This window comes from Stegostoma tigrinum, chromosome 18 (assembly GCF_030684315.1).
Source record: "Stegostoma tigrinum isolate sSteTig4 chromosome 18, sSteTig4.hap1, whole genome shotgun sequence".
NCBI classification, from domain to species: domain Eukaryota; kingdom Metazoa; phylum Chordata; class Chondrichthyes; order Orectolobiformes; family Stegostomatidae; genus Stegostoma; species Stegostoma tigrinum.
Window position 1 is genome coordinate 17,307,474 of NC_081371.1, and position 144,179 is coordinate 17,451,652.

The window sequence follows — 144,179 nt, forward strand, 5'->3', positions numbered from 1 at the left end:
CCCTTTCAGAACCATACCCTTACAAAACAGAATATATAATTGCATTTTTCCTGGAGTACACACAAAATTTGTTTCAATTTTACTTCACTGCAGCCGAATACCCATTGGAATTCCTTTCTATCACATCAGACAATAAAGTACATTCAAAAGATCATTATTTGTAATAAGTTGAACAACTGGAGAAAATAATGTCACATTTGAAAGCTCAGGACAATTGAAAGAAATTACCTGGCATTAGTCATGTTAACTTATTGATGTAATCAATAGCATTGGCAAGGACATGATTATTAACAGTTATAAGTCTGTGGCTAGTTGGGTGCTATCAATACTTGCACACAGCTGATTTAGTTTCTCCTGGTCCATATTTTGATGCATTGGAATGGTAAGTGTTTGTGTCCATAGTTTATCATCTGTGGTTGTGGTTTGCAGGAGCATGGCAAGGTCCAAATCCCAGTCAGCTGTTGTAGCTAAGAATGCAGAGTGAATCTTTGACTGTGAAGGAGATATGTTCAGGTGCAGGTGGGTTTTAGGCAGATTCCGAGTGGAGACTTGACGCCTCCACGATAAAGGCAAAGGGTTAAGGAAGGAAAAGGTGGGAAATTTTGATCAGATGGCAATCAAATCATGTGTGAAATCTGATGGAAAATATTAGAAGAATTCTTAAAACAGAGGATCTTCCTTGCCATTCGTGTCATCAGATAATGAATTGTTGCTGAGGTTGAGACCACAGATTGTGAACAACATACCCAAAGATGCCTCATCATGCTCCTTTCCACACACTAATCAACTCAATTCTGAACAGTCGTGTTTTAAGCTCATATCTTATTTATGAGTGGAGATTCCTCAGAATTCTGCCAAGACAGACTCCTCTTGTATAACTCCATGTGGCATTTACAAGTGGCAATTGCTACAGCTGAGACCTGGTTACAAGACTTCTTATCGTTGACCATGTGTTGCCAGGGAAACCTAAAAGAAAAGAATGCAAGACGACAAAAGCTTTGCTTTATTCCATCATCTTCGATGTGAGAATGCTGCAAGTTAATATTGTCAATTGTCTTCCAAAAAGCGTTCTTTAAAAAAAAAGCACGACACTTTTTTAGAAATACAAAGGAAGGCTGAAATAAACATATATGCATCCTTTTCACGAGATTTAATGTAGAAGAGCAAAGAGGATAAGGAACAATCACCAGTCAACAGTTTAACTGGGAATGAACATTCTATCTTAGGTTGGATTTCAGTGCAGTTGGATCTGAGCTGATTTCAAGGACCAGACCCAGGTCATGGGAAATCTGGAGGCCAGTAGCAGTGGCCTAAATACAAACTAGGCTCAACTCCAAGTTTTCCTCAGACATGTGTTTATCCTGACAAATATTAAAAATTTGTCTTTTTTTTAACAGGGACATTGAAGAAAGCTATCAGATCTGCTGAGTTGCTCCAGTGTTTTCTGTTTTCTAACCTTCACACGTTTCTGCTATTCCAGATGTAACCCAAAGAGGTTGGCATGTGCGTTAAGTTGTGGAAAGTCCCTTGCAATTGCTTATGCACTCTGTGGCTACCAGAGTCAATTTTTATACACATTTCTCTTCTTTTTCAACAGCCACCAGTTGCATTCCATTGCAAAGCTGTTACTAGTCTGTCTAGAATTAAAGTATGGTATATGACAGCACTTCTTTTAAATATATTAGTTCCTGTAACACAGCGTCTCATGACTTCTTAATCATATTTTGTTTTATAATCATAATTTATTGACAACAATGTAACCTCTGACTCTTGGCAACACTACATGAGATCTGCTTGTGATGTGAGGAAAATTTTCCATGTTCCTATTAATAACACTTATTACCTATGCAACAGTTGTTTGCCACGCTCTTTCTATCATACCCGAGCATTTGTTTTAAGTTCTTTGGTTAGTGTATTAAAGGGATATATTTATAGAGTCATAGAGATGTATAGCATGGAAATAGACCCTTAGTCCAACTCATTCATGTTGACCAGATATCCTAAACTGATTTAGACTCATTTGCCAGCATTTAGCCCATATCCCTCTAAATCCTTCCTATTCATTACTCATCCAGATGCCTTTTACATGTTGTACTTGTGTCAGCTTTCACCTCTTCCTCTGGTGGATCATTCTACACATGCATCACCATCTGTGTAAAAATATTTCCCCTTGGGTCCCTTTTAAATCTTGCCCCTTTCATGGTCCCTGCAGGTGATCAGGAGTGTCAGATGGTGTGAGTAAACTGTCAACTGCTGAATAACAAGTGAAGGGGGGACCTATAATCCAATTAAATGAGGCAGAAAGATAATTACAAAAAATTAAAAATAAACTGGTGCTGGAGACAAGCTAAGTGACTGGAATAACATATAGGCATAAGAGTTGCAGGCTGAAGGTCTAACCAAAGTCATAAGTAATCCAAAACTGTACAACCTAATTAAGGCAGAGAGATCATAACAATTTATCAAGATAATATTGTCAAAACAGGACAGTAAGGAAGATTTTAAAGATACAGGATGCCCCAAGGCACGGTATATTAGCGCGACCATGCAGACACTATGATAATGGATGAATGGACAGTGCACAACAATTGCCAGTCAGGAATGTTCCCTTCCAGTCAGGGAACACTTCAACGGTCCATGACATTCAGCCTCCGATCTTTGGGTAAGCGTCCTCCATGGTGGCCTTTGAGATACACAACAATGCAGAATCGCTGAGCAGAAACTGATTACCAAGTTCCACACCCATGAAGACAGCTTCAACTGTGATCTTAGATTCATGCTGCACTACATGCAACCCCACTACACTGTTCTGTACCAATGAAATCTCACTTCTCCTGTTTTGACACCATCACCTTGATAACTTGTTGTGATCTCTGTCCCTTAATTAGTTTGTACAATTTTAGATTGCTTGTTACTTTGGTTAGACCCTCGGCATGCAACTCTTAAACCTAACATATTATTCCGGCCGTTCGGTTTGTCTCCAGTGCCACCTCATTTTTAATTTTTTGTAATTATCTCTCTGCCTCATTTAATCAGGGTTTAGGTCATCTGTTTGTTTGTTATTCGGCCGTTGACACTTTACTCACACCACCTCACACTCTTTCCCACCTGCAGAGCCCTATTATTCAGATTGCTGACTCTCCACTCACACCATTTGTACCATCTTTTGATCTCTCTGCCCATTGATCTTTGTGCCTACAAATTCTGTGCCTGTGTGCTACTCTCTCACTTCACCTGATGAAGGGACAATGTTCTGAAAGCTTGTGATTTCAAATAAATCTTTTGGACTATATCAGAGATAATGGGAACTGCAGACGCTGGAGAATCCGAGATAACAAACTGTGGAGCTGGATGAACACAGCAGGCCAAGCAGCACCTTAGGAGCACAAAAGATTTCAGACTATAACCTGGTGCTGTCTGATTTGAGACCATGATTTTATAAACCCTATGAGGTCCCACCACCACCTCCACCGCAGCCCCCCCCCCCGCCTCAGCCTTCGATGTACCATAGAAAATAGCCCAAGCCTATTCAGCCTCTTCCTATAGATCAATGCCTCCAGCCCTGGTAATATCCATGTCAATCTTTTCTGAGCCCTTTCAAGATTAACAACTTCCTTCCTATAGCTGGGAGACGAGAACTGAGTGCAGTATTGTAAAAGTGGCCTCACTAATTTTGGACATAGGGTCCTCTAAAAGATGGTTCCACCTACTTCACTCTCCCTCTTCCTTGACTATCTTTTTTACAGATGGCTTAACACTTTTCATTAGATGAGAATCCTGGCTAGATGCTTCCTCGCACCTGAAATAGCCACACACATTGAAAAGCAGACATAGAATCACGGATACAAAGGTGACCAAACAAGTCTCTAGCTCACTAAGCAATATCACGAGATCCACTAGTATTAATGGTGAACGGCAGACAATTCATTATCAACATAATACTTATTGTAACAAATTCCTATCATGCTTAAATTTCCTATTTCTAAGAATACTAATTGGATGCTCTTATCTGGTGATTTGTCATCTGAGGATCTCTGAGTTCTCTTTAAGGCAGGTGAAAGTTAAGCTTCTTGCCAGCACCAAACACTGCCGTCTTTGTCTATTCCAATGGCTGTCAGGTTTACCTTGCTTTTCTCTGCTCACTGCTGCAGGTTCCACTGTGCCAATAGGTCTTCTTTATCATGAATCACCAGCCACAGCTGACACACACAGAAATGACGATTATTAGTTAACCAAATCTGACAATTTAAACAGAATGAAGCTGAAAGGACACATGTTTAGTTGCCTAAATCCATTTTATCTCTTTTATTGGCCCGCTTCCGCACTACTGCTCATGTCCTCGACTTCCTCATAATGGTCTGCTTTTCAGAACTTTAGGATGAAATTTAGGACTGTCAGTCACCAGTGATATTTTTGTTTAAACCTAAACTGTCCAGGGTTTCCACCTTTATCAAAATCATTAATTTTACATCGAACAAATTGATTTGGCGATGACTCAATGCTCCCGTTCTGTTTGTCGACTACAGAGGTCATTTTTGTTATTAATTACAATGTGCTTATTCCTTTCTTTTATTATTTCTTATATTTCATTTTTCCCATCACACTAGCTGTCTCCTTACTTCTCAAATATTTAAATAATGTTTTCAATAAGACTTACACCGTGCTGCCATTTCTGAAGAAGCGTCTCGACCCAAAATGTCAGCTTTCCTGCTCCTCTGATGCTACTTGGCCTGCTGTGTTCATCCAGCTCTACACCTTGTTATCTTAAACTGTGCTGCTATGCTTTTTCTACATTGTTTGCCTTCTGATTTAAGATAAGGTTGATATTGTCCTACCAAACCACAAGGCTGTTCTCTCATTAAAGAGAAAAAAAAACTGGCGATGGTTTAACTTGAGGGGAAAGGTTGAGAGGGAGAATCCTTCACGATCACTTCAATCAGTGCAGGAACCGAACGCGCATTGTACGTATCATTCTGCGTCACAAGCCAGCCATACAGTCAACTGAGCTAACCAACCATTTTCCTCAGTAATTTATCTTGCTCCTCACAAAGATTGTCTTTCCCAGTCCCTTGACAGAATACCTAAATGTTATTTTCCTTCATACCAGTTTTAATCTAAATTTCTTTTTGCTGTAAAGTTTTTTGTTTGAAATCACTCTGCAGGATTGGAATACCATGCAAGCCAATTACTTAATTTGACACAGTTCCAGTTGGATGAGCCTGTCCATAAGAGAATGAGGCATAGATTTCAATTCATTGAATCAAATTAACTGAGTTTCTGATGAAAAACAATGTTTTATGAGTTTGAATTTTGCCCCTTCCTCTTTCCAAGCAGGGCACAACATTTACAAAACAGCAATTTTACTGTTTGCGCCTCTTTATATGGCCAGTCTTCTTTTTCCTCTTCTCTCGCTTTGAAACCTTGGGAGTTTGATCTTTTACTTTTCCAGCTCGAACAGGGGATCCGTGGACATTGTCACAAAACAATTGAGCAACTACTCCGAGTGCAGTGCTTACTGATGCCATATTGGCCTGTGATGGTATCATCAATTAAGGGAGTGCCAGCCAAGTGGCTGACCTAGTCAACAGTAGAGACTCCTTCCAGGGATTCAACAGGGCTTTAATTTTCCAAACAGTCTCTCCCCTGAGTCACATCAGCAGTGTGGGTCTTTTGAACATGTGGATGTTTCAACAAAAGTCAGTCATGTTTGAAAGACGGAGTACATTTGTTTATATTTGTACATTGTCACAGACATCAACCACGTTCCCAGTATCATTAGTGAATGTATGTTTGCAATTCCTTCTCACAAATGATAGTGAATGCAGGATCAGTTATTAATTTTAAAGCTGAGATAGATCATTTTTACTGAAACAAAGATATTTCGGGATATGGGCAAGAGGCAGCTATATGGAATCTGAAAGAACCTCAGATGCTGTAAATTAGAAAAAAAAACAGAAATTGCTGGTAGAGCCCAGCAGGTCTGGCAGCACCTATGAAGAGAAATCAGAGTTAACATTTCAGATCCAGTTTACCGGAATTGCTCAGGCAGCTCTGAGCAAGGGTCACTCAACGCGAAACCTTTACACTGATTTCTCTTCATAGATGCTGCCAGACCTGCTGAACTCTTCCAGCAATTTTTGTTATAGTGGCAGGTATGCGGAGTTAGGCCACCAATCAGCCATCAAGAGGCTGAGTGATCTACTCCCGTTCCTATGTTCATATTTCATTCATTTAGCCGTTTTCTAAGAATTGTGATTGAACATAGAGTGGAGCAGCTTTGGATTCAAACCTTTGGTTTAAACAAATTAAAAGTTAATTTATTATAAACCATTGCTGATGGTTCTTTAAGAATAAAGACACAAAGTAATCAATTAAATAATTTCAGATACCAAAATTAAAATGAATACAGATAAGACAAATAAATAATTATAAGACGAAATTCCCAATAAATCTATGTGGTATACAGTTCCAACTAGTTGCTTGGGTTCCTTCTAACTGAAGTGAAGTAGTTAATACACGAGTCAGATTCTGCAGCTGCACTAGTGCCTGTAGTTGAATAGTTGGCATTTTCTTGTGCAGGTAGATTCAGTAGGTCAGCAGATTTTGAGAGGGAGGTATGGCTCCTTCTTTGTCAATTCTGTGGGTTTGACTCTTTCACATTGATTAACTTGCCTCTGCAGAACAATAACTTATTTTAGTATATCTTCCTCTTTGCCCTCCCTCAGCCAAAATCCTGCTTTGAAGATGTTTCCCAAAGTTGTTTTCCTGGAGTTCTGAGTATAAGATGGCTGTAGAGTCAGTTCCAGCTTGCAAAAATGTCCAGACTTTGGATCATCTTTCTGACTGTGACAGCTGACTGTGAGAGCTGACTAGCATAAGTTCTGGTGCTAGTCTCCTCCATTGCCTTATAACTGAGGCAATTGCCTTTCCAAATGCCTTAGCCATTAATTTGAACACTCGCACTTTGATGTCTGTTGAGGTAGAAAGAGCTACTTGTACCTTTGAAAGACTGTGTTGCTCAGGGACAGATGAGTTCTAACTGTCTTTTTCGTGATTTGAGTTTGAGATAACATAGTCCAATAGAATTTGAAATCGCCTCTTGCAAAAAGCACAGTCAGCTACAGTCTCCACTTTGAAAAGACTGTTTAACTTGACTTCCAGCGTGCAGATTGTTACAATGCAGTTATGAGGTCTGAACTGATTCCTTCCTTTGTCCCACTTCTACACTGATGACATTTAAAAAACAAGGTCATATAACCAATTGTCTATCAGACTGTATACAGCTTAGTATCAGAAACAAGAAACTGCTTCCCTAAACTGATGAATAAAGAACTAGTTTATTTATTTTATAAGAACTCAAGCAAAAATGCAAAGATTATTATGAAATTGTTTAAAAAGCACAAATATATCCGCTATCCTTCTTGAAAAATAACACACGGGGAGAAAAGATTTATTCACAAACTTTAACGAGAAGATTTTCAGAGAAAGTAAGAGAAGGTTAAGCCTGTTGCCCTTGTGGGAATTTCTTTTTGACTGTTAAACTAATATTTTATGACCACAAACTGGGTCATGTGACCTCTCTCTGAAAGTATTCGAGACTTAGTGTCTCCAACCAAACAATTTGTTCTTTGTAAATGCAATGTTGGCTGCGGCAGCAGAAATGCCCTTTGCTTTGCAATGTGTTCTTCTCAATAAATTTATGATGTAATATATCCAACCAATTAGATTATAAATTAATATTGGAGAAAACACATCATCGTAACAAGATAACCTTAAGTCTCTTTCTCTCTATACAGACCCTATTCAAAGTCCACTTTAGCAATAATTCATGGGCTTATTATACAAAACTTATAAATACATAAAATGTACAAAATGAACATTACTGCACCTTATGAAATAGGATGTTAAAGTATGAATAAATGGTTAGGCAGAGAAGCAAGCTGACAGTAGGCTGAGGGTCTTGTCCATTAACACTGTGCCTTTAGGTTGGAACCTTGTGTGGTTAGCAAAAATCATGTTCAATGAATATGATGAGCTCAAGCACCTGCAAAGACCACAAAGTTGCAGGTAAGGCAGATGGTTGAGCTAGTCTGAGCAAATGTATTGGCAATTACTCCTTGATACAACAGTGATTTTAAAAATTACTGATGTCCTAATAGTTCTCAACAGAACCAACTTTGTTTGTCTTCTAAATTTCCCTGAGATCTCTGGAAGTACTCTATTCCTGTTATGCCCTCTTTTCTGACTCCTATATAGTCTCAAATAGAGGCTGGTTAGTTCAGTTGGCCAGATGGTGTGAGTGTGGTGCAGAAAGAAGTTAAAGTATGGGCTCAATCCCTGTAGTGATATGGAGACTTACCTCCTTAACTGTCTGAGATAATGGGAACTGCAGATGCTGGAGAATCCGAGATAACAAAGTGTGAAGCTGGATGAACACAGCAGGCCAAGCAGCATCTCAGGAGCACAAAAGCTGACATTTCGGGCCGAGATCCTTCATCCGATGAAGGTTCTAGGCCTGAAACGTTAGCTTTTGTGCTCCTGAGATGCTGCTTGGCCTGCTGCGTTCATCCAGCTTCACATTTTGTTATCCTTAACTTTCTGCATGCTTGTGTGGTCGTTGCCCACAATCTGTGCATAACCAATTGTCTCCTTCTAGTGGAGAGAGCTGTCAATGGTCCTTTGTGGACAATGGCTCCTTACCATACTCCTAAATTTTGTATTCATTTCTATTTAACTTTGTTTCTGATATTCCATCTATATTGTATTTTCCTACTACTAACAGAACCTTTATATCTTGTAGCTTAATCCTCATGCTTCTACCAATTTTGATTATTTACCTTAATCAAAACATACTCAGTCTCTCAGTATCTCCATCTTCCTTAACCTGCAACTCTTGTAAATCTATTCAAATTTCTATCTCTATATTAATGACTAACTCCATTCTCCCCACAGAAAGTTCATTATGGATAATGTTTGCTCCCTTAAGCCTCTGTTCCTGTAAATTTAATTTGTTCTATGCTTTAATCTGTGTTGTAGCCCATCAATTCTATAACTTTTGTCCTTCCTTTGAATGCATTTCCTTTTATTTGTGGAAGAAGCATTTGTGTTTCTGCAGAAGATTGTTAGCCACTTGTGGTTGCTCTCCATTTTTGCACTTTTCTCCTTTCCTATTCATTCCTATTTCACTGTCTCATTTAGAGCTCAGGAACAATCTTGGACATGATTATTTTTAGACTCTTATTTAAGTTCCTTCTCAACGTTTACCCTTTAATATTCTGCCAGCACTGGATATCTTCCTGTATTTTTCATTTTCCTTAAGATCTGCTGAGGTTCCTGCTGGATTTATCACCCATTGTCCTCATGTCATGGATCATAACATAGCTTCCCTGAACATAAACTCCCCCATGACTAACAAGTTGCTTTTAGAGATCGCCCTAAAGTTCTGCCACCAGCAGATGCAAGAGTTCATAGAAGCATAATTATAGTGAATTTCTCAGATTCCATAATTGTGACCAATGATTTGTACAAAGGCAAATTTCTTGCATAGAGCCGTGTGGATTAATTTACTTTTGTGAAATGCCTAAGGGTTTCTTTCTTATAAATGCAGTTCAGACTGATGGGCTGAAAGCTTTGCCTCCCTCACGGATGTTTAAGATTCTAAATTAGATGAGTAGTCACTCACTCTAGATTTCATTGGCACAAACCTGTTTGTAATTTAAAATGTGATTGGCACAAATTATGATATCTCATTCAGAGATGACACAGGGATGGCTGGCATTGAAAAGTATTCTTTTACTGGTGCAGCAGGGTTGCATTAAATGAGATTGGTTATGATGTGATGTTCTCTTCCTATGGAAAGAGAATTCTTTTGTTAAATCTCTCAAAAGTACTCAGCAGCACTTATGAGGATGTTTCTCCCCCAGCACTTTGCTGCTGCCAAAGTAGGTTATGTGCTCAAGTATCTTGTGTAGGGCTTAAACCTACAATCTGCGAACTCAAGTTGGTGTGACTGCTGAGCCAGTGCTATCACCTAGATATGCTGGAAAAGAACCACCAGCCAAATCAACTGTTTACTGAATTATTATGTTTTATCTGGCACCGTTATATAAACTTTGTTCATGTTAAAGTAGCACAGTAATGAAGTTTTACTTCAAACAGGTTAAAGGTTTGTCTATTATAAACTATTACTGAAGTTCCTTGAGAAAGCAGGGATGAAGGCATTAACTAAAAAGATACCAATATTTAAACAACAAAGATAAACATAGTTATGAGAAGAAAGTAGTATATTCTTTTTGCTTGAATGCCTAATTGTGGAAGTAAAGAGATTAATACTTGAGGTCAGACCTTGCTGTTGACTGGCTTTTCTCATTGAATAGTTGGTGTTTACCTGTCTTTACAGGTGAATGCAACAACTCAGATGACTTTGGAACAGAGAGCTAAGACTCCTGGCTCTTCATTGTCCAATTATTCTCAAAGGCAGTGTTTTTTTAACGTCTGCTTTCTTAGCCCCTATTTTTAACTCTAACTTTTCTGCCAATTTAATTAGCCTAAACTTGATCAAATTGTACAAAATAATTGAAAGTAGATTTCCCTTTCAGAAGGCAACTGACAAAAACATTCTGGTCTAATAAGCTTTATTAGCGCATAACAAATCTGGAGCCTTATTGTATTTTCAATTATTATTAACTTACTTCTAATTAAGCATTTCCTGCTACAGGCAAACCCCAGTCCCTCTCCTATTTTATGTTGTGACCAAGGTTGGAGGAGCTTTGGCTCTAGTCCCATCAGTCCACAGTTTACAACATAAATGAAACACAAACAGAAATTGCTAGAAAATCGCAGCAGGTATGGCAGCATCTCTGGAGAGAAATCAGAGTTAAATTTCAAGTCCAGTGGTCTATCTTCCAAACTGATGGTAGCTAGGAAAAATGTGGTTTTTAAACGGGACGTGGGGGGAAGAACAGACAATACGTAGAGATACAGCCCAAAGAGAGAGAAAAACAGCTGGACAGATGAAGGAGTGGTTAAAGGTCAGTATGGGGGGATGAATAACTGCTAAAGGGGGAAGATAATGCTTTGGTCTGTTACAGTTATGGCCCATATATGGAGTATATCTAGTACAAAAAGAACACAAACCAGACTTATCTAATAAGCAACACCATTTTTTGGTTTATTGTATAAAGGGAGTCATTTAGCCTCAGTAAAAGCTGATTAACACACAGTTTGACACATGAATGAAGAAATATTTACCCTCCAAAGAAAACCTCACACATTTACACCCACGCCCAAATTAAAGAAAGAAAAGTAAATGTTTTCTACTGAGACTAATTTTGAAAAAAAAGGCCATTAATTATTTGTTCTCAAAGGTAAAAAGGATATGGTACGAAATGTACAAAATAGCTTTCAGACAGCATCCTGGCACATGTGACCAGGTGTGACTAACCAGGGACAGCTGTCACTGGGACTTTTGCTGATGCTGTTTGCTTGGTAGTCATCAAGAATTCAGAGGCTTCTCAGGGGAACAGCTGAACATGTGTGTGATATCACACCAGACTTTGCAAAAGTGTTTTCATGGAAAGGCAGTTGATGAACTGGATGCCTCGCTCTCTCTCAGTACCAGAGTAAGTAATAGTAATAACATTTCAAGACTTAGGGCCCTTTATCTGAGTTCATGCAGCATTTGTAATAACATAGATAAGTTGATGGCACAAATTGAAATGCATGAGTATGACTTCAGATGGTTATTTCATGACACGGTTAGAGACTGACCGAGACTGGAAAGGTATTCAATGTACCAGAAGAATAGGACAAAAAGGGGCAAAAATGGAGTGGGATAGCTTTGTTATTAAACGAAAGCATTAGTGCAGCATTGGGTAATGATATAGGTGCAGTAGATCCTGGTATGAAATCAGTTTGGGTGAAAATAAGGAATAATGGGGGAAAGGAAATCATCGGGGAGGAGTCATCAATAGGACTTGAGCGTATAGAGACATAGAGTTGTACAGCACGGAAACAGACCCTTCGGTCCAACTCATCCATGCCAACCGGACATCCTAAATAAATCTAGCCCCATTTGCCAGCTTTTGGCCCATGTCCTTCTAAAACCTTCCTAATCATGGACCCATCCAGACACCTTTTAAATATTGTAAATGTACCAGCCTCTGCCATTTCCTTTGGCAGCTAATTCCAGACACGCACCACCCTCTATGTGATAAAGTTGCTCCCTAAATCCCTTTTAAATAACTTCCCTCTCACCTTAAACCTATGACCCATAGCTTTGGACTCCCCAACGCTGTGGAAAATATGGTTAGCCCTCAGCCTCTGACACTCCAGGAAAAATAGCCTCAGTCTATTCAGCCTCTCCGTGTAGCTCAAACCCTCCAACTCTAGCAACATCCTTGTAAATCTTTTCTGAATCCTTTCCAGTTTAACAACATCCTTGCTATAGCAGGGAGACCAGAATTGCACACAATGTTCCAAAAATGGCCTAGCCAATATCCCGTAGAGCTGCAACATGACCTCCCAACTCCTTTACTCAATGCCCTGACCAATAAGGGCTAGCATAACAAACACCTTCTTCACTATCCTATCCACCTACAACTCCACTTTCAAGGAGCTATGAACCTGCACCCTAAGGTCTCTTTGTTCAACAACACATCCCAGGACCTTACTATTAGGTATATAAGTCCTGCCCTGATTTGCCTTTCCAAAATGCAACAGCTCACATTTATCTAAATTTAAACTCCATCTGCCACTCTTTGGCCCATTGGCTCATCTGATCAGGATCCTGTTGTACTCTGAGGTAACCTTATTTGCTGCCTGCTACATCTCCAATTTCGTTGTCATCTGCAAACTTACCGGCATGGTGGCTCAGTGGTTAACACTGCTGCTTCACAGCACCGGGGACCCAGGTTCGATTCTTCAAGCGATTGTCTGTGTGGAGTTTGCACATTCTCCCCGTGTCTGCATGGCTTTCCTCAGGGTGTTCCGGTTTCCCGCCACAGTTCAAAGAAGTTCAGGCTAGGTGGATTGGCTCTGCTAAATTGCCGGTAGTGTTCAGGGGTGTGTTGATTAGGTGGGTAACAGGGGGATGGGTCTGGATGGGATGCTCTGAAGATCAGTGGACTTTGGGTCGAAGGGCCTGTTTTCACACTGTAGGGAATCAATGATACCTCCTATGATCACAACCAAATCATTTATATAAATGAAGAAAAGCAGTGGATCCAGAATCAACCCTTGTGTCACACCACTGGTCACAGGCATCCAGTCTGAAATGCAATCCTCCACCACCTTCTGTCTTCTACCTTCGAGCCAGTTCTGTATTCAAGTAGCTAGTTCTCCCTCTATTCCGTGTGATCTAACCTTGTCATCCAGTCTACCACACAGAACCTTGTCGAAGGCCTTACTGAAGTCCGTACAGATCATGCTCATCACTTTGCCCTCATCAATCCTGTTCATTCCTTCTTGAAAAAACTCAGCGAACTAACTGAGTCACAACTTGGGCTGAAGGGCCTGTTTCCACACTGTAGAGAATCTAATCTAATTTCCCATGCACAAAACCATGTTGACTATCCCTAATCAGTCCTTGCCTTTCCAAAATATGTAAATCCTGTCCCTCAGGATTCCCTCCAACAACTTACCCACCAGTGAAGTCAGGCTCACAGGTCTATAGTTCCCTGACTTTTCCTTACCACCTGTGGCTATCGATGAAAGAAATATCTCAGCAGGGAACCCAGAAATCCCTCCCCTGGCTTCCCACAGAACTCTAGGGTACACCTGACCAGGCCCCGGGGATTTATCCACTGGTATGCATTTTAAGGTGTCCAGCACCTCCTCCTCTATAATGCGGGCATTTTTCAAGAGGTTGCTATTTATTTCCCCACATTCTCTATCTCTACAGCAAACACTGATGCAAAATACTCAGTTAGTATCTCCCCCATCCCCAGTGGTTCCACACACAGTTGGCCTTGCTGACCTTTAAGAGGCCCTGTTGTCTTCCTAGTTACCCTTTAGTCCTTAAAGAGTTTGTAGAATCCCTTTGGATTTCTCCTTAACCCTATTTGCCAAAGCTATGTCATTGACTCCTTTTTTCCCTCCTGATTTCCCTCTTAAGTACACTCTTACTGCCTTTATCCTCTTATAGAGATTCATTTGATCTCTGCTGTCTATACCTGACATATGTTCCCTTCTTATTCTTAACCACTACCTCAATTTCTGTAGTCATCCAGCATTCCTTACAACTGTCAGCCTTGTCCTTCACCCCAACAGGAATGTACTGTCCCTGGACTCTCGTTGTCTCATTTTTGAAGTCTTCCCATTTTCCAGCCATCCCTTTACCTGCGAACATCCGCTTCCCACACCCCACCTCTGCACCATCACTCCAAACCCCATCAACTTTGGAAAGTTCCAGCCTAAAACCATCAAAATTGGCCTTACTCCAATTTGAAACTTTAACTTTTAGATCTCATTTATCCTTTTCCACCTCTATTTTAAAACTAATAAAATTATGGTCACTGAACCCAAAGTACTTCCTCATTGATACCTCAGTTACCTGCCCTGCCTAATTTCCCAACAGTGGGTCAAGTTTTGCGCCTTCTGCAGTAGGTACAGCCACATACTGAATCAGAAAATGTTCTTGTACATACTGAACAATTTTTTCTCCATCCAAGCCCTTAATACTGTGGCAGTCCCAATCTATGTTTGAAAAGTTAAAATCCCTTATCATAACCACGCTATTATTCTTAAAGGTGCCTGAGATCTCCTTCCAAAGTTGTTTCTCAATTTCCCGCTGACCACTAGGAGCTCTATAGGACAATCTCAATAAGGTTATAATTCCTTTCTTATTTCTCAATTCCACCCAAATAACTTCCCTAGACATATTTCCATGAGTATCCTCCCTAAGTATAGGTGGCAGGTTATCCCTAATCAAAAACAGCAACCCCCTCCTGTCTTGCCAACCCCACCAACCACCGCACCCCTCCCCACCGCTTTCTATGCTTCACCCCCTGCATTTTCTAAAACAGCATACCTGTTTGAGATGGGGATAACCACAGGAGACTCCTGCACTATCTTTATTCCTCTCCTACCTTTCCTGGCGATTACCAGTCTAAGTGATGATATTTTCGGCTTATCTCCCTTCCTGCAGATCTTCAGATTTTCTGAAGAAGGGTCCAGACCCGAAACATCAGCTTTCCTGCTCCTCTGATGCTGCTTGTGTTCATCTGGCTCTACACCTTGTTATCTCAGATTCTCCAGTGTCAGCAGTTCCTATATCTCTAAAGATCAGTGTCAGTTGAGGACAGGATGGGTGGGAAGATGCATAACATTCAGACTAAAGTAAATACTGACACAAATGTGACAGCTAATGAGTTGGATGTAGGATAAATGATAGATCATAGATAAAAAGAAAGGAAGAAAGGTGGAGGACATGCCCCTATCTACATCAATAGAGCTGAGATTGAGAAGGTAGAAAGCATCAAGTTCACAGGAGTGACGATATCGAACAATGGACCTCCCTCACAGATGCGATAGTTAACAAGGGTTAACAAAGTCTCTTCTCCCTCGGGAGACTTAGGAAATTCAGCATGTCCATAAGGACCCTTGCCAACTTTTACAGATGCACCTTAGAAAGCGTACAATCCAGGTGCATAACAGCCTGGTACAGCAACTACACTGCCCAGGGCCGTAAGAAACTACAGAAGGTTGTGTGCACAGCCCAGGCCATCATGGAAGCTAACGTTCCATCCATGGACTCCATTTATCATTCTCATAGATGCAGAAAGGCTGCCACATCATCAAATTTCTTCCCTCAGGCAGAAGAGACAGAAGCTTGAACACATGCACCAACAGGTTAGAGAATAGCTTCTTCCCTGCTGAATGGACCTCTCTAACTCCAAATAATGTTGATCTTGTTCTGTGCACATCCTGTATAGCTTTAACCCTGTATGCCTCGCTCTGTCTAAGCACCCTAGGAACTATATATCCCTGTTTGCTATGGTGTGCCTATACTGCTCACAAAACAACCTTTTCACTGAGGCTGTAGACATGCTTGCTGAGCGAGTGGGTTCAGTTGCAAGCTTTTTGTGACCCTGCTGGGTAACATTGACAGTGTGTCTCTGGTGAAGTGTCGCTGTTCTGGCCCACTTGTTATTGATATGACTCCGTTTTTTTTGGGGTGTTTGGTACCTCTTGCAGTTCTGTTTTTCATTGGTTAGTACACAGGGTCCAATTCAATGTGTTTGTTGATGGAATTCCGGTTGGAATGCCAGGTCTCCAGGAATTCCCTAGCATGTCTCTGTTCAGCTTGTGCTATTATGGTCCACTACCCGAGCTACAAATCTTCTCAAAAACTCTAAACTTATTCACTGTACTTAGGTATAGGTGACTACAATAAATCAGATCAAATCATAGTCCAGTTCTAAGGAAATTTAGGATAGCTTGTGCACAAATCAAAATGTAAGCTGTTAATTTGAGCTACTTTTTAAAAGCACGCTGCATGATATTCTGTAGATCAGAGTAGGAAGAACTGTATTGTCCATCAGCTGTGCTGATGTTGACCATCAAATATCTGTACAGTTGTTGTTATAATAGGTTTCAAAGCCTTTCTTTGCTCCACAGGTTAAAAACTTGCCATTCCTCATCACTTTACAGTGAAATCTGATACCGAAGTAAATTGTAGAAATGTCAGTTGAGGATAGAATGGGTGGGAATATGCATAACATTCAGATTAACATAAATACTGACACAAATGTGACAGCTAATGAATTGGGTGTAGGATAAATGATAGGATTTGCAGCATTTAAATTGCCAGCAAAAAGTTTGATATTCAGAGGATTTATACAAACCACAGCGAAGCGAACAAGTAACCAAAACTACAGTAATGCCTCCGAAGAAAAGCAGAGTTTCTTTTGCAGCAAAATGCAGAGAGCACTGAATAGTTACATAATCCAAACAACACATTATTTGCCACACCCCATTGTGGTTGATGGGACAGATACCACTACCTCAATTTCAGCAGGGAATACTAATGTGGTATGCAGCCCATTTGAATAAGTCACTAATTCTCTGTCCAGTCTTTGATGTACAATGTTCAGTCGAATGAGATATTACAGATTGTCTCCTGGAACAACACAGTAGCATCTGTTTCTTTGGAAGAAGTGCACAGAAGAGGGAACCATACAAAAGAAACAGTTTGCCTTTATTCATTAAGAATGAGAAATAAATAGAATCCCTTAACCCTGAACTCTACATTTTCACTTCTCAAAAACTAACAAAACTGTCATGCTTATTTCTGTTGAGTTTTTTGGAGGGTTTTTCACCATGAGGCCTAACATGTTCTCTCACTTAATCTTACCAAACTCACCTCATTAATTACCTATCCCGCCATTGTGGCATCTCTCCCACCCCATTTTTATTCCATTTTGCTGCCTGCTGTTTTCAGAGCAAGTGGCCACTCAGCAGAGGTCTGCCAAAGCCCTGACATCCACGCCATCTTGAAAAGGCACTCAGACAAGCACTGTTAGTTTACAGCTGCCCTTTACAGGTCCTGACATTTTCCCCATGGTAAACGAGGGAAATTCTCACCCCTCTTTGCAGGCATGGTCCTTGAGGTGCTACTGGAAGAGGTGGTGCTGACATGGCACTTCCTCCTTCCCCTGGACCAGCATGGAATCCATGACACCAGAGCATTCCCAGCCTGGTCTCAGTTACCACTCGGGTTAGAGCAGTCTCAGCCTTTTGGAGGATTGGAGGAAGATGGTCATTATCCTTCTGCACTGTACCAGGGCAAGTACCATCAACTTCTATAAATCTTCCCCAATTGCTCTAGCCCACCCAAATCCCTTGACACCACCAACCCTGCATGGCCTCTACACTGTCTAGTCACTCACTTGAGGCACCTCCCTACCCGTTCCTGCGCTACCCAACTTTTATCATCTTTAGTATCTGCCTCTCTCCCATTTCAGGATGAAAATCTCTCACAATATGGCAGAAAGAGCCAATACAGGTGATGGGCTGCCAAACTTTCAGCTCCTCAACCCTTATGACTCTGACTTCGCCAGTCAAGGTGTGGACTAATATCAGAGGCTGTTTTTGACTTTCTAAGCCAGAAACCCATGATCAAAGACTATCCCCCTTGACTTGACTGAGAAGGTGATGGACATATAGTGCGACTGGACAGAGACCCAGGTACTGTTCTAGATGTTCTAGATTCCACATTAAGCAGAGGTTCACCTGCACATCTGCCAATGTGGTATACTGCATCCACTGTACCCGGTGTGGCTTCCTCTACATTGGGGAAACCAAGCGGAGGCTTGGAGACCGCTTTGCAGAACACCTCCGCTCAGTTCGCAACAAACAACTGCACCTCCCAGTCGCAAACCATTTCCACTCCCCGTCCCATTCTCTAGATGACATGTCCGTCGTGGGCCTCTTGCAGTGCCACAATGATGCCACCCAAAGGTTGCAGGAACAGCAACTCATATTCCGCCTGGGAACCCTGCAGCCATATGGTATCAATGTGGACTTCACCAGTTTCAAAATCTCCCCTTCCCCTACTGCATCCCTAAACCAGCCCAGTTCGTCCCCTCCCCCCACTGCACCACACAACCAGCCCAGCTCTTCCCCCCCACCCACTGCATCCCAAAACCAGTCCAACCTGTCTCTGCCTCCCTAACCGATTCTTCCTCTCACCCATCCCTTCCTCCCACCCCAAGCCGCACCCCCATCTACCTACTAACCTCATCCCATCTCCTTGACCTGTCCGTCTTCCCTGGACTGACCTATCCCCTCCCTACCTCCCCACCTATACTCTCTCCACCTATCTTCTTTTCTCTCCATCTTCAGTCCGCTTCCCCCTCTCTCCCTATTTATTCCAGTTCCCTCTCCCCATCCCCCTCTCTGATGAAGGGTCTAGGCCCGAAACGTCAGCTTTTGTGCTCCTGAGATGCTGCTTGGCCTGCTGTGTTCATCCAGCCTCACATTTTATTATCTAATGTTCTAGAGGCCCAGTTGTGAGTCCGGTTGAGGCAGATGGTGGAATTTATATCAATACAAATTTGGAATTAAGAGTCTACTGATGACCATAAATTCATCATCAATTGTTGGAAAAACCCATCTCATTCACTAATGTCCTTAAGGGAAGGAACCTGCCATCTTTACCTGGTCTGGCCTACGTGTGACTTGAGATCCACAGCACTGAGGTTGACCCTTAACTGCCCTCTGGACAAACAGGGATGAACACTAAATTCTGCCTAGCCAGCAAAGCAATCATTCCTGTGAATTAATTAACATAAATGGCCTGCTGCCACTAGCTTTGTATGCACTAAATGGCCCTTGAGATGGCAATAATATGAGCTCAGTAATCCTGGCTGAGGGGAGAAAGTGCAAAAAGCCAAGGCAGATCAATATAAGACAAGAATGCTGTGAGCATTCAGGTAGATTCAGAGTGTCAACGAGCAAAGAGATGCAGTTTGGTCCAGTCCACGAGCTGGATACGTGTCCCTGAGCATGCTCTATCCTTGCCACACCATTACAATGACAGCTGTCAGTGTAGCCAGACAGTTTCTAACCATCTTGTTCAGAGATGTTATTTCATGCCTCAACAGCAGGCTTGGACCAGAGCCTCCCAGCTCAGAGGTAGAGACACTACTACTGTACCTAAAGAAATACACCACCCACCCCTGTCTGAGATTCAGGGTCGATATTTTTAATCAGCCTGTTCATTTCCATATGACACGACACATGTCTGGAGCAGTTGGGGCTTGAACCTAGGGTTTCTGACGTAGAGGAAGGAATGTTACCACTACCACAGTGCTAGAAGAGGCTCCCAGTTCTCTGTTCAACGTGACCGCATCAGGGGTTAAGTAATTAATGGGATTTATTTAATTTACATGCTGTTTTGAATACAAAATTTATCTTATTTTAGCTACATCATTCCATAAGTGTTTACGCAGAAGCATCTTTCAGTTCCTCAGCTTGTGCTCCAGAAGCCCCTCTGTTCCAAATATAAATGCTGTAAAAATAAGGTTTTAAAGCTAAAAATAAATTATATCTATACACTCTGATGGAATTACCCCCGTCCTTTCTTTCACCTGAAGCCTGCACTTGCTTGACTCCTTGTATATGATTTATATATGCACACTTTCAACTTTTTAACTACATTAGCTCATCTGTTATCTTATAATTCTCCTTTAGGCCTTTCCTGTGTGGCATGAGGTCTGTAAAATGCTGGTTGATCATTTTGATATCAGGATCATTTCTTGGCTTTGGAGGATAGTTTTACAGCAAGATATCTCACCCACTGTGAATTGTCACCATTTATCTGGGCGTAGCTGACCAGGAATCTGTGCTGTGTTTACTACAGGTCTGAGACCAGGCTGATAACCCCACTGTTTGTTTACATTCATGAAAGCACTTTCCATAGTCACTAAATCATCAAGTCGAACCTGGACCTACTGGTTCAGATGAAGGAACTCTACCAACTGCACCACAAGTGTTCCTAAAAATTTGTATTGTAGCCACTTAATAGATTCGTCATTTGATTAATCTTCACCGAACAAAGATAAAGGTTCATAGCATCTAAATGACATGTTGGACCAACATAAATTCAATTTCATGGTATAGAGTCATACAGCTTGGAAACTGACCCTTCGGTCCAACTTGCCCATTCTGACCATGTTTCCCAAACTAAATTAGTCCCACTTGCCTGCATTTGGCCCATACCTGGTAAACCTTTTCTATTCATGGGCCTGTCCAAATGTCTTTTAAATGTTATAACTCTGCCTGCATCTATCAGTTCTATGCATATATGAACCATCCTCTGTGTGAGAAAGTTGTCCAACAGGTACCTTATAAGTCTTTCTCCTCTCATCTTAAAATTATGCCCACTAGTTTTGCACTCCCCAACCCCAGCAAAAAGACCTTTGCTATTGACATTATCCACGCCCCTCATGATTGTTGAAGTGGATAATCTGGAAGCTGATAAATTCACAGTTCAAAGACGTAAACCTGTCAGTCAGAAACTGTTTCTCAAATAATTTGGCTGGATTTCCCTTCAGGTTAATGAAAGAGAGATTCATCACATGTCAGAATATCTTTGCACATTGAAATATTTTCCCTTGATCCAGCAAGTTAATAATGGGTAGAAGAATTTATCTTGAAACAGGAGAGCTAAAATAATGATGAAAATCTATTACAAAAATAGAATTGGCAGCTTGATAGTGTGCTGAATTGACAAATTCAACTGTCCCCTAAGGGAACCAGAAACAAAAAGCATTGGAGGTGCTCAGCAGGTCAGGAAGCATTCGTCAAGAAAAAACATAACATTTGACATTTAAAGTATAAAACTCTGTTTTTCTTTCAGAAATGAAAGAGATTACGGATGAACAGTATTTATGAAGGAGCAGAAGGATGGACGGGAGAAATGTGTATACTAAATCTTCTTCCTAGTGTACCTCTTGTTGTACACTGTATGATTTGACATATATATGTATTAAACAAACATGATTAAACAAACTGATTCCCCAAGTCATTCCACCAGCTACAATCATAAGTGAGCAGCGTGATGGAATATTTCCCATTTGCCTGGACAAGTGAGGCTCCAACCAAACTCATGAGACTTGATATCACCTAAACCAAAGAGGTTGAGCGAGGTCTTAAACATTCACTCCCTCCAGTCCCATGACAAGAGTGTTTACTTCCAAAAGCTGCAATCTATCACTTCCTTTGATAGCATTTTCTGAACCCTCTATACTAGAAAAGGGTGGCAAGCCATTGAAAACGCCCCCCTCTTATTCACACACTGTCCTGATTTGGAATTATATCAGCATTCCTTCACTGATTAAAAACACTGGAACTCCCTCCTAGCAGCACTGCAGGTAAAGCTAAACCATATAGACTACAACAACTCAAAAAAGGTGCCTCATCACCATCTTCTGGGTACTAATTAGGAATGGGAAATAAATACTAGCCGGTTCAGTGATGCCCACATCCTGTGAACAAATATTAGAAAATAAACTTTCTTCTTGAAATATAATGTTCCAAAAATTGTTACTAAACTACATTCATCATTAAGTGCCCCACTTTGGAATTCCTAACCCAATATATGTTGGTCACCTCAAAATAACTGTCCTGGCTTAGTAACTACCGTTCCAAAAGTCAGCCCGATACTGATCTGTCAAAGAAACGCTTCCATCCAGTGTCGCTGGATAGTGATCCCAAAGGGATATTCTCATTGATTGATTCTCATCCTTTCTCTGACCGAAGCCATTTGTAATGACTTGATTATCACTTCAGGAGGAGTCACTAAGTATGAACAATTTGACATTTCCCAGTATGCCACTTCCATGAAGGGTTTCGTATTTGAGAATTAGTTAACAGAAGTTAGTAACATAATACCAGCATCGAAAGTTTAGGTACTGAAGATACTGATAACAAGGCAAAGCTCTACTGTTTTTGATCTATAGACTGACAAGGTTTCTGCAAACACAGGGAGTAATTAAATGTAAACACACTTCAAGTCACATAAAAGAATCTTATGAATGTTATGAAGAAGGCATTACTTTGATTACTTAAAATCAAAGGCAGTCACTTCAATGTAATGCACAAAACACAGAAATCTTTCAACATTCAACAATCAGCATATCAACCCCATATATCTCAATGTCAACTAGTCTGCATGGGATGTCCTATTATAACTCCAGTTTAGATTTCCACAGGCAAAAGCCAATAGATAGAAAAAAGCCAATGCAAATACATCAAGAATAGGCTGTTGGCATTCTGAATCTTGTATTAGGTGCTGGATTAAATGTGGTAGAAACCAGAAATACAAACCAGTGCAGTGAAGGATGAAGGCTTGATACGTCCAGACATTAATGGGATGAAGGTTCTATAAAAGAAAAGTACATCCCACAGCACGGAGACAGTACACAAGAAGAACAGTGGAATGTGCACATAAATTAACTCAAGCCTTAGCTTAAACATCTTTTAATAAAACAATATTTACCAGAAAGTTCTAAAGGATCCATTCAGCCTATCTAAAACTGTTTCTAAAAACAATGTCTTGTGCGAAGTAACTTACATGCTCAATTTCCATGTCCACAGTAGCCTCCGGGCAGGAAGAGGTAGAGCAATAGGTGGCAAGGAATGTTCCCCTAAAGCTGTAGAGCTCTACAGTGACTGGCATCACAAAATAACAGAGATAATGGGAACTGCAGATGCTGGAGAATCCAAGATAATAAAATGTGAGGCTGGATGAACACAGCAGGCCCAGCAGCATCTCAGGAGCACAAAAGCTGACATTTCGGGCCTAGTCCCTTTATCAGAGAGGGGGATGGGGTGAGGGTTCTGGAATAAATAGGGAGAGAGGGGGAAGCGGACCGAAGATGGAGAGAAAAGAAGATAGGTGGAGAGGAGAGTATAGGTGGGGAGGTAGGGAGGGGATAGGTCAGTCCAGGGAAGATGGACAGGTCAAGGAGGTGGGATGAGGTTAGTAGGTAGGAAATGGAGGTGCGGCTTGAGGTGGGAGGAAGGGATGAGTGAGAGGAAGAACAGGTTAGGGAGGCAGAGACAGGCTGGGATGGTTTTGGGATGCAGTGGGGGGAGGGGATGAGCTGGGCTGGTTGTGTGATGCAGTGGGGAGTGGGGACGAACTGGGCTGGTTTTGGGATGCGGTGGAGGAAGGGGAGATTTTGAAGCTGATGAAGTCCACACTGATACTATTAGGCTGCAGGGTTCCCAAGTGGAATATGAGATACTGTATCCATTGTACCTGGTCTGGCTTCCTCTACATTGGGGAAACCAAGCGGAGGCTTGGGGACTGCTTTGCTGAACACCTCCGCTCGGTTCACAATAAACAACTGCACCTCACAGTCGGGAACCACTTCAACTCTCCCTCCCATTCTTTAGATGACTTGTCCATCATGGGCCTCCTGCAGTGCCACAATGATGCCACCCGAAGGTTGCAGGAACAGCAACTCATATTCCGCCTGGGAACCCTGCAGACCAATGGAATCAATGTGGACTTCACAAGCTTCAAAATCTCCCCTTCCCCCACCGCATCCCAAAACCAGCCCAGTTCGTCCCCACTCCCCACTGCATCACACAACCAGCCCAGCTTATCCCCTGCTCCCACTGCATCCCAAAACCATCCCAGCCTGTCTCTGCTTCCCTAACCTGTTCTTCCTCTCACCCATCCCCTCCTCCCACCCCAAGCCGCACCTCCATTTCCTACCTACTAACCTCATCCCACCTCCTTGACCTGTCCGTCTTCCCTGGACTGACCTATCCCGTCCCTACCTCCCCACCTATACTCTCCTCTCCACCTATCTTCTTTTCTCTCCATCTTCGGTCCGCCTCCCCCTCTCTCCCTATTTATTCCAGAACCCTCACCCCATCCCCCTCTCTGATGAAGGGTCTAGGCCCAAAACATCAGCTTTTGTGCTCCTGAGATGCTGCTTGGCCTGCTGTGTTCATCCAGCTTCATAATTTATTATCACAAAATAACAGCTGTTTTAGAGAAACCAGCTTACAGCAGGTGTTCTGTTGCTGTATATGAGAATAAACATCATGTGATGCTCTCTCACAAGCAAGCATTGAAATGGGCCTTAAGGAATTCAGCCCATTGTTGATCTGGAGTCACAGGGAGACCTGCTGCAAGGCACAAGCTGAAAAAGTTACAGATCACCAACAATTGAAGACCAGATTTTCCCAAGTCTTGCAAGCTCTGTGAAAGTGTCGTGTTTTGCTGGAATGATAGCTTCAGATTAATGTCAGCACAATGACATCATGGGAATACCAGGGTGCTGTGCAGGACTGAAACACTTCTCATAACATTTTGCAGATTTGTGTACTGGATTCATTTTTCCATCATCTCAGCCTCATGCATGGAAACCATTGTCACTGCTTCGATAAGAGCAATGCACTGTGATCATAGCTCTTTTGAAAGCCAGGTACACGGGAGTCTGGGTTCCAGGTTCTTTAGCTGAAGGTTGTAATTTTTCTGTTGTCTCTCTTATGCTCCCAGAACCTCATTTCCACTAGTGCTCAGTGCATCTCGCAGAGAAAACTCTTATTCTCATTAGGCATTTCCTCTTGATTAGGTATCCACACCATTATTTACACAAGGAAGGTGCAATGATGGAAATGAATTTGAAGAGCAATTACTGAATAGGTAACTTTGGAAATCACAAGCTTCTTCTTCTTCTTTGTTAAATATATTCCAGGAAGTGCGTTACTATTGGTTCATTCACCTTTATAATTAGTGGGCAAAAATTCCAAACACATCGGCCGTTGCAACATTTGAACCTGGGTCCCTGAACCACTTCTGCCACACTTCCGCTCTGACCTCTCTACCATTGGGCTTCTACAACTTTCCATTGAAACGCAACACAAATTTGGGGAACAACAGCTCAATTTTCTACTGGACAACAACCAGCCTAGACACCTCGACAAGCAAACCTTAAGCAGGCCTATTACCATCTTCTTTCTGGTAGGAGATCCCAGGAAAGTGGGAAGAATATGTTTGTGAGGATACGAGAGCTCATGTGTCGATGATTGTGCGGGAATGTCATTAGGAGTTCTGGGAACTTGAGACATACAACTGTCGAACACAAGGCTCATACGAAGTGTTTACATTTGCTGCTTTAGTCTGTTTACATAAACATTGGACAGCAAGGCTTAACTGTGCCTTCTTCCATTGTACCATCGTGACGTAGCTCCTTTTGGACATAGTCAGTGACTATTATTAAAATTTTAACATGGTTAACTCTTTACTCTCGACTGAAAGTGGCAGGTTAGTGCTATTTTGCTGGAATGTTTTGCTGGCAAAGTTGGCTGTGCCGTTCATGCCGAGATTACAGGAAAGCTTTACTTTGATACTTTTCATACTGCCTATTATTTTCCTCTACAGTCCTTGTCAAACCAACAGGATCACATTTGCATTTTTATTTTCCTTGATTTTTCTCATTATGTCGAGCCTTGATTTCCTGAGCATATCATTTCTGCCCTTTAACAATGTCCATGTTATTTTACAGGTAATTCTGTGTCTTTTCCATGGACCAAAATCCAAAATCCTAGATCTCTACCTGTAACAGAATTGTGGGAGACCTGACACCCAGCAGATCAAGAAGGTGACAAGGTAATGTCTTCTCCAAGGCAATTTTGTATGCACAATGAACGCTGCCATAGCCTGTAAATTCCACATCCTATGAACAAATGTTGAAAAAAGAAAAAAAATGGGAGCTAAAGGAACAGTAACATTTTTTTTAAGTTCACTTCCGGATGTAATGGGTCTTTGCATTCTAAAACTCTTCACTTGTTGGGTCAGAATGTGTAATTATCATTCATTAACAATTATTACACTATTTAAATGGTACTTGATCTACTTGTTACCCAACTTATCTTTCTATGTTGAATTCATTGGGAGATCAATGCAAAAACCCATCAAATTTTATAAAATAATGAGAATGTTAAGGGTGAAATGTTGCTCAAACAAAGGAAACAGCTTAAGCTCAAATCCACTGCAAATTCTAGAGATTTTCAATTCATAGATTGTCTGTAAATTCCTGAATTTGCTGCCATGTGCTGTTTTTATTCTTCAACATGATATTAGAACAGATTAAAAAGCTAATAACATTTATATATCAAGATAGGGGAAAAATAGCAAAATGATCTCAGAGAGAATTAAAAACAGATCCAGCTGGCTTACATACACACATGTTAAAAGAGGTTTTAGGAGAAAGCATTATTGCAGGTGTACAAAAATTGATTATAAAATGAAATATCGGCAGAGCCAGAGAGACAAAATGTTACCAAGAACACGAGATTTAAAAGGAACATAGAAACAAGATCAGAGAACTGCACACTTGACAGCTTAATGTCAGCAGCCAGAAAAATAATGGAATCTTTACTCAAAGATATAACAGAAAAACATCCACAAACCATAAAGACAATAGAAAGGTCAGCAGAGATTTCAAAAGCACGCTGTACTACTAACAATATATAAGGATTTTCGAAATGTCTCAACAAGTATTATTGCACTTTGAATGGATACAAAACTGCATATTGAATCAATATAATACTTGATGTTGAATAAATATAATATTCCATATTGACTGGGTATAGTACTGTGTGTTCAATGGCTATAATACTCCATATTGAATTATTATAACACAGTATGTTGAATAGATATAATACTCCATGCCACATGGAGTAATACTGAATAGATATAAAATTACATAAAATGCTGCAAGTTGAATAGACATAATACTGTATGCGCAATGGATATAATTCTGCTCTTGGAATAGATATAGTGCAGCATGCTGTATCGGTTTAATACTGCGTATTTAATGGGCATTATACTGTGTGTTAACTGATATAACACTGTATATTGAATGGATACAATGCTGTGTTGATCTGATTTTGGTCTGATTTATTTATTGTTACGTATATCTAAATACAGTGAAACCCTTTGCTTATGAGCTGTACAGGCAGATCATAGTGAGCAAGGACATCCAGATTGTACAAAGCAAACAAAAACCTTAGGCAAAGGCATACAGAGTACATCGCACAGGGTGTGCGCTATACAAGATCAACATTAGCAAGATCAACCTTATTTGAAGTTAGAGAGTCCGTTCGTCCATCTAATAACGGCCATAAAGATGTTGTTCCTGAACTTGCTGGTGCACACGTTTGAACATCTGTATCTTCTGCTTGACAGAAGAGGTTGTAGGAGATCATTTCTGGGGTGTGATGGGTCTTTGATGATGTTGGCTGCTTTTCAGTGGCAGTGAGCCATGTAAATAGAGTCCATGGATGGAAGGCTAAGCTCTGTGATGGTCTGAGCTGTGCGAATGATCTTCTGCAGTTTCTTACGGTACTTAATATATTACTGTGTGTTAAATGGATATAATACTGCATAATGAGTGGATATAATATATGAATATTGAATGGATACAATAACGTGTTGAAAAGATATAATACCAAATATTGCCTGGATATAATACTGTGCATTGAATGGAAAAATAGAGTGTAATAATAGTGGATATGTCATTCCAAGCCAAAAAGATATAATACTTTATATTGAATTGGTATGAGATTGCATGTTTTTCGATATAATATGCCATGTTGAATGATAAAAACTGCATGTTTAAATAGTATGATACTTCACAGTGAACAGATATAATACTGCATGTTGAAAGGGAATAATGTTTAACGCATAAAATACTCCATGTAGCATGGACATTAGCTTGCACGTTGAACTGATACAATCATGTAAGTTTAATGGTACCACATAGTATGTTGATTCTTTTCATGTCAGGTACATTCGTTTTAATAAAAATAGATACATTTCCCCAGTGCAGTTGTTTGCAACTGAAGCTCCCAATATAACTTAAGATATTTCTGTATGCCGGCTATTTAATTTTCATTTCGCTGTTTATTTCTTTTATCTCAAATCTGCACATCGGTCCTGAAGAGTAAAATACTGTCTACAGAAACAATGTCTAAATATAATTAGGGGCAAACATTTTTTTACAAATCAATTTATCAAAATTAAACTGCTGGCAAATCAAACAAATTTCATGCAACTGAAAAGGATCCTGAGATATTGTCATAGTCAAGACCAACCATCCAGGACCACTGTGTCAGGATGCAAGTATTTCCCCTTACATACACAGAGGCAATTATTTGCACAGGTATTGCTGCTAGTTCCTTCCTGTGCAAGAGCCTAATAGATTAGCCAGATTCAGGAACATTGAAATAGGCAAGAAGGGGAAAGGATTTCAATCTATTTGCTACTTGTAAGTGACTGCTCCCAATACTGTCTTCATGTAACATATGGACAAAAAGCATTAGAGATCAAATCTGCTTCAGATCGCATTTTAAATCTTGAGAGTTGCCACCATTATTTTAGATTCCTCAGTCACGCAATGTTTGTATGTGTTGGAAAGAAAAAACATTTTTCTCCTCTCCTTAACACAATACTTAATAAGAATAAGGGTTTTAATTAAATGACGTCAGAGCTTTCTGAAGGAATTTGTAGGTCACAATGGAAAGAGCGTTGAAGGTGACAATTTTCCAATGTAGCATCCAGCGAAACCAATTTTGATTTACCACTAAGTGAATACCTCAGCACAGATGTTTGTTGAACTGCAGTAATTAATGATCTGGGACTGCAAAGCTGGTTTTGGGAGTGTCTGCCTACCAATCCTAACACATGTCCCCTTTCGTTTAACATTCATGTTATGAATGTGGACAACACTGGCTAGGCCATTATTTATTGCTCACCATTAATCGCCTTAGAGAATGTAATGGTGACTTGCATTCTTGAACTGCTACATTGCTTTGATGTAGGAACACTGACTGTGCTTTCAGAAAAGGAGTGTCAGGATTTTGACCCAGTGACAGTGAAGGAACAACAATATAGCTCCAGCTCGGGATAATGTGTGGCTTGGAGGGAAACTTGAAGGTGGTGGGGTTCCCAGGTAACTGCTGCCCTTCTATATGGTGGTGGTCATGTGTTTGATAAGTAGTACTAGGGACCCTTGGTGAATTTCTGTAGTGCATCTTGTAGATGAAATACACTGCTACTACTGAGCATCAGCAGTGAAGGGACTTAATGTTTGTGGATGTGGTGCTAATCAAGCAGTCTGTTTTGTCCTGGATGGTTTCAAGCTTCTTAAGCATTCATCCAGTCAGTTGGGAGGTATTCTATCAAATTCCTGATGTGTGCCTTGTAGATGGTGAATAGGGTTTGGGGACTCAGGAGATGAGTTATGTGTTGCAAGATACCTAACCTTTAACATGCTATTGTAACCGCAATATTTGTATGACCACCCTAGTTCAGTTTCTCGTCAATGGTGGACCCCATGATTCTGGTAGCAGGGGGTTCAGCGATGGTAAAGCCATTGAATGTCAAGGGCTAATTGTAAGTTTGTCTCTTGTTGAAATTGGTCACTACCTGGCATTTGTGTGATACAGATGTTACTTGTTGATTATCAGCCAAAGCCTGGATATTATCCAGATCTTGTTGCATTTGGGCATGGCCTGCATCATATCTGATGAGTCATAAATGGCAGTAAACATTGTGCTATAATCAGCTGAGCACCCCCACTTCTGTCCTTGTGATGGAGGGAAGGTCATTGATGATGCAACTGAAGATTGTTGGGCCTCGGGCACTATCCTAAGGAGGTCCTGTAGAAATGCCCTGGAACTGATATGCCTAACCCCCTACATCTACAAGCTTCTTTCCATTCCAGGTATGACTCCAGTAAGTGGAGAATTTTCCCCTAATACTCATTGATTCTAGTTTTGTAGAGCTCAATGCCATGGTCCGTCAAAAGCAGCCTTTATATCAAGGATGTTTAGTCTCACATCTCCTCACCTCTGGAATTCAGCTGTTTCATTCATGTTTGAACCAAAGCTGTAATGAGGCCAGGAGCTGAGTGTTCCCGGTGGAACCCAAACTGTGCGTCACTGAGCAGGTTATTGCTGAGCAGGTGCTGCTTGATAGCACTGTTGATCACACCTTTCAACACTTTACTGATGATTGAGTGTAGACTGATGGTGCGGTAATTGGCCGGGTTGGATTTGTCCTGCTTTGTGCATACCAGGATATACTTGGGCAATTCAAACTAATTCTAATGATACCACTGGACAAATTTCAACTCCAAAGTATCCAGTACAGTTTACTTTTCCCAGGGGACTATCGAGCTGTCAAATAAAATTCTAGAAGTGCTGAAAATCATCTATGAAAACAAAAATAAGCCAGACTCCAGTGTAAAGTACTAAATTATTCTGAATGATAAGTTGTTTGGGACACCCAGTAAACTATTTGATCATAATGGATATGTATCTTAATTCTATTTAATCACCTTTCATCCTTATCCTTTGATACATAAAACCAACTGGGAATCCAAGTCTTGAACCTTCAGTTGGCCCATATATATCCACCTTAGGTGGATTGCTTTTGATGTGAAAAGGTAGTTCCTGATTTTACTCTTGAATGGCCTCACTGTCATTTTAAAATTGTGCTCCTCAGTTCCTGAATCTTGCAGCACAGAAAATACTTTATTTGTATCTAATCTAATGAATTTGTTGATCATTTTAAAAATCTCACCTGGATCGATCCTTAAACTCTGTTCCATTTAGAAGATTAAGCCAAGTTTGTGCGAACTGCCTCAGTCCATTGTGCAGGTATGAACATGGCACTCCAGATAACCAAGGCTTTGTACAATGGAAGCCTCACTTCTAATTAATTAATTCAGTCTTTGCCAAAATAAGTTCTCTGAGGTTTCCACAACAAAAGAAAACATTTTTGGTTTAGCACTTTTGCCACAAAAGAACTTTTCAGCTTCACTGTGGCTGTGCTCAACTCATAACCTGTTGCCAGGGTAGTTCATTATAAAGCCTTACTCAAGATTTTCAGTGAGTTTAAACACTGGATGTGTCACAAGAATGTGCCTTAAATTTAACATGCCACCCACTACCTTAATTACTGTACTTAGTCTTCACAAAATCTTAGTCTGCCTTGAGTGTTCAGTGTCTGCCTTTGTAATGGGATTGAATGTAATGTTTAAGGAAAAGATGATGAGAGAGTCAGAGATAATATACAGTGGGTAAACTCATTGAATTAGCAGCATTTTAAATTTTATAAAAAGAAACAGAAATCACTTATGTTTAAAAAAATTGGAAGTACTATGAAACTATAAACAATCTGGATTCTTACCTGGTGAAATTTGCCACTGATTTCATAGTGCTCTGCTTTAAAGAATGGATGAGACAATGGAATGGTATGCTGTCATTCCATTCTATCCATTCCTGAGTCTAAGTTATAAATTTTAGGAATGGGTGGGAGGAAACGAAGGCTCCTAATGATGAAATAAATTAGTGATATCTATTCCAACATTCCCGTGAGGCAGAGAATGAGCCTGGCACAGATTGGCTAATCTTGTTATGACAGAACGAAGCAGGGTAACAAATAACAATACCCTGAAGATGCTGGAATTTATGCACATGGTCCCCCAAGGAGTGAAACAGATTGCTCTTTCTACAGTTCATTTCAGTTGTTCCCAGAACTTTAAGATGAAGGACTTTCATAAATAATCCTTTGTCGTCCTATTTGTGGAGAACATTCCTCATGTAGTCATTTGTAAACTGTTGGGGACTTTTTAAATCTACCCAGCCTGTGGGAAAACCGGTGGGGTGGGTGGGATTTAATCTGGTATCTCGTCTACATCCTTCCCGAATCTTGTCAGTTTATCGCCAAGCAAGTTAGGTTAAAATGACCTCTATTAGAGCTCTTGTTAAGTGACAGAGATGTAAAAATTTATTACCATGTGAAACTGGCCAATTTTCATGTTGTAAAGTGCTGGTCATGATTAATTGTTGCACTCAAGAAACTACCAAAATTGGTGTCAGACTCCATTCGACTTAAATTAGGCCAGTGCTTGCTGTAGTACTAATTTAAGTGTCTAATTCACAAATGAATTATCTTTATTTTCCCCTCATGTATTTTAATATATCAAGAGGAAGGTGCGAAGTTCATTAATCCCAAAATCTTGATCTTTTTCCTTTACTTAACTTCTAATTATATCCATCAGAAACTTTTGTCCCTCTCTGTCAGAAACTTTCTCCAGAAGAATGGGTGACTATACTTTGAATAAATTATTATTTTTCATTTCAGTTGTTTCCCATGCAGACACATTTGCCCTGTCTGTTCCTATATGAACAAATGCTAACTCCTTCCTCTGATTTCTACTTTGAACATTTCACCAAAGGCAGCAATATGCCTGGATCAAAGTTATTTTCCTTAAATGAGTTTTGCAATCTAAAAATGTAAATTAAACCATCTCAAGAGAAACAGGCCAATGGGGGTGAAATTGAGTATCACTTCGAATGGAAAGCACACTGGACACCATATTGGTTATGGGGCCAGCATTTTCTGCTCACTAAGAAAATGCAGAGCAGGCAGATCGTAATTATTTTGTTATACTGGTTCTGTGACTTTCACAAGAACTCAGTTGACTTTGTTCAGACAGTGGATCAAACCTAACACTTCCCTGGTCTATAAGGCTCAGTACTAGATAAGAATTGGGGTTAGCATTCAGGATTAGTATTTAGATACTGTTATATGTGTTTGTGTTTTTCCATTCATTGAAGTTATCTGACATGTTTTGGCTGCTAATTCAACAATTGCATTATGTTTAAAAGCTTGCTGTAATCGAATGCTTTTTATATCAGTTGTTTCTCCGAAGCTGTTAAATTCTGATTATCATGCTATTGGATAGTGTCTGAACTGCCTTGGATGCTGAAAGGTTTTCCTCTGTTGATGTTAAGGTCACAAGACTCTGGTCATGTCTAATGCAGTTGCCATAGTTTCCATGCTTGTTTGATCAATAGAAAATGTCACAGTGTATTGTTTGAAAGAAAACCCATGTAGCCAATTTTCCTATTTTTTGCTGCTTAATTTTTCATGGCTCAAATCATCAAAAACCATGTACCATTTTTAGATTTTCAGATATATGTGAATTATGAGCAGAAATAGACCACTCAACCCTTTGCCATTTGGTAAGATCGAGGTTGATACAATTATGTTTCCAAATTCCCACCTCCCACCACCCTCCTGCATCCCACTTTGAACAACTTCTCCTTTAAATTGTCTCACTTTCTCCAAGGTAGCTATGGACACTGCACTGGTCCCAGCTTTGCGTCTATGTCTCTGTCTCTCTGTGGAATTTATGGAACATTACTCGTCCCATGCCTGTTTGGGTCCTCACCCATAACTCTTAAAAAAATTCATTTTACTTCCAATTTCCATCCTGCTTTCACTGTTACCTGGTCCATTTTTAACCTTTACCTCACCTTCCTTGACTTCACCATTTCCATTTCTGAGGATAGGCTACAATCTGCTCTAAAGCCCCTGGCTCCCACATTTACCTCGATTACATTCATTACATCCAATGTCCTGTCAGGACGCCATTCCATGCTCTGGATTTCTCCAACTCAGTAGCATTCGTTCCCACGATATCACTTTCCACTCAGGCCCCTCGGATACATCCTTCTCTTTAAATTAGCTGAGGATTCTTCCTCCCACCCCCACCCTATTGACAGGGCTTTTATGCCTGACCCATTTTCCATAGTTCTGTCCTTACTCCTTTCCCTCCCTCCCAGGGCTTCCCCTGTCCCCACCAATTTCTGCATTAGAATGATCATCCTCTATCATTTCTACCACCTCCAGCAGGATGCCAACACCAAACACATCCCCTCCACTGTTAACATCCCTCCCCTCTATGACTCCCAGTCCATTCATCTATCAGTGCGAACAGCTCTTCCCTCCCCCATGATCTCTGTCCATCAATTTTCTTACATTCCTCTGGCCATATCTTATTTGAATCTTGTTGACTATTCTCAGCAAAGTCCACCCATTTTCTAAAAATCGAAATAGCAACAGAAATTGCTGGAAAATCTCATTAGGTCCGGCAGCATCTGTGGAGACAAATCAGAGTTTGAGTTCTGCAAAAGGGTCACTGGACCAGAAACATTAACTCTGCTCTCTGAGCACAGATGCTGCTAGGCCTGCTGAGCTTCTCCAGCAATTGTTCCACTCATTTTCTCCTTTACACACCTTGATTCACAATCATTTTATATATCTATCTGTCCTTTTGATCTGATCACCCTCAGATCTGTTCTACTCGCTCTTCCTCCCCCTTAGTAAACAGCATTATCTGGCTCAAGAAAACCCTTTTTTTGTACTTCTCTCTCCACAGACTTGCAGCTAGATCTGCTGAGTTTCTCCAGTGTTTTCTGTTTTTATTTCAGTTCAAAAGCATTTTTATTTTCATCAAGTTACTCCCTGCTCTTCTAAACTTCACGAGAAACAAGTTCAGACTGTCCAGCTTTTTCTTATAAGACAAAACATTCATCCCAGGTAGCAATCTAGTAAACCTTTTCTGAACCCTTCAATTTATTAACTTCCATCCTTCCGTAAGGAGATAAAAATTGCCCATAATATTCAAGATGTAGTCTCACCAATACCTTGCATAACTGAAGCATTATATCCTTACTTTTTTGTTCTATTCCTCTCATAATAAAGGAGAGCATTCCAGTAGCATTCTCAATTACTTGCTGTACCTGCACAGTGAATGTTTTGTGACTCATGAACTAGAACACCTCGATCCCTCTGCAGTCATTCCCCATTTAAGTAACACTCTGCTTCATTTTTCATCCAAAGTGAACAATTTCACACTTCCCACATTATACTCTGTCTGTCAGACTTCTGCCCACTCACCCTAAGTATCCAAATGCATCTGCAATTTCCTTATGCCCTCTTTGCAACATAAATTCCTACCTATTTTGTGACATCTGCAAATTTAGCCACAATATCTTTACTCTCCCGATTCAGATCATTGATAAGTAAATTGTAAAACGCTGAGACCATAGTACAGACCCAAATGGGAGCCCACATCCTGCTAAACAGAAAATAACCTACACGAGCACACTCTCTGGTTTCTGCCAGATAGCCAATCTCCTATTAATACTAATGTTACCCCTTACAACGTGAGCTCTTACTTTATACAATAACCTTTTATGCGGCACCCTATCAAATTCCGAATTATGAAGCATTAGTTAGTAACACATAATGCAATTAGGAATCCAGTATGAAAAACAAATGCAGGCATATAGTCCAAAGTTTCACACTGTTTTAGAGCAGGCTTCATGATGGCCATGAGGGTTAGGATATTTAGGAGAAACCGATAACTAACAGATTTCAGCCACAAGGAAGAGGGATCGGGGAATTCTGAAGGAGGGTTAGCAGATGCTTTTCCAAACCAGTTCCTCACATCCAAATTTCAATTTGTGGCATTGCTATACTCCCTCTTGAATCTGGTAAGTGCAATATCAGGAAGCAGAACAGTACGCGCACAATTGGAAAGCTAGTCTATATGTGATTCAAGACCGCATGATAGCCCCACGATGACCAACACAAACAGCAGTCACTCCCAGCAATCAGTCAGTCAGCTAACCAGGAAACACCAAGACTGCCTCGATGAGAATGATCAGGCAATCCAAGAGCTGATAAACATGGCATTTCTGAATGTAAAGCAGCAAATACGCTCAGAAGAGAAAAGGCAGATCTACAGGTAACTAAGACTGAGGTCCAAACATGAAGCTGTGACAAAGAACATGTTTTTGGTGGAGAAAGCGTTGGATGCCCAACGGATGGCTGATAGCCATAATGTTCAGGGTTTCTTCTGTGCTGTCAAGACCACCCATGGATCAAACAACCAAGGCCCCACCCCACTGCTGGCCAAGGACAGAGTGACTGTTATCAAAGATAAAGAAGCCATAAAGATAAAGATAAACAACACTGGGGAGAGCACTTCAGAGACCTCCTCAACCTGGGCACTGGGCAACACCATGGCTCAGTATTGATCACTGCTGCCTCTCTGTGCCAGGGATCTGGACTCATTTCCAACGGGGGAAACTGTCTGTGTGGAGTTTGGACATTCTTATGTCTGCTTTGGTTTTCTCCGGGTGGTCCGTTTTCTTCCCCCCAGTCCAAAGATGTGCAGTTTAAGTTGATTTGTCCATGTTAAATTGCCCAGAGTGTCCAGGGATGTGTCGGCTAGGTGGGTTAGCTGTGAGGAATGTAGGGGTGGGTCTGGGTGAGATGCTCTTCAGGGGTTCAGTTTGGATTAGTTTGGCCGACCAGCCTGCTTTCACACTGGAGAGATTCTACGATTTTATCCAAGCGTGCTTGACCACATCCCACAGCATGTTACATGCCACAGGCTCAGCAACACCCTAGCAGGGCATAAAGTAGAGAAGGCCATCTGCCAGCTCAAGAACAACAAGGCTGCCGGAGCAAATGGTATCCCTGCTGAGACATTAAAGTGCAGGGGCAAAGACTCCTGCTGCAGCTACATGCCTTTGTCTGCCACGTCTGGAAGAAGGACAGCATCCTGGGAGAGCTCCAAGATACTACATTCGTGAGCTTATCAAAGAAAGGAACCATGTCCGAATGTGGTAACTACAGGGGAATCTCCCCGTTGTCAACGGTTATAAAATTCATCATCAATCTCCTCCCTGTGGGTGAGAAAATCCTCTCAGAATCACGGTGTGGCTTTTAGCCACAGAGGGGCACAATTGTCATGAATTTCACCACACACTAATAGCAGCAGGTGAAATGCAGAGAAAGGAACCTACCCGTGACTTTACAATGGCCTTTGACACTGTCAATCAGGGAGCATCCTAGAGTGCCCTTCTCTGCTTTGGTCACACCACGAAGTTTGTCACTATTCATTGCCAGCTCCACGATGACATGGACGTCCTGGTAATGACAAATGTCTCCATAAATGACCTATTCTCTGTTCAGACCATTGTCAAGCAGGGCTGCATCATTGCCCCAATGCTGTTCTCGATCTACCTCCCTGCAATGCTTCACCTCATCACCAGCAAGCTCCCTGCTGGAATGGAGCTAACTTACAGGACTTGTGTAAAATTATTCACACTCTAACGCCTTCAAGCCAAAACCAAAGTCACTCCAAACAGTGTCATTGAGCTATGGTATGTGGATGATGCTTGTGTTAGTGCAACATCAGAGAATGTACTCGAGACCACTGCCAGAGGTAGATGAGACCTTGGACATCACCCCAAGCATTTGCAAGGCAAAGGTCCTCCACCAATCTGGCCTGGCATTGTGGAAAGAACCCGTGATCATCAAGGTCCACACAGAGGCCTTGGAGCATATTGGCCACTTCCAACACTTTGGGAGTAGGCTGCTGACTAAAACAGGTATTGATGGATGGAAAGTGTGTTTGAGGACAACAGCATCAACACCAAGAACACGGTTTAGAGAGTTGTGGTAGCTCCCACCCTCCTACATGTCTTGGAGACTTAGATGGTCTACAGCAGACACCTCAAGAACTGGAGCAATACGCCAACACTGACTGCACAAGATCCTGTGAATCCACTGAGAAGACAGATGCTCCAACTCCAGCGTCCTTGACCGGGCCAACATTCCCAGCCTTGATTGGCTGCAATGGGCTGGGCACATCGTCTGTGTGATCAACATGAGACTCCCCTAGCAGGTGCTCTATTCCCAGCGTTGCAACGGCAGGTGAGCGCCAGGGAAACAGAGAAAGCGCTTAAGTGATACACTCAAGGCCTCACTGGGGAAGTGTGGTATTCCCACAGACACCTGGGAATCACTGGCCCAAGACTGTGCAAAGTGGAGGAGGAGCATCCGGGAAGGCATTGAACATGTTGAGACTTGTCAGGTAAAAGTGGATTCTCGATGAAAACAGTGTAAAGGATGCACTTCCACGCCAATAACCCACCCAGCCCTTCGCATGACCACCTCCTGCCGCAAGTGTGACAGAGCCTGCGGTAGCTGCATCAGACTGCGGTAGTCACCTATAGTCTCACCCTGAGGGTGGAAGAGAGTCAGCCTCATCTGCGAGGGACCGCCGATGATTATGATGAGTCCCAGCACAATTGAGAGGAAACCAGCTTACCTCTCAAATGCAGGGTGTCACTCTGGGTTTCTGTCTACTCTGCTGGTTGGGTCTCCTGGGACTGACACGAGCATGCATAATACATAATACATTGTCTCTTTGCTTGTTCATCTATAGTGCAATTTAGCAGTTGGAATATTAAATTGTGCTTTCGGCATTTTGCTCTTCTTGAAGATAAAACAAAAATTGTGTGGGCGAGAGTCAATCGCTAACAGTCTTTGCATTCTATTGTATCCTGGGCATCCTTTCAAAACGGCCTCAATGAGGGAAATGTAAATTCTCTTCCAGGCATAGGAAGTGATGCAAGTCTATGAGAAAGATCTTTAAAGGTAAAAATATATGTGGGGAAAAGAGGCACAAAAATATGATGTAAGGTAAATCTGTGCTAATTAAGCTGACCTTGAACAATGCACAAACTGGGTTGTTACAGAGAATCAGAAAACGATTCCTTACTCTGTTCAAGTGCTACATAAATGCAAGTATTGTTATTGTTCCCACCCCTAAGTACCAGAGACACTAGTAACTTAACATCTAAATCTGCTGCAGTATGCTGCCTTTAGTAATACTCACTCTCTGGTCTTACACTTAAACAATGAGATTTTACTTTTCAGAATCTTTGAGTGTCAGTAAGGATTTAAGAATTAGTTAAACTGAAGTGATTACATTTAGATGACAATAAGCCGACAAGTGGTTGAACGTAATTGTACAGTTTTAGCTGAGAGAGGTGAATGGTCATGGACAATTGAAGCAGTAAGTAAGGGTTTTGCGACACTTTGTCTGAATTTAATGCCAGCTGCCTTGGGCTCAGTAGGAAGCTGGGTAGCTGGAGGCACTCCACCTCAGCCCTGGCTCAACTCTTTGGCATCAAGAAAATAACTGCCTGGAGTTGGGGCTTTCATCCCTCAAAGGTCCTACTTCCAATAAGCCCCGGCCAATGGGAGGGTTGTTTGCTCTTTGGAATCAACAAAACCACAAGGATCGATGGCCACCACTGGCAATGCAACTAATTAGGATCAATTGCAAACCTGAAAGGGAGGGGAGTTGCTCCAGAACCTCTATACCTCGTCAGGCTGTGATCTGATGGATAAATCTCATTCCCTTTACGCGTCACTATCTGGTTGGTATCAGTGAATCTTTTAAGAGCTATACAAAAGAATGTTTAAATTCCTGACAGAACATTCCACAATGCCCAAAGTATCTGAGACTTGAATGCTCTTTCTATCATAAGGGAGACTCCAGCAAGAGAATCATTGCATGGTGAGTCATGGAATGCCTCTTAACCCCTACAACATATTAAGACTAATGGTCCTATTACCTAGGCTGACTGTTAATTAGCCTGTTAATCCTTCCTCTACTTCATTCTGCTCTCCAGAGAAAGGAATTGAAGACTTATAAAGGTTTATAAAATCATGAAGGCTACAGATAAGGTGAATTATTTGGACAGGTACATGAATAGAAAAAGATTAGAGGGATCTGGGACATATGCAGGCAAGTGAGACTATTTTAGTTTGGGAAATTTGGTTGGCATGAATGAGCTGAACTAAAGGGGCTATCTCTGTACTGTGCAGCTATGATTTTAGAATGAGGAAACCAGGGAAGGGGGAGGGAGGGGGATGTGGGTGGAGTGTATCCACAGGGGGGCAGTCCTTATTGCCAGGGTACAAGGGTAAGTGGGAGGCTCTGTCTGTGAGCTACAGGGTCCCCATTTGGAGGCCCCATCCCAGAGCCCACAAGGAACTGAACAATTCTTACAGGGTGGTTTCCCACATGCTGGGCCACCACCTGCCTCTACACCACTGACAAAAGGCTGTGGCAGAAAGACGCCCATTAGTGGGTCTTATTTCACTCCTGAATGGCCTCAGTTGGTCTCTGGTGGAGTGTGGGTCAGGTGAATTGCATGGGGTCAGAAAGGCATTGTGCACTCCACCCCTCAGCTTTATCTCAGTTCTGCAGCTTCACCCCCATTTCTCCCATCGACTCACTACCCGCCCTCCCTGTTGCTGAGAAGAGAATTAAATTCTGCCTCTTGCCAGTCAGTCCATTTAAACCCTGCCTAGATAGATACAGCATGGAAACAGACCCTTCGGTCCAATTCCACCCTGCCAGCCGGATATCCTACATATATCTAGTCCCATTTGCCAGCATTTGGCCTGTATCCCTTTAAATTCTTCCTATTCATGTCTTTTAAACGTTGTAATTGTACCAGCTTCCACCACTTCCTCTGACAGCTCATTCCATACCCACACCACTCTCTGCGTGAAAACGTTGCCCCTTAGGTCTTTTTAAAATCTTTCCCCTCTCACCTTAAACCTATGCCCTCCAATTTCGGACTCATCCACCCCAGGCAAAAAACCTTGTCTATTTGCCCTACCTATGCCTCTCATGGTTTTGTTAGCCTCTATAAGGTCACTCCTCAGCCTCCGACACTTCAGGGAAAATAGCCCTAGTTTATTCAGCCTCTCCCTGTAGCTCAAACCCTCCAACCCTGGCAACATCCTTGTAAATCTTTTCTGAACCCTTTCAAGTTTCACAACATCCTTCCTTTAGCAGGGAGACAATAACTGCACACAGCATTCCACAGCCACAACATAACTTCCCAACTCCTATTAGTCAATGCACTGTACAATAAAGGTGGGCATACCAGATGGCTTCGTCACTATCCTATCTACCTGCCACGCTACTTTCAAGGAACTATGAATCTGCACTCCAAGGTCTTTTTGTTCAGCAACACTCCCCAGATCTCACCATTAAGTATGTAAGTCCTGTGCTGATTTGCTTTTCCAAAACGCAGCACTTCACATTTCTGGGCTCCCATCCCTTGGAGGGCATGCCTCCAAGAATTATTATTTACTACAACTCTCCCATGTCATACTGTCATGTGCCTAGAGAATGGGTAGTAAAAACAAACTGCTGATCATGAAGAATGAGGACCGACTGATGGGAACGATGAGTGATGTTAGTCTGAGAGCCAGTGTTTGTGGTTATAGAATCAGACAGTTATACAGCACAGAAACAGCGCATTCAGTTCAACTCAACCGTGCCGGCCAGATATCCTAAACTGATCTGGTCCGCTTTGCCAGCATTTGGCCCGAATCCCTCTAAAACCTTCCTATTCATGTACCTATCTAGATGCCTTTTTAATGTTATAATTGTACCAGCCTCCACCACTTCCTTAGGCTGTACGCTTCATGTAATAGTAACTTGTGTGAGTAAACAGCACTGCTAAGGAGTGTTGCCCCTGTAATTGTCAGCTCATTGAACCGATGAGGAAAGAAGGGCTGATGTAAATGTAAAGGGAACTGAAGTCGTTAATGGACAGTTCTAGTTAATATTTCATTTTTTTGAGAAAGTAAGCTACCCTGCAATTTTACAAATGAAAAACTTTGTTCAGCCAGAATCATGGATACAAAAGAAGTGTTTCAGCAGCCACCTTTCCGCTCAGTTAAAATGAAAAGAGCTGAGGTGTCATTTGGAAAGGTTTTGTTCTGTCATGCTTCTATCTGTTGCTCTCCCACAATAAGGGAGCTTCACACAGATGGCTGCACAATTCAATTCCAAATCACGTGGGAGGCTATCCATAATTGCCATTGAGCAATGTATCAAATAATCCATGTCAGGTTTACAGTACTTGTGTGGTATTGTGCCAGATTAGAAGAAATTTGTTAGTTTTAATACTTGGCAAGAATTTCCAGAGTTTAGAACCTGGCAAGCGAGGAGGTATAGAGGGTGAGTGCACTACCTAATATTATGATCCAGTTGTTTTGTTCCCTGACTGAAGACATTGTACATATTTCTTCTTTTAAAAAAAAAGACTTTTCTTTAAAAAACGGAAGCGTTCTTATCTAAACATAACTGCGCAGTTTTAAGTAACAGCTTAAAAATGAAACATCACAATTGTGATGAAAATGATGTGTAAATGCTAAAATAAATTATTGAACTGTTGATGCCAGAAATTTGAAATTTAGAAATCGCTGGATAAACATAGCAGGTCTGGCAACATCTGTTGAGAGGGAAACAGAGTTTAACATCTCAAGTCCAGTGGACATGAAGCCTCACTGAGTATCTTCGGTGCTTTCTGTCTTCGACATGTAAGTAGTGCCTGATTACGCTCGTAGCTGAACTTGCACAGGAAAATCCTTTAAAATGCAATTCCTAGCTGTGTAAAAGCTCTGATTTAATAGTACTGTTAAATTTAGTATCACCATCAAGACCTCTTCTTATCTTCAGGTATCTCTTTGTCACTTAAAGTTAACAAAACAATGACCTCAGTTTAACACAGTATGGAGCTGGAGAAGTATATCAGGCCAGGCAGCACCAGAGGGGCGGGAAGATTAATGTTTCATGCCAGCACCCTTCTTCAGAGAATTCTGGCCTACATGTGACTCCAGACCCAGACCAATATGGTTGACTCTTAACCGACCTCTGGACAATTAGGAATGGTTAGTAAATGCTGACTCTTGCCAGAGGTGCCAACATCTGATGAGTGAGTGAATAGAAAAATACAGAATTTGGAGATTGGGAAGATATCAAGAATATCCTCAAAATTACTGCAGCTAGCATTTTCTATGATAAACCTTCATGCAAAGTAAATCAAAAGCATTTCTAACTGAAGAGCTGGGCAGGAATTTCACATGGACTGAGACTTGCTTATTTTTAGACAAAAGTATAGCAGGTAGTGGACTTGCTTTTACTACTTTGGATAAAAAATAGAACTCCGGCCTAGAAACTAAGAGCCATTAAATTAGCAAAAGCTGTTAGAACATAATTTTTTAACACAAGAAACAATTCAAATAAAATGACTTACGACCAGTTCTTCCGGTGTCATCTTACTCTGGCCTACTAAATACAACCACATTGTTTCCAGTTTGATAACTCATTTGCATGATGCAAACCATTTTTCATCTTAACAAAATCTGAAAGGACTGTGGATGCTGTAAATCAGGAACAAAACCAGAAGTTGCTGGAAAAGCTCAGCAGGTCTGGCAGCATCTGTGAAGAAAGAAGTCAGAGTTACCATTTCGGTTCCAGTGACCCTTCCTCAGAACTGTTGGTAGCTGGGAGAGCATCGGCTTACATGCAGAACATATCTCAACATGTTGAATGTATGCAACTGGCTCTGCATCAGATCCCCTGGTTTGTCTGATTCCATTATAACACGACATTTGGCAGCCAACTCTCTGAAATGGTCAATGACTAATGAAAGCTGGAAAGTAGAACGTTATCGATTTTGGAATAATTTTTAAATAGGGAAAATTTAGAAAGGTGGCAACAGATTCAAACAATTTTAGGGATCCAAGTACACCCGTCACTGAAATGTGGATGGACCTAAAAGAACATTGAAAAGGCTAAATGAACTTTAGCCTGTGTAAATAAAGGGCTGGAACACAACGGCAGACTTTGCTGCAGCTATTCAAAACACCAGTTGGACCACAGCTGTAGTACTATATAAAGGCCTAGGCTACATACCTCAGTAAGGTCATTGGAAACAATGCAACACTAATTTATTGGAAGACTATGAGAGCTCCAAATAAGGTGGTGAAATTTCATAAATTAGGCTTGTGTTCCCTGGATGCAGAAGGTTATGGATGATTTGATTTAATATTTTAAGTATTTTACTTAATATTAGAACCAGGGCTTTCAGGAGCGAAGTTACTAACTGTAATGATTACAGTGAGGTCAGCCAGGTGGACCTCATAGAATATGACTTCCTTGATTGGAGCTGTTCATCTGGCCCAGTCAGGGAGCCCTGGCTGATAGATAAAAACAGGAGTGTCAGACATTCTGATACTCCAAGAGCTGGGACTAAAGAAGTGGACCAGTGTCAAGGAATTTCCACGTGTAAATAAGGGTGATTTGGTGACAGAATACTGGCCTATCGGGAGGTATTTCAATAAAAAAACTTCTTCAAGCAAAACAGTTAAGGAAGTGTGAAACTCATTCTTGGGAAAAGCAGTAAATGTGAGCTCAATTAATCAGCCTAAATCTTAGCTCAATAGATTTTTGGTAATCGAAAGTATTTGGGATATGGAGTCAAGGTGAACGAACAGAGTTAAATTACAAGTCAGCAGTAGTCATTGATGATAGAATGGGTCTGAGTTGTCTGCTCCTGCTCCCATGTGTGCCTTTATAAATTGTGTTATAATGGCTGCTTCCTGACTGGCATTGCCTCTTGTTTATGGCCAGATTGAGGGGGTGGGGGGGGCGATGGTACAGAAACACTCTGTAGTTGGTTACATGCTGACACTGCCAGTTGGCCCTTATGTCAACATGATAACATGGTTACTGCTTGCTTCTGGCTGGAAGGCTGACTGCCTAAATTGTGATCCTCCTGACAATGAGAATGGGTGCCCTCTAATATCAAGCCAGTTGATAATATTCACCTGATACTTCCATGATCACCCTCCTACCATATCTCACCATATTTCCAAGCAATATTTGGCTTCAATAACACAGTATCATGCAACATCTGAAACTTATGAAAATGTTACATCTGTACAACTCCATGGGCAAAAAGTGCAGTCGTTAGTTTGATGTCCACTTCATTTCTACTCTTTTGCTGCTTGTTCATAAGTATTCAAATATGAGGGAGTTCAATGGAGAGCACAGTCTCAACTTTGATAAGCTTTGAAAGCAACTAAAAGAGGTTTCTTTCACATGTGTGTCACCACAGCTACTAATTGCCTCGCTTGAAATAGAGTTCATAACAGGTGGCCTGTACCATTGCCTTGACTTGGTTGCCATAGTAATCTTTAGTTCGAGTGGCTGGCTTGCAGTTATGGGGGCAGAGGGAAGGGAATCACAAAACAACAGTTTAACCAGTCTTTGTGCTACTGAAGTACCTCACCTGGCGAACACAATAGTAGATAGAGGAATGAAAGAGACTGTCTCAATAGGATTTGTCACCACAGGGTGTCAATTTACAACAGAAGTTCAGCAGTAGTTACATAGTTAGATACTGGTCTCAGCGTGTTTTCCGAGGTTATTTTGAAAATGCACCTTTTTCTCCAAAACCTAGCAGTATTTGCAGGCTAGCATCTCAATATTTACTAAAAATAGATATAGATCTGGAGAGATTTCTTCCGTTCCGAATGCAACAAAATTGTAAGTGCACTCTTTGTAAAATGATTTACTACTTTGTGCCACAGAGAGAGATTAAAGAGACTACACTTCCATCATTTGCAGATTCTACCTCACAGACCAGTAAAGGACTAAATGGTAAAATCTGACAGGAACATAATCTGATTTAACTGCATTTCAACACAAACAAGAAGCCAAAACACACTCTATGGAATTGACAATTGAATACTCCTACTATCAAAAATTAATGTTCCAAAGGACAATGCAGTAGAAAGAGACCCCAGAATATCTAATTCACTTATATATGTGACGTTCAAAACTTTCAAATACTTTCTGTTTTCCAGATCATTAGGTTCGTGCCACAAAATTATTATTTGTGCAGGCTTTATAACATTTCAGGGATGAGAGCTGTTCCTCACCTCAGGGTTATACAATGCCACTGTGACATAGGTGAACTTTACATTACATCGCTTTCCAATTGTTCTGAAGAACAATAAAACATCATGGCAACAAATCAAAACTAATCATCTAGTCAAACAATTGAGAGCCCTGGTAAGGAGGTTAAGGAAAATGTACAATAATGAAAATGAAAATGTACAGTGAAGGTATAAAAATATAATTTTCAAATATGTTTACCAATTTGCAGTAAGAGCAGCCTTTCCCCATCAGTGTGTGGTTCGTCAGAATCATAGAATCCCAAGAGTGTGGAAACAGGCCATTCAGCCCATTGAGTTCACACCAACACTCCAAAAAGAGTCTACCCTTATTACGTTGCATTTCCCATGGCTAACCCACCCAGCCTGCACATCCATGGACACTAAGGGCAATTTATCATGGCCAATCCATCTGATCTGCACATCGTCAGACTATGGGAAGAAAAAGGAGGAAGCCCACATAGACACGGAGAGAATGTACAAACTCCACTCAGACAGTTGCCCTGCCTTTGAGAGTCAGCAGAGCTGACCACTGAGCCATTGTGTCATCCCCTATGATTCTACAGGATTCTATGATTCATTCCCACCAAAACTATCCATTTGGCCTGTGTAAAACTGTCCTTTGAATGACACAATTTTTGAGCTAATTCAGCTTCCATTTAAGATTAGGGGGAAAATGTTTAATCCAAAATTCCGAGTGGCACTCACTAACATCCCCCCCACTCTGCACACCGCACTCACCACTGCTCTCTGGGACTCTGCCAGTGAATAAGCAATCACTACTTCATTTGGTATGTGCCTCCAATAAGGCTTGCTGTTTACAAACTGATTATTGTGAACATTGACATTCTGTCATTGACATCTTGACTTTGATGAAACCTTGACTCATATCTAGTGAAATCTCCTGCTCTGGATGTACTTTGACTTGCAATCTACTGCAGTGGCAGAGTGATCTTTATCACTGAATTAAGCTTTGCTTTTTTCCCCAGTCCTTTGTTGCCTTCTCCACTTTCAGGTATTTCTTTCTATTTCACCACTGTTTCCTCCTTTATAATTTCCATTAACTATTGTTCATTCCCCAGCTACAATCCAGATTTTTCAACAAAGCATTCTCCTCCAGTCTCTACGCTGTTTATACTCAATAATTTCAATATCTACGTTCTTGGTTGATGCTGAATGGTCCATCTGGTTTCATTCCTCATCACATCTTGTTGCGGATTGATACAACTGAGTGATTTACAAGGCCATTTCAGAAGGCAGTTAAGAGTCAAACATATTGCGAAGGGTCTGGAGTCACATGTAGGCCAAACCAGGTGAGGACGGCACATTTCCTTCTTGAAGGGGCATTGGTTAGTTTTATAAGTTTTTATAACAATCAATAATGGTCTCATAATCAACATTCAACAGATTTTGATTCCAGTTGATTTGTTGAGTTCACATTATGCCATCATCTGTACTGGCATTTGAATCTGTGTTCTCAGAGCATTAACCTGAGCCTTTGAATGACAAGCCCATTGACATTTTCACCTCCCCTTGTCCCCAGCAAGTCATTGGCTCTCTCTCATGCTGGCTGTTTCCAGCCTTGATTTCTGCAATTTTGTCTGGTGCCCAACTGGCTTAGCTTTTGAGTTGGACTACACCATAGGGGTCAAAGATATGTGGAGTAAATGGGAGCAAGTACTAAGTTGGATGATCAGCCAGAATCATATTGAATGGTTGAGTTGGCTCAAAAGGTACAGATGGTCTATGCCTACATCTATCTTCTATATTTCTGTGTAACAAATTCATTTGTCACTGTATTATTCCAGTGACCTCCTGGTTGGCCTGTCATCTACCCCGTTCATAAATTTGCATTCTTAAAAACATTGCTTCCTTTAGCCTATTTTGTAAGTCTTACTTGCTGACTTTGATTTGATCTCAGTTTCCCAAACCTCAGATTTATTTCTCATACCTTCCTGGTGCTACCCTGCTCTATTTCTCTCATCCCTACAATTCTAAGTTCCTTTGGCTTTGACCTTTTATATACTTGTTGCCTTCAGACAACCCATTGTCCATGACGTCAGCTTCCAAAGCCACATTCCCTGGAATTTCTAATCTAAAACAATCTTACCAATTGCAGTATTCCAGCTTTCTACTCTTCTTTAAAACCAAACTCTTTGACAAAGCATTTGTACATTCAGCTTTTCTATTACATCTCTGTCAAGAACTAAGAGATATTTTCACCATGAAAGTTATTGCAAAATATCTATTGCTACTAAATTTTTGCAATAAAAATTGGAAGATTTAAACCAGGACCACTACGTTTTTACATTTAGGGAAACCAGGAGCTGAAATCCCAACATTAGATGTGTTTGCCATTGAATGGTGCTGCCTGAGCCCTGATCCACAGCTATGCCTTGGAGCCAGTGTCCATGTGAGCAAACTGAATCCTATGCTTCAGGACAATCACCCTGTTAGCCAGAAACTCTCATTATTGAGCAAGACTGAAAGTGCAACTAATTGGAATGCCACAGATTATGAGATTTTTCCAGACAATCCTGCTCTTGGCACCTCTTGGTATGTGCCACTATTTTTGCCTTTGTCTTGCGACTAGTGGTAGAGGACCTATTATCATAGACTATCTTGAGAAGTGAAACTGGTCTTAGATACCAAGGTTTGTTGCATAATAATAATAAATATAATTACATTTTATCAGGCATTATTATTAGGACCTTAGGGAGCTGATACAGATACACCTGCTCCCTCTGAAAGTGTGTCCTAAAACTGCCTGGTCTCCACCCACAGGCTGTCTGTGGCATCATTGGAATAAGTACAGCCACAGTAAGATGACCATTAACATCTTGTAAACCCAGAATACTGCAGGCTTATACAATATATTTAAGCTAACATGTCATTCCCACATTACGTCAAAATTTCCCACTCTCTCTTTAGACTAAATCCTCAAAAGCAAGAGAAATTAACATGAAATAACAAGGTGTAGAGCTGGATGAACACAGCAGGCCAAGTAGCATCAGAGGAGCAGGAAAATTGACGTTTCGGGTCAGTTCATCCAGCTCTACGCCTTGTTATCTCAGATTCTCCAGCATCGGCAGTTCCTGCTATCTCAGAAATTAACATGAATTGTAATTTGTGACTTTTTAAAATATATTGTACTCCCTCTGTCTATAAGCAGCTGCACACATCCTTCCAGATCTTTGTGTAACTCCAGTGCTAGCCTCTTGCGCATCCTGTTTGAATCATTTCGCCATTGGTGGGGGTGCTTTCAGCTTCTTGCACCTTAAAGTCTGAATTTCATTCTTTCAGCTGCTGTTTAAGAATCTACCTCTTTGACCAATCTCTGGCTGTAGACCACTTGTGCCTGTTGTTTCACCACATGCAGATCCCACTTCTATAATTTTCCCTAAATCCAGCACTGTATTGTTTTCCGACCTGGTGGCTGAGAGTCTGAAATCATGTGATAATCATTGTCTTCCTCTTGGGCATAGGCACATGGGTAATGATGGAGTGTGGGGCTGGTTAGGTGAACGTGGAGGAAGAAGAACACGCTACATCATCTGCCAGAAAGATGATAACATATCAGGATCTGACAATCTCAATAGTTCAACCCCATTAGTGTCCACAATCTCAGCAATAAATATCCCAATAAGTTGAGGACTATCTGTTCCATCAGTGTGAGGACATACAGCAGCTGCTGTCCTCCCTCATCATTTAGCTGTTGCCACCTCTGTTTGTGTGCTATCTTGCCTGCGAGAGGCTATGACAATGTGTGCAATGAGTGTGTGCAATGTATTTGGCTATCATGCTTGAAGAGATGGCAGTGTGTAGCTGCTGTGAGCTATTGGAGACTTGCAGCAGTGCTACGTGATTGAGGCAATTGTGAGGCAGGGTATGGAGCCTGAATGATAGAGGTTATTGGTCATTGAAACATAGGAACATGACGAATTGAGTAGTGTCTGAAGCTCCTGGTGCAGCTAGTGTAATATAGTATTCAAAGATGTATTCACTAACCTCGCCCACTCACATGACATCATCAGACTTCTGGCAGCACCTCGCCCAGATCCCCAGTACTTGATTCCTGAAATTGACCTCCATAGTTATCTGCCACAATTCCCTTCTGAACGTGTGTGTCTGCAGGGTCCTTTGGCCCTTCTTTCCAGCTTCTCTCCAAGGCCTCTCATATAGTGTTTTAAAATCACCAAGCCTACTCTCTCCTACAGTGTGCCACTCTCTATTATTTACCATGTTAGCTAGGTTCTTACATGGTGACCAACAGTAGCTCCAGCCCCAAACCAAGCTAGACTTAAGTGGTGATAGACATTCATGATATTGAGTCTGTGCTATTGGATACATCCAAACAATAATGCAGTTAGAGCTGACTAGAAACCAAAATCATCAAAATCAGCAGGCAGGAAGAGTTGCTGCCAACATTGCAATGGATATGCATAGGTTCATCATAAATTGTAATCCCCATATCTAGTACAGGGACATTAAATTTAGACCCCAAAGGCATCTTTGAGAGTGTTTGTAAAATATCCTCTTACAGTGTGCTTCATCAGCTTCTAATACTGATTATAGTCATTATCAGAGCAGTTTTATCGCTGGTTCTTAGTGTTATGTAATTGGCACTGACGGAAAATTCCAACAAACTTAATTTCATGGGATTGGAAGGTGTGAACCACCAACAATGAAATGTGATAGAAATCGAGGATAACTGTTAAAGAGAAACATTGGCAAGAGGAGCGGGAGCAAATGGTGAATGGAATTGGAGAAAGAAATTGGTAAGGTAGCCAACTGTTAAACTTTCCAAACAGAAATACTCATTGTCTTGGGCATTTTGCTTAAAATGGTTGTCATGGAGTGTTCTACCAGTCTCTCACTTATCTCATGCTGTGCTCTTACTGTGTGCTTCCTTATAAAAATAAGAACAGTTAAACATGTTAAAAATAAACTATACACGATATATTGTAAAGAATAACAAGCAGCTGGCAATTAGCTACCAGGCAGTAATTCAGTCATGGCCTCTAGTGAAATTTATAAACAGCTTGAGCTTTCTGCTCCTAGCCTATGACATCATTGTCATTTCACTGGTTTGAATTACTGCCTTGCATCCCAATGCCAGCTCTTTATTGTCCCGTAAAAGACTTGCCAACCCAAGGAAAGAAGCTACACAGATTCATAGTGGGGGCCAACACTGATTCCGAGTAATCGCAGTGTATCCCGCATCTTATTGACCCAGAAGAAATGCATATAACTCAGCACCATTAACAAACAATTAATAAAAGGTTTGATTCCTGGGGTGGAATCTTCAGTCCCTGCCTGGGTGACGGCACTGGTAGGAGGATGATTCAAATTAAAACTTTAGCATCACCATCTTTCTCCTAAATAGGCTTGCAAAAAAGGCCTTTGGAAAGAATATACAATAAAATAGGAGGGCCCCAGATCTGTTTGCACATGTTCCTGTACAGCGCAAACACAGCCCACTGAGGGAATTGAAATAGAAGTTACAAAATACTGTTGAGTGAGCACTCAGTTAAGAGCTTTGCACTGAAGGGAAGCATTCCCTGCAGAACAAAGGCGAATAGACTCTTGTCAGCAACTAACACCAACAGCCAAGCCATATCCTGTGATTTATTTAACACTGAGAAGAAGTGCATCTAAGACACATCAATGACGGGAGACAAGACTATTCCAAAGGCCCATATGTAGGTCATCAGAACTATAAACCAATTATGGTGCATGGCCATTCCTGCCTTCAAGGGGGCGCTTGACCTATACCCTTTAAATGTTAGGATACCTTGGCTGACAAAAGTTTGTTTCCTTTGATTCAATAGCCTCCTGTTCGGTTTCCTGACCAGAGCACAAGCATGGAGTTACTTTGGGTTACATGGAGGCTGCGAATATATGACTGAAACTTTCGTGTGCAAGGGGCATTCATCTATCACTGAGATGTAGAGGGGCAAATGTCTGCTGACTGGCTCCCAAAGCTCAACCATCCAGCTTGAGCCCCCACTTTCTAGAGGTTGTGTTCCACTCAGCAGAGAATGACGGTCTCAGTGCTGTTTGCACTGCTCCATATGATGGGTGTATGGGTGTATACAGTGCCAGTGCCTCTCAAGGTACACTACAAGGAAAACATAAATAGTCCAAAGCTCTGATGGTTGAAAATGGACCATGGGACTGTTATACAAAGTGCTAAATTTGTATGAAAGTGTCAAGCTGTCAGAGGTGTCAGAAGAGCTGAGTGAAGACCAATTTCCTAGCTGTCCTCTGAGTGTTAGAGACCTCAACTTTTCCCTCTTCTGTAACTGAGACCCTGTGTCAGTGCCGTGCTCACTAGAATGTGCCTGGAATCCACTCTTAATAGACCAGCCAGATATGAGATGAGTGTGGAGGAATAACTAGACAGTAAATCCTCTGATGCTCCTGGCTCTTATCCTCAGATACATGGTTTGAGAAGCTGGTGAAAATTAGCCTGAGGATTAGTACTCTTCATTTTGTCAGAGGTGGCATAGTGGCTGAGTGGTTAGCACTGCTACCTCACATTGCCAGGGACTTGGGTTTGATTCCACCTTCAGGCAACTGTGTGGAGTTTGCGCATACTCCCCATGTCTGCGAAGGTTCTCTCCCACTGTCCAAAGATATGCAGAATTACAGAATGGGGTAGGTCTGCATGGGATGCCCTTCAGAGGGTCGGTGCATAGATGAGCTGAGTGGCTGCTTTCACACTTGTAGGAATTCAATGAAGATTTGTTAGTGTCGCAACAAACACACTTACCAAAGTTTTCATGAAAATTTGGTGCTTAATGTGACTCTGGGAACAACAATTTGAAGGTTTTCTCACCAGATGGCTGTAGATATCCAATCTTCTTCCAGCACACTCTTGCTCCCTTGCCAGCTTGGCCCTCAATGGATTGATTTGCCTTATGTCACATTCTACCCCCGTCTGTGTATGTTCACACTGTTTGTGTATGTTCTTCTCCTCAAGAAGCGTTATGAGACATTAGCATCCAGATATGAGCATTGACAGAAACAAGTGAGAGATGTGAATCCCTACAGTTGTGATTGCCTACCTGCATTATTAATAAGAAGAATCTGATATGGGGTGTTAATTGGTTCTGAGTGAAATGCAGTTCAATGTTATCAAAGATCGACAATAAAGCATTGTATGATATATGTGCCTGAGATGTGTGTGAGATGTGGTTGTGTTCTTGTTCCATGCAGACCTTTGGTGAAAAACTATCAGATGCATATCTTCTCCTAGTTGTGAGGAGGACAGATCAGTGATGCATGAGCACATAACCTGCTGAGTGCTGCAACTGCTTTTGTTTTTGTTGTAAACTGTGTCAGATGTGTTAGAGGCAGTCCCACTGTGTTGTTGGTAGTGTTACATTTGTAGCTAAAAAAAAGTGACAGACGTTGATTGTACATGGGGTATCTGATGGATTTGCCTGCCAACTTCTCTTGTGTGTGACAGTCCTCTTGTACTCAAAGAGACATGAAGAGTTGAGTAAACATGGCACATACCCTACGTATGGACACGCAAGATCATTCATCCTCTTGCTGCACTGGAGCAAGGTTCTCTTGTGCCACCTATGGGCACTGACCCCTGCAGCCACCAGGAGCCTTCATCAATATGAATGAACCTTTATTTCCTTCCCTAGGCAAAAACACTTGCCTTGCTCTCACAGGCAGCCTTCAGGAGAACCAGGGTGAAGGTGTTGCCAAAAACACAGTGCTGCTTTTTGCCTGCTTTCTGTCATTTCCAGGGGTGAGTGTGGCTGATGAGTAGAAATTGAGTTGATGCTTCCGAGTTGTAGAGACTGAAGTGATATCAGGTTCCTTTTAAATATGCTGCCCAGGAGCTGGAGCACAGAAGATTCCAGTAGGAGCATGCGCACTGAATGACCTAACTACCTGTCAGTGTGCTGCTGGTGCTGGATTGGGACCATACCTTGTGTTTAATTCACCCGTATGCTTCAGGCACATTCAGCACAGATGAAACTCAACATTTATATGATGTGGAGGTGCCGGTGTTGGACTGGTGTGGACAAGGTCAGAAGTTACACGTCACCAGGTCATAGTCCAACAGGTTTATTTGAAATCATAAGCTTTCAAAGCACTGCTCCTCCCTCTGGTGAAGGACTTCACCTGGCCAAGGAACAGCACTCCTTCAATATTTATAGGCAGACCAAGTGGGTGTTATACTTGCTTGTGCAAGCTGAACTTTTCACTCACTGAAGAAGGCTTGGTATCATTTTGCTTCGGCATTTGGTTTCCCACTGGAATATACCGAGATCTTTAGAAATCTTGGGAGGTATCTTTTTCTTAAGAATACTCCCCAAGACCCATCCTTACTCTTGTTCGTCGATCCTTGTAATTGATGCAAAAAACTTCATCTGACTTCATACTCTAAAAGTGCTATGATTTTTACTTAACTTTAGTCAGACACTGTATTATGACATCTATATGCAACCATACCAACTGCACTCGAATTTTCTTTCATGTGCCAGAAATTCTCTGGTCTGAGATGTTGTACATGTCCAAATTTATAATCACAGGATGAAATTGTAGCAGGTATCAATAATTACTGAAACAGTTAAACAGTTTTAATTAGAAGTGCCTTTTAGTAAAATACGCTGTACGCCGAAAAGAGCAGGACTTACCAGTTATACTGTAGACAGGATAAGTAATGAGAGTAGGGAAAAGGGGAATGGCCATTAGAAACAAGGAGATAGCCTGGACTTCATATCATTGTGATTTGAGATATGCCAATATCCAGACCATGGGAGACCGAATGTTTTGATATCTATATGAGACTGATTTTGAAATAGTTTGAAGAGTTAACCATTGGATTTGACATGATAAGAGGCACCCACTTCACAATTGCTCAGGGGTGAGGGGAAGGGTAACTCTCTTTAAATTCCACCACAATTTTCAATTTTATAAGTATTGGGTGTAGCTTAAGTTGCAACAAGTTGTTCCTTCAGCATTCTGAGTGTAACCTAACACAATAGACAAGAATTCATGACTGTGAATTGTGGTCTTCTTTAGTGTGATGCCAACTTTGTTTGAACCCTTAGCCAGCTGCAGTTAGTTTTCTGAATTACCAAATTAATCTAAAACATTTTATTTATAAGGAGCTCATGTTGGATCCAGCATTTCACACAGAGTACAATTCATGCATGCACAGAAAAGAAAAAGCTCTTTCATCTGGTTTCATCCATACCCCATATGCCTAACTTGTGAGACTTTGTCTATTAAAGCCAGCCTTCTTGTTCATTTGATCAAGTATTTTATTGTTTTAAATGAGATTCAAATGAACTCCTACCAGGCAAGTCAGACTCAACCATTAATTATTGGCTTCCCAGCTGGGCCTTTTCAGCTTGTTGCTATCCCTTATGTATTCACACTGCATGCTGTTTCCTCTGCCCAATCTACCACTGCTAGAATTGGAGACCAACTGAAGGGATGATGGGTGCGAAGTCAGGGGAGGGAGTGCTGGGAAGTGTTTTATGCTCAACTGCCTTGATAAACTCCTATGATTCACTACTGTGCTATCAATCCTCTGTCTTCCTTTGTGGGTATTGTGCTGTAAGTGCATGGTTGTGCTGCAGGTACTTACAGCATCAAAATACTTCTGGATCTAGGTGCTATGGACATAGAATTTTCACGGGTTACTCTGAGTTCTGGTGGAAGGCAACAGAAACTTGTTCAGGAGCTGCTGTACCCACTACTACTGGTGATTATCTTGCCGGAAGTAAAAAAGAAAAGCTTTGCACTTATGTAGTGCCTTTCATGACATCCAAGGCATGTTGCAGTTGATGAGGTATCTTTAAAATATAATCACTGTTGTCATGCAGGAAATACAGTAGCCACTTATGCACAACAAGCAATTGCTCTGCTCAGGATCACAAGAAACTACAGAGAGTTGTGAACACAGCTCACAAGCCAACCTTACATCCATTGATTCCATCTATAGCTTTCGCTGCTGGGAAAGGCAGTCAACATAATAAAAGGCCCTTCCCGTTCTAGTTATAATCTCTTACAACTTTTTCTGTCAGGTAGAAGATGCAAAGCTTACACTCAAGTACCAGCTGTTATTAGAATTCTGAATAGACCTCGCAAATTTCCAACTTAATGTTGACTTCACCTCACTCTTCATGCACTTTTTCTGTAGGAGTAACCTTGTATTCCTTGCTCTGCTCTAGGTATTTTACCTAATGTAGCAATGCTTATGTTAAGTTCCATAATCTAAGGAGTCAACAGGTATTTATTTCAGCAAACTATTGTACACAAACCTTTGATTACAAAAGAGCAGCACACTGTCAATGGTGTGTCATTCTTTCAAGTTATTCCAGGTTGAGATGGAGTATGAGATCTTTATAATCTTAGGTCACTGTCAATGATGCAATGATGATATCATGAACATGTCCCTTAAATGTATAATGACATACTGACTGTATGAATCAACATAACAGTGACCAGTTACAGCCCTGACGCCATCAATTATGACCACGTGGGGACCTCAGTCTGGCACCAGTTTGATTACCAATCTTGCTCACAGATGAGAAAAATGGCTGCTGTCTCAGCAGATAAAACAGGGTGGCCTGGCTTTCAGATTGGGGTTGGTTGCCATTAGTCACTCTCTGCCCTTGCCTCTCGCTCTCGCTCTCTCGCCTCTACCTCACAATCCTACCCAAAAAGCAGACCTTCTCATCAGTGCAGTCCTTGGCTGTGCAGTCTAGACCTGTATCGACTCTCATAGAAATGGACACTATATATTGCTGTGTGTGTAATGACACTACTTAGAGAACCCTGGTCACTGTCTGTGTCCATAATTTCTCAGGGTAGTAGAGAAGCTGTCTGCAATTTATTGGTTGAAGGTATTGGGCGGTGATGAAAAGGGACCTGGGGAAGTGTAATTAGGAGTGTATTTGTGGTCAGTTTAAAACTTAGCCAGGAGTTAGGCTAGGTTTTAGATATCCAACTCTCCTTGAATGATTTTTATGCAACTGCAGCAGCACCCTCCAAAACTCTGATCGGAATGGATACTTTCAAATTAACCGGGGAATTGCCCATTGGGATCTTCAATTTCCATCTAGTCTGCTCCATTGGGGATTCCACAGGGTCCTGGTGCCCACTCCCTTCTACAAAGCAGAAAATCCAAGCCATCTGATATCTTCACAGGAAAAATATCATTTTTCAAAAATAGTGGAAGACTTCTCCCCAGTGGACAATGCCTTCATCCATTCAGTTAGATTTTTAGATTCACAACGCAACCCATCGCTACACATATTTATTCTTTAAGCTTTGGCTATTTCCTACTTTGTAGTCAGACTGTGTAAAATAAACCTGCCTGTCTAGCCCACTGGATATGCGCAATGAGGCCTGAGTGCTGCTGAAACCAACCCTGTAACTTGGCCTCAGCAAATACCTTTATGCTGCACACATGGCTCTTTTTAAAGGTCAAGTTGAAATAGACAGGCGAAAGTGCAGCTATCTATTTATTTTAAATGCCTTTTTCTCCCCACAGCAATGTGATTGAATCACAAAGTATTCAGACAAGTACTGAAAGGCACCCAGCATGTATCAGGCCTACCCGAACTATCTCAGAGTGAATCTCACTTCTTCTGGCCAAGTGTGAGTTGCGAGATAACAAAGTGTAGAGCTGGATGAACACAGCAGGACAAGCAGCATCAGAGGAGCAGGAAGGCTGACGTTTCGAGCCTAGACCGTTGGGTTGTTTTTGGAGGGTGGTTTTTTACGGGAGCGAGTGAGATTTCTCGTTAAACCTTACCAAACCCACCTCAGTAGTCACCCACCCTGCCCCAATGATGCCCCTCTCATCCAATTTTAGCCCCATCTTACCATGCACCTGAACTGGAGCAAGTTGGCACTCAGGAAATGCCAACCAGAAGGCAAGCATCCCCGCTGCACCTGCCATCTTTGAAAGGCCCACTGTGTACTAGGATAAGCAGTGACATTCTAAAGCCGGCAATGACAGAGTCTGAACATGTTGGAGAAGGAGATGGTAGTGCCTTGATTCTCCAAAAAGGGCCTAGATCTCTTGGAGAAAGGGGCATCCTCTTCCCAGAGGGGCAGCTGAAGAGCTCACAGAACCAGAATCTGGCACCGTGGTTTGAGGTCACCATCTAGGTCAATGACCTTCTCTGCTCTACCAGGATAAATACTGCACCTTCACACTCACTCTATCTCTGTTACTACACCCACCTCCCACCAAGGCTTATTCTCTGCCATTCTCAGGGTTGCCTGCAACAACTTCCCACATTCGCTTTCACTCCCATTGCTAATCTTCCCACAGCACTGACCCACCATGGCCTCTGTGTTGCCTCCTCACTCCCCCAAAACATCTCAGCATCTTTTCCCCTATCTCATCCAGCTGTAACAGTCATAACACCCACTGTCATCATTTTCTCATCCCCACCATTCTCTCATTCCAGGAAGGGCCTGGATGGGTGGAGGAATGCCTAACATCAGGCTCCTCACCCACTGCGAGGAGACAATCCTGTCCCTTATAGAAGGTCACATCCACTCCTGTGATGATCCTGAGACACCCATGTTCTGCCAACCGAGTAAGTCCCATGCTTCATTTCACTGCAGCTTTCACAATCACCCTGTTGTCAATGTCATTCCTTGTACACGATTTCTAACCATGGACGGCTATGCCTTCTCTCACGTGTCTTGCAGGTGCCAGTGGGATGCCCACACATCTTTGGTGGAGAAGCAACCTGGTTTGCCAGAAGCCACTTCCTCCACCTCTGAAAACAAGAGTACCCGGCCTCGGAACAAGACTGTTTCTTTCTAAACCCCACCACCCCCTCCCACCTGACCCAGCCCAGAAACATTAGCTTCAGAAAGTATGGGAGTGCATTCTGGTGAGCACCTCAATGTGATAGTTCCGCAGCTGGCTCAGTGAAAGTCGGTCAGGGCCACTGACACTCAGAGACCAGGCGCCTGCTCAGCCCCAAGCTGGAAAGCACCCTGTGGAGTCAGCAATCAACATGTACTGGGAGGAAAAGGAGAAGCAGATAGTAATGTGGCAGGCAATTGCTTTCATTGCTCAGAGGCTACTGGAATGCCAGTAGACTGGTGGGACCTGTCTGCGCCTAGTGAATTTCTCTGCTCACATGGTCAGGGTGGCAGCTGTCATGGAGAGCCAGGTTCAAAGCCCCAGGGATTGCTAGGTAAACCTACACTCCATCAACCCAGCCACTGGTCCTCAGGACTAAAGGCCTGGGGATAGGGACAAGGGGATCCTGGCACACACTCCAGGTGCTCCTTGCTCACATGGAAACTGCTGTTACGAGGAGTCACCCAGCCGAAGAGGAACCTCATACAGGCCTCTCAGGAGTCTCCTCTGAGGAATCTCATGACGCCCTGTACCTCTAACCCCCCCTGCACCTTCCCCCTACCCTAAGACTCTCAACTTGAGTTGTCAATGCCCATCCCCCACTACAAGCTTAATCTGGGAGGTGCCATGAAGCTGGTCATGGCTCACAAATGTCAGATGTTTCTGACAATGAGAGTGATGGGTGCATATGGCTGGTACCCATGGACTGTGCCCTCTCGAACTGTGTGGAGCTCACCAACATGGATTGCCTTTACACCCCAACAATGATGTGAAGTTACCCTCCAGTTAGCCCCTCTATATTGAGAATCCTCAATGCCTACTTTGTTTGATGTGTTTGATAAGATAGGAAGCTGAGCATTAATGAACTGAGTTACGTCATTACCAAAGCGTTTAATAAGCAATAATCCTCCTTATCTGACATCAGCCACTGTCTAGTGAGAATCTCAGCCTCACTGCTCGGCAGGTTGATAAAAGATACAGCCAAACAGCTTCAGTCAACCTCCCGTACAACTCTGCTACAAATCTCACCTCTTGTGACACTCTGCTATTTGTCTTCAGGACAGATGGAGAGCAGAAACAAAATCGGCAGGCTTTAAATTGGGGTGGCTGTAGTTTCCTTGTCAAATAAAATTGAGCATGTGTTTGTATTGTGTACCAGTGAGAGGTCAGAGGTCAGGTCACCTCCCCTTTTGTTCTACTTAGCATAAAGCTGTGAGCTTCTTCTTGTTTACAAGACAGGAGCCTTTGCTGCAATTAATTAATCTCACCCCTCTCTTACCTCACCATGCAAAATAGTAAGAAAATGTGCTCATTAAATTGATTATATTCATTGCTTAGTGACAGGGCAAGAACTGGCTAGCACTGCATCTCCAAGATCAATGGAGTGTTTTTGACAACACCGAAAACCATGAAAACTAGGATTAAGTTGTGACAGGAAATTAAAGATAGATATTAGAGGTACACTCATTGTGAAGTCTAACCTATATTCTGCAAGGACTGGCTTTGTTTCCTCAGGCTTTATTTCCATATTGTGTTTCTCACAGGATATCACAGCTTATCACAGTAAAGGTAATAGTGTTGTGAAGATAGATAGAGTTTATATTAAAATTTATGGCCTTGTGAGTCAGGAACTTTATTACATCACAGGACTATGTATACTGAAAATATGATAAATAAGCCAGAAACTGCAGCTTGACATATGAATGAGGAAAGGTGAAGTGTCACAGCCAAAGGGCTGGATTTTAACAAGTGGAAGTCAGAAATGCTGCTGTCCTACATGTACGTAACCCTGGCGTGATACCTGTATTGGCAACCTGATGCCAACATGCTGGTTATCCATGATATGAAGTCAGGTGGGTGCCGAAGCCAGATGCCTGCCCACTATTTTACTAAAAGCTCACTAAAGACCAGTGGATCTTGTTACTAAGACAGTTGACCCAAACGATACATTTCTCATGCCTGAACGTAGATGCTGATGGAAGGCAAACGTGAGGGATCAGGTTGTATTTTCTCACCCACTGGGTGAAAAAGAGGGAAGGAAGGGGAATTAATGTCATTAAGAGGGGTCTTTAGAGGATATATTTGATGAATATGTGGCTGAAATGATGGTGTCAGCGGGAGGGTTTCAGATTCCTGGGACATTGAGACCAGATCTGGGGAGGTGGGACCTTTACAACTTGGACAAGTTACACCTGAGCAGGACTGGGATTGATGTCCTCGGGGGATGTTCGCTAGAGCGGCTGGGGAGGGTTTAAACTAAAATGCCAGAGGGCTGGGAGCCTATGTAAGGAATCAGAATGGGAGGGAGCAAGGACAAAAACAAAGGGGTGAAAAGGGAATAAGAAAAGCGATAGGCAGAAAAACCAAGGACAAAATTCAAACAGGGCTGTTGAGAAAAATAAGACCGAGATGAACAATGTTAAAAAGACAAGCTTAAAGGCTTTTCTGAAGAAGGATCCCAACCCAAAATGTCAACTTTCCTGTTCCTCTGATGCTGCCTGGCCTGCTGTGTTCATCCAGCTCCGCACTGTGTTGTCTCTGACTCCAGCATCGACAGTTCTTACTATCTTGAAGCTTAGAGGCTTTGCGCCTTAACGCGCGGAGCATTTGCAATAAAGGGGATGAACTAACTGTGCAGATGGATGTAAACAGGTACGATTTAATGGGATTATAGAGACATAGCTTCAGGGTGACCAGGGATTGGAACTGAATGTCCCAGAGTATTCAGTATATAGGAAGGACAGACAAAAAGGAAAAGGTGGTGGAGTGGGATTGCTGGTTAAAGAAGAAATTAAATCAAGAGTAAGAAGAGATATTCGCTCTGACAATGTGGAGTCTGTATGGGTAGAGTTGAGAAATACCAACTGATAAAAAACATTAGTGGCTATCATATATAGACTCCCAAACTACAGTTGTGACTTTGGGACTAGCAGTAAACAGGAAATTAGAGATGCATGTGATAAGGGAATATCTATGATCATGGGTGATATTAATCTGCATATAGATTGGGCACATCAAATTAACCATAATGCCATAGAGGAGGAATTCCTAGAGTGCATACGGGATGGTTTTCTTAACTCATATGCGGAGGAACCAGCTAGAGAGCAGGCCATCTTAAAGTGGGCACTGTGTAATGAGAAGGGAAACACTGCCAGTCTTGCTGTGACAGAACCCTTGGAGATAAGTGACCATATCATGTTAGAATTTTTTTATCAATTGGAGCATGAGGTAGTTGATTCGGAGACTAAGGTGCTGAACCTTAATAAAGGAAACCACAAAAATCTGAGCCGTGAGTTGTCCTTAATGGACTGGGGAAAGTTACTTAAAGGAATAGGCAATGGCAAACATTCCTGTCTAGCACAAAAGCAAAATGAGTAAGCCGGCCAATCCATGGCTTACAGAGGAAATTAGAGACGGTATCCGATCCAAGGAAGAAGCATACAGACTGGCTAAGAAAATTAATATGTCTGAGAATTGGGAGCAGTTTAGAATTCAGCAAAGAAGGACCAAGGAATTGATTAAGAAGGGGAAAATACAGCACGAAAGTAAACTTGCAGGGAACATAAAGACTGATACTAAGAGTTTCTATATGTTCATGAAGAGAAAGAGATTGGTGAAGTTGAACATGGGTCTCCTACAGATAGAAATAGGGGAATGTTTAACAGGGGACAAAGAAATGACTAAGCAACTGAATACATACTTCCATCTACCTTCGCAAACAACGAACGTTAAGCAGATACCAGAAATGTTGGAGAATACAAGATTTAGTAAGAGAGAAGAATTTAGGGAGATCAATATTAGTAGAGAAATGGTGCTGGGAAAACCGATGGGATTGAAGTTGGATAAATCCCCAGGGCCTGATAACCTACATCCCAGAGTACTTAAGGAAGTGGCTGTAGAAATAATGGCTGCATTGGTGGTCATCTTCCAGGATTCTATAGACTCTGGAACAGTCCCTGCAGATTGGAGGGTGGCTAATGTCACCCAATATTCAAAAAGAGACTTAGAGAGAAAACAGGGAATTATAGGCCAGTGAGCCTAACATTGGTAGTAGGGAAATTTCTCAAATCCATTATCAAGGACTTTTATAGTGGAGCATTTAGAAAGCAGTGGCAGGATCAGACAGAGTCAGCTTGGATTTATGAAGGGGATATCATGCTTGACAAATCTATTGGAATTCTAAGAAGATGTAACTAGTAGAGTTGACAAGGGAGTGCCAGTCGACGTGGCATAGTTAGACTATCAGAAAGCATTTGACAAAGTCCTGCATAAGAGATTATTGTGCAAGATTAAACCACATTGGACTTGGGGAAGTGTATTGAGGTGGATCGAAAACTGGTTGGCTGAGAGGAGTAGAAATTAGTGTGTCCTTTTTTAATTGGCAGGCAGTAACTCGTGGGGTGGGAGAGGTGAACTGTGATGAGGATGCAGAGATCCTTCAGCATGATCTTGTCAAGTTGGGTGAGTGAGCAAATCTGTGGCAGATGCAATATAATTTGGATAAACGTGAGCTTATTCATTTTGGAAGCAAAAACAAGGCAGCTTACCTGAATGGTTGTAAATTGGGAGGGGGAGGGGGAAGTATGCAGCAGGACCTGGGCATCCTTGTGTACCCATTGTTGAAGGTAAGCATGCAGGTACAGCAGGCGGTAAAGGCAGCAAATGGTATGTTGGCCTTCATTGTGAGAGGTTTCGAGTACAGGAGCAGGGATGCATTATTGCAGTTATACAAGGCCTTGGTGAGACTGCACCTGGAATATTGTACGCAGTTTTGGTCTCCTTTTCTGAGAAAGAAAAGGGAGACTCAAGAGGGAGTGCAACAAGGGTTAACCAGGCTGATTCCGGGGATGGCGGGTCTGACATATGAGGAGAGAGTGTCTAGGTTAGGATTGTTTTCACTGGAGTTCAGACAAATGAGTGGAGGTCTCATAGAAACATATAAAATTTTAACAGGACTGGACAGGGTAGATGCAGACAGGATGTTCCTTGTGGTGGGTGTATCCAGAACCAGGCGTCACAGTGCAAGCATTCAGGGTAGACAACTTAGGACAAAGATGAGGAGAGATTTCTTCGCCTTAAGAGTGGGGAGCCTGTGGAATTCATTACTGCAGGAAGCAGTTGATACCGAAATATTGAATATATTCAAAAGGTGGCTAGATATTGCACTTGGGGTGAATGGGATCAAAGGTTGTAAGGTGTAAGCAGGATTAGGCTATTGAGTTGGATGATCAGTCATGATTGTGATGATTGGCGGAGCAGGCTCGAAGGGCTGAATGGCCTCCTCCTGCTCCTATCTTCGGTATTTCCATATTTATCCTGTGTATATAAGATCAGGAGGAGGACATTGAGAGACTTTGTACAAACGCAAAAATCCAAATAGCTCTCTTCTGTGAGAGAAAAGTAGAGAAAGATAGATCCAAACAGATGGAGTGTGTTTGGGGAAAAGAAGAAGACTGAGAAAGAAGGAGAGAAAGTTTCCATAATTCATGTTTTATCATGCCTTCAGCTCCATGTTTCCAACAGTTTTAAAAGCCATGTTATGTCGGACTTACCACAGTGCCAACCAACAAGGCAGACACAGCTCAAAAGAATCACCAGATTGTTTGCAAGCAAAAGAGAGACAGCAACACCTGGCAGCGCTAGAGAGACAGAGAGAGTGTGAGTGTGAGCTAATGTGCATGATGCGGGAGTGAGTCAGTACAAATGGACAGGCACGATAGGCTGAATGACCTCTTCAGCTTTGTAGTAAACCAGTGACATGAATAGATGAAAGAGGACTGTTCCCAGAACTGTGTAGTGGAGTTGCAACTGTTTCCAGGTCCTAACCATGCCCGCAGGATTCGGTGGGGGGTGATGGGGCAGGTTGGTGGAGTTGGGTGCAGGAAGGGCTGTGTTCAGTCACTGGTTGGCATTTTCACAAATGCCCCCGTTAACTGACATGGAGACAGGGTTTCCATCTGAGTAGCATGGCGAGCAGGCTCTAAAGAGAGGCCTTGCAGTTTGTGAGGAGCAGCAGGCAGTGATGGACATTAAAGTAGCAGAGAGGACATTTCATTATGGAAGCACACTTGATTCATCTTCTTTAAGAAAAGAAACAGCTTCCGGTTCTTGGCTGATGTGTTTAGGGTGGCGTGGGTGTTGGTTAACAGGGAGGTTGGGTTAGAGGTGGTGACAGGGAATCCCTGTTCAGGACAACCTGTGGTTCCACTTAAGCTAGGTGGACCTCTATGTCTCTGTGGAGCTGAACATCCAGCCCCCTTACTCGGCACACCCCTCACCCCCCTGCAACAAGAACTGCCTGCTGCAGGTTTCCCACCTCCACACATCAAAATAGGCCTTGCCTGTGAAGGCCAAACTTCAGCTTCATTTCATTGGCTTTAATGTGGCTCTTAATGAATCTAGTTGGCTATCCCCCTGCACCTCCCAAATGGAGGTGTCAAAATGACACCAAATCAGAAATGAGCATTTAATCTAACGCAGTACACTTCAGAACACTTTACAGCTGATGAGGTTCTCTTGAAGTGTGGCTACAGCTGTAGTGTAGGAAAGGCAACAGCCAATTTGTACTCAGCAAGCTCCGAGATACTGTAATGTGATATTGGTCAGATAAACTCATTTCAAGTTGCTGGTTGAGAGGTAAGTTTAGGATGATTTCACTGTTTATTGATCAGATAATTGAGTAACATTCACGTCACATGAATGCCTGGCGGAATCCTTTCCCTTCAAGAGAAAAACTGGCCATCTAACCTTGATATTCAATGATATTACCATTAGTGAATCCCTCACTATTGACATTTTAGGATTATCACTAACCAGAAACTGAACTGGATCTGCAACTAAATACTATGGTTACAACAGCAGGTTGGAGATCAGTTGATTGGGACCCCATCTACCCACCTTTAATATTCACTCTTCTCACCTCTGATGCTCAATACCAGCAGTGTGTGCCACCTAAAAGATGCTGAGCACAAATTCACTTCCAACATTACTTTCCAAACTCATGACCACTTCCATCTAGAAGGGCAAGGACAGCAGGTACATGGGAACACCACCCCCTGCTAGTGCCCCTCCAAGCTACTCACCAGCCTGACTTGAAATGAGATAACTTTTTCTTCATTGCCATTGAGTCAAAATCCCAGAATTCCCTTCCCAACAGCACTGTGGGTGCTCTTATTGCTCAAGGGCTCCAACAGTTCAAGGAGGCTGCTCGCAACTGCCTTCCCAAGGGCAACGATGTATGTATGATAAAGGCTAACCAAGCCAGCAATGCCCACATCCCATGAATGAATATAAAATAAAAGTCCTGTGAAAGCCTTTCCTTCCACTTGAGAGGGCAGATGGACCTTCTTTTGATGAGTCAACCTGAAGACAGCAGCTCCAACAGTGCAGCCATCTCACAATGTACAGAGGAGTGTCAGCCCCAATTACATGGTCCAGTATCTAGGAGGGGAGTTTGAATCCACCAGCTTCTGATTCAAAAGTGATGTTGCTGCCTTGCAGCTAAGGCTGACAATCAGAACACGTAGCAATGAAAATAATTGATAGGAAGTACTTACAGAAGTACTGGATATGTAATAAATGCTGGCCTAGCCAGCAAAGCCTACATTACACAAACGAATATAGATATATATATTACTGGTCAGTCTCAAATGGATTTGTTCATGGTCCACTGGAAAATACATTCATTACTATACTCGTCTTCATATCACTATATTGAAATATCTGTCTGATTTCCTCCGTTTTCTCCTCCTTTTCTGTTCTTTGCTTAACTCATTTTCCTTCTATTTTCTGTCTTATTCACTTTCTCTCTATTTCTCTCTCTTCTTTCATGTTTTGTGGGAAGTAGGAATGATATGGCCCAGTGCCCATTTCTGTTGTACTTTTTCCCTCTAACCTTCACACTACCCTTACCCAATCCTGTAAGTCCCTTATTCCCTTCAATATCACTATTTCTTTTCCACTGAGCTTTGCACTCAGTTCCTGTATTCTCTCTATCCATCTCTTGCAGTGGAAATCACCTGGCCTTAACCTTTCAGCCAATCCAGTGGCTCTACTCAGTCAGAGATAATGGGAACTGCAGATGCTGGAGAATTCAAGATAACAAGGTGTGAAGGTGATAATGGGAACCGCAGATGCTGGAGAATCCAAGATAATAAAATGTGAAGCTGGATGAACACAGCAGGCCAAGCAGCATCTTAGGAGCACAAAAGCTGATGTTTCGGGCCTAGAATCGTCAGCTTTTGTGCTCCTGAGATGCTGCTTGGCCTGCTGTGTTCATCCAGCTCCACGCTCTACTCAGTCACTTTGTGTTTACATACCTCTCTCTTATCCACTCTCTCATTCCTTTCCGGACACGTCCTCTCAAATACCTTTCTTCTCCTAAAGTAGGGGCAGACTGACCAGAAGGTCTGCCTGAGTACTGAAGATTTTAAGGCTTTTCATCCTCACACAGATCCACACCTATCCACATGACTCTTCCATGTCAATGCATGATAGCAACTATTATCTATGGCCCCTTGTGCGGTCCATTACAACTCAATGCCGTCTCATGTCCATATCTACAGCAAGCAGAATGTACCTAATGAATGAACCATACAACAAGGGCATGTGTAGAATTGTTAAGAGAAAAAGAATCATTCGTTCACAAATCATCTTTTGAAAACAAGCTGTTCCTGCAATCTTATAAAAGTGTCAATCAAATAGATCATTAATGTAACAATAACAGAGACTACAAACAATTCACACTCTTGTCCAAGTAAACATTAAATATTGGGAAAAAAATTCTGGAGTCTTTGACAAAGTACTGTTATATATCTTTTATGTAGATGACTAGATAGCACAACATAAATATGACAAGTGCTTTATCCCAACCTTGTAAATATTTAGCTTAGGAAATTGAGCCAGATAAAGAGAACACATTGTGGAATCAGGATATTTTCACACTACTAGGATTGTGTTCTTCCATTGTCAAGTCATCATGTTGACAGCATAGTGTCCTCGTTCCCCTCTGTCCTCTTGGACAACTTTTGAGGAAGCTTATTTAATCCTTGGTAAACATAATTTGTACTTGAACATCTAAAAGTTATGTGCAGGAATATGTTGATGAACATTTTAATGGATTGATTATTGTTAAAAATGAGCTGGAAGCACTCAGCAGGTCAAGAACTCAGTATTCAAAAGCACTCACAACTCTGCTGCTGTTTTACCGACAAATGCAAAAAAAAAGCTGCAGAGATATCAATACAATAAAAGTAGAGTACTCCAGGTAGTGGAGATATGAAATAAAAATTGAAAGTTCTGGAAAAATGCAGTAGAGCAGATGTGAACACAGGAACAGGAGTAGGTCATTCAGCCCCACTATTAAATCAAATCGTGGTTTATCATCAACCGCAATGCAACTTTTCCATACTTTCTACATTACCTTTGATGTCATTAGTCTCCATAAATCTATAGATAACTGTCTTGAACATGCTCAATGACAAAGCTACCACTGTACTTTGGATAGAGAATTCCAAAAATTCACTGAAGATATTCCTTCTCATCTCAGTCATGGCCTGCCTATTATCCTGATATTACATCCCCAGGCTTTACTCTCAACAACCTGGAGCAACAGTTTATCTATTTCTACTCAGTCACAACTGGTATGAATTTTGTGAGTTTCGATGAAATCAGCCCTGATTCTTCAAAATCTTTAAGGAATACAGACCCAACCTCCTTAATTCATCTCTATAAGACAATCCCACCATTCAAGGGGTAAGTGTGGTGAACCTCCATTGTACTCCCTCTCTGACAATTATATTTCTCCTGTACATAATAAAACATGCACATAATATGCCATGTGAAGTCTTACCAAGGCTTTGTTGGAAGTATACAATACATTTTTACTCCTGTGCTCAAATCCGCTTGCAATGAAGGTCATTTACCTTCCTAATTGCTTACTGCACATGCATGCTCACTTTGAGTGATTTAGATTCCCTACAGTGTGGAAACAGGCCCTTTGGCCCAACAAGCCCACACCGCCCCTTGAAGCATCCCGCCCAGACTCATCCCCCTATAACTCACGCATCCCTGAACACTACAGGCAATTTAGCATGGCCGATCTACCTAGCCTGCACATCTTTGGACTGTGGGAGGAAACCGGAGCATCCGGAGGAAACCCACACAGACACGGGGAGAATGTGCAAACTCCACACAGACAGTCGCCTGAGGCTGGAATCGAACCCGGGTCCCTGGGACCGTGAGGCTGCTGTGCTAACCACCTAGCCACCATGCCACCCTTGTTATGAACAAGGAAGTTCCTTTTGGAACACCCACTCTTCCTAGCTTCTCACCATTTAAAGAATAGTGTGTCTTTCTGTTTTTTTTTTCTCTTACCAATTTAATGAACTTGTCCTTTAATGCAAATGTGATTCCACATCCTTTACCTTTTTGCCTATCCATCCTACATGCCAATCAAGGGTATCAAGCTCATTTGCCTATTGATGGTGTCTTACTCCTTGTTTTATAAATTCCAAATCAGAAATGCAATTAACCTCAGTTTGATTCCAAATAAGCCACACTGCTAATGACCAACTCAATGGATAATGCCTGTCTCCTCAATTAGTTCCATCACTGATTGAACCTTGTCAGTACTTGGATCAGGTTACCATCACCATCCTGGGATGCATGTTTTTAACAACTTTCCCGCCTAAAGTGGAATTTAGTTTTGTCGACTGGCATGGAGAGCTGGCAAGAATCTTACTTTGCCCTTTATTGATAAAGCCCATTACTTTAAGTGCTAATCAGGCATTTAACTGGGCAGCAGTAAGCCGTTCCTCAATCAAGGACCCCACAATGAAAACTGCTAGCCAACCAGATACAGGCAATAAAATGTGAGGCTGGATGAACACAGCAGGCCAAGCAGCATCTCAGGAGCACAAAAGCTGACGTTTCGGGCCTAGACCCTTCATCTGATGAAGGGTCTAGGCCCAAAACGTCAGCTTTAGTGCTCCTGAGATGCTGCTTGGCCTGCTGTGTTCATCCAGCCTCACATTTTATTATCTTGGAATTCTCCAGCATCTGCAGTTCCCATTATCTCAGATACAGGCAACTTGTCCTTGCTCAGTAGTGCCACCAGACAAGTGATGGCTGCTATCTTTATTACATGTAGCTGAGGCTCAGGGTCACTCAGGGACCCAGGTACATGTGATTAAGTATGGCATGACGATAGAGGGACAGGGAAATGGGAAATTGGCAGCAGGGTTAAGTATTCTCAGCTCACTTCCCATCCAATACAAAGTCCCTCAATTATACATTGATCAAGGCGTTCCCGCCTGCCTTGGGAGTCTGCAAGCAACTCATTCGGGATTTCCATTTTGACATTCCTATAGTGTGAGTAACCTCATCCACTGCTGAGTAAATACCATCTGCCGTGAGGTAGAGTTATTAATTGACCACTAAATGGCCTTAATTGGCAGCATTTAATTGAGCTTTTCCAGCAACTTTGTTTTTGTTGTTAATTGGCAGCAGGGTGAGTAGCTGGGATTGGTGTTGAACATTGTACAATCATTAGTGTACGCTCTAACATCAGCTCATACAATAGAGGGAAGGTCATTGATGAAGCAATTGCAGGTGGTTGGGTCTAAGACATTTCCTTGAAGAATTTCTGCAGTGATGTCGCAGTACTGTGATGATTGACCTTAAACACTTACAACTATCCACCTTTGTGCTAATCTGAGTCTAGCTAAGACAGAGTTTTCCCCTCCAGTTTTCCACTGGGATTGCAATGCCACACTAGGCCAAATGCTGCCTTGATGTCAAGGATGATCATCTTCATTTCCCTTCTTAAGTTCTTGTAATGAAATTAGGGCTGAGTGGCCCCGGTGGAACCCAAACTAAGCATCAGTGAGAATGTTATTGTTAGATAAACACAACTTCATTGCACTAGATATAATACTTCCAGTTACTTTGTTGATGATTAACGATGAATGACTGATGGGACGGTAATTGAAAGGTTCAGATTTATACTGCTTCTTTTAGACAGGACTTATCTGAGAAAATTTATACATTGCTGGTAGATGGCAGGATCATAGCTGTACTGAGACAGTCTGACTGGGTATGTGGCTAGCTCTGCAGCATAAGCCTTCAGTACGTTACGATCCCAACTGATGTTACTACTGCTTACGGCAGATCCCAGAGTCAAATTTGCTTCAGTGAATCAAATTTTGTCACTTTCTAAAATTAACACAACAGTCTTTCATTGAAACTTAAGGGCATAAAGCTACAAACTAGGTTTTTAAGCAATAAACTAGAAGTTTTTTTAAACAAAAGAAGTAAAAATAAAATGAAACAAACCAAACTAACTAACTAAATATAGCACAGTTTGAAAGATTTCAGCACACTCAGCAATCAAAGATGGACTCCTAGCTTGGTAATAATTGTAGTGTGCAGGATATGCCAAGCCCTGATGTTACAGATTCTGTTTGAATAAAACTCTGCTGATGGCCCATAGCACCTAAGGCCCAGTTTCAAGTGTTTTATCTGTTCAGCCTCCATATAATATTACACAGTCATAGTGCCACACACAATTTGAGGGAGGGTTTCCTAAATAGGCAGGCTCCATTGTCACAATAACTGAGCAGTGTTCTCTCCTACCAATTCTGTCACAGACAGATGCATCTGCAACAGATAGTTAGTGAAGACAAGGTAAAGTAGGATTTCCCTTGTTATTGATTCTCTCACCATCCACCGCAGGCCCAGTGTAGCAGCTATGTCCTTTAGAATTTGGCCAGCTGGTCAAAAGTGGTGTGAATGAGCCGTTCTTGGTGATGGAAGTTACAGTCCTCACTCAGATGCATTCTATCCCCTTAGCACCCTCAGCACACCACTTCTCTGTGATGTTCAACACAGAGGAGAACTGGTTGATCAGCTGGGACCAAGGGGTTGTGGAGAGGGAGGTGGGAATGAGTAGAATTTCTCCTTGGCTGTTTTATACGATGCCATGAGACCTCATGGAGACCAAAGTGAATGTTGAGGACCCCAGAGGTAACTTGATAACACTGTACCACCACCTCTGGTGGGTCTGTCCTGTCAGTGGAACAGGGATGGTGATGGTAGTGTCTACAACATTGTCTGTAGATACAATTCCACAACAGTAATTATGTATGTGGGAAAGCTCTCCCAATTTTGGCAGAAGCATCAGTGCTTTGCAGGGTTAACTCAGCTGCGACCATCTTTCGTGCCTTGATCAAAGCTGGTGGTCCATTTGGAGTTGATCCTTTTATCAGACTTTGCAGTAGCTTGATACAACTGAGTGATTTGTGAGACCATTTCAGAGGCAATCACATTGTTGTGCCCCATGAGACCAGCCTAGGCAAGAAAGGCAGATTTCCCTCCCTAAAGTGAAAGATGGGCATCAGTGAATCAGATACATTTAACAACAATAAATAAATATTTCATGACCACCATTAGGCTATCATTTGAATCCAGATTTAGGATTTACCAGTCTAGTGACAATACCATTATGCCTCTTCCACCCTTCAGTGTTCTGATGGTACCAACATCTCCCTTTTCAGTAAAATGTTATCCACTACGTAAGATGACCTTGTTAAGCCTGACCTTACTCCATAACCTTGTAAAGCTGATAAATTGCAAGTCAAAGCTCAGTGAGCACGATGGTAGGAGGAATTTAACTGAGGAAATGTGATGCTGTAAGGTGATAGCTCCCATGGGAAGCTTTGGAACTTTATTTTAAATGAAGGAAAAGCAACATACTCTAAATGCTGGAGAAATGAAATTTTTTAAAAATCACAATTACTAGAAATATTCAACAGAGCTGGTAGCATCCATGGAGAGAAAAGCAGTGTTGATATTTAGGTTGCAGGTTTTACACTAGAAAATGAAGGCTGTTTGTACATTCCAAAACCGAAAGCTTCAATTCTGTTTTTTTTTTCCTCGCTTGTACATTTAAGGGGACTTTTGGACAGGGAAGCAACAATTCTGAATAATTAATGAACACTCAACTGTAAGTTTTTGGACAAAAAGTGGAACTGAAAACATCTTGAACAATTGAGTGGAAATGTTCAAGCACTCAATTCTTGTGTTTCAGAATTGCCAAGAAATGCCGTTAAGTTGATGCTGCAGATGACTGGATTTTGAAATAAAATCAACAGTGCCCCTCTGAGACCTTAAATATTGAGAGTCTTCTGTGTATCAAAAATGATGACTCAGCTCATAGCCTTTCCAGATATCTCCACTTTCTGCTGCCTGCGTCATGGCTAAAATTACTGGAAGGGAATCAATCAGCACCATCAAAGCTTTCTTCCGTTGCCACCAGTTTATGAGTATCAATCTGCACAGTCAAACAACTCAATGACAATAATGGTGTAGTAGAAATAACAGGAAAGTGATTGTTGCTATTTTTGTAAATGTGACCTTTAAGTTGGCATTTATAACTAAACATTCCCTGTGACCAACCATTTCATTCAAACATAACGTATTCATTTGTATGTCAAGCTGGAGCAGCTTAATAGTGTGCATACAGTGGCATTTCATTTGTCTGTGTGGGGAAGAGCACTGATAACTACATGGAGACAGCCCTTACAGTCGCTTATATTTGTGCATATTATTTTGTTCCTTAAAACCTTGGCTCATATTTTAGAAGGTTCTTTTTGTTGCTCATAAGATGCCTAAACTGGCAGTGACTTGGCTTTCTTTCTCTTCTTAAATCTACATGAATTGTGAGTATCACTGGCAAATCCAATTTTTATTGCCCATTCCTAACTGCCCTTGAGAAAGTGGGAGTGAACTGCCTACTTAAAGCACTGTAGTTCTTGCATTCACACAGCATTGTTAGGGAATTCTTGGGTTTTAGTGCTGTGACAGTGAAAGAACAATGGTATATTTCCAATCAGGGTGGCAAATGACTTACAGAAAAATTGACAACTTGTAGTGTTTCCACAGTTTCCTGCCCTAGCTATTCTTGGTTGCAGTATGGGGAAATGTAGTCAAAGAAACCTTGGTCAGCTGCTAAAGGCATTAATTAGTACACACTACTTTCAGGGTAATGGTAGCCTTACATGAACTTACTATTGTGACAAGCAGCTACTATTTATCAAAAATGATAATGTTCTGGAATAAGGTCAACACTTCCATTGTTTATATTTTTCCCTCAAAATCTTCTTTACCAGAATCTCAAAATGATGGGATTTTAAATTTATTCTGCATTGAAAACAGCCACAAGGATAATGATGCAGAATGAACCAACTCTGGTTTAAAGAACATCAGCAGCCTGCCAACATTGATTGCTTGTGAATTTAAACAACAGTGGCTGCACTTCTCAATAGGAGGCCAAAGTTCATTTAAAGCTACCACACATAAAGGCAGTGTGTAGTAATTAATGCTTTAAATCCAAAATCAAAAATACTGCAGAAATCTGAAATAAGAACCAAAATACTGGAAAAACCCAGCATCTGCAGAGAGAAATAGAGTTAACCTTGCATGTCTATGACTTTTATTCTATTTAAAACCAGACTGTACCTATTAGTAGGGAAGTGCATTCTGTTGAGAGGATTGGGGAAGAGAACTTAATCAGCAGGGAGAGCTCAGAAAAATGGCACCACTAGCCAGATGGTGTGATCCAGTTCTTAATGCAGCATTGCTGCAGGAAATCACAGGAGAGAGGTCCCCTTCTGTTAAGACCAGGATGCTGCCCAGACAGTCATCAAGCAGGCAGTGAGAGTAGGTAGCCATCGGTGTCAATCTCACCAGGCTGGCTGCAATAACCTGGATGCAGTAGCTCAAACCCTGCCTGAGTAGGCGAGGTGAATGTATGCATCATTACATGGATTTTTGCAAGTTAAACAGTAACTTCACACGTTGCCCTACTTACCACATCGCCTTTCCTCTTTTCCCAACAATCTCCACCAAACATCATGCACACTTGTCATTTAGAAGCCAATCTGAGACCCATAGGACAACCACAGACCAGTCAGTCTAACCTTAATGGTGGAGAAACTATTGGAAGCAATTCTGAGGAACAGAATTAATCCACACTCGGAGAAGCTAGCATTATTCAAGAACAGTCAGCATGGTTTTCTTAAGGGGAGATCATGTCTGATTAACGTGATTGAATTTTTTGAAAAGGTGACCAAGTGTGTGGACGAGGGCAATGCATTTGATGTAGTCCAGTCGGGCTTCAGCATGGCCTTTGATAAGGTCCCACGTGGAAGACCGATATCGAAGATAAGAGCCAATGGAATCCAAGGAAATTTGACTGAATGGACCCAAAATTGACTGATGGACAGGAAGCAGAGGGTGATGGTTGAGGGGTATTTTTGTGACTAGAAGCCTATCTCCAACGGGATTCTGCAGCAATGGGTTTTGGAACCCTTGCTTTTTGTGGTGCATATAAACCATTTAGACTTGAATGTAGGATGATTGATCTGTAGATTTGTGGAAGAGGAGGGGCTATGCAATCCCCTCTACTTTTTTCTGCGTATAAACTGACGTTTTCCCAGCCACCACCAGTTCTAAGAAAGGGTCACCAGACCTGAAACATTAACTCTGTTTTTCCCTCCACAGATGCTGCCAGACCTGCTGAGCTTCCCCAGCAATTTTGTTTTCCTTCCTGTTTTACAGCATCCGCAGTTCTTTCGGTTTTTACTTGTCTTTATTAGCTTGGGCATGGATGTTAAGAGCAGAGAGTTGATGTTGGAATTGTATAAAATGTTGGTTAGACCACAGCTAGAGTATTGTGTGCTGTCTGGAAACCACATTATTGGAGGGATATGATAGTGCTGATTGTGAAGGTGCAGAGGAAATTTACCAGGATGCTGGCTGGACTGGAGAATTTTAATTATGAAGAGAGATTGATTAGACCAGGGTTTTTTTTACTTATAGCAGAGGTGGCTGAAGGAGTTCAGGATGAGATCTTTAAAATTATGAAGGACATCATCAGGGTAGGTGGGAGGATGCATATCCCCTTGGTGAAGGGATCAATCACCAGCAGACATAGATTTAAGACAAGGGGCAGGATATTTAGAGGGGATATGAGGAAAATGTTTTCACCCAGAATGAAATGGGAATGTGAAACCCACTGCCTTTAAGGGTGGTAAAGGCAGTAACCCTCATAACCTAAAAGTATTTAGATTTGCACTTATAATGCCAAGGCACACAGGACAACGGACCGAGTACAGGAACATAGGATTAGAATTGTTAGATGGTTGTTTGTGAATGGCGCAGACTTGATGGGCTGAAGGGCCTTTTTCTAGACTGTAGTCCTGTTTGACAGATTCTATGACACATCACACAGCCAGGCACACAATGCTAGCTACTCAACTGTGACAGGCATATCATCTACACATATTGCACCACACTTTCTGAAATCCTTTCCTCTCTCTAGCAGGACAACATGGCTCATATTATGAGGCAGCATCACTGAAGGGTTAGGTTTAGGAGACACATGTATAATTGCAATCCCTCACCACCATCCCCCAGCCCGGTGGTGGAGGACACTTTGCTCACCATTTTTGATGCAGCATTATTGAGAATATGATGGTACGACCCTATCGCATGTACTTTTTCACCTCCCACACCCTGTTATGATTGGCTAGCTGCACGTGGTGTATGTATGCACCAGCTCCCTACTTCCCTCACCCAACTCAACACCTCTGTTCTCATTTTTTTTAGATAGCCAAGAATTGCCACTTGGCCAGACATGGAATGGGAGACTGAAGCTTGAAAGGAACAAGACGTTATTGAAGAAGAAATACTTAATCTGAAGCTTATTGTCAACATGTTGAGATAACAGCTTCAAGATGGGATCTGCGCATGGAGAGGGACCACATGTTAGTTGCTTGTAGCTATGCCAGGGATAAGGTGGGTGCCAGTTCATAAGAAGGTAAGGACAGACAAAAGTATTACTACAGAGGACTCAGGTGAGATCTCAATGGGACATCATTCTGTACCCAATATTGCTGGGATTTTGTGCAGGCCTGTGGGAATGCAAGTTTTGGTCTCAAAGGACGATGTCAGTGTCTAGCAGTCAGTCTGGAACAACGGTAGACTAACACAGAATGACAGCATGATGACTGTTGCCAGGTTAGTGATCACCTACCTGTTGTGCTGAGTACAGTCACACACAAACCATACATGCAGCAAGTGGCAACCTTGGCATTTCCAACAAATCTCACATGTGCAGGGATTGGAATTATTGCCAGACCATTAGTCCAGAAACCCTGGTAATGTCCCAGGATCTGGGTTTAAATCCTGCCATAATTAAATTTCAATTCAAAAAAATCTGGAATTCAGTCTGATGATGACCAGAAAGCCATTATTAATTATTCAGGAAAAGAAGAATCCATCTTTAGTGAAGGAAATCTGCCATCCTCACCTGGTCTGACCTGTATGTGACTCTAGGCCCACAAAAATGTGGTTGACTCTTACCTACCTTCAGGCCAATTAGGCATGGGCAATAAACGCAGGACTTGTCAGCTATACTCAAATACCACATGAATAATAGAGAAAAAAATCTTAGCACACATGAACACATGTGAATGCAAAAGATCAATATTCTGAATGAGCCATTTTGTATTCTGTACATTTCACTCTGTTTAAGAGAGATCACATTAAACTCGCCTCCCCTGGCAGACAGAGTCCCTGAACCTCTTTGAAGAATTGTGGACAGTAAACTAGGAAATGTTGCCGGTTCCAACTTGGTTGGACACTGATGCAAAGGTTTTCAGGGCTACAGTCACTTTAGCTGCTTTGGCAGTAAATCTTTACTCTGATCTGAGGCAATTGGTCTGGATCAAATCAACTCAAAGTGCCCATCTTATTTGTGAATCAAGGATAGCCCATTCACTGCTCCTGGTTTGTGTGGAGTTAAGAGAAATGTTTCCAGAATGGTGTTCAACGTTTCCTCCTCTTCACCCCCTCTCATTCTCTTTCATCCAGCAGCTTGTTCTCCTCTTCACTGAATCTGCACCATCATTCTCTCACTCTGCGACCCTACAGAGACGATTCTTATAGCCCCAAGACTAGAGCAAGACCTGTGCGCCCGAGCCTTTGCAGTCACAATCAATGCCTTCTCCCCATGAAGCACCAATCCCTATTGACTGCACCAACTTCTCAACTCTCAGCATTTCCACAAATTTAAACAAAACTGCTAGAAATCAATCAGCAACTTACCTGAAAATTGGTGATGATCAATTTAAGTAGCATTGATGAAGTGAGTCTGTCTTGCGTCAAAACATTCAATAGTCTGAGCTTAAGAAATGTTGTTAACTACAGGCAAAATTCAAAAATGTTAGCATTAACTGATGTACTGATCTGTCTACTCTGCAGATTTCCATTGCATGCTCCTAAAATAACCTACGAAAATCTGCTGGTAAGATGGTATAGCATTGGGTACAACAGAACTGTTGGCAAGCAGCATGGACACCATTTGCACACCTCATAGCACCTATGGGGCAAAAGCTGTTGCCACTATGGAACTGATTTCCATCCTCATTTTTGGCTTTCTTCTACAACATATGCCCTAATTATTGACAGTCACCATCTCTTAGGGCAGGGCAGATCATGTCCTACTGACCTAGCTGAATTTTTTGAGAAGGTAACGAAGGTGATCGATGAGGGTGTTGTTTACCAGGATTTTAGTAAGGCTTTTGACAAGGCCTCTCATGGTAAGCTCAACCAGACAATTAAGATGTACAGGATCTATGGTGACCTAGCCACATGCATTCGGAATTCACTTGCTCATAGAAGGCAGAGGGTAGTGGTGGAAGGGTATGTTTCAGACTGGAGGTCCGTGACTAGCGGTGTTCCAAAGGGACCTATACTGGGGCCTTGCAGTTTGTGATATATATAAATGACTTGGATGAAAATGTAGACAGGTGGGCTAGTAAATTTGCAGACAGTACAAAGATTGGTGAAGTTGTGGATAGTGTAGGAGGTTGACAAAGGATACAATGGGATATAGATCAGTTGCACATATGGATAAAGAAATAGCAGATGGAGGTTAATCCGGGTAAGTGTGAGATGATGCACTTTAGGAGATCAAATGTTAAGGAAAAGTATACAGTTAATGGCAAGACCCTGAGCAGCATTGATGTGCAGAAGGATCTTGGGGTTCAAATCCATAACTCCCTGAAAGTAGCCAAACAAGTACATAGGGTGGTAAAGAAGGCATGTGGCATGCTTGCCTTATTGATTGGAGAATTGAGTACAAGAGCCAGGATGTCATGTGGCAGATTTATAAGACTCTGGTTAGGCCACACCAAGAGTATTGTGTTCACTTCGGGGTCGACACATTACAGGAAAGATGTGGAGGTTTTGGAAAAGATGCAGAAGATGTTTACCAGGATGCGGCCTGGATTAGAGGGTATGAGCTACAAGGAGAGGCTAGAAAAACTCGGGCTGTTTTCTCTGGTGTGGCAGAGGCTAAGGGGAGGCTTGATAGCAGCCTATAAAATTATGAGATGCATAGATGGGGTGGACAGTAAGAATCTTCTTCCCAGAGTTGAAATGCCGAATACAAGGGGTATGCATTTAAGGTGAGGGGAGTAAGTTCACAAAACATGTGAGGGGCAAGTTTTTAACACAGAGAGTGGTAGGAGTCTGGAACATGTTGCCAGGGTTAGTGATGGAAGCAGATACGATAGGAGCATTTAGAGGACTTTTAGATAAGCATGTGAATATGCAAGGAATGGAGGGATATGGACCAAGGGCTGGGAAAAGGGGTTAGTTTAATTTGGTGTCATGTTCAGCACAACATTGTGGTCTGAAGGACCCATTCCTGTACTGTACTGTTCTATGTTTGATGTTCTACATGGCTTTTCTGAAAGCCCAGACTTTGCATCGCCAAGCCATTATTTGAATTATCTTATTACATCTGTTACATTTTCCAACCATGGCAATAACATATATTAAGGTGCTCAGCCTTTTACTGAAGTGGTTTGTGTATGAAACGAGTGCAGAACTCTAATGGACATCGATAATTGCATTCATTTACAAGGTGTGCAATAAGTATTTTCTTTCTGATATATATTAATAATTAACTGACAAATATTCATATTTTATAGCTACAGAATTAAAGGGACATCATTGTGCTTTGTTGATTCCAATCTAAAGCAATCTTCTCTGGGTTCAAGAGAGAGAATCCTCTCCCTGCTCATTTTGTAGTCACCCCTGCTGTGTCAATCTGGATTTGTTGAGAACAGTGTCAATTGTTGGTTTCTACGGCTCAGAAGCTTGCCAACGTTCATGCATGGCACTCATGGAGGATAATATCTTAGATGAAAATCTTTAGGGCTCACATCAGTTTGTCAGTCATTCTGTTTGGTAAGGGAGTGAGAAACTGGGAAAGAAAAATGAATGTGCACATCCTCTCAGTTTGAATGAATTGTGAGAGGGAATAGCATTACAGTATAAAATGAAATGCTGACCCCTAAAAATATCATCCAGGAAGAAGGAGTATACATTTTAGTACATGCATCTAATCATACCCAACCAAGGAAGAGAAGCTTCATTTAACCAGTTTTGTTTCCCATTTGCCACACAATCCCTTCAGTATTTTCTGAATCCATTCTAATTGCATGTTCTGAATAAGGTTAGAGCTCTAAAAGTAGTTAACATGAAATTGGAAGCAGCTCTTTTCTTTTTGGCTGTGGAATCTCACATACTGGAACTTGGATTGAGGCTTTCAATTTCATTTCATATTGGATTCCTCAAGCCAGCACAGAAAATATTCATCCCATCAGTGGTTACACAATGCTCTAGCACTTAAAGGCTGGTGTCCAGTGTTTCTGATCACTCCAAATATTTTTTAAAAAAAAACAATCTTGCAGTAATAAAATTAATCTGGATGGGTTCAATTTTGGAAAAATCAAACAATGAAAAGAATGACAATACAGGTGATGCCCTAGATCTGTATGGGTTTAAATTAAAAAGTCAGGTTATCCATTGTCTTCTTTGTTATAGTTCTTTAAAATTAAATGTATATTGGACTACAACTCCATTCAAGCAGTTGCAGTTTTCATGTGTTACCAGTCATTCCTTGGTAGTTCTTTTTCGATCATTGCAGGTAGTGTATTCTTAATGGTGAATTAACAGCTCTGGATAGCCAAGCTGCTACCCAAAATGTATCATGCAAGATGGATTAACTTTTTTCTTAAATCACTGAGCTTTTAAAATATAAACTTTATGTATCAAAAACCGTGAAGACAAGTGGGTACTTTATAGTTGTTGCTTGATATTCTCTGCTTTATTAGCAATTCCTGTACAACTCCAAATAGTTGTGCTAAACTTTGGAAAATACTGAGATGGGAGAAATGTGTCACTGGAAGTCATGTTATAGTAAGGAGACTGGATACGTTCTACATGCTTAGAGATGCTGCCCAAAAATGGGATATTAGAGTGGAGATAAATTTCATGATGCTAAAGACTCCCTTCTATATTAGCATTGACCTGTCAGTTGCAGAGTATAAGTTGGCTGAAGGTGGCTGCCACTATCCTCTTTGAGCGTAAGAAACTGCTTGGTCTTGTGTAGTAGGGGGAAGACACTTCCTGGTCTAACTCGAAGAGTCTCTTGTTGTTAACAAGATATGTTATTGCATGTAAGCAACCAGTTACAGGTTATGTTTATCTGATGGACATCATTACGCACTTTTCAAGGAGGATCTGATATTAGGTCCCACTCTTTTGAAATACTAATCTGTTCTGCCCACCAATTTGCTAGTGATTTGTTCAAGTTTGCTGATGACAAAATATTAGGCAGCATTGTAGACAGTGTGGATGACAGGATGTGGATAGATTAAGTGAATTGACAAAGCTGCAGGAGATGAATTTTATTATTAGCAAGTCTGAGGCTATCCATTTCGGACCGAAAAAGGATGGGTCAGGGTATTTTTAGAAGGCACAAAGTTAAATACAATGTATGGCAACAAGACTTAGGGATCGCAGGTGCTTAGTTCTTTGAAATACCATAAACAGGTACAGAAAATAGTTAAGAAGGCTAATGGAATGGTGGACTTCATACCCAAAGGACTGGAATATAAAGATCTAGGCATTATACTGCAATTATTCAAAACCCTAGTTGGACCCAACTTAGAGTATTATGAGCAGATCTGGGCACCACATCTTAGGAAGGATGCTTTGGCACTGGAGGGAGATCAATACTTGTTTAAAAGGATGATATCTGGACTTCAGGGGTTAAGTTATGAGGAGAGATTAGACAAATTAGGCCTTTATTCCCTACAGTTTAGATGGTTAAGGGATGAGCTAATTGTGGTTTTTTGGATATTAACAGCGAAAGACAGAGTAAATAAAGACAAACTATTTCCACTGGTTAAAAATGCTAGAACGAGGTGCATAGTCTAAGGATTATGGCCAGGCCATTCAGGAGTGACATTAGAAAGCACTTCTACATGTAAAGAGCAGTGGAGTGGCACTCTCTTCATCAAATGGGGATTGATGCTAATTCAATTGTTAAATTCAAATCTGAGGCAATTTTAGTTTTTATTAATCAAAGGTATCAAGGGATATGGGCCCAAGACAGGCATATGTAGTTAGACTACTGGTCAGCCAAATCAGCCATGACCTTATTGAATGGCAGAACAGGCTTGAGGGGTTGAATGGCTTACTCCTGTCTCTGTACTTCCATGTAGAAGCAGAATTGGGCCATTTGGCCAGTCAGTCTGATTGACATTCAATGAGATCGTGGCTGACCTGATAGTGCTTAATTCCATCTACCTGCCTTAACTCCAAAACCCTTGATTCTCTTACTGATTAAAAACATCTGTCTATCTTATCCTTAAATCTATTTAAGCCTCAATAGCCCTTCTGCAGTAAAGAGTTCCATAGATTCATTACCCTCTGAGAGAAGAAATTCCTCCTAATCCCTCTCCTAACTGGGAACTCTTTACTTTGGTCCTAGACTCTCTAAAGGAAACAACGTTTACATTTCTATTCTGACAAGCTCCCTAAGAATCCTGTATTTTCAAATTGGTCTCCTCTTATTCTTCTAAACATGGATGAGTACAGGTCTGACCGACTCATGATCATTTTATAAGAATATTAGTCCATACCTGGTATCGACCTAGTGTACCTTCTCTGGATTGCCTCCAAAGCCAGTATACCATTATTTGGATATGGGGGCCAAACAGTTCCAGGTGTGGTATATTTCGCGCCTTGTACTGTTTCAGCGAAACTTTCCTATGTTGGAGATAGTAAGAGCTCCCAATGCTGGAGTCAGCGATAACACAGTGTGGAGCTGGAGGAGCCCAGCAGGCCAGGCAGCATCAGAGGAGCAGGAAAGTTGGCGTTTTGGGTCAGGACCCGTCTTCAGAAAAGGGTCCCAACTCGAAACATCAACTTTCTTGCTCCTCTGATGCTGCCTGGCCTGCTGTGCTCCTCCAGCTCCAGAATTTCCTATGTTTATGTTTTTTTTGGAAGAAATGTCAACATTCCATTTGATTTTCCTATTACCTTCTTAACTTGGTTGCTAGATTTTTGTGATTTATACATAAAGCTTCACAAATTCTTCCCTGCTGAAACTTTTTGCAGACTTTCTCCAGTTAAATAATACTTAGCGCCTCTATTCTTCCTGCCAAAGTGAATAACCTTGCATTTTCCCATCTTGTATCCCATCTGCCAAGTATTTTCCAATCTCTTAACCTGTCCATATCTCTCTTTAGATTCTTTGCATCAGCCTGACCACTCACCTACGTTTGCATTATCCCCAAACTTGCTTATAATTTATTCACTTTCCTCTTCAATCTAAGGGGCAATGTTTTCGTGCAGAGGATGGTGCATGTGTGGAATGAGCTGCTAGATGAAGTGGTGGAGGCTGGAAAAATGGGTAATTGCATAGGAAGGTTTGGAGGGATATGGGTCAAATACTGGTAAGTGGGTCCTAATTAATTTATTTACCTGGTTAGCATGAACAGGTTTGGACTGATGGGTCTGTTCCCATGCTGTACATCTCTATGACTCAATCCATGTAATCAATAAACATAGTAAATAACTGTGGTCCCAGCACAGATCCTTATAACACTCCATTAGTTATGGAAATCCAGCCATTTATCCCAATGGTCTGTCTTCTATTCATTAGCTATTCCTCTATCCATGCTAATATTTTATCCCCAACTCTATAAGCCTATACCTTATTAGGCAGATTAATATGCAATACTTTATTAAACACCATCTGGAAATGCAAATGTATTACACCCATTGTTCACATTTTATTTGTTCTATTTGTTAACTCCTCAAAGGATTCTTCTAATAGATTTGTCAGGCATAGTTTTCCCTTCATGTAATCATACTGTCTCTGTTTGATCTTTTTTTTGTATTTCTTAATGCTGTGCTAATAAGGGTTTCCTTTATTGAATTGTCAGTTCCTCCAGTCTCTTTAAAGAACCCCCCCGATATCTATGTTTTCAAATCCCTAAAAATCTGGATTAATTTCATTCTTGAGTGTATAGCATTGATGTGACTATTTTTGTACTGCATACTTTAACATTACAGAGCATAAAAAGTCAGTGAATTTGCTGCAAATTTGAAGTAAAACAGCAAGTAATAGCAAAATTATCATCGCAAATTGGAGCTTTTTTGAGAGGAGGGAAAGGAAAATCCTAGATTTTTTAATTAAATGTTTACTCTACAACTTCCAAAGTTAAGGACAATCATTTTAAAGCACATGATATAATCAAGAAGCCAAAAATATAATGCAGAGATTTAACTGTCGACTTCCCAAGCCCAATACAAATGAACCGGGTATTGGAGGGGAAAAAAAAACTTGCAGGTGACATGAAGTGAGAATTTACAAGAGATGCTAAGGTGATTGTGAGGAAACACAATCACAAGTCAGAATCAAAATACTACATATGTTGGAAATTGGAAATGAAAACAGACATGTTGTAAACACTAGCAAATGTAGAGAGAGAAACAGAATCAACATTTCAAAATTTGCCTTCTATCAAAACTGGAGAGGGAGTAGAACTTATACCAGGTTGGTAGTGTTCACTCATAACATTTGCTAGATTTTCCAGATATAGCAAGAACTGCAGATGCTGGAGTTAGAGGCAATACAGTGTGGAACTGGAGGAGACCAGGAGACCAGAAAGAAGATCCCAAACTGAAACATCAACTTTCCTGCTCCTCTGATGCTGCCTGGCCTGCTGTGTTCCTCCAGGTCCACACTGTGTTCTGCTAGATTTTCAAATTGTTTTCAATTCTACTGGTAAGGGGTTTAAAAGAATTCTGGTGAGAACAACCTTCCAGACTTATTTAGTGTGTATTTGGAAATTATTTTAAGTTTTGATGGTTTGATTAAGCCATCAGAAGTTTTGAGAACAGCAATCAAGAAAAGCATTGTGCTGAATGCCCCCCAAGGAACTCTCCGTGGTGCTGAATTAGTATAATACTCTTCTATAATCAAATGCTACTATTTAACTTACATTTCAAACACAACATCATTTAAATATTCTAGATTGAGCAAAAGAACTTGGGAACCAAATTACTGAAGCATTTAATTTCTTTCAAAATAAAATAAAAATACATGCTTCTACCTTTTTGACCTTAAATCTTTTTTAAAAAATTAATTAAAATACCTTTTTAACCTCAAATCTCAAAAGTAGTAACAATTTGCAAATTGTTACTCTATAAACATCCAATCAAAGAAGTATATATAATCATACCATTGAGTCCCCGCAGTGCAACAAAAAGCCATTTGGCCCATTGAGTCTGTATTGATTTGTCAAAGAGCATCCCACCCAGACACAACCAATCTCTGTAATTCCAAATTTATCATGGCAATCTACATAGCCTGTACTACCATGGACACTAGAGGGCAATTTAGCCTGGGAAATCCATTTATATATAATAAAACAACATGTAAAAACAAAAAAAACACCCTTCATCAGAGAAAAGCTGATTAGCAAAATTTTGGAATTTGAGAATGCCCTCATTGAAAACGTATGAATAAATACTCTTGCAGCTCACTGACCATCCTCCCCACCCCACCCGACCCACTCTATTCCTGAAATTTACCCCCACATTCATTCTAACCCTTAGGTTCCAAACTGTGGGTTATACCTAGATAAGCAATTAGGATCATAAGCTATGAGGCACCAATGATACCTGCGAAGAGGAGAACTGAAAATTGACAGTCCTGGGGTCAGCATGAAGGCCTTAAAATATACGCCATTCTTTTACTTGTATGTATGCCCTGAACCAATGTGTTTTGGAACCCATTGCTGACACCAGTAGGGTGTGTAAAATGCTAGATATCTTGGTTGTTTAAGTTGTGCCTTTATCCCTGCTGTTCTAACATTAACCAAAATGCCAACCCTCCCCATGCCTCACCCCAAACGTGAAGCATTCAAATGCAATTATCAAGAACTGCCTAATTCTGTACAGTTGGACACATACTCCAACAACTTGCATTTCAATAGCATCTTTAAAGTAGGAAAGCATCCCAAGGTGCTATACAGGAGTGTAATCAGACAAGAAGTGAGACTGCTCCATATCAGCAGATTCTGAGAGGGACAGTTGACCACGTGATCAAAACGCTGAATTTTAAATCGAGTGACAAAGGTGGAGAGCCATAGAGGTTTTTACAAAGGAATTCCAGTTGTTAGAGCCTCAGCAGTTAAATGTGTGTTCACCAGTGATGGCCTGAAAGGAGTAGGTCTTCAACAAGATTCCACTTTCTGTCTTGCAGGATAAATGCTTTTCATGATTCTGCAGAATACCACACACCAAATTTCTAATCTATTAGTGTTGGCCCCAAGTTAAAATGTCCTTCTTTATACTCAAAGCTTGATGCTTTTATAAGGAAAATCAACCAAACCATTAACAAAGGCTGAATTCCACAACTGGCCTAACTCTGTAGAAAGTGATTGGCTTCACGTTGAGAACTTGAATGGGATACCATCTGTATTCATTGACTGCACTTGGCATATGAAAGTAATATTTAGTTATGTTGCATTTCACGAAGTATAATTCACCTTCCAACCAAGAATACAAATCTGTCAAGTTCTCACTAATGTTTTCTTTGGTGAGTGGAAGTATTATGTTTCTAACTATTAAAGGCAACTTCTGTTCCATTATTGTCAGTGGTTTCATATCTTTACTTCCAGCAGACTGACCCTGACAATCCTGGAATTGCATTACATCCTCTAACCACCCATTCTGTCAACAAATCCATTGTAATCTAGTCAGATCATGTGTAGTTTAGTTTAGACAGACCATCAAAAGAAAAGTTCTTTGTGGATTTTTCACATCAAAGGGACACTTTGTATTCATGAACCTTTACAAAAAATCACCTACAAATTTACCTTAATGACCATTTCTACAACTGCATTTCTGTTCCTCTTTGAAGTAGTTTCATTTAAAAACATTTATGACCAGTGGCCACAGCAGAGGAACTGGGCCAAAGGAGCTGCTAATTTACTGATATGAAGGTACTGGGTTCACACAAATCAGATGAGTTAAGATCTGGCTGAGGCATCCCAGGTGACTGAATATGTTATTAGTGTTTATTTACTCATTCCTTTGCACTATTTCCCTGAAGGCGTCAATTTTAATTACTGTTCAATGAAGAATAGATTTAGCATGAAAGAAGCAATGGCATATAGTTACAATTGGTAATGATATTTAAGGAGTCTGATTTCATGTGAAGACGGTGGTGAGTTGCAGTCTAGCTCCACAATGTTTGTCCTCTGCCAACTTAGCGAAATAACCATTGGTGATGAGTGAAGTTAGTTAATCTTCAGCTCTGTTCTCCTGTGAGGACATCACACGTGAGCTGAAATCGGCCCTTGAATCAGAAAATTGGATCAGTACTCAACCAGTCAGACAGCATCTGAGGAGAAAGAAATCCGCAGTTCTTTCAGTTTTTACAAAGTTAATATTGCAGATATATTTGTTTCATCAAAAGTGGAGGAGTTTTGAGATTACATGTTTTTAAACGAGTACAAAATCAGCAAAGATGATGTTGGGATAACCATGGAAAGGTATGTGGCAGGGTAAAAGGGAGCACTGACTAAATGACAAAAAGAAATTCTTTCCATGTCTACATGCTTCCAGTAAAATGACTCTAAATATTACCAATGTATAAATCTCCATATCATTGGGGCTGCTGGGATAATTGTAGTGCTGTTTCCATTACTGCTAGGTTAACTCAGCACTGACCAGAAAGAGATGGTGAATTTTAATGATAAACCTCGTGCTCTCTTCAAGCTGATACATTGTTTCATTGTTGCAATGAGTGGTTAAATGACATGGAGGAGCAAGTGAGTCCCTACATCTGCAGATCCCGCAACAAAGGGTTTCAAAAAAATGATAGAAAGTGCAGCAGTGGCAGACTATTTTGCATTAATCCATGCATTTCACAAATATTGAATGGATAGAGAGAAATGAATAATACCTCCCTTTTGTCCCCATGAATAATGTGCTTGACAATACTGTATAAAGTAAATTCAGTAATTGGTGAATTAAATTAAGGGTGATATTTACAGATCCTGTACAAAATTTGAAACCAGGTAAAAATGGATTTAAAGATCTCCATCTCCAAAACTCCCAAAACTACTTACTTTGATAGGCATTTGATCCAACTTAAAAAAATATATATTTTCTCCTTTTAAGTATGGATTCACTTGAAGAGAACAGCAAATGCAAATAAAAATCAATTGTTTCACGAATGAGTTGAAATTCCGTGAACAGTTATATAGGAATACGTTTGATTATTTTCTGCCCTGCAAGGCATGTTTGTGGGAAGGGGAGATTGTCAAATATGAAGGATATTACTGAAGCATGTTCTGTAATCTAATAAGTGAGCTGACACTGAAGTTAGCATCAAAAGTAACCCAAGAACTGTGAATGATGGAAATCAAAACCAAAAGCAGAAATTGCTGGCAGCATCTGTGGGGAGAAAGCAGAGTTATTGTACAGATACTAAAATTGGCAGCTTGCCTATCATATAAAAATAAATATTTGATGTTCAATTGTAGTTCTCACCAACCCAACTGTTTGGAATATTATGCTATAATATGGTTGGGATGAGAGTGAACATGCTGTTGTTTTACTGTTGGGGTAGCTACCACCACTTCAGGGGATGTTCCATCATGTGCATTGGCAGACCCACTTAAAATGTTACCTGTCTCTGTATTCTTCCTTGACTGGTTTCAGAATTTAGGTCCCTTTCCAACACTATCTCTCAATGCTGCCTTGCCTCTCTCCAACCTGAAAGCAGAGGACTTACCTGGTTCCAGGACCCATTAAAGGTCCGTGTTGCCAGTGGCTCCAACAGATAGGATTTCCTCCCACTCTCAGTTTGTTTAACCTGTGCACATCATTGAGGGACACGCACCTATTAGGCACATCAGCTGCCAGCCAACTTGTCTTGCATCAAGGGAAGAGAGAGCTGTCTACCAGAATTCCACACCACTGCTTCCACCCCACCCCATGTAGATCCTGTGTAGAACAGAATTTTTAGTGTTTACACAAATGAATTAATAGAAATGAAAATTATTGATAAATTGTTACCATTCATGGAACAATGACAGCAAGCAGCATGAAGCTGAAATCTTTATCCCACATCAATCCTCGAAATGTTTCCTGTTCTTTTGTTATTGTGACAGGATAGATTTGCAATCAATGAGCAAAAATTACAGATACTGACATTTTTTGAGGAATTTCACCTTGAAGAGTGAAAAATAAATTTATACAATGCTTCAGCCTGTAAGAGTTTGTGACAGGTAAGAGATGACTCAGTACATGTGCAATTTTTACTCCTGTTCTCCCCCATGAGAGATGGAAGAGATATAATGGTGGTCTGAGTTCATAAAGCTTAATTTACTTGTCCACAGGTTAAGTCAATTGTAATGGCTCCCCATCCAAGTGGCCATCTCACATTTGTGACAATACTATGACCTTACGAGGTGGATTCTGTCCTTTTTTTTAATGAAGAAATATTGAAGAGAGAGGTACCAAGCAATCTTCTCCAATTCAATGAAGTAAGCAGCTTGTGAGTCCTTGGGGTCTTTTTAAGTTGAAACAATAGAAGAGGCCTGAATATATGGGGTTAAGTACCCAGAGAACAAGTCTGTTTTTTGGCTTTTGTCCTCAGTAGCAGTTGCTGGAATCTTGAAGCTGGATGTGGAAGCCACTATTCCTTTTTCTAAAAGCTGAGATTCTCTTTCTGCCGCTAGAATTTCAATGTGAGACAATCTATTTTACTGAATTTGCCTTTGCCAAGAGTGTGTTTATAGAATGTTACTTTGTTGGAACATTTAGTTAATGGTAATTAATACATATCGTTACTCTGTTAAGCATTTTGATTGAGTTACAGTTAAGCCAATTCCTTGCTTTTATTTTTATTTTCTTGGTATTTTAACCATAGAGGAAAATGAAGTTTTTTTTGCTTAAAGTTGAGTAGTTTGATGAATCAAATTGCTTCTAGAATGTAATGCCTTAAAATAAGAAAAAGTTAGGGTCTAGGCTATCTTCTGATATTATGAAGGAGTTTAGTCCGGTCTATAAAACATTACTAAAAGTTTACCCTGATGTTACCACAACCCACCCACAACTGTGAACAAAAACAAAGTTGCTAGAAAAGCTCAGCAGGTCTGGCAGCATCTGTGGAGAACACAGAATTAAAATTTCGAGTCCGGTGACCCTTCCTCAGAAATGATGGTGGCTGGAAAAACATCAGTTTATATGCAGAAAATAGGGAGGTGGGTGGGGTAGCGAGTAAATGATAGGATAGAGCCCAAAGAGAGAGAAAGACAGATAACACGATGTGAAGCTGGATGAGCACAGGAGGCCACGCAGCATCAGAGGAGCAAGAAAGCTGGCATTTCGGGTTGAGACCCTTCTTCAGAAATCTGAAGGGCCTCGACCCGAAACACCAGCTTTCCTGCTTCTCTGATACTGCTTGGCCTGCTGTATTCATCCAGCAATACACCATGTTATCTCAGATTCTCCAGCATTGATAGTTCCTACTATCTGTGAGAGAGAAAGCCAGTTTACAGACAAAGGAGTTGCTAACAATCAGACTGGGAGGGTGAATAGTTGTTAACAGGGACTGTTAGTGACTAACAACAGGGGGTGTGTAATGGCAGGTTATGTAGTAACAAGACCTGGTGTGTGGGGTGGGGGCTGGGACATGGAAGAGTTTAGGCCCTAAAATTATTGAACTCAATATTGAATCCAGAGGGCTGTAGTGTCCTCAAGTGGAAAATGAGGTGTTGTTCCTCCAGCTTGCGTTGGGCTTCACTGGAATGCTGTAGCAAGCCGGAGACAGAGATGTTGGCCAGGGAGCAGGGTGGTGCTTTGAAGTGGCAGACAACAGGCAGTTCAGGGTCTTTTTTGCAAGCGCAACATAGATGTTCTGCAAAGCGGTTGCCAAGTCTATGCGTCATTCCCCCAACATAGAGGAGACCACATTGTGAGCAGCAAATGCAGTAGACTAGAGTCTTGGAAGCACAGGCGAAGTGTTGCTTCACCTGGAAGGTAAGTTTGGGCCCGTGGATACTGGGGAGGGAGGAGGTAAATGCGCAGGTGGTGCACCTTTGCTGGTTACAGGGGAAGGTGCTGTAGGGCGGTGGAGAGTTGTTGGGGGTGAAGGAAATATGGACCAGGGTGTCCCGAGGGAACGGTCTCTGCAGAAGGCGGACAAGGGAGGGAAGGATAATATGTGTCTGGTGGTGGCACCTTGCTGAAGGTGGCGGAAATGGCATCTGATGATCTTCTGGATGTGGATGCTGGTGGGATGGTAGGTAAGGATAAGGGGAACCCTATCGCTGTTGCGGGAGGGAAGAGAAGGAGTGAGGGCAGAAGTGCAGGTGATGGTTCAGACCCAATTGAGGGCCCTGTTGACAACGGAGCTGGGGAACCCTCAGTTGAGGAAGAGTGTGGACATTTCAGAAGCTCCCTTGTCGAAGTTAGGCTCATCTGAACAGATGAGAAGGAGCTGGAGGAACTGAGAGAATAGGATGGAGTCTTTACAGGAAGTGGGGTGTGAGGATGTATAGTCGAGGTAGCTATGGGAATCGATGGATTTGTAGTGGATATTAGTGGCCAGTCTATCCCGGAAATGGAAGCAGAAATTTCAAGGAAGGGAAGGGAGGAGTCAGTGATAGACCAGGTGAAAGTGAGGGCAGGGTGGAAATTGGAGGCGAAATTGATGAAGTTTTCCAAATCTCGACGAGAGAGGGAAGCAGCACCGATGTATCGGAGAAAGAGTTGGGATGGGGGCCGGAATAGGACTGGAACAAGGAATGTTCCATGAACCCCACGAAGAGACAGGCATAACTAGCGCCCATGCGGGTACCCATGCCAACCCGTCTTACCTGAAGAAAATGAGGGGATTTGAAAGAGAATTTGTTGAGGGTGAGGACAAGCTTGGCCAAACAGAGGAGGATGGTCGTGGGTGGGAATGGTTCAAGTTTTTGCTCCAGGAAGAAGCGAGAGCCCTGAGACCCTCCTGGTGGGGAATGGATGTGTAAAGGGATTGCACATCCATGATAAAGAGGAGGTGACTGGAGCCAGAGGAAGGCATCAGATGAATCATGGATGTATGTGGATAGGGATTGGACTGAGGGGAGAAGACTGAGTCAAGGTAGGAGGAGATGAGTTCTGTGGGGCATGAGCAGGCTGAAACAATGGTCTACTTGGACAGTAATGCTTATGGATTTTTAGCAGGAGGTAGAAATGAGCTGTGTAGAGTTGGGGTCTATTAGCTTGGAAGTGGAGGTGGGGAGATCACTAGATGAAATGAGATCCGTAACCATAGTGGATACAATGGCCTGATGTGCGTTAGTGGGGCCATGGTCCGAGGGAAGGTAGGAGGAGGTATCTGAGAGCTGGCACTCAGCCTCCGCAAGGTAGAGGTCAGTATGCCAGACAACAACAGCACCATGCTTATCGGCAGGCTTAATGACAAAGTCAGCGTTAGATCTGAGTGCATGGAGTGCAGTCAGTTCGGAGAGAGAAAGGTTGGATTTGTTGAGAGGGGCAGTGAAATTGAGGTGACTGTTGTCACATTGACAGTTCTCAATGAAAAGATCATGTGCAGGTAAAAGGCTGGAGGGAGGGGTCGGGGTGTAGGGAGAGTGTTGGAGTTGTGCAAAGGGGTCTGTGGGGCGGAGAGAGGCCTCTTGTCTAAAGAAATTTGTCCAAACAACTGTGGGTAGGCCCAGTTTAAGGAAAAGCAAGAGGATCAATAAAACATTTAAAAATTGCAAATAATTTTTTTTTAATTCATTATTAAATAATACATTATTAATTAACACACACATTTGTTAGTCAGTTTGTTAATCTGTGCGCATTTGTGTAAATGAACATATTCAATGTTTTATCAATGTTCCACTTTAGCAACCGTCACAGTAAGGTTAGTCTGCTGGACAGGCATCTTGAACTGGTCATTGAAGTATAACTAAAGCCTTGGATATGGATTGTACAGAAAGCCAAGAAAGTGATTCTTTGGTTTGGTCTTTGTATCTGATTTTCCTGGTCATATTGTGCACAATTACATAGGAGCTATACAGATGATGGTATATCTAAACCAAGATGTTTCTTCTGGATCTATAAACATTTCACTGTGATAGATTGGCATATTTTCCTTAACGTGGAAATTCCATTTATTTTGTGATGGTCCAAGCATGTGATTATTTCCCACATTGTTTCTTAAAATGCCTGTCAAAAACCAGACTGCGTATTACATTGTATTTAAGGGCATGTCACAGATGATGTGGTGATAGTGTTATAATATGTACAGCAGCAGAGACATCTTGCATTTATGGATCCCACTGTGAAGATGATTATGCCACTTAGCATCATAAATGCTTTTTTTTGTTACATGTGGAATATTTTAGTCCCCAACTCTGTGATTTGATAGAGGAGGAAACTATAAGAATAAATTCATCATTTCTTTTCTAGAATAAGACCACGCACTTTGTCAAAACTCGGATAACCGGGCATTGATGGATAAAATACTGGAGCCTCCAGGGTGCGACCTTCCAGTTGCAAGAAGCAGTGTGGCTGGATGTAGGAAGGTAAAATAATTAAGCAGGGTGGTGGTGCCCCAGATACCTTCAACCCCTCTGAATTAAATCTTGGGTGGTAATTAATACCATAAGCTCCATCTTGTTGCCCTACTGCCAACTGAGATCTTAAAAGGGTCAATTAATAACCCAGTAAGGACCAAATGGGGCCGAATTTCATATTGGCTGCAATCATCTCAGTTCCAGGTAGGGCAAGAAAAAGAAGTAAGCCCAACGGACTGGTAAGCCAATATGGAAAAGTGGGAAGCTATTGACCTACACTAATTTGTGTGCAGTAAAGGAACTGGACAGAGACAAGTTATTGCTGAGAGCTTTCCCTTGTTTCTGGGGCTCCAGACTCCTCTCCTCAGCACGCCTAATCCCAGAAATCTACATCCGTCTAAAAAAGCATTGCCCTACACCTCGATCCTGATGAGATTGGCTGTTTTTCTGGCAGTAACAGTGGCCTTCTCACTGGCATTGTTGAGTAAAGGACAACAGATCCCAGGGACAACCTTAAAGGAAGACTCACTGTTACCTGCTTCATTGGAGGATGATGCAGAGGGCCATGCTTGGAAGAGTCAGCAGCCTGATGCACCCAATGAAAACAGAAGAATGCACCCGGAATCTTTAGTCAATTACAGACTTGAATTTGCAGAGACTGACCACTTAAGAAAAAGCCTCTTTTAGCCTCTTCTAAATAATGGTCAATGTCCATATTAAGTATCAGAATTAGACAATGATAAAGCATATCACACGAATAACTTAAAATGCGTACTCATATTTTATGTATATATAGGAGCACAGGTAAATCCTCAGTTGATACTCAGTTAACAAGCTTAATTCTAAGTCTAAATTTTCTTTTGACTAAAAGTCACTAATATAGATTTATTTGTAAGTTACTCTAACCATTTCAATTTACCAGGGACAAACAACCTCTGAGATAACAAAGTGTGGAGCTGGATGAACGCAGCAGGGCAAGCAGCGTCTTAGGAGCACAAAAGCTAACGTTTCGGGCCTAGACCCTTATCAGAAAAAACAACATCTGATGACGTGTTTCTGACATACTAGCTTAGAAAAAGCAAGCCAGCTCAAATGTAACATTTTGAAAGGGCAGTTTACTGTCACAGCTATTTCAATAAGTTAGATGAATTAACCCCATAATCAATCTGAAACCTGACATGCCATTAATAACACCATTACTAGACCCTGTAATAACAGTGTGTTCAGAGTTAGATAACCCATACCTTGTGGGTCACTCAAAAGCAAATTCAACACATTTGTCAGTGGTGTTTTCACAATTTTTTTTCACTGCTAGTGGCTAAGAATATTAAGTATTTACTGCAGTCTTGAGGGTCATGAAGTGCAGCGGTAGGCCAGAAGCTCTGAGTTAAAGTTCAACTTGTCGTGGACTTGTATCATGACGTGTCTGAACAGATTGATTAAACATTAATTGATTGTGATTTTCTATCCATGGGACTCGTTCAGTTGCTGCTGCGCTTTGTTATGCTCAATCAAAATTCAGGAAATCTAACCTTTCTGTTCTATTCTGAAAGCATTGTGCTGCAACTGTTGATGAGAAAGAAATTTCAAAATCACACAGAAGACTGAAAAACAAATTGTTTGCTATGTCACACAGGTTAGTTATGCAGTAATATGCTTCGTGGAGTCACAGTTCCAAAATACCAAGTGGCACTATTGTAGCGTCTGACTGATAATTATAGAATTCCAATGGTTTGAGATTTTGCAATATAAGCATCATTTATTTATAGATATTTTTAAATCAACCTGTTATTTTACACAGATGGATTAGATGCATCTCAAACGTGGGCCTCTTGGTCTCGAGGTGGGGATACTGCTATTCCACAATAAGAGCCCTTCCAATGGTTTAAGATATTGTATGAGAATCAAACCCGTACGCTCAGAGTAATTTTTTTAATATTTACTAATTGACCTGCTCAGTGGTATTTTTGCACATTTCTAGAACAGGTGGCATTTGAACCCCAGCCTCCTGCTCCAGATGTAGGGACACTACCAGTTTAACACAAGCGCACTCTTCCAATGCTTTAAGAACACATGTGAAGATTGAAACAACTGCTATCTAAGACTTCACTGTATAGCCACAGTAAGTACATATTAGGAGAAACTGGGCAGGCTGGATTCTTTATCCACTCATTTTAGCTTGACATACTAAAAGAAAGGAAAACTTGATTTAGATGGCATTTTTCCTGACTTATTGGGTATGCCAAAGTACTTCACAGCCAATGATCTACTTCCTTGAAGTGTAGTGATTGTGCAATGTAGTCCAGTGCTGCCTCTCCTTGAAGGGCCTTGCTGTCTCTAAAATATTTATTGATTCACCATGTAACATTCTATTGGTAAATGTAATTAGATTATATGATAATCTAATAGAGAAACAGTCACTGACATCATTAAGATTAATTCTCTCTGAGCTATTTTTTGAAATGTGGCTATTAAGTAATTTGGATAGAAAATCTAAAGTTGAATCAAATGATACATTAAACTCTTACTGGGTATTGACTACACCTAGTGAAATAATAATGCCAGTTTAGTTAAAATGAAACCTAATTATTTCCTTCAGTTACACAATGTACTTTTTAGCTTTCACCTAATGTTTGCCAAAGGATTGCAACCGAAAGGAAATATTATGCTGGCAAAAAATAGTTTGCACTCATATGTTGCTCTCAATGTCCACAAGCTGAATGGCTGATATATCCCTCACGATTCCCCTCACTCCCACAGGGAAATATTCAACTCTACTGTTTATATGCTCATGTCAATATCGGTGAGACTGGAACTTCTGTGCATTACGAATTCTGAGTAAGTTCATTATGATGGTCTATGCCTAACTTGTTCAGGAACTCAAGTTATCCAATTAGTCAGTTTAATTAATAAAAATAAAACAGGAAAATAGAAGTGAGTATTTTTTAAAACAAAACACGTAAGTGAAGCAAAAGGTGATCATGTAAATGAGTTGGGTTGATGTTGTTATTCCGAGAACACTTGTATATATCTGGGTGTTGAGGTAGCCAGTTTGAAAGGCCTGCCCCTGCCTATTGGGACATTGGACCCAGTATGTAAGTTGTGAGGCCTCTTGCCATCACTCCCAATGCCCATCAATACACTTGCTCTCTCAGTCTGCATACTCCTTATGCTCCCAATGCATCAGGCCTCCCCATCACTCCATATGAATCCTCATTCCCTCAACCTACACTACACTACCCAAAGCCCAGGCACCATAGCCAATCACTGTCCTCATGGCCACTTATATAATATCTGCTATACGCAGAACACTTGAGCCCTATAAGAACATTTGGAAGTATTTGAGATGTTCATAAAATTGCCGAAATAAACAAAGACTTGTTCAAAAAATACTTTGAAACAGATTCATATTATGTGGTCATAAATCATTCAAACTAAATTCATAGTCTCCTGACAATTATGTCAAGAAACCCTGCTGAGTTAGTGGGACTTGCAGCTCTGCTAACCACGCAGAATGAGATTCTGTTGAATGACTCCATCAATAACCCAGCTGAACTGAAGTGATTATGAGAATTTGGTGCTCAGCCAAACATTCAGATTGGGATTTCTGGAAAAGCTCAGCAGGTCTGGCAGCATTTGTGAAGGAAAAAATAGAGTTAACATTTCGGGATAACTAGGTGTAGAGCTGGATGAACACAGCAGGCCAAGCAGCATCAGAGGAGCAGGAAGGCTGATGTTTCAGGCCTAGACCCTTCTTCAGAAATGAGGGTGGGGAAGGGGGTTCTGAAATAAATGGGGAGAGAGGGAGAGGCAGATAGAAGATGGTTAGAGGAGAAGATAGGTGGAGAGGAGACAGACAAGTCAAAGAGGTGGGGATGGAGCCAGTAGAGGTGAGTATAGGTGGGGAGGTAGGGAGGAGATAGGTTAGTCCAGGGAGCACAGACAGATCAAGGAGGCGGCATGAGGTTAGTAGGTAGGAAATGGGGGTGCGGCTTGAGGTGGGAGGAGGGAATAGGTGGTAGGAAGAACAGGTTAGGGAGGCGGGGACAAGCTGGGCTGGTTTTGGGATGCGGTAGGGGGAGGGGAGATTTTGAATCTGGTGAAATCCACATTGATACCATTGGGCTGCAGGGTTCCCAAGCAGAATATGAGTTGCTGTCCCTGCAACCTACAGGTAGCATCATTGTGGTACTACAGGAGGCCCAGGATGGACATGTCGTCTGAGGAGTGGGAGGGGCAGTTGAAATGGTTCCCGAATGGGAGGTGCAGTTGTTTGTTGCGAACCGAGTAGGTGTTCTGCAATACGGTCCCCCAGCCTCCGCTTGGTTTTCCCCAGCATAGAGGAGGCCACACGGGTACAACGGATGCAGTATACTATTTCAGGTCCAGTGACCCTTCCTCAGAACTTCCTTTATTCTGAAGAAGGGTCACTGGACCCGAAACATTGACTCTGTTCTACCCATCACAGGTGTTGCCAGACCTGCTGAGCTTTTCCAGCAACTTCTGTTTTTGTTTCAAAATGTTCTACCGTGAAAATAGATTTTCACACATCCGATCTGAATTAATTTCCAGTGACATCGCTTTCGTGACCTTGTTATGACAAGAGGTATCTCGTCAGATAATTAAACTCTAGCAAGACTGTATTTTCACTAAAAATCTGAAAATCTTACATCATTTAATGAAGTGACCCAAATTTAAAGAAGCTAAGTCCTGCACCAATCAAAACATCTGAGTTCAAGTACATCCTGTTCTAAGAATTGCTGCTACATTCAACCCCCTGCCAACTTTTGTTCTAATTATAAATACGCACCTATATGCCTAGATCATTGATGTACATTATCAGAAGGAACTGTCACTTAGTAGCTGCATTCAATATTCTCTGGGATTTAAATATCTAGAAAGTCAAACTTCAGTGCCCTAGAGACTTTGCTTTATTCTAAAAGCTTTAAGATTTATTGTGGAACATTTACTCCCAGTATATAACATATGCAAATTAATTACTTCTTCATTATTAAACAAGCACGTCAATTTCCTCAAGATGTAAGTGCTTTCATTGATTTCCATAATTCTTTGGGTATGTGCTTTAATTCATCCTCACAAAGTCACTAGAACTATGAGAGTGCAAGGCCAAGACCAAATCTTGGGTTTTATGCGGAGTGGAAGAAATTGATTACTCCTTGATATGAATGCAGGACAGCGGAAAAGTACAGAGGGACATCTGTAAATTGTTTAAATTTACTTTCTTCAAAACTTTATGTGGAGGTTTCTGTTTTGAATCATTCAACCGGCATTCCAACAGGCAGTCCTATAGTTTCTACTCAACTCAATTTCCCTCATCAGGTATAGCTATTGTTATATTTATTGTTTTATCATTGGAGTAACATAACAAAGATTAATCCATTTTGTGTTTTGTGATTCTGTGAGCTTTCTTCCATGATCTGAGGTGGGTATTCTAATTTAAACAGACTAGTATATAAGCACCATCAAACAAGACAAGGCCAGAAGGGCATTAACATGCATTTCCTTTTATAAAAGAAAAGATCACTAACATTTATAATATTTAAAATGAAAGAGCTCTATTTAAGAATAATATGTCAAGGACTTATTTCACATAAACATCCAATTGCTGGCATGCCTAAGATTGTTCTTATATTTCTTTTACCCTGAACACCCTGGACCAGACCAGTGATTGCATCCAAACTGGTATAACAAAATTAATAGCTCATAGCTCCAAGATCAGGGAAAACCAAAGTAGAAACTTTAGGCTGGAAGTTGTATATTAAAAATCTTTTGCCACTTCATCTCCTGCACCTTGAAGACCCTCCAAGGTCAAGGTAAATGGGATGTTAGCCTTTCTTTCAAAGGAGGAGTATATTGATCATTGATCAGACCACAGCTGGAGAACTGTGAATAGCTTTGGTCACCTTATCTAAGGAAAGCGATATTGGCATTGGAGTCAGTCAGGAGTGGATTCATTTGGTTGATCCTGAGTATGGAGGGATTTTCATGCAAGGAGAGATTAAGTAGTTGGAACCTATACTCAGTGGAGTTCAGAAGATTGAGAGGTGACCTTAATGAAATATATAAGATTCTTAGGGGACTTAATAGAGATGTTGTGCAGTTGTTTTCCTTTGTGAGAGAGTTTAAAACCAAAGGGTATAATCTCAGGGGAAGAGTAGACTGCTTCATTTCCAATCATAAGAGAACAGGCCAAGATAGACTGTAACCTTTACAGGCTGGAAATGAACTCAAGGACATACGTAGCCTTACTAGAGATCTTTGACAATTGATGCTCATGTCAATAGGTTTATACATTTGCAGGAATGCTATTTCTGAATTCCTCCATAATCCTGATTTCTCTTGGATTGTCAATTGTTTTCTCTGACTTCAGTAATTGAAACCTCTGATTCCATAGCATTTCTTTTTTGCTTTTGAAACTTCTACAAATGTTTGATATAAATTCTTTCTTTTATTTCTAAATTTTCATTGAAAATCTTCAAAACATAATCTCCAAAGCATTGAGCATTGCTTTTTTAAGTTTCTGAAGATCTTTCTTTTTAACAAACTTGTGTACACAGTCATAGTTGTACTTGTCAAAACACTTTGTAACACTGAACTCCAAACCTCTTTTGAAAATTTTATCTTCCCAGCTATGTTATCAAGTTTGAAGAAATATCTTTCAACCTCATTCTCTGTAAACATAGGCAGCAAGTGTAGATTTTTTTGTTAAATCAATTCCTCCATTGGAATCAGGATCATCCTGCAATCATCTACCTCTTCCTTATTCTAAACTTTTCTCTCATTTGTTATGTCATCTGATCTCTCTCTCTCTCTCTCTCTCTCTCTCTCTCTGGAGTTCAAACTTTCTTAATTCCATCCCTAGTTGTATTGTTCTTTTCATTTCATTCTCCTCCCTTTGTCTGACCCTTTCTTTTTCTTTCTCTTTCTTTTGCATTTCTCTTTTCTTCTCATTTTCTACCAACTAAAGCTTTTTTTAAAATTTCTCGCTCTCTCTAAGTTAAGTTTATTCACTTCTAACCGTTTCTTAGCTAATTCTTGTTGTGACATCTCAATTTCAGATTTCCATTCATCTAATTCTAATTATTGGATAATCACTTTCACCCATCTCCTCCCTCTGAAATTCTGCTTTTATTTCTACTTTAACAAATGTGCTAACTCTCTCAGTTCAACCTTCTTAAAAAATTTAAGATAATTCACCGTTTTGTCTCTTATGTCTCCCTGAAAACTCTTAGCAATATTCAAAGCCACCTTCAAAATCTAACTCTACGATAAACTTAACCACAGCACTCCTGAGTTATGTTCAGCAAATTTATTTAAAAGTGAGACAATCTCTTTTAAATTATATCACTTTAAATGTCAGATTAGCCTCAACTTGTTATGATACCAGCTGATGGCAGTTAAATTAGGCCTTATATATCTTTTGTTTTATTTTAATTAACCTGGTGGTCATTTACTGAGATGTAGTTGCATACTGCTGAAGAGTTTTCCAACAACAAAAATTCATTGCTTGTAAGTTCAGGGGAAAAAACCCCCATCTAAATATCAAAGAAACACAAGTTAGATAAATCTTAAAATATCCAGGAAAGCAAAGTTTTAACATATTCCCCAACACCACCACTTTGTAGCAACTCAAATTCAGAGAAGTTACCTCCATATCAAAATATTACGTTTAACCTCCCAGTATCTTTTCATTCCTTTATTCATTAAGAAGATGAGGGTGTCACTGGCTCAGCAGAATTTATTGCTCATCCCCAATTGCCTATAGGGCAGTTCTGAGTCAACCATTTTGCTGTGGTCTAGGGTCCCGTGGGGAGGTGATAGCCAAGTGTTATTATCGCTGGACTATTAAGCCAGAGTCCCAGATAATGTTCTGGGATCCAGGGTTTGAATCCTGCTGTGGCAGATGGTGGAATTTGAATTTGATAAAATGTCCATTGCCGATTGTTGGAAAAACACATCTGGTTCACGAATGTCCTTTAGGGAAGGGAACTGCCATCCTTACTGGTCTGGCCTACACGTGACTCCAGACCCACAGCAATGTGGTTGACTCTGAACTGCCCTCTGGGCACTTAGGGATGGGCAATAAATGCTGCCTGGCCAGCGATGCCCACATCCCATTAATGAATAAAGAAACAAAAACAATCAGACCAGGTAAGTTGATAACTTGATAACACAGCTGGGAAGATAAAGTTTCCAAAAGAGGTTTGGAGTTCACTGTGACAAGGTGTTTTGGCAAGTACAAGTGTGACTGTGTACACAAGTTTGTTAAATGAAAAATCTTCAGAAACTTAAAAAAAGCAATGATCAATGCTTTGGGGTTTACATTTTGAAGATTATCAATGAAAGTTTAGAAATACAAGAAAGCATCTTAATTAAAGTTTCCTTCTCTAAAGGACAGTAATGAATGAGATGGGTTTTTCCAACAGTTGACAATGGATTCATGGTAATCATCAGACTCTTAATTTCAGATATTTTGTTGAATTCCAATTCCACTATCTGCTGTGGCAGGATGGAAACCTGGATCCCCAGAACATTAACTAGATCTCTGGGTTAACAGTCCAGTGGTAATACCACTCGGCCATTGACTGGCCATACATCTGTCTTGTGAACTGTGGACCCTTCTTACACAAATACTTGTAATACTGAGCTTAGATTTTCTCAGTTTCTAATAAACTGCAGATTTCTGGCCAAGCACTCCTCTTCTGGACGTTGCACACACCAAACTTTTCTATTGATACAGTTAAGTTCCTTAACTGCTCTGAAAGAGCATAGTGTTTTTGGATAGGGATTATATTTACTTCTAACGGCAGTTAGGTGTCTGCAAAAAGCCCTAAAATCTCTCTAACGCTGTGCTTCCTGAGCTAAATTCAATCCTTGCTTATCTTGAACCAGAAACAAATTAATGAACTGTAATGTCTACACCTGTCATAAACAACCACTATGTAAATAATTTTCCATTAACACTCCAGGGACCTGCTCTCAAGGACCGCACTGTTTATATAGCCAGTCCAATTCAACTTCAAGACGTTGATAGTGGAGAGCTTAGCAATGTGTTCTGGACCAGACCAGACTATCTCAAAATATTTTAAGTTGGTAGCTGCCATGTTTACATTCCCTTATTTTTAAGGGCAAATGTGAAGTACCTGTTCTAGATGCAATTCGACTGGTCAAACTATGTTAAGCTAAACACAGTTTATTTAAACACTGTAGTTAAATACAACAGAAGAAAGAGGAATTTAGAATAGCTTACGGCTGTTGGAAAATGTAACAGGATCATAGATACAGTAACTATTACTAATTAACTATTCCAATATACTAACAACCCATAAACACACCCCTTGGCAAAAAAGGAAAATTCAGGCACAGATTCTCACATGCAGTTCCTGCATGCAGGAAGAAAAGACATCAAGAGAAAATTCAGAGAGAGTACCAATCAGGAGACATTCACTGAAGCTCCAACTCCATTGAGAGACCAATAGCTTTTAATGCTATTAATAAACCAAAACCTCAGAAATCCTCATCAGTAAGAGCTGGCCACACCAATTTAGGCCGCATTTAAAAAATTCCCAAGGCCTCCTAAGTTGTTTACTCAAGTGGTCTTCAGTGGCCAGCTCAGAGCCTCTTTCAATCTCTCTTTTAAAAGAAACCAGGACTAAATAACCTCTTAAAGATACAGCATTGTCACAAATGGTAATGATATTCAATGTCAAGCAGGGGTAGTTATATTTTCTCTCGTTGGAAACAACCATTGTCTGACATTTGTATAGTGTGAAAGGTAAAACCTTGAATATTGTCCAGATCATGCTGCTTTTGGGTGCTTAATTGTGTAATCATCAGCAAATGCTTCTGGCCTTATCATGGAGGGAAGGCCTTTGATGAAGCAGCTGAAGATGGTTGGGCCTAGAACATTGTATTTGAATAGTTTGATGCTATATAAGTAAATAATTATATCCATCATCAGTGATGTAAGATATACATGCATTAAGCCTTGGATGCTAAGCCTTTTCCTTAAAATAGAAGGTTTATTAACAGTTAATCTCGTCAACTGACGTGTTCTTAGCAATGTCTACTGATCATAACCAAGGATGCCACCTCTCTCTAAGGCCCACTATGGAGATGACAGACAGAGCCACCGAATGGCCAATCCAACATCGAAAACATTGGAAAAAGCATCAAAGGAAAATTATAGGAAGACAAAAGATTGAAGGGAAAAATCAAAAAGAGAAAGAATTCCAGTGAATGGAAAATTAGCAAGTCGAAATATCTGCGAGCAGAGGATGCTGTGGGAAATAATTTGTTTAAAGGCAAACCATTGGGGAAAAAAAACTTGTCTTTTGTCAAAGAGCTTCAAACTCAAAGCCTCGAATCAACCAAATGATGTCAAGGATTAATGAAGAACAAAACTGCTCTGGAATCAGTAGGAGAGCAAACAAAGCCCACCTTTAGATACCTACTTCAGCTTTAGAGGAAGTGTAGTTATTATTATTCATAATAAATGTAATTTTTCAACAAATGTCCTCAAAGACTAGGAGAACAGTGTAAAATTTGTTCATAAAATGTTACACGCTATTAGTCAAGAATTGTGTATTTATCCCAGAAAGGCAAATTAATTGTGACTGCACTAATGTCAGAGTGTTAGAAGAGATTTTGTCAGATTCTTTGCTGTCAAAGGAGATTTTAACCAGAATCACAGGCAGTGCAGATGGCAAGGCAGACAGAGATGAGGAAAAAAAGTTGTTGTTTCATTTGAGGTAACAGGAAAGTATTACAGAGAAAGACAATGAAGGTGATACAGTTTTTAAGAGTATAAAAATGAAATAACAGCTACTCCAGAATCATTTGAAGGAGCATGATAGCTATCATTACGCACTGTGCTCTCACAGTGGGAAAGCGTTGCATTGCTGAGAAAATTGTCCCTATAAAATTCAGAGTGCCATGCCTACAAGAAGTGAAGTCGATTTGAAACTATATACCACAGCAAAGACACTCTAACTGAAGAACAAGAAGAAAAATCAACTAAAAGAAGCAGCATTCTCGAAATTGAAGATGTTCATAACAAATACGTGACATTCCTCAGAGAAGCTACAGGATCTCTTCAAAGTTATTGGGGTCCTGAAATTATAGTAATGGGTTCAAAGCCAGCTTCAAATCTGACACTGGTGTAGGAGTACCCATTCTTTCAGAATCAGAAGGTTCAGTAAAACAACAGTTCCTCTGGTCAAGATAATAAAATGTGAGGCTGGATGAACACAGCAGGCCAAGCAGCATCTCAGGAGCACAAAAGCTGACGTTTCGGGCCTAGACCTAGTTCCTCTGGTCCCCCACTATTCGCTCCATGGCCAGGAAGCATCTAAATCAAATGGAAACATCAGTCGACTGCAACACTCCAGTCCAAAGGAAGAGAAATCACTATGAAGAATGTTTACTACTAAGCTGCAAAGTCATATCCAAGACTCAAAATTGGAAAGCTGATTTAAAAAACAGACTATTAGGATTAAGTTCAGAATTCCGAAAATTATTTAGAGACCTCAGAAAGCTAGAAGCAACTTATCATATCACAGCAAATGCCAAGCCAATGGCTACTCGGCCCAAGGAAAGTTCCACACCCACTTTTTCAAAGAATGTGATGTACAATATTGAGATAACATTGTAGCGGGGAATAATCACAACAGGAACAAAACGAATAATGTTTGTGTTCTGGCATGGACAGCAACAAAATGAAATGGCTCACTGTGAAATTTTCTTGACCTCAGACAATTAAACAAGACAGTGGAGAGGAGAATCAGGTCATCAGGGGAAGAGAGTCTGACAAACGTGATGCAATCATCGGCTTCTAGCATCTAACTCTGGACAAGTAATCCAAATTATTAACAACATTCCTCACATTCATCCAAACAACTATGTTTTGGCATTACATCAACTTCAGAATTCTTTGAAAGACTGATTGTCAATATCCAAGAAAGATTAGAAAGGATTATCTGTCATATGCTCAACATTCTAATTCATAGTTTGATCACATCAGAACACACTGTGAGTGAGAGCAGTGTTACATTGCTTGCAAAAAGCACAATTTATTCTGAATGATAAATGAATATCTCATAGCCAACTATTCCATTGCTGGGACTTGTACACACAGCAAGCATCAAGGGTGATTCACAAAAAACCAAAGCCATCAGAGGCTTCACACCAGGTCATAACATTAATGGACTTCAAAGATTCATTGGTAACTGAATCAGACATGAACGTTCTTACCTTAACTGGCACAGGTAAATTAACCATGACAATAGTCAATCAGACAAGACCAAGAATGGAGTTGGCAAGAGGATGAACAAAGTTCCCTTCACAAGATAAAACAAATTCTTATTTCACCAGCAGTATTAGCTCACTAAAACTCAGAACTATCAACAATAGCAGCAATAGATGTATCAATGAAACTAGGTGGTATGTTTATTTTCACATTCTCGAAGATAAAAGATGAATAGACTATCAATAGACTAGAAAATTTCTGCTAGATGAAGGAGTAGATCTAGTTAACAATTAACACACTACTGCTCCACTGAGTTCAAGTGAGCTTCTAGAGAACAGAAATCTTCTAAGTCCTAATATACCCAGAGAGGATGAAGACCGTAAGACCATAAGACATAGGAGTGGAAGTAAGGCCATTCGGCCAATCGAGTCCAGTCCACCATTTAAATCATGGCTGATGGGCATTTCAACTCCACTTCCCTGCACTCTCCCCGTAGCCCTTGATTCTTGCCTCTTTACGACTTCTTGCTGCTCAAAATTCCAGTGATCCTTCTTGATCTACTAAACCTCTTTCAGTTCCTGGCTTTTCTGCTGCTTGCTGCTGGAAATCTCCAGCCTTTCCAGCTTCTCTGAATTGTCCTTTTTTTTATTTCAGGGCTATATTTTGTAATAGATGAAACAAAACATTCCCCAATAATGTATCTATTCCTTGCATCGGCAGGTTTAGGAGTATCTACATAATTGCTAGACCCAAAACATTTGTGTTCTCTAAGTAAACGTTAACAAGTGACACATCTATGTTCTCTCCCATGAGCCCTTTTATTGATACTGTTCTTTTCTTAACCGAATCTTTTATATTTTTCCATTTACAAAGTCTTGGACAATGTTAGTTTCTTTTTCTGGTTGTTTAAAACAGCCAGTGAAGACTATTCCTTTGGACACAAACTCCAGACAGCTATCCTATGCCTGAGTAGACATTAACCACCTTTTAATGTAATGGACACCAGTCTTGCGGCCTGGGGATACCAAAACAGGCATTTTCCTTTACCTGGCCCAGTTTCCCACTGGAGGAGCATTTAGGGCACTTATCTGCTACCTGGATTTCTCCTTTTACTGGTCAGGGATAACTCTGTTTCCTCTGGCCCCAAGATACCATTGTGTAGATGTATGGTTGAGATTCAATGCAAATATTTTGTTCTTCCATGAAAGAAATGGATTCAGAAATATTAAAACAACTGAGAGAAATGAAGGGTCTAGGCCCGAAACGTCAGCTTTTGTGCTCCTGAGATGCTGCTTGGCCTGCTGTGTTCATCCAGCCTCACATTTTATTATCTTGGAATTCTCCAGCATCTGCAGTTCCCATTATCTCTGAGAGAAATGACAGACATTATCTAACATGAGAAAACCTTTATTTATGGAATAGTATAGACTGGTGCTTTAGTTTGATTTGTCCTTTCTTGGGGTTTGAATGTCACTGACAATGCCAATGTTTGTTGCACATCCTAAACTGCCCTTAAACCGTGATAAAAAGAGACCAAAAGTTGAATCTTTTTGCCTTTTACTCATCAGAAGTTGGATGCATGAAGCAAACTTGAATAATTGCCCACCCTTTTATTAGCTATCCCTATTTCCCTAATTGTTCCTATCTGTTTCTTCTATCATAGTTCTAATAGATACAAGACAAAATGTTTCAACTTCATGCCTCCTTCTAACAATGTTTAAGTTGCTGCACTGAGTGGCTTGCTGAGCCACTTCAGGGACAGTAAAGTTCAACCACATTGTTGTCATCTTATGTGGGCCAGACCAGGTAAGGATGGCAGATTCACTTGCTTAAAGGAAAGGAACCTCAGGGAAGCTGTTGTCTGGAAGCTTCAGGGATCAGAGGAAGAGAATGACATCACTGAACCAGATCAGCTTTTAAGAGCTTATTGTGAATAATCATTATAGTTCCTAATGCACAAATATGGCTTTTAATGGACTAATGTGACAAGCTGAATTTGAAGCATCAGGCAGTAAAATTTGATGTGATTGAACACTTGATGCTGCTAATCTTGTAATGTTCATAATTTACACGCATACTGTCACTTTGCATGTTAATCAGACTGTTCCTGGAAGACTTGTTTGAGCCATTCAAGACTCCACGACAAATGCAAAAAGATTGTAAAGTCATGAGTGTGCCATTCCTGCTCTGGGGATACCAAAACAGGCATTTTCCTTTACCTGGCCCAGTTTCCCACTGGAGGAGCATTTAGGGCACTTATCTGCTACCTGGATTTCTCCTTTTACTGGTCAGGGATAACTCTGTTTCCTCTGGCTTGAATAAGGAGACAGAAGAAGCTGGGAAATTATTACACTTTCACTATAACAGTCGCATCCTGTTTGCATGAAGAATGTAACAAGCTTTCATTCCCTGTTATTGGGCCTGCCACTGACATTAGACCTGACAGCAGGTTAATATAGATGCGACTGTCTTCTGCTGATCAGTCCTGACAGTACAGCTACATATTCAACAAGTCAAAGTCAAAATAAGAACATCTTTCTACAAAATGTTGTCCTCATTTCTTGTTCCCTGACCCACATAATTCTTATCTGTTGAGCAATCCAGGATGTGTGACTTCCTGTACAAACAACTCGTTGAATATCATCAGCATTTCTTCCTAACTGACCTACTGGAGACATCTGAGAGAGAATTCTTCCTCAGACAGTTTTCCATCTGTGCTTTGTTATTCCAGTTAAAGCTGGTGAAATACGTCTGTTCCCCATGGAAAAATTCAAGGGTAAATAAATGTCAATGCTGGCTTAATCGGCAGTCTGATGCTGTAACTTAGTAGCTGCCAGCAGCTGAGTATAAAAACCATGTTTGAACATGCCTCTAGTCAAGCTTTTCTAATAAGCTTTTAATTTAAGCTCAGCCAACATTCGCCTCCTGCCTGCTGATCCAAAGCTGGCTTTGATAGATGTGATGCAGGCCAAAGGGGCAGGCCATTCCACCCCCTGGGTAATGATGCATGATATCATTAAAATCAGGAGGGCAGTCTAACAGCTGTAGGCAGAGTGTTGCTGCTCTGTCCTGGGCCCTAGGCATTGAAGCCTAGAGTCGACTAGCATTGCAACTCAATTAACCTTGAAAAAAATTTGACGTGTTGTATCACAGTCAGTGAATAATTTCATCTTACTGGGAATGAAAAAGAGTAAAAATTGAGGTTGTGACTTATCCTTCCACTTATTGTGAACTAGCATTAATAGTCTGTACTCTAATCCCTTCTTCCATATCCAAAAACCAAGCGGATGTTGAAAGGGAATGTAAGTGGGAAGGTTGTGAAGTTATCACCCTAAGGAAATTAGAGAGAGCAACATTAGCTACAGAGTTAGGATTTGTAAATGGTCATTTTCAATTGGCCGCTGAGAATTCAGTATTCTGAACTTTCGTGCAGACTGGGTGGTTGTGAGATCCTTCATGTATGCATGGACTCCCTGTGCCCTCAAAACGGCTGCTGGGGGTAGAGGCTGTTGCATATCTCCTTCTGGAAAGAGCGCTTGCAAAGGAAATTTGGGGAGAGAAGAAGTGGGTCTTGTTGAGGTTCGTCCCAAACAGCTTTGTGACGCAGGGCTCTGTGCTTGATGGTCTATTCCCGGACACATCAGCTGCACCTGGAAGACCATCAACTCGGTGGAAGATGCTCTTTGGTCTGCCCAAAACTTGTTGGTCTTCCAGAACAAGGAGTTGACCTCAACCAAGTGTTGCAGACTGGCACTTTCCATGGTCTAAGATTATGTGCTGAGGGACACACTAAAGCTTGGGGGCATGGAAAAGCTACTGTCTGAGATCTTCCTGCTGAAATTAAATGGGGATCCGTTCAGTTATTGGACCCTCCCAGTGTCTGAAATGTATGTAATTATGGTCTTGAACAAGTAACATATGTCTTTGGGTTTGTTTGCTGGATAAAGTCAAACTCCAATGTTTGTTTCTTCATATGGTACTGTATAGAACCAAATTGCTTTTGTGATTATGTATGTATATAGAGACATTTTTATGCATAAAGTGTATTTTTTGAAATATGAACATACAAAAGGATGTAGACAATACTTGCATTAAAGTGATGTATTTACTGAATACTAATAAAATTTTAAGTACAAAAATGAAGAAGGATCATGTGTATGCACATAAAATTGAGAAAGCATGCAGTCAGTTAACATTTCACTCATGCTTTGCTGTTGTAACTTTCTTCTTCTGCACTTCTTTTAGGGGTGAAATTTTATGGTTGCCAAAAGACCTCAAGAATCTTTTCCAAGTGGCATTTTTTCTGCGTGAAACTGGCAGTAAGTGTTGGCAGGCTGGTTTATCATGAGTATCACAGATGAGCCCAATTACATTCTCACTTTACACCCACGAATATACAATATCAAGGAGGAGCCTCTGAATAGCAACCAGAACTTCTTCTCTTGGTTGTGAGGGCCCAATCTAGACAAAAAGGTGCTGAGTCTAAAAAAAAGATGTCAAATAATTGTGTCAAAGGTATTTATCCTATTTTGTTTCCTCTAATAATTTCATTGAGAGCAGAAATATTTGTTGCAATGTTGCACACAGGCAAGAAAAGCCAAATCTGGTATGTCTGCCTGTTTTAGTAATTGTGAAGTGAATTGAAATGGGATTTATAGCAGAGCTGGAGTCTATGATAGCTAGGAACAAGAAGGGGTTTGCTTCAAAAACTGTGTGACAGTCTATCACCAGTTCATCAGTCTTTCAACTGAGATTGACAGCTGCAGAAATCTGTTTGGTGATTGCTGCATTCTCTTGGAAACTAAAAGCATCACCAATAAAAAGAAACTATGAGTTGTTCACAGACTACGCAGCATTAATCTTGTTCCATGAGGAGATGAGATTGACAGATGAGACAATGAGAATATATAGTCCGTGATGCATATTATAGATGTTGAATTTTCATTACAACTTTGTGACATTAAAAACATGACCTACCTTCAAATGCATTAGAATTGTGCTTTATTACAATAAGCTCTGAAAAACAGGAAATGGCACGAGAGACTGAATCAGTTTTGAGTCTTTACCCCCGTTGAGGGTGGTGGGAATAATGGTGAGTGTGGTGAGTTAATCGGCCAAGAATCCAAAAACAAAATACTTGCTGGTGCTTTGAACTGTCACATGCAAATATTCCTTCCTTAGGTGGTGATTTCACTTTCTCACCACCGAGTGGCAAATGCTTATATACATGTATTAACATCTCATTAATGTTCCTACTCTCTTGAGTTAACTTCCCTTTCCCATTAGCCTCTACTCAATCAAGACAGGCAGCCTTACAGAGACCAGTCTGCACAACCTAAATGGGTACCTGTCGAGTTGGGTTCTCTGCCTCTGGGCTGGGTACATACACAGCTTTCACAGCCCTGCTCCTTCCCTTTGCTTTCACTGACAGTGCTATCTCTGCAGTTGGTAACTCTGTATTGGCCATCGTGTGAGTTGACCCCTCTGGCAGTCCTCTGAGTGTCAGAGATCACAGCAGTTTCTTCTTGGATCAGGTGCGGAAAAGTGTAATTTTCTTGCAATAAGATAAAGGGAAAGGTTGAGTGTGATGGGAATGGGTGCAGGAGTAGTTTAAAGGCATGTATCACTATGCAAGGCAGTAAAACCTCCTTAGTTACAATGTATAAAAGATATTTAGATAAGTACATGTATAAGAAATATTTGAGGGGATATGGGCTGGGCACAGGCCGGTGGGATTAGTTTAGTTTGGGATTAATATCGACATGGACTGTGGGACCAAAGGGTCTGTTTCTGTGCTGTATGACTCTATGGTGAGTGAGAAGGAATCATAGTGGGCAGCAAGGTTTGTGTGAATGAGTTGGGTGTGAACCCTTGATTGCACATTATATATTTGTTGTTGGAGTTTATAGGCTTTAAGGAATGTCTGTGCAGTGGCAGAGTTAGACTCAATGATGTCTCTGTAAGGGTGAGGTTGAAGAGAGAAGATGACCCCATTCACTGTGGGAGAGTACAGGAGATCATTGATGTTCCTCCAGCTCTACCTACTGTCCCTTTTGTGTACGTCAGCAGCACTGACCTGCTGTATGATCTCACCTCCTGGATTCATCCAGGAAAAGGATGGATATCGTGTCAGTGACCCCATCGAGCAGCATTAACAAACTTGGCTGCTTGGATTTCTTAGGCAGCATATCTGGGATTCTAGGACTAGCCACCACAAGCAGAGGGGAAGTTCCTGGCTTGTGTCAAGGTGAAGTGGTGCCCTATTGCCCTTAAAATATGATGCAAGAACATTTGACCTAGCAAGGTCCTACTTTTTATTTCTCATTTTTTCTAATTTACTGCTATTAACTGTAATACTGGATTTTTTTATTTGTTTATTTTTCTAATTTTTCTTTTTTAGGAACTTGTAATTGAAGAATCTGTACCTAGGTACCTTGTACCTAAGATGGTGCCATAATTAGTGACATGCAGACTTTTCACTGCACTCACGTGAGTATGTTTCAGTAAAGTTAATTCATTTCATTGGTTAGAACTGATTTGCCAGCGACACAATTCAATGGGTTAGACCATAAGACCATAAGACATAGGAGTGGAAGTAAGGCCATTCGGCCCATCAAGTCCACTCCGCCATTTAAATCATGGCTGATGGGCATTTCAACTCCACTTCCCTGCACGCTCTCCGTAGCCCTTGATTCCTTTTGAGATCAAGAATTTGTCGATCTCTGCCTTGAAGGCATCTAACGTCCCGGCCTCCACTGCACTCCGTGGCAATGAATTCCACTCTCTGGCTGAAGAAATGTCATCTCATTTCAGTTTTAAATTTACCCTCTCTAATTTTAAGGCTGTGCCCACGGGTCCTAGTCTCCCCGCCTAACGGAAACAACTTCCTAGCGTCCACCCCTTCTAAAACATACTTGTATAACATCTCACTTGCATAGATAATCAGCTGAGAAACAGGTGATTGGCAGTTATAGCACCATCCAATAAACTCGACTTTAACTTCAAATGGAGATTTCAACAGAAATAGCCCTTCATTCTGTTTCGTCTTCTCTCAGATAAATCCCCCTTCTCTTTCACAGATATTGTTGGAATGTATTTCATGTATAATATGCCACACCCACTGAGATACTCTTCATGTGAGGTTCCTTAACTGCAGTGGAACTAATTATCATACACTGCATATGAAAGACAGCTGATCCAATAATGCTAATTTCACACCTTTGTCCGAAACAAATTCCTATCCCAGTGAGTATAGTGAGGCTGTTCAACTCTGGGGCTTTTCAGAATTGAGTTGATTTGGTTTTCATTAAATACATTTTCAGTAGCATTCACTAGATACACTATTATTTAAATGGGAAATATTGAAGTACAAAGGGCCTTGAATGCCCTTGTATGTATTTCAAATCAATCTTTTCAGGCATGATATTACACATCTCTGGGCTAGGAGGGACTTGAATGGGGATATTACCACTGTGTTAAAAGAGTCCTAGAGGTAAGCACGCAGGTGCTATAAGCAGTTCGGAAGGCAAACATTAAGGCAAGACGATTTGAGTATGGGAGGAAGGAAGTGTCACTGCACTGTACATGGCCTTAGTGAGACCATGTCTGAAGTATTGTGTGGAATTTTGGTATCCTTATCCGAGAAAAAATGTATTTATATAGGGTGTACTGTAAAAAATCACCAGACTGATTCCTAGGATGGCACATCAGGTTGACAAGAAAACCTGATTCACTGGAGTTTGGAAAGATGAGAAGGGATCTCATTGAAATGTATCAGATTTTGACCGGATTGGACAGACTGGATGCAGACATGATGACTCCCCCCTGGGTGGGACCCTTAGACCCTTAAGATACAAAGTATACCATTTCAGAATGAGATAAAGACAAATTTTGCTCAGAGGGTCAAGAACATTTGGAGTTCTCTACCACACGAGGCTGTGGAGGCCAAGTCACTGAATATGTTCAAGAAATAATAGACAATGTTCTAGAAGCTAAAAATGTCAAGAGATATGCAGAGACCGCAGGAGTATTGGATACTGAGATTTACTCAGATAAAGAATCATATTGAATGGTAGAGCAGACTTGATGAGTCAAATTGCCCGTTCTTAGCCCTTCTTTCTATGTTTCCATTATTTTGCATTTTGGAAGATCAAATTCAGGTGCGAATTATACAATAAATGACAGAATCCTTGGAAACATTGATATAGAGGGGGATCCAGGCATACAGCCCCACAGGTCCCTGAAACTGGCAATGCAGCTAAATAAGATGGTCAAGAAGGCATGCAGTATATTTGCCTTCATTGGCTGGGGTATCAAATATAAATGTTGGCAAATTATGTTACAGTTGTACAAAACGTTAGCTAGGCCACATTTGGAATATGGCATGTAGTTTTGGTTGCAGGACTGCCAGAAGGCCGTGGATGCTTTGGGGAGGGTGTAGAAAAGATTTACTAGGTTGTTGACTGGGCTGGAGGATTTTAGTTATGAGGCGAGGTTCGATAAACTCGAATTGTTTTCACTGGAAAGATGGAGGCTAAGGGGTGAAGTCTAAAAAATTATAAGGGGAGAGGTAGGGTGGAAAAGTCAACAACAAGAGGACACAGGTTCAAGGTGAGAGGGGGAATGTTTGGGGAAGAATTGTGGGGAAACTTTTTTACACAGGGTGTGGTGGGTGCCTGGAACAGCCTGCCAGTGGAGGTAGTGGAAGCAGGTACATTAGCAACACTTAAGGCATAACTTGAAAGGCACATGAGCGGGAGGCAAATAAGGCAATAAATAGCAAGTCTAAATAAAGATTGGAATTGGTGCAGGGTTTGTGGGTGAAGGCACCTGTTCCTGTGCTGTATTGAACTGTTTATCAATCAGGGAGGGGACCTTGCCTGCTTTTTTATTTCTCCTTGGCACAGTTTTACTCTTATGCCTCAAAGGTTATGGGGAGAAAGCAGGATTAGGCTATTGAGTTGGGCGATCACTCTTGATCATGAAGAATGGTGGAACAGGCTTGAAGGCCTGCTCCTATCGTCTATGTTTCTATGCCTCGATGAAATCTGATTGCTTGATACAAACTGTAGATCAAACCTAGGAACAGTTGGGTTTGTGTAACTAGTTTTATATCGAATCGTAACGATGAGCTTCAATGAACTTGTGCTCAACAATGTAATTTATTTCCTTCACACCATCCCACACCACCTTTACCTTCTTGATAGAAACCAGAGATGTATTACTTGTTGATTTATTCAATGTCACCATTGTGGGTTGAAGCATGATTTCAGATGAAGGTAAAACCCTTACCTTACTAAGAAGTCCCTGGATGGATTAGAAACAGGCCAAGGTCTATTGTCTGTAGCAATGGTTTCTGACAAATCCCATTTTATAAACAACTGTTCAAAAATGTAATTGACTGAAATGTTGATTATGGAATTGGTGACTTCTGGTCATCTATTGTATCGAACATGAGCACCAAAGCAAAAAAAAAAATTGATTGCTAGAGCTGCTTGCATTTCTCTAAAAATAGCTCCTTGAAGCTTTTGCAGTGGCTGATGTGCTGGGGTCAGTTGTAGCCATGAGGTCAAGGTTAAACCGATTTTTCAGTGTACGTGCCATGCAATTTCTAATAAACATTTCTACACAGCAATCTATTGCTGGCTGCTTCATGGGATTGTTGGCTCATCCTAACAACATCTGGATGTCCTTCATGGTCAAGATTGAATACACATTTCTGTAGTGTGTTTGGGATAACCGCTTGAGTTCCTTGTGTGTTACAGTTTTCAAACAATGCAAACTCAATCTATACTATGTTGTATAAGATTGCTTCTGGCTCTATTTAGCTTAGCCACTGTTTTTAATTATGGTTCACTTGTGCTGCAGTGCGATGTCTGTTGCTGATTCTACCTGTTATATCTCTCATATAATCAGATTTACAGTCCCAGATGAAATCACCATGTTCACACAACTTTCAATATCGCAAGTCGCTTTGCCATCACTAATGCTGTTTGCAATAGTAGTATAACTGAGAATATGAACTACTGAGTAATGTGAATCTACAAGATACTCAAACGTGATGTTATACCTGTGAAGGCAATCTAACCATCTGTAGATGTGTAGAGGTGGATAGCCAGATCCTGATGTGGCTAACAATGCCATCAGCGTTTGAAGATCATATGAAGAGTGAACGTTTTTAACCAAAGTTCGTAATAGAAAATGCAGGCTAATGCTTCCAGTTATCCAGATGACTATATATGTTCAGATTCTGACAAAGGAAGTGATGTGTAAATGACTGGTTGTTCATTTCCTTCAACATACTGTGAAAGTGTAACTCCTATCACAAGGCCTGGGTGGGGGTGGGGGGAATATGCTGAGTTCATTTGCACAGGGATTATTTGTGTGGCTGATCTTTGTTCAGCATGCTGTTAGTTAAGCTTGAGTACAGCAAAGAAGAAAGAGAAGCCAGCAACATGAGAGGCACTGACAGAGCTAGATGGCCAGCTCATGGGAGATACATGACATAGGGGAAAATGAGACAGAGAAACAGAGGAATGTTGCAATAATAAATTGCATGTATGCAATATGAAAGGGGAAATATGAGAACAACCAATGGTAGTAACATTCCAAGCAAGTTAAATTAATAATTCTGTTAGATTGTATCCTATTTCACTTAAAATAGTTTAGTTCATACGAAATAGCTTGGGACTCAGGTGGTGTTTGTTAATTTGATTCCTGAGTGAAGATTTGTCGTCTGTCTGACTGATTAGTCACAGAAGTGCATCTCAGAAAACTGCCAGACTGTGAACTGAGTCTTGAAGCCTGACAGAGCACCCAAGAAAAATTGAGCCAATATTTCCCGGGTCTTAGAACTGCACAGCATTCATTTATTCTTTTATTTTGGGCAGTTAAAAATGACAAGCCATTTCTAGTCTGGAGCAACCGAGTCTCTGGACAAGCATAAGCATGCATCACTTCACACAAGAGCAGATGTGAAGTGATATTGTGTATTAGAATTCAGATTAATGAGGAATTATTTCCCATCTCTCAGTTTTTCCTTTCCTCTAATAATTGAGTGCTCTGTCAACTGAACTTTATTAAAATTCATCTTCAACTTAAAGCTATGAAAGATATGAATTAATGTAATGCACATCAGTGTGTAGCCGACACTTATTTGCAGTTTCTTTAACAGGAAAGCACTTACTACAGAGCTTTTGAAATGCCAAGCAGAGACACTGTTTTATTTATTAGTTGTCCTTTTATCCAATGTCTTCTTTTAAGATGGGTTTTTGTCAGAATTGCTTCCTTATCATCACCCCATAGTGACACAATGATCAATGCTAATCATCCTTGATTCATGGTGACACTATGAAAACTACATGTTATATATACGTTCTGAGCCATGGAAGGTAGTAGGCAGTACTTCTTCAAAATTCATCCTAGCAGAAGCTTCATAGTGGGGTTGTAACTCACTCAGAGATGGTAAGAACTGCCAATGCTGGAGTCTGAGGTTATACAGTGTGGGACTGGAAGAACACAGCAGTCCAGGCAGCATCAGAGGAGCAGGAAAGCCAACATTTCAGTTTGGGACCCTTCTTTGGAAATGGGGTAGGGGGAAGGGAGCTCTGAGAGATCCATTGAGGTCTTTCCGGAGGGAGGGGGATAACTTCTTCAAGGTAGGCTCCAGCATCGGCAGTTGTTCCTATCTCTGAGAGACTTATAACCCCGCTGCGAAGCCTCTTCTAGGGATGCCTACCTTGAAGAAGTTATTCCCCTCCCTCCGGAAAGAGCTCAGTGGATCTCTCAGAGCTTCCTCCCCCCTCCCCCATTTCTGAAGAAGGGTCCTGGCCTGAAATATTGGCTTTCCTGCTCCTCTGACGCTGCCTGGACTGCTGTGTTCCTCCAGCTTCACACTGAGTTATCTCATTTTATTATAGATAATAAAATGTGAGGCTGGATGAACACAGCAGGCCCAGCAGCATCTCAGGAGCACAAAAGCTGACGTTTCGGGCCTAGACCCTTCATTGTTAGGTTTCAGATACTTCTATACTGATCTGAATTTCTGTCTCTTACAGGGACAGGCTTCTACCTTCAGGAAAACATCAAACTAAGGCATGAGTATTTGAAGTGTTATTTGTAGTACTGGCTTCCAAATAGTTTTTAATGTCTGAAAATGGCAAGCCTACGCACACGGAATGTTACAGAATAGAAAGAAGCTATTTGGTCCAACTGGTCCACATCCGTGTTAATGCTCTGCATGAACCCCTCATAATCCATTTTATTCAACTTTGTTGGAGTATCTGTTTACTTGTTTCTCCGTTATGCTTTGATCTAGCTTCTGTTTAAATAAATCTATCTAATCACCTAAAATGTTCAATGTAGTTGCAAGTTGCACGTTTTTACTGCTCTGAATAAAATGTTTCCCTTAAATACCATGTTTGATTTCTTTATAATTTTTCTAGATTTGACTTCAACCACAACTGGAAAGATTTTCTCAACTCTGTCAAAGCTCGTCATAATTTTAAAGATCTCTATTATATCATTCATCTTTAACTTTCTCTTTTCTTAAAACAGATGAGACCAGCCTGTTCCTGAAGCTTAGTACCTCAGAGTTCTAATATTATCTATGTTAATTATATTTTGCTCCTTTTATAGCACATCTGTATCTTTTTAGTAATACTGAGACCAGAACTTGCAAACTTTTCCAAGTCCGGTCTGAGAAAAGTTCTGCTTGATTTGGGTTCTTACCTTCCAATCATCTACTCAAGCACCAAACAGCTTTCCTTAGGCTGACTCAACCAATGATTTTAAAACCATAAAATACAGCGAGCAAAATAAAACAAATCAAACCTGGTAGAAAGTCCTAATCCTTTAAATCACATTGCAGATTGTGATTTAAGATAAACATTTAAGATAAATATTATGGAATAAATCTTACCATTTTTCACAAAGTGACATCTCAATGGAATTTGACAGGGGATTTCTCTCTGTGAGGCCTACTGAATTCTCCCAAGCTGGCCTTATTAAATAACCACTTTGCTCCTCTTGTTCAATACTAGCTGCGTTCTCCCATTTACTGTATCCTGAAGGTCTTGTCCATGGTAGCTATCCCAAAATAGACCCATCGTCCCTGGGGTGGTGCCAGATTTCAAAGGCCATTGTGCACCTGGTCAATCGCTGGCGCTCCAGAGCTGCCCTGCTCAATTCATCATATTCACCCAGCTGTGGCAGAGTACAAGGGCATATTAGTGCCTCATTCGCAGGCAGGGTCCAAGAGATCCTTGTGGATTGGGTGGAGTAGAGGAGGGATGTGCTCTTCTCCCAGGGCCTCCAGTGCAGTCCATGCCATCAGATGTCACCACCCAGATGGGTGCAGTGTCCCCATCTGGTGAGGCACATAGCAAGTTTGTAAAAAGGCCAATGACCTTCTCCGTTTTGCCGAGGTCAGTGCCACCATCTTTGTTCTGCCACCTCATTTCCTGTTACTGAACCCAGCTCCCACCAAGGCTGTCTGCAAATTCCAACTCTGCATCTTCCATCACTCGCTCTCAACCATCCTAAACCCCCAACACTAGTAACTGAGCCTGGAGCCCACGTTGCCTACTCACTCACTTGGGACACTTCACCACCTTTCCCTCACCTATGCCAGCACCAACAGCTGTGCCACTGACATTCATCTCACCTCATTCCACCCTCACCTCCTACTTCTCTCATTCCAGGAGAATTCACTCATTGAAAGGGTCAGGATGGGTGTAGGCGTGACTATGAGGAAAGGATCTTGGTGTTGGTTGAAGAAGACTGGCACCTGCCTGGTGCAGATGCAGTTACATCCAAGTTGCAGCAATTAAAAGTAGAGTCTATTGCTGTGCTCATTCCTCCATTACCCCACTGTGCATTCCACCGTTTGATGCAACAGTATCCACCCCTTGGCGGTGACATTCTTTTGTGTCTCACAGATGTCGACAGGATGTTAATGGTGGCAGCAGTCCAGGGGACTGCCCTGGAAAGGATTGCCACCCAACCTCTGAAAAAGAAAGCACAAGCACCTCAGAGGAAAAGGCTCAGATACAGACATCTGAGTGGTTAGGTGGGTTAGAACTGCGAGCACGTTCTGGCAAGCACATCTCTGTGACATCCCCACAACAGTGCACTGTAAGCAGATTGGAGGTGTAACATGCTGGTACGGAGAGGCTGGCCTGTCAGGACCAATGGATGTGCAGTGTCTGCATTCACGGCCCATATAGCGCACCCTGGTGTCCAACCTGATGTACTGGAGGAGGCAGAAGCTGGCTGGAAACACCAGGTACCCACTCCAACTTTCAGACTAGGAATTCCCAAAACCTAGTTTCCAGCTATTCTATTGTGTAGAAAGAATAGGAAGCAGCATATTAATGAGAAGAGATTTGTTGTTAACGAGGAATAATTCCTGTTAATGGGCATCTTGCTACTCACTATCGAGCGTCTCGTCTTCAGGTATGGAACTCTGTTGGGGAAAGTGACTTATTGCTCCTACTGTTGAGAAAGGCCTCACCACACTTCTCCCATGATTCGCCCACATTTCTCACTGCAGCCTATGTTGTTTTGACCCCTAAGATTCTGGCTTTTATCTTTGTGATTAATAACGGTTCCATCCAATTTCTTTATGGACTTTGAAATTTCTCTGTTTCACTCAACTAACCTCTCCACATACTGTTCTCTCCACAATTGTCTCCAAATTGTTGTGTTCTTGTTTCAGGGACAGCCCAATTTTGCACCCAATTTTCATTTAAATCCACCCTGAGAAATTGTGAATCAGTTTATTGATGGGCCAACTTCTGAAACAGTCATTTGCAAGGTGGGAAGGCACATTATGGTGTGTGTTGCACACCAGGTTAAAGAAAGGTTGAGCCAAACAGCAGGGCAGTCAGTTCAGAAATAAACAATAGATTGTGGGGAACAGGCTTGGACTTGGTGCTGGGAAGTGAGAGCAGAAGCTTTGCAACTAGAACTTGTCTGGAAAGAAAAATGTAAGACTAGTGATATAATTCATGACCTTTCTCATTTCGTTTTGCAGTCAGAGGAACAATTGATTGAAGGAAATGGATTGCTTTTAGCTTTTATTTCTAATTTCACTTGATGTTTGTAAATTGAAACAGCTGAATGATTTTTAACATGTCTCACTGAAGTGTTTTTGAGTTCACCTACAAAAAGGCCTGGTAAAGGTAGATGTGAAAGCCTTTGGCCAGCTGGGCAGAAATTGACAAACCTCTGGAAAAGCATGCAGAGCTTCCCATTGTTGCAGTTTTCTGTGTATCCACTATACATTGCAGGTGGCTCAGTAAAGTTGTGGTGCCTACTGCTTTATATGATTGCTACATACAACCATCACTACCTACACTGTTCATTGACTGTACTCATTATCTGGGAAACTGATGCTGCAAGTAACTAGTGCTATTTAAAGGCATCCTGCAACTATTACAGGAAAGCACAAAAAGTGGGTGGAAGTCATTTGAAAGCTGAAAATATAGGTCTGAACAGTCAATGCAGCCCATTGGAGTCCAGGAATCCAAGAAGGCAGGACAGGGAGGATCAGTGCTGAAGCCATGTCCTTTTTTTTGGCAATATGTATTGTATTCTGTAGTTAAAATGTGCAAAGCCATTCTGACAACTACTAAGAGAAGGTGAGTGTGTAAGTGAAGTCAAAGAAGGAATAGGATAGCATGTCGATGGGGTAGTGCAGTGTCAGGTAGTGAAGGTGTTGCAAGGATGAGTTGAGTCATGCCTGTGGGGCAGTCAGGGGTGGAGATTGAGAGGGGAGTCAAGACTGAGTGTTAGGTCCATTGGGAGTAGGAGTCCAATAGTAAGTTATGAGGGGAAGAATCAGAATTTGCGTGACCATAAGGGGATGGAAGTAAGCATGAGTATTTCGTTGTGTGTGGATCTGTTGGGGGTTAGTCAGGAATCTGAGGAGAGGCAGGATTCAGGTGACGGTAAATGGGTGGGATTTGGGGGTGTAATATAGTCCAAGGGGTGTTCGTTTGGGGAAGTATTAAGTCCGATGAAGGAGTCTGGTCTGGGGTAAATCTGGGTGGGGATTGAGCTGGGGTGTGGTGTTAGTGGAAGTTGGTTATCTCTTAGAGACTTTAGTTGAGGAAGGCAGGTTTAGTTGATGAAGGCTGTTATATGTCTTCCAGTCACACATAGTACTGCCTCATTTTAAATTTGTATTTTATTGAACATCACATTAATATTTCGTCACATTTATTGCAGGAATATAATGAAATAATCCACACAAAAACACACTTGTAGAAATGATACATTTAGATATTAAATTTAGAAAAGCAAAGTGTTCCAATTTTAACTTCCAGGCAAAATATAATTTACCTTGGAAGATGTATTTGTGCAAAATTCAATGCAACCTTGCACAATCAAACATATTCCATTGAGATTTCAACCTCAGGTATACATTACTTTGTGAATTGAAACGTCTTTGTAGTCAGAGTTCAATGAACACAAACTGCTATAAACTCAGTTAGCTTAGGATGCACCGGACACTAATGAAAACAATGGCAGGATCAGGCAGACTCAAGACACAGTTTGTATGTGTGCATAAAGAGGTGAAATATTATAGCACAACCTATCATAGAGTCAGAGTATCCCTACAACGTGCAAACAGGCCCTTCGCCCGATGTCTGTGGTGAATTCATAGGATAAGAGTTATGTCAAACAACAACTTTAAGAGAATAATTTTACTATTACACCTCATGCTCTAAGTTATATAAAAAATAATAGCAGGATGCATGAAGGTTCACAGAGAATGTCCCAAAGTCATTGAATAACAGAAATTAATTACAGCTGAGCATATTGTTTAATATAACACTGTATTAAAACAATCATTTGAGCCCTGATATTTATTTATGGCCAGGAAGAAAGCGATGGGAGACAACTTTTGCAGAAGAAAACTAGAAGCATGGGTGTCTTACAAAAATGAATCATAGGAGACATTTCAATTTTTAAAAAATCATCCCCCACTGGACAGCCAAACAAATTCTCTTGACAGGGAAGGTAGCTGTGGAGCAGATATCAGGAAAGTGATATTGCAGAATTGTATATCACAGGGGGTCTGAAAATTGGCAAAAGTTCAGTTTGTGCTGTGCACAACATGGGCACCAGCTTCCAAATTCTTGCAGGTCTAGAGGCTGAAGCAAGCTTCACGCTTCATGGAAAGTTGTGGCAGTGAGACCTCTGCCAGCAGGCGACAGTATTGGGGAAGTTCTCCAGACAGGGAGAGATGTGGGTGTCTGATTTAGCAAATGGTGTTCTTGTCACACTGGGGAGCAAGCTCAAACAGGAAAAGGAGGATCGGAGATGACCGTGCCAGGATTTGGATATCAGGTGGGGAGGATCGCAGTGAGTTGATCGGCACCCAGAGACTATCTGGACAGCACAGAATAATCCCAGCCTGAGGAATTCCAAGCCTCTGGAGACACTTTGAGTCTGGCTGTAAGGCAACCTGCTGGTTCACATTTCTTGCCAAAAGGCATGCTACAAATGCTTAGCTTTCAATTTTGTTTCTGCAAATATTGGGTATATGGGGATGGAGGAATAAAAAGAGTTCAACCTGACATTCCTGCTAAATGCAAGGTGTAGTGGTTCCCATTGTTTAAAAAGCATATTCACTACCTTGCTGAATCAAGACAAGTAGTGGAGCTCCCGGTGTGTGTGTGTGTGTGTGTGTGTGTGTGTGTGTGTGTGTGTGTGTGTGTGTGTGTGTGTGTGTGTGTGTGTGTGTATTTTGTAGCACTGAAGACAGGGATGTTGTTAAAACAGGTTCATGTAAAAACCTATCTTGAAGAAATGAATGTATTTATAGGTTTGGTAGGAGCAGAGTGAAAGATCACTGTGCTGGACATTGCAAGCATTCTGTGTGCTTGGATGTTGTGTTAGAGTAAGTAGACACATTGGGCCCAAGGGAAACACTTCTCCTGACTCACAATAAGTGAGATAAAGTAATTTATTGATCTGAATCTCTGTTGTTGTATCCTTTGGGTTCAAACTAAACTGATCAAATGGAAGGCAAAAAATTTAGAACTGTCTTTGAGCTTTGACTTCAAAGTAATCTAAATTTATTAAACTTTCACACTAAATTTTATTATGCGTGATAATGTTAGATACACCAGCCTCTGTTCCGATTTTCATTATCCAAATATTCTATTTTCTTTATGTGCTCGTGACCATGTACTCTTCAGTTCTCCTGGAGAGTCGCTTTGGAGTGAGATTCTTCCAGTGTTGCAACACCACCTCCAATGTGTTATAATGCTCAGTGAGATCATTGCATGGTTTCTCCAGAGACTTGAAACTTTACACAACAGACCCTTTCTGCTTCGTCATACCTGACAGGCTTTCTAATGTCCCAGAATCCTGGCACCATGGCACAAAAACAGATCTGTTTCCAAATGTGAAAAGTAATATTTGTACCTCATGTGACAGGCAATAACCATTTCCAATAAAGCAGAAGTTAAAACTCTCATTAATATGCCATTATTATCATCTCATCCCTCTTCATCAACAGCATGGGGTCACTCCTTTCCCAAAGTCTAATTCCACCAGCTACAGTTACTGGAATGTGTAAGAGGTGGCTATTCTGAGGTGCGTTTCTGACCTTTCAAATCCCCAAAGCTATCCCACCTTTATCATATACAATGCACAAATGAGATATGAAATAGTATGCTTTTCACTTACCTGGATGGGTGCAGCTGTAGAACAAAAGACTCCTCCAGTTTGGTATTAAATTAGTGACATGAAAGTGGGAATAAAGAGAAGTAGACCATTTGGTCCCTCCTACCTGTTCCACCAGTCAATAGGATCATGGCTGATCTGTTTATGTTTAGAGATTCACTTTCTCATCAATGATAACATTTGTGGGTGATTCTCATGTCTTGTTTCAGCTATGTGTTCGATGCGTTCAGTTTTTTTAAAATGGAATTTTTGCCACAATGCCTAACCAGTTTTCTCACCTTGTCTTGCCAAACTGGCCATGCTCATTAGCTAAAACACTCCTATGGCATCTCTCGCATCTTATCCCTGCCCCATCTTATAACGTGCTGTTCCTGGACAAATTCACCACTCAGCAGCAGCTCCTCCAACCATGGCATTTTTAAAAGACCACTGTGCAACTGGACAAGCACTGGCATTCTGAAGCTATTCTCTTTGTACAAGGTATTGGAGAAGGGGATGATGGCAGCACAATTCACCAATGGGGGCCTGAAGATCCAGGACCTGGTCAAGAGGACAACAAAGAGGCATCATCTGAACAGAGAGCTGCAAGAGGAGCTCATAGCACCAGACTCTGTCAGTCTGGTCTGAGCTTGCCATCTAGATCAGATCCATCTCCAGTTTGCTGTGCAACAGTCAATGGCTTCCTTTGCTCTGCAAGGACAAATACCACACTCGGTTATCTCTACGATGTTACACTCACTCTGCCTCTCTTACTGCACCAACCTCCTACCCAAGGCTCATGCCACACCATTCTCACTGTTGCATGCAACATCTTCCCTCACCTGCTCTACCCCTCAGCCTCCCACACACTAGCCCTGCATGCCATCTGTGCTGCCTCCTCAGCCCTTCAGTAACAGCTCACCAACAACCCCCCACAACATGCATCAGTATTAACAGCCACGCCACCCACGGTCGCCACCCGTATTTTCATAACAAGAGAAGACAGCCAATAATAGACAGAGACACACCGTTCATGAGATGCCTAATTTCCATGTCTTCACCCTCCATGAGGAGAGAATCCTGGCATTCACAGCAAAAGACTAAGACCATTCCTATGGGAATGCTAAAATATCCGTGCTCCATGAAAATAAGTATCACACTGCATGCCACTGCCACGTGGACTGAAGCAGTTCAGGATCGCAACTCATCATCACATCCTTAAGGGCAACTAGGGCTGGGCAAAAGTGTTGGCCAGCCAGCCACACCCATGTCCCACGAGTGAATTAAGCAAAAGGAAGCTGAATATTAATGAGATGAGTTGAGGCATGTAACAAGTGTAAATCTCCATCGATTGGCATCTAGCTGCTGCCTGGTGACAATATTGTTACACTGCTTGTAGAAAACAATAAAATATGGAGCAAGATGGGCCTTGCTGGATTTCTCATCTGATTCTGCCCCAGATGTTACCATAGGAGAAATTTTATTTTTTTAAATCACCTTTCATAATCTCAAAATGCATTCCAACCAAATAAATAATTTTAAAGCATATTCAGTATTGTAATGTAGAAAATACAGCAGCTGATATGTGCTAAGACCACAAAGAGCAATAAAACAGTTAATTGAAATAATAGTTATTCAGAACTCAAGAAGGACTTCTAACTCTTTGTTTGAATAAGGCAAAGGTATCACTAATGTCCACTCCAACATAGACAGGGCCTCAGTTTAATATCACAACCACAATCTCCATCCCTGCAGCACTTCCCTCACTACCGCACCAGAATATAAAACTGGATTTTCTTCCCAGTCTCCAATAAGGTCTTGAAATCACAACTAACTGACTTAGCAACAGGATGTTACCACTCTGCCGTAGCTTACATCTGAAATCAGAGAGTTAATGACTGGGATTTTAAATTGTCCTAGGAGCAGTTAGGTTGCGGGTTGCAGTTGCTGGACTTTTCCTCTCTGAACTTTGTCGCCATTTTACCAAGTGATTAATGGCCACATATGGGTCTCTTTCTGATATCATGGATAGACATTGTGCCGTTAAGGAAGATGGCCAGTGGGAGCTGACTTCCTTGCACACTCTGGAGAGTGGGGAGAGATCGAGCACATCATTGCCCTCCCCGTAGCAAAGGCCTAAGACAACCCCCAACATGGCCTTGCTGATGCTTTTGGGATTGGGTTTAAGAGGGTAATGTACAATTTTGGGATAGGATAAGTGGAGCTTCAATTTACCCCAGACCTTTGTGCAAACTATACCTGGTAAACCTGTCCTGAGTGGGCAGCACAGTGGCTCAGTGGGTAGCAACTGCTGCCTCAGAGTGTCAGGGACCAGGGTTTGATTCCAGCCTTGGGACGCCGAGGCCAGGTGGATTAGCCATGGGAAATGCAGGGGTAGAGGGTTCTGGTGAGGGCCTGGATCTGGGTGGGATGCTCTTCAGAGGGCTGGTGCAGACTCAATGGGCTGCATGACCTTTTTCCACACTGTAAGCATTCTATGACAGGAAACAAGAGAAAAATGAACCAAATATATGACAAAAAGTACATTTGGAAACCATGGAGTCCATCGCTCCCAACCCTCCAAAGGTTAGTAACACATTCTACTCTTTGCAAAGCCAAAACATAATGAAAATACCAGCCAAAGTATGGAGGAAAGTGGAGATGGTGATGAGCATCAGTTCCAGCCAGAGAGGGCTGGTTTCTACTTGATTACAGTTTTATCTGTCATTAGGCAAATCAGTCTGTGGGTTTCATTGCTCTCATGTGAATCAAATTTGAATTGCAAAATAGACTGATAAAAGGGCAAGTAGCAGGCCCGCGGCTCTCTCAAAGGTTATTCACACTAGCAAAAGAAGAATTAATAAGGCAGCTGCACTCAAAATAAGGAAATTAAAATAATATGTTTCCTGTGTTTAACTCTGAGTGCTAGAGTTGAAAGGCTCTAGAAGCAATTCCACAGTTGTCCTTTCTCTCATTTTTAGCTTCCGTCCTCTTTTGAACAAAGCACTGACACAAGCTGAAATATACTTTTGTTATGTGGCTGGTGTGAAGCTCATCATAAAGCTCATCAGCTACAGGGAAGGTAGATTATACTATAATGACTTAGCGTAGTGATTCTCTGTGTTGTTTAATGGATTTCCAGTTTTGAAACGCAACACATAGTGTTTCATCATAATTATTAAATTTCCCTGCAAAATAGAATGTCATACTATGATAGCCCAAGTTCTTTATTTTGAACTATATTTATTGTGTGAAAGGCCACTTAGAGTTATAGAATCTCAGAGCTGTACAGCATGGAAACAGGCCCTTTGGTCCAACTTGTACACGCCCACCAAATATCCTAAATTAATCTGGTCCCATTTGCCAGCATTTTGCCTATATCCCTTTAAACCCTTCCTAATCGTATACTCATCGAGATAGCTTTTAAATGCTGCAATTGTACCAGCCGCTAGCAGCTCATTCCATGTATACCACTTTCTGTGTGAAAATGTTGTCTCTTAAGTTCTTTTTAGATTTTCCCCTCTCATCTTAAACCTGTGCCCTGTAGTTCTGGACACCCCCACCCTGGGGAAAAGACCTTGGCTATTTACCCTATCCGTGCCCCTCATGATTTTATAAACCTCTATATGATAGCCCCCCTGCCTCTGACACTTCAGGGAAAATAGCCCCAGCCTGTTCGGCCTCTCGCTTTAGTTCAAACCCTCCAACCCTGGTGACATCCTTGTAAATCTTTTCTGAATCCTTTCAAGTTTTGCAACATCCTTCCAATCACAGGGAGATCAGAATTTCAAGCAGTATTCCAGTAGTGGCCTAACCAATGTCCAGTACAGCCGCAGCATGATCTCCCAACACCAACTTGTTTACATATTTGATGTGTTCCTGCTATATAACTCTCTGAGCACTCTGCTAATTAATTTCCTTTTTGTGACAGATTCCAATGTACCTTTATCTGACTAGTTAACTATTGTTACCAGAATGCCAGGGCTTTTCTTTAAAAAAGGTCTCTTTGTTTTTATTGGAAGGGATAGTGTCAATTTGTATTGACCATTGGATAGTTTTGTGTTGTGCACTCACATATAGGAAAAAGATAAAAATACTCAAACACATAGATGATTGCTACATTCAGGAGAACGAAGACTTTTATCTTGCTGGTCTGGGACAGAGTGCAGGCTGATTCAAAATCTTTGATTCAATAGTAAGAACATCTTGTTTGTATTTGTAAATTGCTCATTAAATAAGTGAAAATATCTTTTATAAAGCAGTGTATCAAATTTAGTTCAATAGCACAAAACAGTTTTCACTTGTCACCCTGCGAGGAATTTGTGATTTTGCTTTGAACCTAGCTTTGATTTATTGTGCAACATGAGTCACTGAAATTAATTCCATTTTCTACTTTCTCAGGAGTATTGAAATATTGATCCAGGTCAATTGCTAAATGCATATTATTTGCATTTCCTTGGCTGACACCATTCAAGGTCAGACAGTAACAGCATGCTACATCCCAATCTCCATTAGAATTCAATGGCTGACCCAGAATCTGTCACCGCTAGTCTGTTTCACAATTGAATTCAGTGAATGACCTGATGTCAGATGCTACAGGCATATAGCTTTGCAGGTTGATTTTCACGGTGCGCCTTCATAATGACCTTTACCAAGTGTGCCCCATCCTGCTTTGCTCTATAATAGCACTGATCCCACATCTAAATAATGGCAATTAAATTCTGCTGCAGTCAACTATTAAAACTTTAATCAAAGTTTCTACCTAATTTCTGGCATTCTAACAGAAATTATGTATTTAACAGCTGCTTAATTGTATTGTTGCAGTGTCACTGACTGGTTTTGACACCAGCGTGACAATGGAGTGAATCCATCCTCCTCAATTCTCCATTACTCATGCACATTATTATTAATTTCAAAAATATACTTAATACTTAAAAACTATCTTACTATATATGCATAGTTATAAACACAGTTTGGGTTCTGCATAGTAGCATATCAAGGAAGCAAATAAACATTGGAGTTTGACTCTTTCCAACAAACAAACAACAGCATCTCTTACTTGTACATTAGTTGTGCAAATTCCATTTGGAGTTGTGAAAAGGTAATTGTTTCAGGATGTCAAGAAAACTGAGCACTTCCATTTTAAGCTTGGTAGCTTTGCATTTAACTGTTATTGTCATCAATTAAGGATAGGCACAAATCTGAGTCCAGCTCCAGCAGTTTCCTGAATTAGCTCCCTGCTCCGTGAAGCTGATCTATTGGAGGCTGTCACTTGGCCCCAGTGGGAAGGGGGAAACACTTTAAGACTCTTAGATGCCTGATGGTTCTACTTTGAGTCTTGTGTTCAGCAATTACAGGCTTTAATTTACAAGCATGTGCTGTGAAATACATGTGGTAAAAGCCCACAAAGTTTCTGCCTGATTAAAGGTCAGCACGGCAATGTACACTTTTATACTTCATAATAATGTCTTTACAATTCATTTGTCACTGACTATCTTCGCATATAAATCATTAATCTTTATCAATAAACAGAGATCTGTATGATCTGTGATGACCCTGCATATTCTTATTAGCTCTGGAAAATTTGTTACCACTAAGAGCCTAATGATGTCCCCTACATATTCCCTTGTCACCACAAGTCTGTTGAATCAAGCCAAGGTCATTAAGTTTTGTAACTTACATTCCTACTGAAGTTCCCATAGAATAGGCTACTTATTCCTTCATGCTGAGAAAAGGTACTTTTCAATGGATATATCGATTTCAAGGCTGTTAGTGTGCATTTAAATATCAATGTTAATCAATTATCACACTTCATCAGCCATGATAATCAATGATGAAGATGCTGTGCCCACACTGTTGGCTTAAGGCATCAGTTGAGATTGACAAAAAGGTGACAGAAAAATGCAAGTAAAGGAAGTCTACCCAAATTTCCCATCAAAACAATTAAAACTGAATCACTGTAGCTGGAGGAAGAAAAGTTGCCAGTTCTAATATTGTGAAATATTCCAACCCTAAAGAGGGAAATTATAATAATTTCTGTTATTTAAAATTTAATGAAAATATAGTATGCATCAGTGACTCTGATGTTTCAAACATTAACAAATATTCAACAGAATATGTTGCAGCACGTTACCAGGTGTAGCCTAATACTGCTGTTGATATTTCAACACTAATGGTTTCATTCCAGTGTTGGTAGAGAGCCACAAATCGAGGTTAAAAAGCATTTTACAAAATTGGCAACAATAGTAGTGAACTGTGAAGACCAGAGTATATGAAAGTAGAAAATGCTGGAAATTCTCAGCATGTCTGGTAGCATCTGTGGAGAAACAACAAGAGTTAGCAATTCAGTGTGATGATCTTTCATCAGAACAAAGCACTTCCTGCACATGTAATTAAGGAGCATTCTGACTGAGAAACAATATCAGACTGGTATTGACAATATGCCAGTAATCAGATCTCCAGCATCCACAGTTCTTTGTTATTTTTGCAAGAAATGCGAGTTTTGAACTAGCATTGGCGGCATGACCATCTGGGAATGTCAGAAAAAGCCAGTTAACTAGGAAGATAGACAATATGTGCAGCTACAGCCTTATTTCCTAGACAGTTGCTTTACCTACTTGGAAATGGTGATCATCTTCAGATGTGGTCTTTAATTTCAAGTCATCTCAGATTAAAACTTTAAAATTCCCCACTGAGCCAAATGTTAATCATGAAGGTGAATAAATATAGCTTTGTTTTTCATTTTGGTTGGTACTAGTGACTGCCTCAGGAGATGTATCTTAGAGTCATAGAGGTTTACAGCACAGAAACAAACCATTTGGTCCAACTCAACTGTGCCAACCAGATAGCCTAAATTAATCTATTCACATTTGCCAGCATTTGGCCCATATCCCTGTAAACCCTTCCTATTCATTATACCCATCCAGATGCATTATAAATGTTGTAATTGTACCAGCCTCCACCACTTTATCTGACAGCGCATTCCATGCACATGGAGCCCTTTGTGTGCAAAAGTTGTCCCTTGGGTTTCTTTTAAATTTTTCCCCTCTCACCTTAAACCTGTATCCTCTAGCTTAGGAATCCCCCACCCCATAGAAAAGACTTTGTCTATTTACACTAGCTATGCTCCTCACGATTTAATAAATGTCTATAAGGTTACCCCTCAGTCTCCAATACACCAGGCATAAGAGCCCCAGCCTATTCATCCTCTCCCTATAACTCAAACCCTCCAGCACTGGCAACATCCTTGTAAACCTTTTCTAAACCCTTTCAAGTTTCACAACATCCTTCCCATAAGAGGAGACCAGAATTGCATGCAGTATTCCAGAGGGGCCTTTTCAATGACCTGTCCAGCCGTGATGTGGCCTCTCAACCCCTATACTCACTATCCTATCTACCTGGGATTCCACTTCCAAGGAACTATCAACCTGCACTCCAATGTTTCTTTGTTCAGCAACACTCCTTAGGACCTTACTATTAAGTGTGTAAGTCCTGCCCTGATTGGCCTTTCCAAAATGCAGAACCTAAATTATCTAAATTAAACTCCATCAGCCACTCCTCGGCCCATTGAACCATCTGATCAAGATCCAGTTGTACTCAGAGGTAATCTTCTTCCCTGTCCACTACGTCTCTAATTTTGGCATCATAAGCAAATTTACTAACTATCCCTCTTACATTCACATCAAAATCATTTATATGGATGACAAAAAGCAGTGGACCCAGCACCAATCCTTGTGGCACGCGCTGGTCACAGGCCTCCAGTCTGAAAAGCAACCTTCCATCACCCCTCTCTATCTTCTCCTTGAGCCAGTTCTGTATCCAAATGGCTAATTCTCCCTGTATTCCATGTGATCTAACCTTCCTAACCAGTCTACCATGAGGAACATTGTTGATCACCTTACTGAAGTCCATATAGGTCATGTCTACCACTCTGCCCTCATCACTTCTTTGTTACTTCGTCAAAAAACGCAATCAGGTTAGAACGTAGAACATAGAAAAATACAGCACAGGACAGGCCCTTCGGCCCATGATGTTGTGCCGTGGATTAATCCTAATCCAAAATTAAAATAACCTAACCTACATTTCCCTCAATTCACTGCTGTCCATATGCATGTCCAGCAGTCGCTTAAATGTCACTAATGACTCTGCTTCCACGACTACCACTGGTAAAGCATTCCATGCGCTCACAACTCTCTGGGTGAAGAACCTCCCTCTGACATCTCCCCTAGATCTTCCTCCTAACACCTTAAAACTATGACCCCTCGTGGCAGTCAATCCTGCCCTGGGGAAAAGTCTGAGACATGATTTCCAATGCACAAAGCCATGTTGACTATCCCTAAACAGTCCTTGCCTTTCCAAATACATGTAAATCCTCTGTCTTAGGATTCTGTCCAATAAGTTGCCCACCGCCAAGGTCAGGCTCATTGGTCTACAGTTCCCTGGCTTTTCCTCACCACCTTTCTTAAATAGAGGCTATCTATGATACAAATATCTCAGCAAGGGGCCCGGCAATCTCTTCCCTAGCTTCCCACAGAGTTCTTGGCTACTTCTGATCAGGTCGCAGGGATTTAGCTACCTTTATGCATTTTTTATGTATTCAGCACCTCATCTGTAATATGGACACTTTTCAAGATGTTGCTATTTATTTCCCCATGTACTATGTCTTCCATAGCTCTCTCCACAAAAATATTCAGCAAAGTAACAGCTATTCACCGTCCAGCCAGATTATTATCAACTCCTTTGCCTGTCCGACTGTTCTTCTCTCTCTATGGGCTCTGTCCCTACCTATCATTTACTCCTTAACGCCCCACCCTATCTTCTGCATACAAACCAATATCTTCCTAGATGGTGTCAGTTCTGAGGAGGGGTCACCAGACCAAAAAGTAACTCTGAATTTTGTTCACAGATACTGCCAGACCCACTGAGCCAATCCAGTAACTTCTGTTTCTGTTCATGATGAAAAATATTCATTTAGTATCTCCACAATCTCCTGTGGTTCCACGAATAGGTGGTCTTGCTGATCATTAAGGGCCCCAATTCTGCCCCTAGTTACCATTGTGTCTTTAATGTATTTATAGAATCCCTTTGGATTCTCCTTAACCCTATTTTCCAAAGCTATGCCATGACCCCTTTGTGCCCTTCTGATTTCCCTCATAAGTATACTCTTACTGTCTTGAAACGCTTCTCGTGACTCGTGACCTCTGCTGTCCGTACCTGACATACGCTTCCTCTTTTCTTCTTGACTAAAACCTCAATTTCTCTAGTCATCCAGCATTCCCGACAGCTACCAGCCTTGACCTTCACCCTAACAGGACACACAGTCTCTGGACTCTTGTTACCTCATTTTTGAAGGCTTCCCATTTTCCAGCCATCCCTTTACTTACAAACATCTGCCCCCAATCAACTTTTGAAAGTTCTTGTCAAATACTATTAAATTTGGCCTTCCTCCAATTTACAACTTTAACTTTTAGATCCACTCTATCCTTTTGCATCACTATTTTAAAACTAATAGAATTATGGTGGCTGGCCCTGAAGTGCTCCTCCACTGATACCTCAGTTACCTGCCCTGCCCTTATTTCCCAAGGCCAGGTCAAATTTTGCACCTTCTCCAGTAGGTACATCCACATACTGAATCACAAGGTTTTCATGTAAACACTTAACAAATTCCTCTCCATCCAAACTATTAACACTATGGCAGTCCCAGACTATATTTAGAAAGTTAAAATCCCCAACCATAACCACCCTATTGTTCTTATAGATTAATGATACTCCCTTACAAATTTGTTTCTGAATTTCCTGCTGACTGTTGGGGGGTATATAGTACAAACGCAAAAGGTGATCATCCCTTTCTTATTTCTCAGTTCCACCCAAATAACTTCCCTGGACATATTCCCATGTATTTCCCCCCTAAGTATAACAGTAATGTTATCTCTAATCAAAAACACCTTTTCCCCTCCTCTCTTGCCCCCCCCCCCCCCCCCACCCCCTTTCCAATCCTTCCTATGGCATCCACACCCTGGGGCATCAAGCTGCCATTCCTGTCCATCCCTGAGCCATGTGTCTGTAATTGCTATGATATTCCACTCCCATGTTCCCAACCATATCTCAAATTCATGTACCTTTCCTGTTAGGCCGTTTGCATTGAAATAAATGCAGTTTAATCTATCAGTCCTACTTCAGTTCTCTGCCTTCTTCCTGACTGTTTGACTTGCTCCTTTTCCTGACTGTGCCAGTGTCATACTGATCTCTTTCCTCACTATCTCCCTGGGTCCCACCCCATACCCCTTTGCCCTATTACTCGTTTAAATCCTCCTGAGGAGCTTTAGCAAATCTCTCTGCCAGCATATTAATCCCCTTCCAATTCAGGTGCTATCTGTCCTGCTTTCGTAGGTCACTTCTACCCAAGCAGAGATACTAATATTGCAAAAATGTGAATCCCTTTCCCCTGCACCAGCTCCTCAGCCACGCATTCATCTGCAATATCCTCCTATTCCTACCCTCACTGGCTCACGGCACCGGGAGTAATCCAGATATTACTACCCTCGAGGACCTCCTTTTTAAAGCCCTGCCTAACTTTCTTTATTCTCTCCTGGAATCTTATCCGTTTCCCTTCCTATGTCATTAGTTCCCATGTGGACAACAATTTCCTTCCAGTCCCTTTCACCTTTGCGAGTATTCTGCACCTTCTCTGAGATATCTTTGATTCTGACTCCAGGGAGGCAACATGCCATTGTGATATCTCCCTGTCGGCTGCAGAAGCATCTGTCTGTCCCTCTGATAGAGACCCCCCTCTCACAATTGATCGCTTGGAACCTTATGTACCCCTTGTTACATTAGAGCCAGTTTCAGTAGCAGAACCGTGGCTGTCAGTGCTACACTCCCCTGAGAGTCCATCATCCCAACATTTTATAAAACAGCATACCTGTTTGAGATGGAGATAACCACAGGAGACTCCTGCACTACCTGTCTCCCTCTCCTGTCTTTTCTGGAGATAACCCATCTTCCTGACTGTATCTTCGGTTTATCTCCCTTTGTGTAACAGTCATCCATCACACGCCCAACTCCTGTAAATTCCTCATCGCCTCTAACTGCGACTCCAACCAGTCCATGCCATCCAATAGGGTTTGCAAACAAACACATTTCCTGCAGAAATAATCATCAATAACATGGAAGCCCTCCCTAATCTTCACATCAGACAGGAAGAGCATCACTCTACTAAAGGCCATAGTTGCACCTTAACAATATACAGACCCAGAAGATAGCACAGTCTTATTGCTCCACAAAATGCTGCTGCAGGCTAACTTAGTACCTGTGTGCTATATTTTTAAAGTTTAATCAAGAGACAGATCTCAATAATCAAAACAGAACCCACACTACTCACTATTGTAGAAAAAAACAGTAAGTTTACATTTTAAAAAGCCACTTATCTGCTCCCCTGCTGTGACCGCTCCCACACAGGTTTCTCCAAGGTCAGCTGTGAATCTCTCTGTTTGCCTATATTAACTTAAGCTGTAACTAAGGTTACGAGCAAAAGTGTGTGATAACATGGGTAACACACCTAATCTTAGACAAGATCAAACCACTTCTTTCATGCACCAATTCCTCCTTTTATAAAGGTTTGGAGACTTCTCTCGACAACAGGTTCCTATGTGGCATTTGAAAGCATGTAACTTGCCAGTAGCAGAACAAAGAGTGAAGATGGTAAATGAGCTATCATATGTAGAGCAACAGAATGAGTGGAATGGAAAAGAAACCAAAATGTCCAAACTCTAAGAGACTATAAGTTTGAGCCTCTTCTCTGTTATGTGACTGTATGAGATAATAGATGTAGAACCGTACACATAACAGGAAATGTCTTGTCTCACAGAAAGGTGACAAAAGCACCCACAACTGTAAATCATTGACAACGTTCAATTCATCCTTTAGATGATCCACATTCCTACAGGAATTGGAAAAGCTTGGAGAGATATTGGACAGGAGCAGACAGGTGGGACTGTTTAGTTTGGGATTATGTTCAGCGTGAACTGATTAGACTGAAGAGTCAGTGTCCATGCTGTATGATTCTGTGACTCTATCCACCTACTGGCTTACTTTAAGGCCATATACAAGAAATGCATAAAGGCAAAGAAGCTGACAGCATAGCTGATGATATCCAGATCTGCATAGTAGATAAAAAAGGATTATTATTATCTATTAATGAAGTCATTTGGAGGACCAAGAAAGTTAGCATCAAGGTACAAGCAGAAAAATGTTTTGTGAAGGTGATACTTTGCCAATACTTTGGAGAGATGTACACACTGTTTGGAGTCAAGCCAAGTCCTGAAAATGTCAAAGCCGTTTCTGAGATGGAAACTGCAAAAGACTGGAAAAAGTTAAGCAGTTTCTTGATTTGGCTACAAGTTCTTTCATACTTCACATGTCAGAACACGTTGCAAACCCACGAGAGCCGATGACAGAAGATGCTGACTACCTGTGGCTAAAATCAGGTGTCGGGAATTTTGTGAAACTGAGATGTAATGTGCAAGTATACAAGTCTGTCACATAACCGTAGAATCAAACATTTAACTTTGCAATTGGATGCTACTACAAAAGGATTTAGAGTGATGAATACCAAATCCCTAAGTGGTGACACAGCATTGTACCATCTAAGTGATATTGTGAGTGATGTTTTTTTATAAAAAGAGTTTTAAGTGGAATTATAAGTTTACTTATACAGCCTTCCTACAGTCTCACTACAGTCCATGAACAAAGCAGTATTATCTTTCCACATCACATGGAGGTCTGGAAAAGGTATTCTCAGTGAAAAGCTCTTCTTTCTGTGATATAGTGTGATTATTTTACATTTCTGGGAACCACAAGACATTGCATGGACTATGACACAAAGGAATTTTGTCCTCCACTGTTATTGTCACTGCAAGCTGATGATTGTATTTCTGGTTTCTATACATTCATACAAGCTCCCAAACAATTATATTAATATGACAATAGAAAACAAATTGCCCAAAATGAATGATTTTAACGCTCAAACTTATTGGTTAATGAAGTAACACAGTAAGATGATACAATTGCAATTCTTCAAGTGTATATTTAATGCACTCGACAGTGTCGCCATGACAAAAACTTTTAGTAAGCAAGTACCATGATATCTCATATAATGTCAAGTTTAAGGTCACAGTTCTCCATACCATCAGCAAAAAAACTAATCCTCAAAAATGTTTTTGAATACTCTACATTAATATTAAAGTATTAAAGAATTATATTAAAATTTACACATTGAAGGGAACAAGAATCCAATATGTTGTATTTATTGTGAGCACCATATATCCATCAGGTAGTGTCAGTTTTTTAGAGGTGGGTTCTTTTCCCTGGAAGATATTAGTGAATCAGTCGAATCTCCAATAATATTGGAGGTTCTTGCTCATTTGCTGTTGCCAACCTGCAAGTAAAATAACACGAGGAATAAGGCACTCTGATGAAATTCACATCCGTGAACTGTGGTTCGGCATAATGTGAATTGTGGCACTTTGAAATCCAGCCAACCCTTCCAGTGTCAAGTCTCAATGTTTTGTATCAGTTCCTCACTTTCTGTTGAGGCTGCACTTGCAAAATAAAACTTTTCCCCTTCATCTGAGGCTGTTCAACCTCTTTGCTATTTCTGCACTCAAAACAATTGGGACGCTTCGCATGTATGGCTCTTAAATTGTATCTGCTCATATAAATTGTGAGTTGTTCAATATATCATTTAAAATAGTGTATATCCCAATTAAATTCAGTACCATATAAATGGTGATATTAGTGACTCTCAATCACATTGACATGATCTTGAATTTAGCTGATAAAAATCAGTAAGGTCTTTTCCTCTGGTTTCAGGTTATGTTTTAAAGCCAGGCGATTTAACAAATCTTTCAGATCCAAGATGAATGCCAGGCTGTGTCTGTGCTGTGTGTCTGTCACTTTCATCTTGTTAATAAATAACAATAATCCCAGGCCTGTTGCATTATTCATATGGAAGCTCTCAGAATCTGCAATGTGGAACATGGAGAGAAGTGAATGCAAGAACAAATGCCATCTCCATGCAAATCCAGTTATATATTGAATTACATAGGAGACTCTTAATCTGATCTGCTGTCAGGAAATTGATAGGATCAAATGGTTTTACCGACTGCCCCATCTCATTCTGCATTAAGTTAAAAACAAATAATATTGAGTAGGATACATCACTAGTGTTCCACCCAAATGTCTTGTTATTTTGAGTTAACAAGGTGTAGAGCTGGATGAACACAGCAGTATCAGAGGAGCAGGAAAGCTGATGTTTCAGGCCGAGACCCTTCTTCAGAAATGGGGAAGGGGAAGGGGATTCTGAAATAAATAGAGAGAGAGGGGGAGGCAGGTAGAAGATGGATAAAGGAGAAGATAGGTGGAGAGGAAACAGACGGGTCAAAGAGGCAGGGGTGGAGCCAGTAAAGGTGAGTGTAGGTAAGGAGTTAGGGAGGGGATAGTTCAGTCCAGGGAGGACGGACAGGCCAAGGGCTGGGATGAGGCTAGTAGGTATGAAATGGGGGTGGGGCTTGAGGTGGAAGGAGTGGATAGGTGGGAAGAAGGACAGGTTAGGGAGATGGGGACGAGGTGGGCTGGTTTTGGGATGCAGTTGGGGAGGGGAGATTTTGAAGCCTGTGAAATCCACATTGATACCATTGGGCTGCAGGGTTCTCAAGTGAAATATGAGGTGCTGCTCATGCAACCTTTGGGTGGCATCATTGTGTCACAGCAGGAGGCCCAGAATGCACATGTTGTCTAAAGAGTGGGGGGGGGGAGCTGAAATGGTTCGTGACTTGGAGGTGCAGTTGTTTATTGTGAACTGAGCATAGGTGTTCTGCAAAGCGGTCCCCAAGCCTCCGCTTGGTTTCCCTGATGGAGAGGAGGCCACAACGGGAACAACGGATGCAGTATGCTACATTAGCAGATGGGCAGGTGAACATCTCTTTGATGTGGAAAGTCTTCTTGGGGCCTAGGATGGGGGTGAGGGAGGTGTAGGGGCAGCTGTAGCACTTCCTGCTGTTGCAGGTAAAAGTGCCAGGTGTGGTAGGGCTGGGGGGCATTGGTCCCTCCGGAAAGCTGTTAAGTGTGGGGAGGGAAAAATGTCCTTGGTGGTGAGGGCGGACTGCAGATGGCAGAAGTGTCAGAGGATGATGCATTGGATCCAGAGGTGGTGGGGTGGTAAGTGAGGATGAGGGGGATTCTGTTTTGGTTGTTATTGTGCAGAGGGATGTGAGGAATGAGTTGCGGGAAATGCGGGAGACTCGGTCAAGGGCGTTCTCGACCACTGTTGGGGGGATGTTACGGTCCTTGAAAAATGAGGAAATCTGAGATGTACGGGAGTGGAATGCCTCATCCTGGGAGCAGGTGCGGTGGAGGCAAAGGAATTGGGAATAGAGGATGGCATTTTTGCAGGAAGGTGGGTGGGTGGGAGGTATTCTAGGTAGCTGTGAGAGTCGTTGGGCTTGAAATGGATATCGGTTTCTGGGTGGTTGCCAGAGATGAAGACAAAGAGGTTGAGGAAGGAGAGAGAGGTATCAGAGATGATCCAGGTGAGCTTAAGATTGGGGTGGAAGGTGTTGGTGAAGTGGATGAACTGTTCGAGCTCCAAGTGGGAGCACGAGGCGGTGCCAATACAGTCATCAATGTAACGGAGGAAGAGGTGGGGGATAGGGCCACTGTAGCTATGGAAGAGGGACTGTTCCACGTAACCTACAAAGAGGCAGGAATAGCTTGGGCCCATGCGGATACCCATGGCCACCCCTTTGTCTGTAGGAAGTGGAAGGAATTACAAGAGAAGTTGTTGAGGGTGAAGATGAGTTCTGCTAAGCAGATGAGGGTGTCGGAGGGGGACTGGTAGGGCCTGCAGGACAGGAAGAAGCAGAAGGCCTTTAGGCCATCTACATTGGGAATGCAAGTGTATAGGGACTGGACATCCATGGTAAAGATGAGGTGTTGGGGACCAGGGAATTGGAAGTTTTGGAGGAGATGCGGGGGGGGGGCACATGGTGAGGAGTTCTGGACCAAGGGGGAGAAAATGGAGTTGAAATAGGTGGAGATAGGTTCAGTGGGGCAGGAACAGGCTTAGACAACGGGTCGACCAGGGCGGTCAGGTTTGTGGATTTTGGGAAGGCGATGGAAGCGGGCTGTGCAGGGTTGGGGAACGATGAGGTTGGAGGCTGTGGGTGGGAGGGCACCTGAAGTGATGAGGTTATGGATGGTTTGGGAGATGATGTTTTGGTGGTTGGGGGTGGGGTCATGATCAAGGGAGCGGTAGGAGGAGGTGTCAGAGAGCTGGTGCCTGGCCTCAGCGATGTAAAGGTCAGTGCGCCATACTACAACTGCGCCTCCCTTGTCCATGGGTTTTACGGTGAGGTTGGGGTTGGAGCGGAGGGAGCAGAGGGCTGCACATTTTGTCGGGGAGAGGTTGGAGTGGGTGAGAGGCATGCAGAGGTTGAGGCAATCGACGTCATGACGGCAGTTGGAGATGAAGAGATCGAGGTAGGGTCGGAGGCCTTGGAGTGGTGTCCAGGAGGAGGGGGTGTGTTGGAGGCAGGAGAAGGGGTCAGTAGAGGGAGGGTTAGGCTCATGATTGAAGAAGTAAGCGCGGAGGAGGAGGCGGCAGAAAAACTGTTCAACATCCAAACGTGAGCGGTATTCGTTGATGTTCGGGTGGAGGGAGATAAAGGTGAGCCCTTTGTTATTTTGCCCAGTTTTACATTGCTCCTGTATGATCTATCCAGTTGTAAGAACTAGTCTGTACCAATGTCCATATTCCACGCAAAAAAAAGTTGCACTTTAATATCCTCCATTGTATACCTATACTCCTAATGGTGTTCCATATGTTTCAAGCCACCTCTCTACTTGTTCATCTAGCAGGAACTGAAACTTCCATATCTGTCATCAGGATGCGGTCAGTTAACATTGCAAAACCAAAGACGTTTTGCTAGTTAGAAAGTAAGGAAATTGCAAAAGCTGTTACAGAGAGGGAGGAGGAAAATAAACTTCCTTTATTCCTGCCATTATGCTTCCTTTATAAATTGTTTACTGAGCAACAGAACCACTGAACGCTCATGGAACTGAAATAAGAAAGACAAAAAAGGCAATCACTCTTGAGCACCAAGTGACCGAAGACATTGTGATTGTGTTTGGGCAAGAAGTTCAGAATCCAAACTCAGCAACAATTCAAATTTTCCAATAATAATATTGGAGATCTGTATGGGCATAATGAAGGAAACTTAAAAATATACACACTAGTAAGTAAGCACAGCATACTTTTGTGTGACATAAACTGAAGTTTTAAAATGATATGGATCAAACTTTGGTTATTCTTTTTGCATTAATACCAAATTCAGTGACACTTTTGACCAAACTATTCATTGCCTATTTTAGACTTGGGTATCCCAAGTGGCTAATCATCATCTTTAGGAGGTCAGAGAAACTACACCAACCATCGTCAATTTGTTAGTACCCTACCTATTATAACTACCAATAACATAAGGATCGTGGCTATTGATACATGTGCCTATCTTAGAACCACAATCTCCAAAAGGGTCTGCATTGACAACAAAGGGGTCCAGCATCTTTCTGTTTATGCAAAGCACTGTGGAGGAAAATGTATCAAATCTGCAATGGAACCTGCTGTGATCAAGCTGGGGCAATACCTATCTTTGCACATGACTGTGAGACATAGCTGCTGATTAATTCTCTTCAAGGAAGAGAGCATCTCCTAAAGATGAAAATGTCAGAAGGTGGTGAAAATGACAAGCCCTGACCCTGAAATTGACACTTCTAATTTTCCATGGTGCAGGACTGGGATGTGGTGCATAGTTGCAAACACAGGGTTCTCAAAGGCAGCTGGCCATTTAAGTAAGAAGCTGCCTCCAATGAATTTGGATTTTGAATTTCCTGGTGAGTGGAAACTGGACTGTGCATTTTAAAGCAGGTCAAAACTGGTGTGTTTGCAGTTGATTCGTCTTCAATATCCAGGGTTCACTTTAGACAGGTAAGGTACCCCTGTACAGTTAGAATTAAATTTCTACTTCAGCTGCAGACATGGCAGGACTTCAACAGTCACTATCATCCCTTTAGCCAAGGGATAGAGAAGGAGGGGCTACCAAGTCCAGCCAGCAAAGGCATTTTCTGAATGAAAAATGAAATGCTGGAGCAATTTTTATTCCCGCATTGCCCCCAACTTCCCTACCTGCAGGGTGGTTCTCCAAAGTACACAGAATGCCTTAGCGCTTTTGAAGGGCACATTGTGCCCTGCCCAAGGAAGTACACAAGTTGGTGATACAATCCTGTGACTCAATAGTGGTGACCGTACCTCTCAACCAGAAGCCCCACATTCAAGTCCTACCCACTTCTATCATAACACATCTGAACAGGCTGATCATCGTTACCTCGAAGATGGGGATGGCTCCCTCTCTTGTAGAGGTCATGGAATCCATTTACCAAGAGTGTCTCAAACCAAGAAGGAGGGCCAAATATTGGGAATGACAGCATGCACCACAAATCCTGGAAAAGAGAGAGAACCAGGATCTAACCTATAGAGAAGGTTTACAGGCTGAATATATCTCACCTTAATTTGACTGGGAATCCGATGCGGAGGCAGCTCTGATTGAACAGTGAAGGTGTGAAAGTGATCTGTCGCATGTTGCAACACCTGAAGTCACAATCCTGCTGGCCCTGCCAGTGACTGTTGTACTGAGCCTGTAAACCTCCGGTTCTTTCCAGCACACATCAGGCAACCTGGCAGGTATTTCCCACTCAACTGCATAAAGCACCTTCACTTGTGGGAAGTTCATTCCTTTCCCTTTGAATTTGGCACCTTTAGCATAGACAGCCACAGACTTCATCGAAATTGCAGGTTTCCCTTATGGGTAGCGTGTCCTAGATTGGTAGGACGATAGCATCAGGGCTTGGTTATGAGACACCCCTCCCCTAGCAGCTGTAACAGAATTGAAAACTCCAACAGTAATAACACCACTGCCACCGAGCTTCTCACAGGAATGTCACTGAGTGTGAATAAGGTACCATTGCCAGTATCATAACCATGAAGCCATGGCCATACTGCAAAGAATGTCACTACTCAGGTCTAATCTGCACTGAAGTAATTGCACACATTCCAATAGTGATATTGGTGACTCATTACATTACTGCGGTTTTGCACCTTCCTAAACAATGCACTGACACACCAATTGTGGTCGGCGTTTAGGTTCAGGCAGCAGTCTCAAAATGATAGTCCTTGGCCAGACACAGAAATCGCATCATCTGTCC

General features: G+C 41.4%; 1 long non-coding RNA gene across 3 annotated transcripts; it reads left to right on the forward strand.

Moving 5' to 3' along the window:
• Positions 1 to 26,062: 26,062 nt before the first annotated feature.
• On the forward strand, positions 26,063 to 118,571 carry LOC125461150 (uncharacterized). Of its 3 annotated transcripts, none has more exons than XR_009446874.1 (5): positions 26,063 to 26,134; positions 76,563 to 76,751; positions 110,433 to 110,506; positions 112,588 to 112,676; positions 118,244 to 118,571. It is a non-coding gene; the product is annotated as an uncharacterized LOC125461150 (long non-coding RNA). The 3 variants fall into 3 exon arrangements; XR_007249414.2 differs by lacking the exon at positions 26,063 to 26,134 and adding an exon at positions 42,494 to 42,601; XR_009446873.1 differs by lacking the exons at positions 26,063 to 26,134; positions 76,563 to 76,751 and adding an exon at positions 95,404 to 95,555.
• The last annotated feature ends 25,608 nt before the right edge of the window (positions 118,572 to 144,179 follow it).